General features: G+C 45.3%; 2 protein-coding genes across 23 annotated transcripts in view; both read right to left on the reverse strand.

Moving 5' to 3' along the window:
* Window positions 1-900: 900 nt before the first annotated feature.
* On the reverse strand, window positions 901-74,646 carry XYLB (xylulokinase). Of its 8 annotated transcripts, XM_063611986.1 has the most exons (20): window positions 74,505-74,644; window positions 72,795-72,877; window positions 60,102-60,171; window positions 57,484-57,564; window positions 55,227-55,313; window positions 54,776-54,904; window positions 53,636-53,701; window positions 52,256-52,328; window positions 50,334-50,452; window positions 47,736-47,817; window positions 46,048-46,088; window positions 45,298-45,413; window positions 44,329-44,444; window positions 43,567-43,640; window positions 41,226-41,322; window positions 26,219-26,277; window positions 24,624-24,711; window positions 20,572-20,666; window positions 6,403-6,557; window positions 901-2,079 (listed from the first exon to the last, which is right to left on the reverse strand). In XM_063611986.1, the coding sequence occupies exons 1-20, from the start codon at window positions 74,559-74,561 to the stop codon at window positions 2,028-2,030; spliced, it is 1,740 nt and encodes a 579-aa protein (XP_063468056.1). In that variant the 5' UTR covers window positions 74,562-74,644; the 3' UTR covers window positions 901-2,027. The 8 variants fall into 8 exon arrangements, 6 of the variants coding, with proteins under 6 accessions (XP_063468056.1, XP_055138613.2, XP_055138623.2 ...); XM_055282638.2 differs by lacking the exons at window positions 901-2,079; window positions 6,403-6,557 and adding an exon at window positions 11,911-14,794 and having other exon boundaries at window positions 74,505-74,646; XR_010114234.1 differs by lacking the exons at window positions 901-2,079; window positions 6,403-6,557 and adding an exon at window positions 14,736-14,794 and having other exon boundaries at window positions 41,230-41,322; window positions 74,505-74,621.
* Window positions 74,647-96,940: 22,294 nt separating this feature from the next.
* SLC22A14 (solute carrier family 22 member 14) overlaps window positions 96,941-104,412 on the reverse strand; it is a 36,741-nt gene continuing 29,269 nt past the window's right edge. For 6 of the 15 annotated variants that reach the window (XM_055282759.2, XM_055282740.2, XM_055282750.2 and 3 more), the window contains 6 exons: window positions 102,451-102,571; window positions 102,085-102,182; window positions 101,591-101,805; window positions 99,797-99,950; window positions 98,985-99,185; window positions 96,941-97,369 (listed from right to left, as the gene is read on the reverse strand). In XM_055282759.2, coding sequence (XP_055138734.1) covers window positions 97,150-97,369; window positions 98,985-99,185; window positions 99,797-99,950; window positions 101,591-101,805; window positions 102,085-102,182; window positions 102,451-102,571 — 1,009 coding nt within the window. In that variant the 3' untranslated portion in view covers window positions 96,941-97,149. Of the gene's footprint in view, window positions 97,411-98,984; window positions 99,186-99,796; window positions 99,951-101,590; window positions 101,806-102,084; window positions 102,183-102,450; window positions 102,572-104,412 lie in introns of all 15 variants that reach the window. The other 9 variants (XM_055282806.2, XM_055282788.2, XM_055282778.2 and 6 more) reach the window with 9 other exon arrangements.

Consider the following 104,412-nt stretch of genomic DNA (forward strand, 5'->3'; position numbering starts at 1 on the left):
AATGACCAATTTCAAAAATGAAAGGGAATTCTTTCACTACAAGTACTACAGACATACCAAGGATAATAAAGGAATATTTAAACAAGTTTATGCTAATAAATTTGACAAGTTAAAATGGAAGATTCTGGCCAGGTGTGGTGGCTCACGCCTGTAATCCCAGCACTTTGTGGGAGGATTGCAGGAGTTCAAGACTAGCCCGAGCAATATGGTGCCAAGACCAGCTCGATCATGGAGACCTAACGAAGCAGCACTAGAGGAATTAAGACAAAGACACAGGAATACAGTATAAAGTGGGGATTCGGGGGCTGACAGCCTTCAGAGCTGAGAGCCACAAACAGAGTTTGACCCACACATTTACTGACAGAAAGCCAGTGATGAGCATTGCTTCTATAGATTGTAGAATAGCTAAAAGCATTCTTTATGGGAAACAAAGCAATCTCAGCGAGGAGCAGAGAAACAGGCTCTGGCTGATTATCTGCAGCAAAAACACGCTGTCAAGGCACAGGCCTTTCCTGCCATCATTTGTGGTTTGAGCAGTTTTTTGCTCCAGGTGGGGCCAGGTGTTCCTTGCCCTGCTCCAGTAAACCAACAACTTTTAGCAGTGTGCATGACAGCCATCATGAGCATGTCCCATTGCTGCAGAAATTCTGTTTATGGCCAGTTTCTTTAAGATCTGTTTATGACAGGGTTAGGGATTGCTACCAACATGTCCCCCCTTTCTGTTTTTGCAAAGTGATAAAGGCATAGGCAGCTTTGTCACAGTAGGCTACTTCTCACAGGATTTGGGATCCACATCTGCAGATGTACAAATGACCAATTTCATTTGTATTTCAATTTGATATACAAAGAAACAACACCAATTAAAAGAACAGTCATCATTGAAATCACAGAGCCTCCAAGTGTCTTGATCCATTTTAATGGGTTAATAGCTGCTAATCCATCTGAAGCACCTTCGAGCACTTCAGTTCCTGGCATTAGTGTCAGATGTGCCTGAGAAGCTTGAAATATTTGCTCCTTCAGTTTTGTAATATCTAAAGTAAATTTCCAGTATGACCTTTCAAATGTTTCTTAACTCCCACTCATGCTCTCTTTCATTATACAGATGAGGAGTACTGCAAAAATCAGAAGTATTCCAATCACATTGTAACTGCATTCTATATTCTAGACTAACTACTCAATCTCCTAGCCACATTACAGTTTGTTGGAGATAATTGATTTGATTAGCTAGTTTCTGGTCTATATTAGTTTGGGAATTCCACAGCAAAGTAGAATTTTTCTGCCAATTATTTACATAGTCTGCTGTTTGTACTGTGGAATGCAAAGCAACTCCAGCTGCCGCAGCAGTAGCTGTGACAGCAATCAATCCCATAATGACTAAAATTAAAGTAGCAATGAAACACTGAGAGCATCTCAGAATCTTTTGAAGAATTTCAGTAATAATATGCACAGAAGGAGAGGCTTCCCAAGGACCGGAAAGCTTTACAGGTATCCATACTCCTTCTTGGGCTCTTACCACCAAAATAGAATGATCAGTATTATACAAGGAAGAATTCACACAAGAAAACAATCTACATTCTTGACAAGTCCCATGATGATTTGGGAGATCAAGTTTTTTTTTTTTTTTTTTTTGAGACAGAGTCTCACTGTCGCCCAGGCTGGAGTGCAGTGGCGCGATCTCAGCTCACTGCAGGCTCTGCCCCCCGGGGTTCACGCCATTCTCCTGCCTCAGCCTCCTGAGTAGCTGGGAATATAGGCGCCCGCCACCTCGCCCAGCTAATTTTTTGTATTTTTAGTAGAGATGGGGTTTCACTGTGTTAGCCAGGATGGTCTCAATCTGCTGACCTCATGATCCGCCCGCCTCGGCCTCCCAAAGTGCTGGGATTACAGGCGTGAGCCATCGCGCCCGGCCGAGATCAAGTTTAAATCACCCACTACAAGCAGGAAAGGCGGACTTACTGTCAGTCTCAACGTGGCTGCAAGTGGGGGGTCCTTGGGTTCCTCCCAAAATCTCTTCCTCAGCATCTGGCTCATGATAAGGTTTCAGGTGTCTTGATATCCAAATCGGCTGCTGGTTTTGGCCTGGAGAAACACAAGCATAACCTCTACCCCATGTTATTATTTTACCTATTTCCCAACTTTTTGTTATCGGATCTCTCCACCAAACCAGTTGTTCTGCTTCTATCTTTGAAGCTGGTTTCTGTAGATGCTGTGCAGCTGCTGGTAGCATCCGGCCTTTAGGCAGGCTCAAAAAATTTACAGTTAATAATGCTAGATTTAGTTGTATGTGTGGAGTCCTATAATCACTGTTCCTATAATCATTGTTCCCCCTCTTCTGCTTTTGTAATTGTTGTTTTAGGGAGTGATTCAGTCTTTCCACAATGGCTTGTCCTTGTGAATTATATGGGATGCCAGTAATATGTTTAATATTCCATATAGAGAAAAATATAGCTAGAGCTTGGCTAGTATAGCCTGGAGCATTGTCCATTTTAACTGAAGCTGGAATGCCCATGACTGCAAAGCATTGCAGAAGATGCCATTTAATACAGGCAGAAGATTCCCCTGTTTGGCATGTAGCCCAAACAAAGTGAGAAAATGTATCTACACATATAAGTACATAAGCTAGTCTCCCAAACGAGGGAACATGTGTGACATCCATTTGCCAAACAGAATTAAGTTCCAATCCTCAAGTATTAACTACTCCTGTAAAAGATGCAGAATGCACCATTTGGCAAGTTGGGCATTGCTGGATAATAGCTTTAGCTTCTTTCCAGGTAATGCTGTATCTGCGTTTGAGACCAGAGGCATTAACATGGGTTAAATTGTGAAAGTGTCTAGCATTAGATAATGCCATAGCAACTAGGCGATCAGCCATTTGATTTCCTGCAGTCAAAGGTCCTGGAAGAGGTGTATGAGCTCTAATATGAGTAATGTAAAAAGAGTGCATTCTACTCTTAACTGCTGTTTGCAATTGGGTAAATAAAGTCATCAGTTGTTTATCTGCATGAAATTGTAACTGAACATTTTCAATTAATTGTGTGGAATGAACCACGTATGAATAATCAGAAATTACATTGACAGGCATTTCAAAAGCAGTCAGCACCTCAATTACAACTACAAGCTCTGCTTTTTGAGCTGAAGTATAGGGCATCTGGAAAACTTTACTTTTTGATCCAGGATTAGAAGCTTTACCATTACTAGACCCATCTGTAAAAACATTTTCAGCACCTTTGATTCGTTTAAATTTAGTTATTCTAGGGAGAATCCAATTAGTTAATTTCAAAAATTGAAATAATTTTGTCTTTGGAAAGTGATTATCAAGAAAACCTATGAAATCAGCTAAATGGGTTTGCAATTAAGGCTATTTATAAAGGCTTTTTGTATTTGTGCCTTTGCAAGGGGAATAAAAATTTTTCCAGGATCATATCCTTGTACTTTAACAATTTGAGTTCTCCCATTTCCTATCAGAGTAGCAATTTGATCCAAATAAGGAGTTAGAGTCCATGAATTAGTATGTGGAAGAAAAAGCCATTCTACAAGATCTTGCTCTTGAACAATAACACCAGTAGGTGAATGCTGAGTTGGAAAAATCAATCTTTTCTGGATCTTTTCTGGATCTATTCTATTTATTTGAACTTTATGCACTTGCTTTTCAATCAGCTGTAAATCTGCCTCAGCCTCCTTTGTTAATTGCCAAGGGCTTGTGAGGCTGGGATCTCCTCTAAGGATAGAAAAGAGATTACTCATGGCATAGGTAGGAATGCCTAGAGCAGATCATATCCAATTAATGTTTCCCAGTAATTTTTGAAAGTCATTCAATATTTTCAATTGATCCCTATGTATGGTTACTTTCTGTGGCACAATGGTAGTGTCATTTAATAAGGTCCCCAAGTAGGAGTAAGGAGTAGTAGTCTGAATTTTGTCACGAGCTATAATTAAACCAGTACGAGAAATTGAGTTTTGCAAGTGATTATAACATTGGAGTAATATTTCCTGAGTGGGGGCAGAACAAAGTATATCATCCATATAATGAATAATGTAATACTGTGAAAATTTTTTACAAGTAGGTTCAATTGCTTGTCCTACGTAAGTCTGACAAATTGTTGGACTGTTTAACATGCCTTGTGGCAACACTTTCCAATGAAAACGCTTAGCAGGCTGCAGGTTGTTTACCGCAGGAATTGTAAATGCAAACCATTCACAGTCTTGCTCAGCTAAGGGGATAATAAAGAAACAGTCTTTTAAATCTATGACTATTAAAGGCCAATTTTTTGGAATCATAGCAGCAGAAGGCAGTCCAGGCTGCAATGCTCCTATAGGTTGTATAACTGAATTAATGGCTCTAAGATCTGTCAACAATCTCCATTTATCACATTTTTTCTTAATAACAAAGACTGGAGGGCCGGCGCGGTGGCTCATGCCTGTAATCCCAGCACTTTGGGAGGCCAAGGTGGGCAGATCACAAGGTCAGGAGATCGAGACCATCCTGGCTAATGCGGTGAAACCCCGTCTCTACTAAAAATACAAAAAATTAGTCAGGCATGGTGGTGGGCGCCTGTAGTCCCAGCTACTCAGGAGGCTGAGGCAGGAGAATGGCATGAACCCGGGAGATGGAGCTTGCAGTGAGCCAAGATTGCACCACTGCACTCCAGTGTGGGCAACAGAGTGAGACTCCATCTTAAAAATAATAATAAATAAATAACAAAGACTAGAGAATTCCAGGGGGAAAACGTTAGAGCTATATGTCCTTTTTCTAATTGTTCAGTAACTAAGACCTCTAAAGTCTCCAATTTTTCTTTACTCAGCAACCATTGTTCTATCCAAATTGGCTTACTTGTTAACCATTTTAAAGGTATAGGTTCCAGAGGCTTAACAATGGCTGCCATCAAAAATGATATCCTAAACCCTGACAAGATTTTTTTCCTTCCGCTTGAAGTGGTTTCTTTGACCCTTGTAAATTTTTTCCTAATCCCATGCCAGGCACATACCCCATCTCTTGTATCATATGCTGACTTTGAAGGCTATATAATTGTTCTATGTAATGAGGAACTTGTGCTCCCCATTGCTGTAATAAATCTCTCCCCCATAAATTTATAGGTACAGAAGTTATAATTGGCTGAATAGTCCCAGATTGTTCATTGGGTCCTTCACAATGCAAAATATAAATACTTTGATATACTTCAGGGGCTTTACCAACTCCAACTATGTTAAATTGAGCGGATTGAATTGGCCACACAGACGGCCAGTGCTGTAGAGAAACGACTGAAACATCCGCTCCTGTATCTCCCAACCCTTTGAATTTCTTTCCCTGAATAGTTATTTCACAGGTAGGACATTTATCAGTAATTTGATTTACCCAGTAAGCTGCTTTCCCTTGCTTATTTGTACTTCCAGATCCTCCTGTTTAGTTTCACTTCTCCCCATTTCCACATATGGCACAATCAGGAGTTGTGCTATACACTCTCCTGGCTCTGCTTTCCAGGGAACAGAAGTAGATATAACAATTTGAATTTCCCCATTGTAATCTGAATCAATGACTCCTGTTTGTACTTGTACTCCTTTTAAATGTAAATCAGACCTACCTAGAAGTGATCCTGCCGTCCCACTGGCATCATCTGACTGGAGACAGCAACATTCTTTAACAGTCCCATTACAAAAGGAAAACCTGGTCCATGTTGATTAATAGCTTGTTTAAATTCTTTAAGTATTTTAAAAGGAAAAGACTCAAATGTAGATATAATATTTCCCTGTTGATCAGGTGGGTGCCTTCTAACAGGAAACTGCCAAGCATCCATATCACCCTCTTGTCTAGCTTGCTGGATTCCTGCCTGAACAGAACTGAGAGCAGTTGCTTGAGGCGCTGCTCAAACAGTCACTGGGGCAACTACTTTTCACCCAGTGTCCTCTGGAAAAGAAAGATTCGGAGGGTCAGGCCACTCCTTTTCTTCAAAATAATGAGGGGGTGTAGAGGGGTAGGGACAAACCTCGCTCTACTTTGCTGCTTTAGCTGGCAAGCAAACCTGCTCTGTCACCTCTTCTGTTACTTCATTAGACTCTCCTTCTTCCTCTGATTCCTCCTCCTCATCATCTGTGTGGAAAGGCTCCAAGGTGGAATGAACCAGAGCCCACACTGACCAGTTATAGGAATATCCCCAGCACCATCCTTATATGCCTTTTTCAGTGTGCTGCCTACCTTTTCCCAGACCTCTACATTCATAGTTCCTCGGTCCGGAAACCAGGGGCAATATTTCTCTACTGCACTAAAAAGCTGCGTAAGTCAGCTAGTGCTAACGTTCACTCCTCCTTTTCTGAGGAGATGTCGAAGCTGACTCAAATAAGCCTCATGCCTGCTCGACCCTTGTCCCATTGTTACCCTGATGCTTCTGAGCTCCCCTTCTTACTCACCATGAGGATTGCTTTAACAGTACTCGGGTGTCCTCCAGCGTAGCTGCACGTTTTCTAACCATCGCTCTGGCGACCCTTCGACCCAGGTTCGAGCCCCCGTGTTGGACACCACTTGCCGAGACCAGCTCGGTCCTGGAGACTCCAACCCAGCGGTGCTAGAGGAATTAAGACAAAGACACAGGAATACAGTATAAAGTGGGGATTAGGGGGCTGACAGCCTTCAGAGCTGAGAGCCACCAACAGAGCTTGACCCATACATTTATTGACAGAAAGCCAGTGATATAAGCATGGCTTCGATAGATTGTAGATCAGCTAAAAGCATTCCTCATGTGAAACAAAGCAATCTCAGCGAGGAGCAGAGAAACAGGCTCTGGCTGATTATCTGCAGCAAAAACATGCTGTCAAGGCACAGGCCTCTCCTGCTATCGTTTGTGGTTTGAGCAGTTTTTTGCTCCAGGTGGGGCCAGGTGTTCCTTGCCCTGCTCCAGTAAACCAACAACTTTTAGCAGTGTGCGTGACAGCCATCATGAGCATGTCCCATTGCTGCAGAAATCCTGTTTATGGCCAGTTTCTTTAAGGTCTGTTTATGACACGGTTAGGGCTTGCTACCAACAACATGGCAAAACCCTATCTCTACCAAAAAAAAAAAAAAAAAAGGAGATTCTTTGAAAGATACATGTTATTCACATTGACACAAAACGAAGTACAAAATCTGAAGGGCCGTATGTAAATTGAATTTTAACTTAAAAGTTCCACAAAGAAAACATCTAACTAAGATGGTTTCACTGGTGAATTCAATCAAATATTTAAGGAACACATAATACCAAAACCATAACACATACATGTAAAACATTTACCAAAATTCAAGACAAACCTACATATTCTTTTTAAATATTCCTCCCCACCTCCAGCAAGAAATGAAAGGGAAATTTCTTAGCCCGATGGAGGGCATATTCATACACACACTCTTAGTGATAAAATGCTGTCCCCTAAGATCAGGAACAAGGCAAGGATTATTGCTCTCCCTGCTTCTATTCAACACTATACTAGACATTCTAGCCATTGCAGTAAGGCAAGAAAATGAAATAAAATGCTTACAGATTGAAAAGAAGAAAACTGTCTTTGTTTTTATAGATGACATAACATGATGGATAGAAACCCTACATATCCTACTAATACAAAATACTACCATAACTAGTAAGTGAATTTAATAAAGTTGCAAGACACAAAGTCAAACAAAAATTGATTCTTATGGCTGGGCGTGGTGGCTCATGCCTGTAATTCCAGCACTTTGGGAGGCTAAGGTGGGTGGATCATGAGGTTGGGGGATTGAGACCATCCTGGCCAACATGGTGAAATCCCATCTCTACTAAAAATACAAAAATTAACTGGGCATGGTGGGGGGTGCCTGTAATCCCAGTTACTCAGGAGGCTAAGGCAGGAGAATTGCTTGAACCCAGGAGGCAGAGATTGCAGTGAGCCAAGATTGTGCCACTGCATTCCAGCCTGGCGACAGAGTGAGACTCCATCTCAAAAAAAAAATGATTTTTATATGTTAGCAACAAATAAATCCATATACCATAGACTATCTCTATATGCTAGCAAAAACAGTTGAAAAAATTAAACACTTTTCCAACAGCATCAAAACAATTAAATGTGTACAAACGGCCAATAAGAACATGAAAAGTGCTTAACATCACTAGTCATTAGGAAAACACAAATTAAAACCACAATGAAATTTCACTTCACATCCAAAAGGATGGCTATTTTATATATATATATAAAGAAAAATAACAAGTGTTGACAAGGATGTAGAGAAACTAGATCCTTGTGCATTACTGCTGGGAATGTAAAATGGTGCAGCTACTGTGGAAAACTGTGGTGGGTCCTCAAAAAGTTAAACGGAATTACTATATGATTCAGCAATTCCACTTCTAGGTATATACCCAAAAAATTGAAAGCGTGGACTCAGATATTTGTACATTAATGTTCATAGCAGCATTATTTACAGTCACCAAAAGGTGAAAACAACTCAAATGTCCACTGATGGATGAATGGATAAACAGGATGCGGTATATAAACACAGTGGAATATTATTCAGCCTTGCTACAATGTGAATGAACCTTTAAATTTAAAACATTAAAATATTAACTATTTTACACATGTAATATTTAATAAAATATTACACGAAGTGGAATAAGCCAAAAACAAGAGGACACATGTATGATACCACTTATATGAAAAACCTAGAATAGGCAAATCCATAGAGACAGAAAGGATACAGATTATCAATTACTGGGGAGAGAAAAATAGGAGTTATTGTTTAGTGAGTAGAGTTTCAGTCTAGAATGATAAAAAGGTTTTGGAAATGTGTGGTGGTGATGGTAGCATAATATTGTGAATATACCTAATGCTACTGAATTTGATCTTTATATGTTCGCAATGAGTAATTCAACATGCCATGGAATATTACTAAATGCTAGTAAAAACAATTGAAAAAATGAACACTTTTCCATGGTTAAAATGATAAATGTCAAACATTTTATCACAAAACATGGTTAAAATGATGTCATACATTTTATCACAAAACATTTTTGAAATATCAAATAATTTAACAAAATATGTGTAAGACATACACTAAAAACTATAAAACTTTGCTAAGGGGAATAAAAAGAACTAAGTAGAGAACTGTCCTTTCTTTATGGAATTTACCCATCATTGGTACATAGAGATCTTCCTCATTCTTTTTTATTGTGTGGATGCATTATAATCTATTCAATCTGTCCTATATTAATGTATATGTGCCTTTTCCCAAGTACTTTGCTGTTATCAATAATTTCACAATAACCTTATACATATGTTGTCTTGAATGTTGGAATTGTGTCTTTGTGCAGATGCCTATTGGAATGGTTAAGTCATACTCATATTTAGTTTTGTTGATGTTGCCCAATTTCCCTCCTTAGGAGTTTCACGAAGTTGCACTCCTACCAGAAATGTATATGAACGCCTATTGCTCCACAGCCATGGTAACACAGAATTTTATCAAACTCTTTGATTTCGTCAGTAAGCATTTTAAAATATGCTTAAAGTGTATTTGCGTTTTTTCTGATACATACATACATATATATATATTTTTTTTTTTTTTTTTTGAGACGGAGTTTTGCTCTGTCACCCAGGCTGGAGTACAGTGCTTGCCATCTCAGCTCACTGCAACTTCCACCTCCCAGGTTCAAGTGATTCTCCTGTCTCAGCCTCCTGAGGAGCTGGGATTACAGGCGTCTGCTACCACGCGCGCCTAATTTGTTTTGTATTATTAGTAGAGACGGGGTTTCACCATGCTGGCCAAGCTGATCTTGAACTCCTGACCTCAGGTGATCCACCCGCCTAGGCCTCCCGAAGTTCTGGGATTACAGGATGAGACACCACACCCGGCCTGATACATATATTTTTTTTTTTTTTTTTTTGAGATGAAGTCTCACTTTGTCGCCCAAGCTGGAGTGCAGTGGCGAGATCTCGGCTCGCTGCAACCTCCACCTCCTGGGTTCAAGCGATTCTCCTGCCTCAGCCTCCCAAGTGGCTGGGACTACAGGCACACACCATCATGCCCAGCTAATTTTTGTATTTTTAGTAGAGATGGGGTTTCACTATTTTGGCCAGGCTGGTCTTGAACTCCTGACCTCATGATCCACCTGCCTTGGCCTCTCAAAGTGCTGCTCTAACATGCCTGGCCTAGAAAATGTCTTTTGAGCAACTATGCCTCCTTGTTGCCCATAGAAAGTTGGGGGTCCAGGGTCTTTTAACATTTAGTCCCTTTTAATCCAGGTTAATGCCATTAGTATAGCTTCCTAAAATGTACTGTGGGTTTTATGTGTCTGATTGGAATCTACTCTGTGTACCAAAAGCCTCACTCACAATTATTTTTGAGATAGCTCCCAATGGGTTTAATCACTGATATGCCAGGTGTGTGAGGCTGCTGTGGGACAACAATCTTGATTCCTAGACGGGTCATAAGTTCCTAGGGACTACAGGCTCCTGCCACCATGCCTGGCTAATTTTTGTATTTTTTTTGTAGAGATGGGGTTTCACCATGTTGCCCAAGCTGGTCTCGAACTCCTGAGCTCAAGCGATCCACCTGCCTCAGCCTCCCAAAGTGCTGGGATTACAGGTGTGGGTCATCACGCTTGCCCTAGAGTAATATTCTCTATTATCAAGGTAGAAAGTTCAACATACATTCATTAGATCTACTTTATAGATAGTGTTATTTAGATCACTTACATCGTTATATTTATTTTTTGTCTCCTTAACTTCAGTCTTGGATGAGACAAAGGTGTTTTAAATTTCTGTTATTTCTAGGTTTCTATTCATTTTTCCTGGCATAATTTGTTTTGCAAATGTTATGTGCTTTGACAAGGCAGAAGTAACACAACGGAAACAACGAAAAAGGAGGGAGAAAGAGGAAAGTACAAAGAGCTCTTTGTTGTACAGGGAATAGGTAGGAGCCAAAGAATATCACTTAAAGTTGACAAACCAGATAACTGAAGCTCTAACACTCATAAGTAGTATATCCTCATTGTGAATTGTGGCTTTTAGCATTTTAATGTATCCTTCATTGTCTTGTCTATTTTTTCCTGAATTCTACCTTTTCAGATATGGATACTGTAATCTTTGCCTTTTGTGGTCCTACTTCTCTGGTCTATTTTTGCCCATCTCTTTTTTTTTAGCCTCTCCTGAATCACTTATTTTAGATGTCTCTTATAAATAACAGACAATAAGACATTGGTTTGTAAGCCAATCTGATATTCCTTTTAATAGGTAAGTCCTTTCACATGTACTGATTTAACTTATATGCTTGGACTTAATATATTTACTGTATGATGGTACATTTACTGCATGTTTTTCACTGTAATCTACTGCCTTTATTATTGTTTCTTTGAGCATTGATGATTTACATTTTTATTCTAGTAATTATACCATGTATTCTACACTATTAATAGTATAGTACACCTTTAATGCTCTAAATCTCCCTTTTTCCTTACTTACACTTCATATACTTGGTTTGTCAACTTTAAATAATACTCTTTGACTTCTACATATTGCCTAAACAACAAAGGGTTCTTTGTATTTTCCTCTTCCTCTCTCCCTTCTTTTTTGTTTTGTTACTTCTGTCTTGTCAAAGCATATACAATTTGATACTACTTCATGTGATTAGGCTTTCTGTCCCCACCCAAATCTCATCTTGAACTGTAATCCCCAGGTGTTGAGGGTGAGACCTGGTGGGAGGTGACTGGATCATCGGGGTGGTTTCCCCCAAGCTGTTCTCATGATAGAGAGTTCTCACAAGATGTGATGGTTTTATAAGACAGTTTTCCCCGCTTGCTCTCTTGTGCGTTCATGCTCTCTCTTTCTTGCCACCATGTGAAGGTCTTTGCTTCGCCTTCACCTTCTGCCATGATTGTAGGTTTCCTGAGGCCTCCCCAGCCATGTGGAACTGTGAGTCAATTAAACCTCTTTTCTTTATAAATTACCCAGTCTTGGGTACTATCTTTATTATTTTTCTGAGACGGAGTCTCACTGTTGCCCAGGCTGGAGTGAAGTGGCACAATCTCGGCTCACTGCAATCTCTGCCCCTGGGTTCAAGCAATTCTGGTACCTCACCCTCCCAAGTAGCTGGGATTACAGGCGTTCACCATCATATCCAGCTAATTTTTGTATTTTTAGTAAAGACGGGGTTTCACCATGTTGGCCAGTCTGGTCTCGAGCTCCTGATCTCAGGTGATCTTCCTGCCTCAGCCTCCCAAAGTGCTGGGATTGCAGACATGAGCCACCACTCCCAGCCGGGTACTATCTTTACAGCAGTGTGAGAATGGACTAATACTGTTCTTCCACCCTTATCCCCACTTCCATTTGGCCTCAGGTCTACAATCAAAGATATTCAATGGTCATGTCCAGTCCTTTTGCTCAAGTTTTCCCAATAATCTAGTTGGATAAAGCCTGTCTTTTAGTAGAACTCTAAGGAAGAAGTTGTGAGTATAATAGTCCCTGGGCTCTTGTGTAATTAAAACTTCTTCCCATATCCTTGATACTTAAAGGACAGCTTGGTGAAATATGAAATCCTCAGTTCATACTTTGAGTTTCTTGAAAAGGTTGCCCCATTGCTATCTTGCTTTGTTGAGAAGTCTGAGGCCAACCACATCTTTCCTTTGTAAGAGACTAGGTCTTTTGGCCTAGAGGCTTACATAGTTCTTTTTCTTTGGCTTCAAAGTATAGTTGGTAGGCTATGTCTCAGAGCTAATCATTCTGGGTCAATATTCTAAGTAACAAGATAGACCCTTTCAAGATAAAGTTTCAGGTTTTCTTTTGTTTTCCAAAAGTTCTTTGGGGTTTATTTGAGTTTCAATATTTGAATTTTAAATATTAACTCTATTCCACAGTCTTATCTTTTGTCTTCATGAGTTCCAATTTTACCTGTATCATCTTTTCTTTGCCAGTCTTCTTTATCTATCATTTTATTTCTGGGTCTTTTTGGCTCTTCCTTTAATATTGCTTTGTTTGTTTTGCTTCTCTTAGCTTTTCTTACTCCTACCTTCTACGTGCCTTAATGTACTTGTGACCATATCTATTTTCATTAAGATATAATTTAGTATTCATATCTGTGAAGATTTATCTTTTTGTTCAAATTATTTCCCAAGTTCAGTCAGTTCCCTTCTCATATATGCTTGTAGCTTTTTCATTTTCATTCTGAGTTTTTGAATTTCTGATCTCTGGTGTTCTTTTATATCCATAATTATTTATTTTCAAATTCATGTTGAAGTGTTTTGTTACAGTTTACTGTTTCATGGTCGAAGACAGCCTTTTTCTGCTGGTCAATAATGTAAAATGTCTTTAAAAAGTAACGTCTAGGTGGTACTAGGGGGAGTTGTCTGTCTTCTTTGGAATCTTGGGCTTGCTGTTGTATCTAATGGGCCATTATCTTTAACCTCTTGCTTCCTTTGCTCCCTTTCATCCACCATGCCTCCAAAGGACACCACTCCCTTTCAAGATGGCTTCATCTCCATCAGAAGTGATGCCTTTGGTCCCATTCATTTTCTAAGCCCCTTCCTTTTAACTTCCCACTAGCTACTGCTCTGATCCACCAGCTCTCAAACCTATCTGCAGGATTTTGTCACTCTGGGTGAGAACATGAGTATTTTGATTTAGCTGGAGTCCTGAGCTCAGTAAAGGCCTGGGGCAGAAGAAAAATCTGGAAGAGTCTGCAGGAGTCAGATCACAGAGGACTTTCTACAGAGGCTTTTGCAATAATTTGAGCAAGGAATAAAGAAAAACAGGAGGGATAAAGAGGAAGGAAAAAGGAACTCACTATACAAATATAGGAAGAAAACTCAAAGTGAGAATCACAACTTTTCAGCTGATGAAATACTCCAAAATCAAAAAGAAATCCAGAATTTTGGAAATTCTTCCAGAGAAATGACACAACTTCTTCAACAAGTAGACTGCAAGAAGAGAGAGGGAATGAGGGAGAAAAAGGGAGAGAAGTTCTAAACTGCGCCACTTGGGAGATGGTCCCTCTCAGTGATCTGTGGGCATAGCTAAAAGGAGGGCACAGGAAGCAGGTCCACCAGGCCCATTGTTTGGGTGGGAGGTTGTGAATTATGCCAAGTGAGTCTGGGGAGGGAGGAGAGATGAAGGAGGGGGAGAGAAGAGATGGTGAAAGGAGAGAATGGGGACAGCATGGAGAGGGTGAGCATGGGGCAAGTAAGAGAGGCCCTGGGAGGCACCTCAGACAGCTGAAACAAGGAGGGCAGGGTGTGGGAGAGAAGAGACTGTGGGGTTTGGATTGGGGGAGAGGATGGATGGTAGATCAAGGTATGGGGTGGGGGCAGCTGTGGGTCATGGTTTGGGGAGGAGTGGGCAGACAGTCAGGGTTGGAGAAAGAGATAGGATGAGGTTAGGGGGTGAGACAGGGCTTTGTCTCCCCCATTCTGCTGATTTGAGTCCCTAGATTAGCTGTAATTCTGCCTCTGCAAGGGGAAAAGTCATAGTTTTTACTGGACGTATCCCAGTCTCAGTGTTGTCCTGCCTCCTGGGATAAAAGACAGGAAAAGAGAGATGCTTTCCTGCCCTGGGGCACACGGGCACAAGGACACGAGGCCTATCTTCAGGCAGATGTGCTGAGGGTGGCTTTAAGATGGTCCTGGATACTCCAAGGAGTCAGTAGGGGCAGGAAGAGCTCTTCAGAACGGCAAAGTGGATCTGGGGCCATGTCTCCAAGTGGGGTCAGTAAATCTGGGCAGGCAGGGGCAACAGGGATGCCTGTTCACTCCGGAGACCCCTGGGTCTGAGACAAGATTCTCTGCTCGAGTTTGGCGTACTGGGGGAGAAGGGCCTCGTAGACCTAGAAGAGCAGAAAAAGCAGTTTAGAACAGGGAGGGGGGGACATGCCTCTTACATCTGGTTGCACTTTGCAATTTAAAATTTTTAAATCCCGTTTACTTGCAATTTAACTTTTTTGCTGGGCAAAAGAAAGCATCAATTCACAAAAGAGGAAATGCTAGTAGTTCTCAAACCTATAGTTTAAGATTTTTTAAAACTGTAAATTATGACAAGAAACCAATTTTTATGATCAAATCTACAAAATTTTAAAAAAATTCTGGTGAGAGTACCTAGAAATGGCTGCCTCATTGCACAGCTGGTGAAAGCTGGTGATACAACTCTTTGGGAAATAGACTTGACTTCATATCTGTATTAAGGAGCCCATAGTATGGGCCCCAGTTATTCTACTTTGGTGAAGCTCTCCTAAGGAAATAATCCTAAATGTAGGATGCCAAGTCCACCAAGGGTCTTCTTTGATACCACTAAACATTCAGACTTATAAGACCACCATGAGCCAAGGGAAGACAGTGGCGGGAGGTGCTCCTCTCAACGGAAGACCTTGTAGCAGTCCATACAGCAGTTCACACAGCTGTCCAGGAGAGGGTCTCTTTACCTCCCAACCAGGTTATAGCCCAGGCACAAAGAGTTGAGATCTGGCCGGGTGTGGTGGCTCATGCCTGTAATCCCAGCACTTTGGGAGGCCAAGGAGGGTGGATCACCTGAAGCCAGGAATTCGAGACCAGCCTGACCAACCTGGTCTCTACTAAAAATACAAAAATCAGCCAGGTGTGGTGGCAGGTGCCTGTAATCCCAACTACTCGAGAGGCTAAGGCAGGAGAATCACTTAAACCCGGGAGGCGGGGGTTGCAGTGAGCCAAGATCGCACTGCACTCCAGCCTGGGCGACAGAGTAAGACTCTGTCTCAAAAAAAAAAAAAAGAGCTGAGATCCACATCATACAGACAAAAGAATGACCTTGGCTTCGAAACCTCATATGCCCTACAAAAGTATCTCCTGTAACAACTTAGTAGGTAGGAGCATGTCCAGGAGGAGTCACTGCACTCAAGGAGGCCCTGAGGAAGACTTCTCACTGGGTAGTTACAGTTTTCTCAGTTCAGATGCAGTTTCCCAAGCAAAGGCCATTTTTATATAAGCAATGTTGCCTAGTAAAACTGTTGATAGTCCACTTTTATGAGATCTCAAGGAAAACAGAGCTACAAAGTTAACCAAAGTTCAAATTCTCATGTAGAATAGGAAAGGGTTTTTTTTTTTTTTTTTTAAATCCTTATCTAAGAAGAGTTAATTATAATTGAAAAACTAAAAGGAACTGTGCTAAGGCATGGAAAATGCTCGAGTAAATTGTGGTTCTGGCAAAAAATTTGCCAGATTTTTTTTTTTTTTTTTTTTTTTTTTGTAGAGATGAGGTCTCATGTTTGCCCAGGCTGGTCTCCAAGTCCTGGCCTCAAGTGATCCTCCCACCTCAGCCTCCCAAAGTGCTGGGATTATAGGTATGAGCCACCGTGCCTGGTCTACCCAGATAGAATATTATACAGTCATTAAAAATGGTATGCACATACATTTTTAAGAATGAAATATTTGTTATAATGTAGAAATTTTAAAGAAGCTACAAAATTATATATACAATGTGCTGTATTATAAGCCAAAATAAATAAACAAAAAGCCTAACAGAGAAAAAAGACCAAAAAGAAACACAACCCCACATTCTTACTCTTCTTTTATCCCCCTAAGCAGTTTTCCCTGTGGCTGTCCATCTTACCTGAGAAATGCAGTGCACTTCAGGCAAGCACACGCTGTCTTACAGACAAACAACAAGATCAAGGACCCAGATTTTCCTGGCACTCGCAAGTAAACACAAGTAGGAGCTCATGCCAACCCCATTCCTTCTTAATTTGGTTTAATTTGCTCCAAAGTTAAGTTTTGTTTTTTAATTTTTTGTGACAGGGTCTCACTCTGTTACCCAGGCTGGAGGTGCAGCGGTGCAATCTTGATTCATTGAAGCTTCTACCTCCTGGTTTCAAGTGATTCTCATGCCTCAACCTCTCGAGTAGCTGCGACTACAGGTGTGCACCACCACACCCAGCTAATTTTTGTGTTTTTTTCTTTTTTAGTAGAGATGGGGTTTCGCCATGTTGGCCAGGCTGGTCTCTAACTTCTGACCTCATGTGATCCATCCACCTCGGCCTCCGAAAGTGCTGGGATTACAGGTGTGAGTCACCACGCCCGGCTGGAAGCCAAGTATTTTAATAACTGGTTATGCAACTGGGGCCTACTCTTGGTGTAGCTGGAGCAGCTCTGTCTGAGAAGGCTCAGGGACAGTTACATGGGGTGTCAGAGCCAGAGAAAAGGAGCCTGCTGGCTTCTGAGTCCATGATGAGTCTGTGCTGCCTAGAAGGGCTTAGAGGGATAAATTCCTCTGCTCTTCCAAATGAGGGTGACACAGCTGATGTTCTGGTTCTACCCTGTGAATTATGTGTTTGTGAAGTACTTGGGAATAGACTCCATGAGTAAAATAAAACAAAAGATAACAGGTGACCCTTTATAAAGAGTCCCACAGGCGAGGGGCCTAAGGTTGTCCTAGCCTGTATTGGATGTTAAGGAGTCAGAGAACAAAGGTAAGGGGCTTTGATTTCTCCCCATGGAGAAACTGCAACGTTCAGCTGAGCTAAGGGAGAAAACATTCTTACTGCTTTGAGTTTCCCCTTGAGCACAAGCAGTGCTGTAGGTGCCACAGAGAGAATGAAGAATGTGGCCCTGCTCTCAAGAAGTTTAACTCTAGTCCACAAATTCAGTCTGCATATAAGTCACGTATGCTGACAATCATATAGACTGTCACTGCTTGCAACCTGCTGTTGGGCGGGCTTTTGAGGTTACATTTGGATCCAATGGTAAAGGGTTCCATGAGTTGTCAGTGATTTTGGCCATGGGCAGGCCAGGGAGAGTGATGAGGCACATACAGCTCAGAGGATTGGCCACTCCATACTCTACATGAGGCAGACACTGCTGTGCTGCCCTAAAACTTTCCCCAATTACCTTCCTCCTTGCTGGCCTCCTTCTAGATAGAATGAAAGAGCCAGACCCTACCCTAGCCTTTCCTACAACCAGAATTGACCATATGACCAAGTGGTAGCCTGTTGGGGATGTGTGGGGTAGGGGAGGGATAGGCCAGTATTTTTCTCCCTGATGAGCAAGAGGTGTGTGAGGAGAGACTCTCTGCCCAATGTCACCCTCTGATCCCTGCCTTTGAATACAGCTGTGAAGACATGATGTTTGGGGCAGCTACAGCTGTCCTGTCACTGTGTGGAGCACATCCAGAGCTGCACTATCCAATACAGTAGCTGCAAGCCATGTATACCTTTGCATACTTGAAGCATGCCCAGAACTATAAGTATTAAATGCACACCAAATTTCAAAAGCTTCATGCAAAAAAGGAAATGTAAAACATCATATTAGTAACTTTTTTTTTTTTTGAGACAGGGTCTCTGTCGCCCAGGCTGGAGTGAAGTGGTGTGATCTTGGCTTACTGCAACCTCCACCTCCTGGGCTCAAGTGATCCTCCCACCTCAGCCTCCCGAGTAGCTGGGATTACAGGCACACACCACCACACCCAGCTAATTTTTTAATTTTTTGTAAAGACAGGGTTTTTGCCATGCTGCCCAGGCTAGTCTCGAACTCCTGGGCTCAAGCAATCTGCCCACCTTGGCCTCCCAAAGTGCTGGGATTACAGGTGTGAGCCACTGCATCCAGCCCCACATTAGTAACTTTTCTAATTTATTACATGTTGACATGACAATATTTCAGATATAGTGGATTAAATAAAGTGTATTAAAATTAATTTTAATCACTTATTTTTATTTTTACTTTAAAAAATGAGGCAACCGAATATTTTAAATGACATATGTGGCTCACAATATGTTCCCATTGTCCACTGCTGACCTGAGGAATTGCAGGGAACATGACCAGAGTTCTCATGCTGAACCACTGAACCAATTCTACCTCCAGATTTCCTATTAGATTATAAAGCCATTTTGGTCAAGGATTCTTTTTAAGCCTCACAATTAGCAGGTTAAAGGGAGGCAGGACAGATGGTGTACCCACTTCACAGATAAACAAACAGAGGTCTGGAGACAAGGAGTGCTGCTTAAGGTGTCATGGTGAAGGAGAAGTAGAATAAGAATCAGAACTTAAATGCCCTTTATCTTGACATTGAATCTTTCCAGTGTATCAAGTGGCCTCTCAAACATAAGAGAAAAATGGCCTCGCACACAACAGAAAAATTACAGATGCTTGGGCACACCTATGTGTGTGGTTTGTCTGGTCTCCTAGACAGCATGAGCTCCTGCTTCCAAGATATGCTGGGAGACAATTCTCCATAGTGTTTCTACATGTCTTGTGACAGCTTTCGCTTCAGACTATGTTTTCAAGGATGTCTGTAAAGTATAGAGACATATAGATAGTGTCTCTCTCCAGGGCAGAGACACTGGAGAGAGTGTTTGTCTGTTTGCTGACAAGAATAATAAGGATAATGTCTCCTTTGGTGGCAAAGTTTAGGCAGGTTTGCTCACAGTTCCTTTACAAGGTTGGCAGTTTTCTATGCTCGGGATCATTTGGTTGTATCACAGACTATTATGTGCACAGTATCCATTTGGGCCCACTTTGCAACACCCTGTGGAATTTGGGGGCCAAGGGAAACTGATGCAAGCATGAAGCTCATGCTTCCTGATGAACCATGAGTTCATCACGGTTCATCATAATAAAGCCCTTTGTCTCTGATCCAGGAGTCCCGTGTCTTCTGCCTGCCACTACAAAACGGTGGCAGGCTCACTTGTTAGCTTGCAAGTCAGGTAAATCTCAGACCCATCACAGTTCCTTATAAGATGCACCCACCCCTGCTGCTGGGCTGCCAGACCCTTCTGCAAATAGGTACAGTGGTGTGGCGGATGCTGTGGTGCGCCATCCAGATTCACCTCGGGAATGAAGAGCTTATGCTCCCAACTGATGGGAGTGCTGTTGGCAGATAGCCCTCAGCTGACAGCCGGCTTTGGAGATTGCTTTAGCTATAAAGAGCTGCCTCACCCCATCCTGGGGTGGCCCACATGTGATGACTGATTGACATGGGGTATAAAGGCCCAGCCCCTTAGCCCAACTGGGTAAAACTCTAAAGGTCATCTCAGCTTCGGAGCTTTCTGTAGGAACAGCTTAGGCTCTAGAAATTGTATTACTGCTCACCTTCTCCCTCTGTCCAATCCTGTCTACTCCCTTTCCTTTCTGCAGTTGTGGATTCCAAGAGCAACTCCCCCCCACTTCCATAAACCTCATATATCTTAGTTGACATCTCAGACTCTGCTTTCTGAGGGACCTAACCTGCAACAAGTGAGGTCTGCCTTCACAAGGATTTCCTGGCCTGGGTGACTGCACAGCTATCTTGGGTCTAGACTTGAGATTTGAGTGCTAGAAACCCAGCATGTCTTGAGTTTCAGTGACGGATCCTTCCAGTAGCTTTTATAGCACAGTGACATGGAAGGGCCCACTGTGAGGCATATGAAGCAATACAAATATGCCCAGCAATCCATCTGACCCTGGCTATAAAATCAGCAGTATCTGTGACTTGCAGCTGACAACCTGGCTCTTTTGCTCCATTTTCTTGATAATTTCAATAAAGCAGAATTTCTCCTTTAGTTGGGCACATCAAGTTCAATGTAGGTGACCTTTTGGTGGGGGAAAAAACCCTAGCAGACTTTCATAATGCAAATGCTACAAACAAATTCTGATGGTCTCTCACCTGAGAAGCTCCCAGGCTTGGGGTAGCAGCTAGTCTGGGATTTGGAGATAACTTCACAACCTCTGAAAAGGGCACATCTGTTCCACCTGCAAGGCCTAGAAGGGAAAGGTCACATTAGTGCATGTTGCAAATGAAGACGTTAACCATAAACACCACGAAGGATCTCACTGGGGTGGCAAACTGTTCTAAAACTGGATTATAGTGATGGCTGCAAAATTCAGTACATTTATGAAAAATCAATGAATTGGACACTTAAAATGGATGATTTTTATGTCATATAGATTGTACTTCAATAAAATTACAAAACAAAACAAAACAAAAAAATGCCAAGCACAGGCTTGTCTCCAGCAGGGCCCAGCTCGTCTTGCTCTTTGTGGTTGTGCCTTTCATGGAATGGGCCGGGTGACCTCGACATACGATGAGGAAGGGTCTGCCTGACCCTCCTCTCTCCCCTCGTTCACCACATTCTGGACAGCCTGGTCTTCTCTCCACTCATTCTGCCTCAGAGCCTTTTCACTGTATGGAATGTTCTTTCCACTCTTCATACACCCGTTCCCTTCTCCTCAGCTAAGATGCACCTAGGACCATCACTTGTTCAGGAGGCCCTCCTTAGCACTCAGCACCATCTGCATTTCCTCAGAGCACTTTTCCCAACTTGTGCCCATATATTTCAGTGATTATTGATTTAAGATCCCTCTTTTGCTGAGCTGTAAAGTCCACGAGGCCAGACACTGTGTCTCTCTGGGTCACCACTACAACCACAGTGCCTAGCACACCATCTGGCATACAGGAGGCACTCAGTAATTACTCACCAAGCAAATGAGTAGCAGGGGGAAGGTTGCCATTGGTGGGCAAGAAACAATGAGCAATTTCTAGGCAAGGTAAGTAGTAGCGTCAGATATACAGAGAAACACACCACCACCAGGAGTGAAGAAGGGCCCTCTGAAGATGTGAGGACCAGTTTTCCTAACCAAATGCTAGAAAATCCCAGCTCAGAGCAGAATGGATGAGGGACTGGGATGGTGGTGGGGTGGACAGCAGAGAAACTAGTCAAAAGACTCTGGTTCCATCTCTACTCATACTCGCAGACTGGCTACACAAGACAGTCATCCCCAGACCCAAATGGGGAGAAGAGATCTCCAAATGAAGTGGTTAGTATCCCTCTGGGTAGGGACTGGTGAGCTAAGATTTGGCTCAGGCTTTGGTTTTGGAGGGCAGAGCAGGGCAGTGGCCCAGGTACCCTTTGGCAAGCACAGAAAGGGAAAAAGAATAAAACAAAACACAGTGCAGGATAGCAGTGAAGTCCCTAAAGGGTAACTCCTTTCCCACTTCCACAAAAGAATTATGAAGCAGACCCCATACTTCTCATCAGCAACCCTGAAGGCCAGAAGATTATGGAAGAGTATCTTCACAGTTCTCAGGAAAAGTATTTTGAACATAGAGTCTTTTACCCAGCCAGTATTTGGGAGGATGAAACAAAGGCCTTGTTGGACATGTCAGGCCTCAAAACCATCACCTATTGAATTCTGTCTTAAAATATTTATTTAGGTTGTATATTCCAACAAAACTACCATACAGCCTGGGTGCGGTAATCCTAGCACTAGGATTCATGCCTATAATCCTAGCACTTTGGGAGGGTGAAGTGGGTGGATCACTTGAGCCCAGGAGTTCGAGTTCAGCCTGGGCAACATGGCGAAACCCTATATCTACAAAAATTAGCCAGGTGTGGTGGTGTATGCCTGTAGTCCCAGTTATCCGGGAGGCTGAGGTGGGGGTGGGAAGATCACCTGAGCCTAGGAGGTTGAGGCTGCAGTGAGCCATGACTACACCACTGCACTCCAGGCTGGACAACAGAGACCTTGTCTCAAACAAAACAAAACAAAACCTCAGCATAGAAATAAAGGAGGAAGAAGAAGAAATTTGGTTTTTTTTGTTTTTTGTTTTTTTGAGATGGAGTCTTGCTCTGTTGCCAGGCTGGAGTGCAGTGGTGCAATCTCGGCTCATTGCAACAGCTCACTGCAACCTCTGCCTCCCAAGTTCAAGCTATTCCCCTGCCTCAGCATCCCAAGTAGCTGGGACTACAGGCACGTGCCACTATGCCCAGCTATTATTTTTTTTTTTTTTTTGTATTTTAGTAGAGACAGGGTTTCAGCCTCTTGGCCAGGATGATCTCGATCTCTTGATCTCATAATCCGCCTGCCTTGGCCTCCCAAAGTGCTGGGATTACAGGCGTGAGCCACCGCACCCGGCCAAAATGTCAGGAAGTTTAAAAAAAAAAGACAAAGTAACAAACGGAGAAAGGAAGGAAGGAAAGAAGGAAGGAAGGAAGGAAGGCAGGCAGGCAGGCAGGCAGGCAGGCAGACTCATAGGTAAGTGTGAATAAAAGCCAATATGATATTAAATGTACTTAATGTAAGAATCTGGAAATAAATTCCCAAGTGATCTTGATACAGGATATGGCATGAGGCGGGGTGAGGTGGATGGAGTGGGGAGAGAATAAAAGAGTAAGAGGTTAATTATTATTATTATTTTTTTTTGAGATGGAGTCTTACTTTGTCACCCAGGCTGGAGCGCAATGGCGCAATCTCGGCTCACTGCAACCTCTGCCTCCTGGGTTCAAGCGATTCTCCTGCCTCAGCCTCCTGAGTAGCTGGGACTACAGGTGTGTGCCACTATGCCCAGCTAATTTTTGTATTTTTAGTAGAGACAGGGTTTCACCATATTGGCCAGGCTGGTCTCGAACTCCTGACCTTGTGATCCACCCACCTCGGTCTCCCAAAATGTTGGGATTACAGGCATGAGCCACCACACCCGGCCAAGGTTAATTATTAAGAGAAGGATATGTTGCCTGATTAATTCTCAACGTTGATAGAAAAACATAAGCTTAGGCCGGGTGCGGTGGCTCACGCCTGTAATCCCAGTACTTTGGGAGGCCGAGGTGGGCAGATCACAAAGTCAGGAGATCGAGACCATCCTGGCTAACACAGTGAAACCCCGCCTCTACTAAAAATACAAAAAATTAGCTGGGCATGGTGGCGGGCACCTAGGAGGTTGAGGCTGCAGTGAGCCATGACTACGCCACTGCACTCCAGGCGGGACAACAGAGACCTTGTCTCAAACAAAACAAAACAAAACAAAACCTCAGCATAGAAATACAGGAGGAAGAAGAAGAAATTTGGTTGTTTTTTTTTTTTTTTTGAGATGGAGTCTTGCTCTGTTGCCAGGCTGGAGTGCAGTGGTGCACTGAGTAGTCCCACCTACTCAGGAGGCTGAGGCAGGAGAATGGTGTGAACCCGGGAGGCGGAGCTTGCAGTGAACCAAGATTGCACCATTGCACTCCAGCCTGGGTGACAGAGCAAGACTCTGTCTCAAAAAAAAAAAAAAAAAAAGAAAAAAAAAATATAAGCTGAAATAGGTGTTAAAAAGTTAAGAATATGAAAAGAATAGAACCACCTGGGCTGCTACAGGAGCTCCCTTAGCAGGCACGAGACAGAGCAAATTGATCCAACTTGAAGCACTGCCCTTGTAGGTAGGTGCTGCTCCTGCCAGAACTCGCCTAGATCGGGGATCTTCCCTTAATACCCAGAGTTTCAGCGAGGCCTCCATCAGGGCAACAGGGCTCCATGGCGCTGTCCAGGGTCCTGGACTGCTTGGGCCCGAGGCCTTCCCCTTTGTTTCAACTTCTGTTCTTGCTGAAAAGACAGCTCTGGACTTTGTCCACCTCTCCTGCCCTCTAGCTGTCCAGACCCATGACCACGTGCTCTCAACCACGCCCTGTGTTCTTTTCTTGTGTCCCTGTGCTGACCTTAACTCTGACCAGACCTCATTCAGTTAGGACCCAGCCTCTTTTTCTCCACTTTAAGCAAAGAATAAAGGAACAGAGAGTATGGGTTGGTTCTCACCTACTGGGAGCTAGAAAAATGAAGCTGAAGTCCCCAAGACTCCAATGTCCCCAAAGACTGGGTACACCTCACTCTCCCCTTTCCACCCTCCTCAGCCTGCCCCATGTCCTGGCCACTTCCAGAGATAGCTGTCTCCCTCCATCGACCTACCATGAAAAGCTCGGTATGCAGAACCCACACAGGCTGAGTTGGCAGTGTCCATAACATACACCGGGGCACCAAACACATCTGCAAGCACCTGAAAAGGACACAGAGGTTCTACTGTGGTGAGCCATTCCTCAGAGGGAACACAGGCATTGTGGGATGCACTTTCCAGGCTCTCTCCCTCATATGTCTTCTGACCCCTTCCATTTCACCTCGACTGCCTTAAGAGGAGTATGCTTGATTATGCTACCCTGGTGATAACAGAGTCAGGATGAGCTGGGGGAAGTCCGTAGTGGAGGGCCACAGCTCCCCAGACTGTCCCTGTACTTTTTAGCCATTTCACCAAAGACAAGGCAGAAGATTTAGGAAGTATGTTTAGCAAATGGCACTGACCTAGGGCTGGAGACAGCTGGGTATTAGACTAACATTAATAAGCCCAAACAAACCCAAGCTAACAAGGGCATGTTTCATGGGGATAATGGTGAAGTTTCCCATTTAGGTTCAAAAATAAATTGCATACATTTCAAATGAAGGACCTGTACTAAGAGGAGTTCACATGGGAAGAACTTGGGGGAGGTCTTAGTTGACCAGAGATATTGTAGTAGATGCCACTGATGCCACCCAGATCCCCCTCACTGGACCATTGTGCATCCCGCCCCAGCTGCTGTGAGTACTGGCTACTAATGGCTTGCAGCACTACTTCCTCAAGAAAGCTGACCTTGGCTGAGCATAGGCCACCGCTCACAGGAAATTTAACCTCCCCAGGGTGGCCTGTTGGCCCCCTTGTCCCAAGGTAAAATCAGCTCTGTGGTATAATTCATGTTCCAGAGCCCCACCTCCCCACCAGGATGGAGCTGAAGTAGACTCCAGACAAGACCATATCCTCACTTATCCTTCTTCCTCTGCACTGCCCTGAGTCCCTCACTTCCTTCTTCCTGGGAGTACTCTCTCAGCAAACGGCTTATAGAAGAATTCCCATTTCAGGCTCTGTTTCTAGAAAAATCTTACCTAAGATAGGTAGTCACAAGCAAACAGCTAATACAGTTACTCTAACAGTTGAGGCAGCCCCAGGCTACACCCAAAAATGCACAATGTCCCCATAACAGGCTCTGGCAGCCCCACAGGTGACAGTCTGAGTGTCAGACATCTGCAGGTTGATTCTACTTTTGGTCATATGTTTCTGGCATAATGAAGGACCAAAAGGACAGAAACAGTCTGGCAACTGTGTTATAAGAGGACTGGTTGGAGAATCAGCGATGGTTAAATTGGAAGGCAGAGGCCTTGAGGAAGATAAGAACACTGGCATTAGATGTGAGAAGGTTTGCCACGTGGAAGAACAGGCACTTTCCATGTGACTCCAGAGGACAGTGCTGGTATCAGAGAGTGGATTGTACACAGCCGTAGAATTCATCTGCATGTGAGACAGATCCCACTCACAGTGTGAGCTGTAAGGCAACAGAGCTGCTTCCTGGAGTGTTAGCTAAGAGCTCCCCATTCCTGCAGGAGTGGGAATGGAGGCTGTCCTTCCTATCGAGTCTCTGGCTCTTAGACATAACAGATATGGGAGAGGCCATGGTGTAGGGCCCACTACTAACGCTTACCTGTAAGATGTCTCTATTGTGAGATGCTCCTCCTGTGGCCAAAATCTTTGTCTTGGACACTGCAAGGGAAAAGAAAAAAGTGAAATAGCTATGCCAGTTCTCCTAAGGCAGAAAGGGCTGTTTTTGCAGAGTTCTTCAGCTACAGAGGGCTCATGATGGGCCAATGCCTCCCACTTATCACACAGGACTACAGGAGAGATCCAAAGCTGGCTCTGTGCGTACAGGCCTGTTACATTCATTTGCTTGTAAGGTTGCTGCCTCACCCACCTTAACTGTCTTTAATACTTTTTTTGTTTTAAATATCTCAACAAAACAGGAGAAGGGAACTTCCTTAAATGATAAAAGTCATATATCTACAACTTATAACAAATGTCATTCTTAACAGAGATTTAGAAGCACTTTCTTTCAGACTGGTGTGCCAGCCAGATTCCAAAATGGCCTCCACATAATCCCTCCCTCCTGATATTCACACCTTCAAGTAGTCCCCTCTCACATTCAATAGGGCCGACTTGTATACCCAACAGAACCTTGTGTAAATGATGGAGTATGAAGTCCAAGACTAGATGATAAAAGACATTGAGGCTTCCATCTCGCTCTGACACAGATCGTGCTCTCTTGGACCACTCACTTTGGGGAAAGCTAAGTGCCACATCCTGAAGACACTCAAGCAGCCCTAGGGAGAGGTCTACATGGCAGGGGACTGAGGCCTCTTGCCAACAGCCACATGAGTGAGCCAGCCTGGAGGCAGATCCTCCAGCCTCAGTCAAGCCTTCAGATGACTGCAGCCCCAGATGACATTGTGACTGCAACCTCAGGAGATATCCTCAATCAGAATCACCCAACTACGCTGAAACCAAATTCTTGACCCAAAGAAATTGTGTAAGAGAATAAACATTTATTACTGTTTTAAGCTGCTAAATTTTGAGATAATTTGTTACATGGCAATAGATAACTAATACAACTACAGACAAAACAAAGATTCACAGTGTCCACTCCACTGTTTTAACACAGTATTAGATCTACCAGTCAATGCCATAAGATAACAAAAACAACTAAAATGTTTAAGTATTGAAAGGAAAAGAAAACTGTCATTTGCAGACAATAGTCCATCTAGTTAGAAAAAATAAAGCATAAACTAATAAAACTAACAAGAGTTTAAAAACAGTTAAATAAGAGTTAGATACAAAATCAACTTATAATAATCAATGGCATTTCTAATAATAGTCAACTATCAAATACAATAGAAAATAAATAAATTAACATCACAACAGCAACCAGAAATGTAAGGTAGACTTACATGTAAGGGAATACCTTAACAAAGAATTCAAAAGTCTCTACTAAGAAAAAGTTGAAATTGTTGTTAAAGTACAAAAAAGAATATCTAAATAAATTAAAAGATATTCCATGGTCTTGAATGAATATGAATTAACATTATAAATATGTCAATCTTTTCCAATTAATATATACATCCTATTCAACCTAAATAAAAATTCCAACTGGACTCTTTTAAGGAACTAGACCAATTTCTTATAAAATATTTATGGAAAAATGAAGACCTATAAACAGCTCAGACAATATTTTAAAAAGAAAAGCAAGGAAGGGATAATTGCTATACTACATATTAAAACATTATTATGGGCTGAAGTGTGTCTACCCTAAATTTATATGTAGAAGTCCTAAACCCCAGTATCTCAGAATGCGAGTGTATTTGAAGATAAAGATAAAGACAGATATCACCTCTTTAAAGAGGTAATTAAGTTAAAAATGAAGTCATTAGGGGTGGGCCCTAATCCAGTATGACTGATATCCTTATGAGAAGAGAAAATGAAGACACAGGGACACAAAGGAGGAGACCATGTGGAGACACAGGAAGAAGGGGACCATGTACAAGCTAAGGAAAGAGGCCTAAGAAGAAATTAACCCTGCCGACACCTTGATCACAGACTTTTAGCCTCCAGAACTGTGAGAAAATAAATTTCTGTTGCTTAAGCCACCCATTCTGTGGCACATTATTATGGCAGCCCTAGCCAACTAATACAGACATACTACAAAGCCACAATAATACAACAGTTTTTCTGCCCCAAGAACAAGACCAATAAACCCATGAAGTAGAAAGAGGAGTGCAGGTCAGGTGCCGTGGCTCATGCCTGTAATCCCAGCACTTTGAGAGGCCAAGGCAGGCAGATCGCTTGAGCCCAGGACTTTGAGGACAGCCTGGGCAACACGGCAAGACCCTGTCTCTATAAAAAATATTTTAAAATTAGCCAGGCGTGGTAGCACTTGTCTGTAGTCCTAGCTACTCGGGATGCTGAGGTGGGAGGAACCCAGGAGGTGGAGGTTGCAGTGAGCTGAGATCGCGCCACCGCACTCCAGCCTGCACAGCAAAGTGAGACCTTGTCTCCAAGAAAAGAAAAAAAAATGAAAGGGAGTACAGAGAAAGACCCATGTATATACAGGAATTGGATAAATGATAAAGGGGGCACTACAAGTAATGGGGTAAAACAGACCACTTGGTAAACAGTGTTTGGAAAACTGGATCAACATGTGGATAAAAATAAATTGGATCCCAAGTTACACCATTCACAAAGACTCCAGATGGATCAAAGTCCTAAATGTGGAAGGTAAAATTGTAATATCAACAGGAGAAACATAAAACAGTACTTCTGTGATACTGGAGTAGGGGGAAAATCTCTTAAACAATACCTCAAAAGCATAAAATGTAAGATGGAAAATTGATGAATTTCATCAAAATTCTGTTAAATTGCTGACACTATAAATAAGCAACAGACAAATGAGATATCTGCAACACAAAAAACTGTCAAAAACCTAATATTCAAAGTATATAATAAAATCCTGCAAATCAATAAGAGAAGGCTAGGAAATCAAATAGAAAAACGGGAAAGAATGTACATAGCCAATTCAGAGAAAGAAACCAGAGTTACGAAGAGCTGTTCAAAATCATTATTAATTGGCCAGGCACAGTGGCTCATGCCTGTAATCCCAGCACTTTGGGAGGCCGAGGCGGGTGTATCACCTGAGGTCAGGAGTTTGAGATCAGCCTGGCCAACATGGTGAAATCCCATCTCTACTAAAAATACAAAATTAGCTGGGCATGGTGGCGTGTGCCTGTAATCCCAGTTATTCGGGAGGCTGAGACAGGAGAATCACTTGAACTGGGAGGTGGAGGTTGCAGTGAGCCGAGATCACGCCATTGCACTCCAGCCTGGGCAAAAAGAGCAAAACTCCATCTCAAAACAAAACAAAACAAAACAAAATCATCATTAATTAAGAAAACACAAATTAAACTGACACTGAGATACCAGTTTGCATCCATCAGACTAGCAACAGATTTAAAGGTTGTTGCTGTTAAGTGTTGGTGGGGATATGGGAAAATAAGAACCACATAAACTGCTGCTGAGAGTACACGACTGACTTCATGACAGCAAGGGTCTCAAGCCCCTTCCCTCCACTCCCTTACACTCAGCAGCAGAAGGAGCCGCAGTGTTTGTCCCCAAGCTAAAGTAAAGAATTGCTCATTAGTGAAAGTGGGCTACTAGCTGGGGAGGGTGCATGGGGGGACTGAGTGAAGAGTAACTTGGAATGACACTGAGCTCCCACAACAGGCACGGAGACAAACATGGAAAGTAGCTCCACTCATCACAGAAAAAAGCTTGATTCCTCTTCCAACCAGAATAAAACACTGCTTATTTTGGGTTGGATGATTCTTTTTGTGAGGGATCATCCCGTATATTGTAGAATGTTTAGCAGAATCCCCAGAATGCTATGTCCTCACATGGCTGAAAAGCAGAAAATGGTGAACTCACTCCTGAAAGCACTTTTATAGTGGCATTAATACACAAGAGCCCTCATGACATAAACACCTGCCATCAGGCCCATCTCCCAACACTGTCACATTGGGGATTAAGTTTTTAACATGTGAATTTGGGGAGACACAGTCAGGCCATAGCAAATGGATAAATGGTTGTATAATCATGTGATGGAATATCACAGAACAATGAAAATTAACAGCTAATAGCTATCTATGCACATTAACATGGATGAATTCATAAACATGACGTTGTATAATTCCATGTATTATGAAGTTCAGAGGGCAAAAAACCACAGTGTATTTAAAGGAATGCATACACAACTGGCAAAACCATGAAGAATTCCAGGGAAATGATAATGCAAAAATCTGGATAGAAACGATCTCTGCAGGGATGAGGGGAAGATGAGGATACAGCGGAAGAGGAGCATAGCAAGATTCTAAGGTTCTAGTGATGTTCAATTTTTTTTTTTTTTGAGACTAAGTCTTGCTCTGTCACCCAAGCTGGAGTGCAATGGGGTGATCTTGGCTCACTGCAACCTCCGCCTCCTGGGTTCAAGTGATTCTCCCGCCTCAGCCTCCCGAGTAGGCTATAAGCGTCTGCCACCATGCCCGGCTAATTTTGTGTTTTCAGCAGAAACGGGGTTTCACCATGTTGGCCAAGCTGGTCTTGAACTCCTGACCTCAAGCAATCTGCCTGCATTGGCCTCCCAAAGTGCTGGGATTTCAGGTGTGAATGACTGCGCCTGGCTGATGTTCTATTTCTTAACCCGAGTGCTGATCATCAGATGTTTGATTAATATGTTTTATAACTTGCTGTAAGATACATATACTCTACTGTATACATGATATTTTTCACAATATACTGACTGAGCGTAGTGGCTCATGCCTGTAATCCTAGCACTTCAGTAGGCCAAGGCAGGAGGAGGATTGCTTGAGCTCAGAAATTTGAGACCCACCTGGGCAACAAACTAAGACCCTGTCCCTACAAAAAATACAAAAATTAGCTGGGCACGGTGATGCATGCCTGTGGTCCCAGCTACTAGGGAGGTTGAAGTGGGAGGATTGCTTGAGCCCAGGAATTCAGCCGTGATCACACCACTGTACTCCAGCCTGGGTGTATTCCTGCCTGACAAAGCCAGACTTTGTCTCTAAAAAAATATAATAGGCTGGGCACAGTGGCTCATACCTGTAATCTCAGCACTTTGGGAGGCCGAGGCAGGAAGATCACCTGAGGTCAGGAGTTCGAGACCAGCCTGCCCAATATGGTGAAACCCTGTCTCTACTAAAAATACAAAAATTAGCCACGTGTGGTGGTGGGCGCCTGTAATCCCAGCTACTCAGGAGGCTGAGGCAGGAGAATCGCTTAAACCCAGGAGGCAGAGGTTGCAGTGAGCCGAGAATGCACCATTGCACTGCAGCCTGGGCCACAGAGCAAGCGAAACTCCATTTTAAAATAAATAAATAAAAATAAATAGTAAAATAATAATAAACCTTAATCTAATAAAAGACATATAGTTCCACTTCCAGTTAAGATGACGATGGTCAAGAAAGAACACACTTGTGCTGTAACAATGACAGAATGGAATAAACAACAACAACCAGAGCATCATATTTTTATTTGAAGCTATCAAAAAATTATAAATTCAAGAAGTCTAAATAAAATAAATTCCAGAATGAGATGAGCCCTTAAGTACTGATTCACACCTGCAGCATGGGAGACATGAAGAAGTAAGACTCTACAGGCAGATAAACTTTGCTAGAAAAGAAAAGCAACTACATCCGGGCTGGTATGGAGGACTGAAATCTGGAAGAGTCTCCAATATAGAGCTAGTCCTCCCTACCCACCAATTGTCTCCAATGAACTACTATGGAAGCAGTGATGTGGAAGTGGGGGAAGAGCTGGAAAACAGAGAAAGAGCTCTGTAATCTCAGTGGTTAGGTCCCAAAGACTTGATGGAGGGAGGGGCCTGATCCTGCTGATCCTGATCCCAAGACACTGCAACTACTGGTGAACTAAAACTAACTAGTACTGATCCAACCCCTGATTAAACAAAAAAGACCACCACCTCACCCTCACTTCCTGATAGAAGGGCAAGCCTTTTCTGCAGGTAAACATTAGCTATTTATTTAACAACTGCATGTGAATCTACAATTATCTCAAAAGTAAAAGGTTTAAAAATTAGCCACTTTAGTCAACACTGTACTTTTAAACACAATGTACAGCATTCAAACAAAATTAAATAGCATTTTAAGAAGCAGGAAATGGGAGTAAAATAGTAAATAAAAGCAGACTCTGAGATGAATTAGCAGATAGGAGCTTTATAATAATTATAAAGATGATATAATTATAATCTTTCCTCTATCAGAGGAAAAGATGGACAAAATGGTTAAAATATGAAAAATTTCAGCAGAGAAATAAGAAAGCATATGAGAATGAAATGGAAACTCTAGAAATAAAAAAAATATAATATCCAAAATGAATTTGTTAGATGGACTTAATAGCAGACTGTATACAGCAGAAACATGAATAAAAAGAGGTGTGATAGAAATTGTCCATCTGAAGTCCGGGTGCAGTGGCTCATGCCTATAATCCCAGCACTTTAGGAGGCCGAGGCAGGTGGATCACCTGAGGTCAGGAGTTCAAGACCAGCCTGCCTAACATGGTGAAACCCCATCTCTAATAAAAATACAAAAAATTAGCCAGATGTGGTGGCGCTCGCCTGTAGTCCCAGCAACTCAGGAGGCTGAGGCAGGAGAAGCACTTGAGCCCAGCAGGTGGAGGTTGGAGTGAGCTGAGATCATGCCACTGCACTCCAGCCTGGGCAACAGAGCAAGACTCTGTCTCAAAAAAACAAAACATAACAAAACAAAAAATGAAATTGTCCAACTGAAGCAGGGAGAGAGAAAAAATTAAAAAAAAAAAGAATAGAAAATCAAGTCCTATGGGATAACAGCAGATGTGTAACTGAAGTCCAGAGGAAAGGAAAGACGGAATAGGGAAAAATAAATATTTGAAGAAATAATGGCTAAGAATTTTCCAAAATTGATGGAAGACATTAACCCACAGATCCAAGAAGCTCAGTGAATCACAAAGGGGATACATACAAAATAATAATAAAAAACCCTTGCCGGGCGCGGTGGCTCACGCTTGTAATCCCAGCAGTTTGGGAGGCCAAGGCGGGCGGATCATGAGGTCAGGAGATCGAGACCACGGTGAAACCCCGTCTCTACTAAAAAAAATACAAAAAATTAGCCGGGCGTGGTGGCGGGCGCCTGTAGTCCCAGCTACTTGGAGAGGCTGAGGCAGGAGAATGGCGTGAACCTGGGAGGCGGAGCTTGCAGTGAGCCGAGATTGCGCCACTGCACTCCAGCCTGGGCGACAGAGTGAGACTCTGTCTCAAAAAAAAAAAAAAAAAAAAAAAAACCCTTACTTAGGTATATCATAAACAAACTGCTGAAAATCAAAGATTAATAGAAAAATTTTAAATCAGCCAGAGAAGAAAACCCCATTACATTCAGAAGAATAACACTAAGAATGACAGTTAATTTCTCATCTGAAACATTAGAAGTCAAGAAAACAATGAAACGACATTTTCAAAGTGCTGAAAGTAAAAAGTGCCAACCTAGAATTCCACAACAGAAAACATTATTTTAATATGAAGTAAAATAAATACATTTTCAGACAAAGTAAAACTTAAGAGAATCCACTTCTTATAGACGTTCTACATTCCTTCCTGAAGCTCTGACTTTCCATCTGGTATGATTTTCTCTTTAGCCCAGAAGACATCCTTTAGTCGTTCTTGTAGTGCAAGCATGTTGGTAAAAAATTCAAGTGTATAATATTAGCGCAAACCAGACTTTCCAAGTTAAGGATTTCAATTTAAAAATCAATTAAAAAGTGTATACCTTAAAAAGCCAACAGAGGAGATAAAATGGAATACTAGACATTGCTCAGTTAATCCAAAAATAAGATAGGAAAAGAATAAGAAAGAAAAAAGAACATATAGAACAAAAGAAAAGAAAAAGCAAAATCGATACGTAATCCATTTTGTAAATGGATGGATTGAAAAAAATAAAAAATAAATGGATAGATTCGATTAAATAAAATCATTTCAATAATTACATTAAATGTAAATGGACCCTTCCCTTTAAAAATATTTATTGCCTGCCTACCTTCCTACCTTCCTTTTTTTTTCTTCCTTCTCTAAAAAGCCATTAAATAGGCAAACAGAAGTGGCTCAAGGGCCACATGTAAGTACATAACCAGAGTGGGGCAGATCCAAGAGGCTGCTGGAAAGAGAACACAGAGACAACACAGGTAAGGGTAAGCAGAGAAGCCAAAATGGGGCCTGCATGTCAAGGAGGCAGCATTCTGGAGGGGTCAGAAGAATCAACTTTGTCACTGTTAGGATAAGATACAAATATGGGAAGGAAGAAAGCCAGAATGAACCCCATGGTGTTGGACTGGAAATGGAGTGTATAGGGTTGAACTCATGTTTTTCAACACATGGAGAAGTAGACAGACAGACAAATAGAAAGGTAATGTGTGTATTGATACAGACTTATATATATATATCTCCTAAGATTTCCCAGCTCAGCCCACTGAAAGGGGCTGTTATATATCCTAACATATTCCCAGCTCAGCCCACTGAAAGGGGCTGGGAACAGCATCATCCCAGTAGCAATGAGCATCCAGAGACAGCATCCAAACATCTCTCCCCACTCAAAGGAGTCAGGGCCCCTTGGATAAACGGAAGATTACAGGGCTGATCCAAGGAAAAAACAAGATGAGCCTGAAACTTTTTTTATACTAGAAGCTATGGAAATGCTCAAGGAAGGATGGAAGATATGTCAAAAGGACGAGGGGCCAGTTTGAAGGACCACTCATTGATGCAGAAAAAGATGAAAATTACTATCTTTTTAGAAATGAAAGACATTATGTAAATAAAGTTAACATGTAGCATTCTGAAATGCATAAATTAGAAGTTAATATAGAATGGGAATAAATGAGCTAAAATTTCAACTTAAAAATACAGAAAAAGAAAAAAATTCATAAAGTAAAAGGAAGGCATTTAAAAAGATAAAATTAGAAATTAATAAAAGGGAGCACAAAACAAAATCTTAACATTGCTTAATAAAATATACAAACCTTTAGCTAACATGCTCAAGGGAAAAAAAATACACAAACAAGAATGAACTAGGGACAAGAGTATAGGGCATAGAATGAGATGTGAAAGTGGAGATTACAATCCCAGCACTTTGGAGGCCAAGATGAGTGGATCACTTGAGGTCAAGAGTTTGAGACCAGCCTGGGCAACATGGCGAAACCCCATCTCTACAAAAATACAAAAATTAGCCAGGTGGTATGGCACGCACCTGTAATCCCAGCTACTCAGGTGGCTGAGGCGCAAGAATCGCTTGAACCCGGGAGGCGAAGGTTGCAGTGAGCTGAGATTGTGCCACTGCACTCCAGCCTGGGCGACAGAGTGAGACTCTGTCTCAAAACAAGAACAAAAACAAAAACAAAACAAAACAAGAAATAATTTTAATGTCCTTCAACTAGGGCTATAAAATAATTTAGCAGACCTCATGCCAGTCATTAGAAAACAAAAAGGTAGACCTGTACATACTGTTATAGAAAGCAAGTCTCAGAGTAACACATAGAATATAATAGCATTTCTGTTAAATATATATACACACACACACACACGTATCAGGTTGAACCATATGAAATTGCCATTTTTGTAAATCAAAACTTCTTCAATATTGGCAATTCCGTATGATTCAATCTAACACAGAAACTCACAGGAAGGAAGTCACAGTCTGGAAGGAAGGAAAGGAGTCTGGGAGGCATATGAAGGGGGCATTTGCTTCTTATTCCATATTTCTGTTTTGCATGAATCTTTTATGATAAAAAGACATCCATTCGTTATGTATTTTAAAACAAATAGTTGTTTTTAAGACCTGCTGCTTTCCATCCAGCCCCTTGGCTCTGTCCAGGAGAAGACATTCAGCCCCACCTCTCAGCTTCTCCCATCTTCATTGCTGGCCATGAAGACAGTGTCTGGGAAGACAGAAGGACTGCCATCCTCCTGGGGAAATAATTCAAGCTATCGAAGATGTTCTAGTGTGATTCCATGTTGGAAAACCAAGAACAATGGCCAGGAACGGTGGCTCACACTTGTAATCCCAGCACTTTGGGAGGCCGAGGCAGGTGGATCATTTGAGCTCAGGAGTTTGAGACCAGCCTGGCCAACATGGTGAAACCCCGTCTCTACTAAAAATACAAAACTAGCTGGGCATGGTGGTGTGCACCTGTAGTCCCAGTTACTCAGGAGACTGAGGCAGGAGGATCACTTGAACCCGGGAGGCAGAGGTTGTAGTGAGCCGAGATTGCGCCACTGCACTCCAGTCTGGGCAACAGGAGTGAAACCCTGTCTCCAAAAAAAACAAAACAAAACAAAACAAACAAACAAAAAAAACGAGAACACCCTCAGTGCCCAAATGCAGGAAAAGTAACCTGGCCATCATATGCAGCACCACAAAGATGACTTCTGACAAACTTTGGTTCTTGTATACACCCTTTGCATATAAGGTACAAAGGAACAAAACTATGGCTATATGGAAATAAGCTCATAAAGGAGACTGGGAGAAAATGTCCCCAAATGGTACCAGTGTTTGGAGAGAGGGGATGGGATTATGAGTCATTTTCCTTTATTTTTTTGAGACATGGTCTCGCTCTGTCGCCCAGGCTAGAGTGAAGTGGTGCAATCACAACTCATTGCAGCCTTGACCTCCCAGGCTCCAGTGATCCCCCCGGCCTCCTGCCACCCCCTGCCACCCCACCCCCAGTAGCTGGGACCACAAGCACATGCCACTACACCGGGATATTTATAATTATTATTATTTGTAAAGATAGGGTCTCTCTGTTGCTGGTCTCAAACTCCTGGGCTCAAGTGATCCTCCCACCTCCACCTCCCAAAGTGCTGGGATTACAGGTGTGAGCACCAGGCCCATTTTCTTTATTTTTCAAACTTGCTATTACAAGGTTTGACTGTTTTTACAATCAACCTAAATAACATGAAACACAGTGAAATATAAGCTGAAAACTATGGCTTATTAGCCCTGCCCAGCTGGTGTCTATCATGTCTGATGGTGTCTATAAACATGAAGAGGGCGATTGTTCCTTAAAAAAAGCAGGTTCAGCCAGTGGTTGAGAATCCAGCGTCTGGAACCAGACTGGTTTGGTTCAGATCCCAGCTCTGCCAGCCCTGACCAAGTTATTTAACCACTGCAAATTTGGTTTCCTCGGTTGTGAAGTGGGAATCATATCAGTACCTACTTCAGAGGTACTGTTGTTAATAAAGATTAATTGCTAAGGAAATGGGCCGGGCACACACTCAGTGCCCAACAAATGCTGGCAGCTGTTAGTATCACAATAATCATTTTTATTCAAAGTGCCTCTTTATTCCCCCTTAGACACTATTAAAGCCAAATGAGAGGATGACTGGGCAAGAACGAAAACTAGAGCTGGCCAGTCCACACGGCAGCCTGGAGAAGGAGTCCTTACGTGCGTGCAGCCTCTGTTGGTTCCAAGTATGTCTATTTAAGTGATCACTCAGCAGAGAGGCAAGACAGGTCTGATTCTGCATTCAAGCTTGCTAAGAGGATAAGTAACTCTATGCTGTTTTGCACAAGAAATGCCTTAGGGGCTGGGAATAATGCCACAATCCCATCAGCTCCTCCTGAGCCCATGGGGGCCTTCTGCCCTAACTGCTTCTCCCTGTATGCTGGGCTGTTCCGTTCCCTGGGGTTCCCTTCTGATAGCGGGAGGATCCCTGCCAGGCACTCCACCAACTCCAGCACCATCCCTGCCCTGCTCACCCAGTCTCATTTTCAGGGAACTTGGAAGTCTTTGCAGACCTTTGGGAAATGTTTTTTTACACTTAGGGTGGTGGGATGAGGGCAATCGGAATGCTCATGGTAGTCATTTTACATATTTTAAAATCTTGTATTGACCTAGAACACACATCCTGAAAAATGCACACATCATAAGCCTACAATCTTCATAAATTTTTACAAACTAAACACACCCATGGAACATGAAACAGAACATTGACAGCACCCCACAGGCCCCTTCTGAAAGGTAACTACTAATTATCCCGACTTCCAACAATAGTAAATAGTTTCGTCTGCTTTTTTTATTTTTTTTGAGACAGGGTCTCATGGCTCACTGCAGCCTCAACCTCCTAGACTTAAGCGATCCTCCCACCTCAGTCTCCTGAGTAGCTGGGACTACAGGCATGTGCCACCACGCCTGGCTAATTTTCATATTTTTTGTAGAGATGGGGTTTCACCATTATCGGGGAACCTGCCCCGATAATCACGTAGGTTCTTTTCCATTTTTCCTAAGCATCGGCCGACTTGAGAAATAAAGGGACAGAGTACAAAAGAGAGAAATTTTAAAGCTGGGAGTCCGGGGGAGACATCACACGTTGGTAGTATCCATGATGCCCCACAAGCCACAAAAACCAGCAAGTTTTTATTAGGGATTTTCAAAAGGGGAGGGAATGTGCGAATAGGTGTGGGTGACAGACATCAAGTACTTAACAGGGTAATAGAATATCACAAGGCAAGTGGAGGCAGGGCGAGATCACAGGACCACAGGACCGAGGCGAAGTTAAAATTGCTAATGAAGTTTTGGGCACCATTGTCATTGATAACATCTTATCAGGAGACAGGGTTTTGAGATCAACTGGTCTGACCAAAATTTATTAGGCGGGAATTTCCTCTTCCTAATAAGCCTGGGAGTGCTATGGGAGACGAATTTATTTCATCTCTGCAGCCTCGACCATAAGAGACAGGCTATGCCCCAGGGGGGCCAGTTCAGAGACCTACCCGCAGGTGCACATTTTCTTTCTCAGGGATGTTCCATGTTGAGAAAAAGAATTCAGCGATATTTCTCCCACTTGCTTTTGAAAGAAGAGAAATATGGCTGTATTCTGCCCGGCTCACCGGTAGTCAGAGTTTAAGGTTATCTCTCTTATTCCCTGAACAATTGCTGTTATCCTGTTCTTTTTTCAAGGTGCCCACACTTCATATTGCTCAAACACACATGCTGTACAATTTGTGCAGTTAATGCAATTATTACAGGGTCCTGAGGCGATATACATCCTCCTCAGCTGACAGGATCAAGAGATTAAAGTAAAGACAGGCATAAGAAATCACAAGGGTATTGATTGGGGAAGTGATGTGTCCATGAAATCTTTACAATTTATGTTTAGAGATTGCATTAAAGACAGGCATAAGAAATTATAAAAGTATTAATTTGGGGAACTAATAAATGTCCATGAAATCTTCACAATCCACATTCTTCTGCCATGGCTTCAGCCGGTCCCTCCGTTTGGGGTCCCTGACTTCCCGCAACACACCATGTTGTCCAGTCTGGTCTCGAACTCCTGGACTCAAGCAACCACCTGCCTCGGCCTCCCAAAATGCTGAGATTACAGGTGTGAGCCACTGTGCCTGGCCTGTAGTGCCATCTGCTTTTGAATTTGATGTACAGAGAACCCTGCCATATGTATGTCCGTGTTTGGCCTCTTTTACTCAGTGTTACATTTGGTGAGATTCACCCATTTCATTGTGTATCACTGAGGCTGGTTCATTTTCATTTGTGTGTAGTATCTGGTTGTACAAATGCACCACAATGCATTTTTCCTGTCTACTATTAATGGGCACTGGGCCACTTCCACCGTGGGGCTATTCAGCATAGTGCTGCAATGAATGTTCTCCCGTACATCTTTAGTAAACACATGCACAAATTCCTGTTGTGCCTTTACTTAGAAATGAGATTGCTGGGTAGGCGTATATTCAGCTTTAGCAGATGCTGTCTAACAGGTTTTCCAAGAGGTTTCCCTAATGGGTATTTTTACAGAATCCTTTTACTCTGTTGATTCAAAGATATAAAATATATATTACATAGAACTTGGATTGTCCATAAAGTATCATAGGAAGGCCCTCAAGCAAAGCAGCTTCACTATCTTCTCTAGTGACAACAGCTATAGCCCAGAGGGACAAATAAATCTTAGAAACCTGGACTCTATAGGCAGCCAGTCCAACCTCCTTACAGACCCTTAGACCATTCCAACACCACCTGTAAGGGGAACTCACTGACACCCTAAAGCTGATTATTCTACAACTCAAGTTCTCAGAAATCCCTTTCTCCTCCTTTTGCCTCCCCCCAGCCCTGGGTCTGCCCTCTCCATGCCAATTGCTATGGTTTGAATATGTGTCCCCTCCAAAACTCATGTTGAAGCTTTATCTCCAACATGACATATTGAAAGATGGGACCTTTAAGGAGACTGGGTCATGAGGGCTTTATGAGTGGATTAATCCATTCATTGGTTAACAGATTAACAGGTTAATGGATTAACGGGTTATCGTGGGAACAGGACTGGTGGCTTTCTGAGAAGAGGAAGGGAGAACTGAGCCAGCACATCCAGCTCCCTCACCATGTGATGCCCTCTACCTCCTCAGGACTCTGCAGAGAGCCCTACTAGCAAGCAGGCCCTCATCAGATATGGCCCCTCAACTTTGGACTTCTCAGCCTCCATAATTGTAAGAAATAAATTCCTTTTCCTTATAAATTACCCAGGAACAGGTATTCTGTTATAGGCAACAGAAAATGAACTAAGACATCAGCCTTCCGAGTTTTGACAGTGGTACTACATCGCCCTCTTCCCTGTCCAAGCTGAAAGACCCAGACTGTGTTCCACAGGCAATGGGACCTGGCCAGGCTGGAAGGCCAAGATCCACTCATGTCTCCAGACCTTGCACTGCCTATGTCTTTGCAGTCCAGAGCTCAGGACAGCTCATCTGCAGCTTGGGGCTTAGGGTTTCAGGAAGACTATTCCCAAGTCTCACAGGTCCTGGCCAAAAGGTCAGGCTATTGTGGACACAGCTGAGAAGCAGAAACAACCTGTCTGCTATTCTATGCTTGCCTACAAGTGCCAATTGACACTTTCTCACCCCATCCCTGAGGTCAGGCTCCACCTCCCTCCTGCACAAGTCCCCCTGTAAGAAAACTTTAGTAGATATTGCCCCACTAGCCCTGGCCCCCAGGTGTGAGCTGGCCCTGAGCCCCCACCCTGGGACACATGCTGCCAGTGGCTCACTTACTGACTCGATAGCCCAGGCCTTCTGCGTGAATCCTCTTGGCCATGAATTGTCCTTCAATCAGTGCTCGAACCTCCACATCCCCAGGGAATGCTGCGACCTGTCTCCGGGAAAAGGTGGGCACAGAGTAAGGAACTCTCATTGTCCATTCGTGTGTGTGTGCGTGTGTCTGTGTGTGATCTTTTTAAACAACAGCCCAGATTTGAAACTCATCGCTGGGCTCTTTAACCACTATCTTTGCCTGTCACACACACTCACACAAACACACTACTCAAGCACACAAGCTCACAGCCTCACATGCATGTCACTTTGAAGAGTCAAGAGACATTACAGAACTTAGTCTCAGGCAGCTGAGAGTTCAAGTTCTGTCTACCATTCAGCTCTGCAATCTTCAATAAGTTACATTAGTCTTGCTATCATTCTTTTTCTTAACAAAACGGTGGTAATCGTGGCGCCTGTTTTTTACGGTTGTTGCAATGATCAGATTAGACAACAGAGCCTGGAAAATGCAGTACATACTAGATAAGTGAGAGCCACGAGCTTACGCTGAGATCCCACCCCTGTGGCATGTCCTTCAAGCTAGCACTGATGGGCATCAATCCTAGGCTCACTCCTGCTTCTCTGGCACCTGAGACCAATGCTAGAACCTGCCGCCATCCCCCTCATAAACAGCTACACTCTAACCTTACTGACCTTCTTCTAGTTCCCAAGCTGCTCCCTCTGCCTGAAAGTCTATCCTACTCTTTCCATGGTGAGATCCTGAGTACTTTCGGGTCTCAACCTAAAGGCCACCTTCTGAGAGAGGCCCAGGCCCAATCACCCCACCCAGGGTAAGTCTCCAACCTGCCCACCAGCTGCTTTCCTTTGCAGCAGTCTGTTCTTCTGCCTCCTAGCCTTAGCACCTGCTGCATTCATGTACGTGCTCATTCAGTCATCTACTGTCCCTCTCCCTCCTAGACAGCAGGCTCTGGAGAGCAAGGGCCACCGATGTTTTGTTCTCCTTTGTGTCCCCGGTGCCTGGCACCAATCATACATATCTGCTGGTTGAATGAATGAATGAAGAACACTACTTTCTCCTTGACAAATCTAGGATTGATACGCATGAAAGAAAACAGGCACAGCTTCTCACTCTAACAAAAGAAACCAAACTGATCCTCCATCAGAAGATTGAGATGAACTTCCTACTTTATACAAAGCTTTCCATTCATAATCCAGCATGTAGTGCCATCATCTGCCACGAATCCAATGCCAACTCTGACAGTTACAGTTTCCAGACAGAGTGTCTCACGTAAACCCCCCATTTACTGGGTCAGAAACATCTCTCAGGTACAACCCAAAATGTGGTGATGACTCTCCAGTGACTCTCTAGCAGCAATGTCAATTTTGAGCAGCAAGAACCAACTAAATCCTTCCCAAGAAAGGTCACATTGTGGAGGAGAAAGAAAACAGCAGCTTCAGAGCCAGAGAGGAATGGGTTTGAGCCCCCTCCACCATCTATGACCTTGTGACTCTGGGCAGATTATTTAGCCTGAGCCTCTGAGTCTCAACCCCTCCATCTAGAAAGAGGAACAATAGTGCCTATTGCTTTGAAAAGTAAATGATAGCCGGGCATGGTGGCTCACACCTGTAAACCCAGCATTTTGGGAGGGGGCGTATCACTTGAGGTCAGGAGTTCGAGACCAGCCTGGCCAACATGGAGAAACCCGTCTACTAAAAATACAAAAATTAGCCAGGCGTGGTGGCTTTCGTCTGTAATCCCAGCTACTCAGGAGGCTGAGGCAGGAGGATCATTTGAACCCACGAGGTGGGGGCTGCAGTGAGCCGAGATCGTCCCGCTGCACTCAAGCCTGGGCAACAGAGCGAGACTCCATCTCAAAAAATTTAAAAACAAAAGAAAAGTAAATAAGGAAGGTATAGAAAACCATGAGCACAATGCCTGGCACCAAATGGGCTCAATAAACGTTAGTACCTCCCGGGCTCAGCAGCTCTTTCAACCAGGAGGAAATTCATGATCTCAAGATCCATGGGTTCTTGATGGGTATAGGATAAAACTCGCCAAGGAAATAAGCTCTGTGATACCCAATGATAGTGTTAGCATTTGTTAAATAGGAAGAGAACTCTCAGGTTTTCTGCATTCCTCCCTGAGGGAAAGGACCGTTTCTGTCTTAGGACCTGCAGATTCCCCAGGATCTAGAATGCACCCTGGCACACCACAAGTGTGTATGATATCAATGAATGAGTGAATGAATGAAGTCCCTAAAAGTAACATAATTTGATAGGCAATTTTTAAATTTTACACTCACAAATGGAGCCAATGTAACTCCAACACCAACAGCACACGTACCTTGCGGTTTTCTGTGTTAAACCTATGACGTCCAATAATTTCAGGGGTGATCTCCATTACATCAAAATAAAAACCTGAAATAAAACCAGGAAGAGATCAGCCGTCATTAGTCAAAAAACAAAAGATCAGCTTCTCAACAGACTTAGAGCAGGACAAAATGACCCCATATTCCTGGGTCCCCTGGCTCTCTTTCATCCCCCAGATGAGACCTGTGAATATTCTCAGTTCCTTCTCTCCAACAGGATAGAAGGGAACCAGGGAGCCCTGAGCTAGCTTTTCTCAAAGACAACTCTTCCTGCTCTCACTTGGCAGCCTGAAATAGGAAGCAGCTGCCCAGCCAATCCTAAAATACCAACACAGGTTTGACCAAGGGAGGCACAGCCCCTCCCTGCTCAGGCCTGCCCAGACACTGGGCACTTTTCCTTGTGCCTGGGGCAGAGGGCTGTGAACGGGGATACACCAGGGTAGAGGCTGCCCTCTCTGATGCTGTCACCAGGGGCTTGGTGGGGACAGAAGACGTAGCTATGGCCTGATGCTCTGCTCAGAGCAGAAGCCAAGGACAGCCTTACAGCCCCACCCTCGCTCAGAACACAGGGTTCCACAGCAGCTTGTAGGATGTGTGGAATAGAAGTGCAGACAGACAGGACTCCCCTGGACTTTTCCACGGCCCTCCTCTCCCCCAGCTCATGGGGCCCCAGGCCCTGTCCCTCCAGCCGGCAGCTGCTGACCCTTCACAGGCCTGGGCATCACCAACTGGCCTACCCAGGTTTCCGCCGTTGCCCATCTCTGTGGACTGCAGTGCCTTAGAGAAATCGCTCCAGGAACGGGACGCAGACTCGTCGCGGATCTTCTCTCTCATGAGGGAGCCATTTTTAAAGCTGCAGAAGAGGGCATAGCTCTGAGGGAGGGAGCCGGTGCTTGCTGACTGGACCCATGAGTTTCAGTGAAGAGACCCAGAGAGAAGAACTGCAGGTCAGGCTGGACCACAACCCCTAGTCAGTGCACAGCAGGCTCTGAAACTTAGGTATCGGAGGCTGTTCCTCAGATTCAGGCCCCTGAACGTCCCTGGGAGGCACCGGAAACGCCCTTGTCTTGGGCTGTTTACACAGGAGGCTGACACAGAGGAGCCCCAGGTAGAGACGAGGAGCTCGGGTTTCTGCACATTCTACCACAGGCACAATGAGGGAGGGCTAGATTAACTAGCCACATTCTCCAATGGTTCTTAGGGCTTAGGAGCTCAGAAACCATTTCCCTCAGTAGCTTTGGACAGGTCTCTAAAGGCCTGTGGTCAGAGCACAGAGCACGTCCCTTCCATGAGAGCTGTCGGGAGGCAGGATGTCCTTCCCGCCATTTGCTGAGGGTCCACCACATGCCAGACAGGTCACAGTAACAATGTGAGGTAAATGCTCTTACCCTCCCTATCTCATGAGGAAAGTGTGGCTCAGACATGCCACACTACAGAGTTTGCCCAAGGTCACACAGGATATAGGTGGTGAGGATAGAATTTGAACCTGGGCTTGAAGGACACAGGGTCTTGGGTTATTCCCCACCCAGCTCTGCTGTCAGCAAGAGCCGGTGAGTCCTTGGGGGTCTCAGTTGCCCAGCAGAGCCTGGGAAAGTGGAGGGAGTCATTCCAGAGCTTAGTGGAATGACTTGGGGTCCTCAAGATGGTGCCAGATCTGCCCACAACTCCTCACCCAGGGAATGGTGCCAACCAACACCCAGGCTCACCACAGGAGTGCCATGTAGTGCTGGGAGTCAACCGGGTTGCAGAAGATGTGGCCTTCCAGGGCAGGCATGGGCTTTTGGAGCCAGAGAAACAGGGTGTCACTGGTGCCCAGGCTGACCTGGGGAGAGATGGGCAGAGGTGGGGCGCCTTGGGCTTTGCCCACACATGCTGCCCTCTGCCAGTGACGCGCTGTACTTCCCCCACCTTAACCCTGTCACTTCACTCACGCTGCAGATCTCAGATGCAAGGCCACTTTCTAAGAGCCACTTCTGACCCTCCCACACCAGATGAGCCAGGAGTTAGCTCCCCAGATGCAGATCTCATGGATCTTCTGTGCTGATTTCCCACAATTGCATCTAAATAATGGTTTGGGTGATGACTGGTTCCCCACATGACTTTCCCACTAGAAGGAGGAATGCCTGGATTATGTCTTCCTTATTCATCTGGGCTGCTCACAGCCCTTTGGCCCCGTATCTGACCCTCTGCCACTGCATGCACTAAGACTGGCCACTGTGAAGCAGGCAGGGGTCCTGCCCATCTAGCAAAGAACAATGACTTTCTGAGAAACATGTGCGCCCCCATTCCCTCCCTCCACTGTCTTTTGGAACCGGCAGACACTCTGATAAGTAGCAGAGATCCTGCTGGGACCCAGATCCCAGGGTCTGGGTCCCAGCAGGATCTCTGCTACTTATCAGAGTGTGGGTGTGAGTGTGGAAACAGAAAGAGCCTATGGGTGTGGGAAGTCACCTTACCGCAATGTCACCTTCCTCCAGTCTCATGCCTGCCAGCGACGCTGAGAATGGGAGGGGAGCTTCTGGTTAGCTGGCAGCCACGTGGGAACCACAAAGCAAACCACAGGGCTCTCCAGGCAGGCGCACAGCCCCCACCTCCAACCCCCGCCCACACCCTAGGGTGGAGGCAGGAGCAGGGGGAGCTGAGGGCTCAGGAGGCCCTAAGAGGAGAAGGTCATAGTGGTCAGGGGGTGGAGTCTCTGTTAGCAGGGCCTCTGATTTGAGTTTTGAAGTCTCTTCACTGAAGGGGTTCAAACATCCCTCCACTGTCAGGCACTCCCGAGACTGCAGAGAATCAAGGAGGCCAAGACAAGACACCAAGGATATACAGCAGAGAAAGACAAAGGCAGTAATGAAAAAGAAGGGGGTGAGGTTATGTTCACTCTCTGTCCCCTGCCTTAGACACAAAGCCCACAACAGCAGTCTATTTTTTTTTTAAAGAGATCTATAGGTGGGGTCTCACTCTGTCACCCAGGCTGGAGTGCAGTGGCATGATCGTCGCTCACTGCAGCCTCGAACTCCGGGATCATGCAATCCTCCCACCTCCGCCTCCCAAGTAGCTAAGACTACAGGTGCACACTACCACACCTGGCTCACAACAGCAATCTTTATCTGACTTGATTGCTGAAGGGCCCCAGTGCTGAAGGAAGGCCTGGCACATAATAGGCACTCACTAAATGCTGAGTGAATGAACATGTGAATAAAGGTGAAATGGGAGTGAGGAATAGGTGCACTCAAACACTGCCACTGAGGTTCAATCAGCAGTGTGTGTGTCAGAAGCCCTGGATCTAGGAATCCCACCTTTGAGAACTTATCCTATAACAACAAAGAGACGAGACCGAATGTGCATCTCAACATCGTTTGCACTGCCCAGACACTGAAGCAACACCACCCTCCAACCATCAGGGACCAGTGAAATAAATGCTGGGACAATTGAGCTCTAGACAACCGCTAAAATGAGAAAGATACTGCCCAGGGTGAGTAAAAGAAACAATGCTTATTTATGAGCACAGAAAGAAGACTGAAAGGACAGAAATTAATCTTTCTAATTAAGGTTAAAATTAACCTTTCTAGTTAGTGTTAAATGTAACCCTAATCTGGTGGATCATTAGAAAAAGACTTACTTTTCCTGGGGTGGGGCTGAGGGGTAGTAGTTAGGGTGTTATTCAGTGTAGCCCACCTGGCCTTCCTTCAGAGATCCGAGGGCCCCTCCAGGAGTGGCTTCAGGACTACCCAGAGGAGAGGAGGAGGAAGAGAAGAGGATAGGGAAGGAGATGAGGTGTCTGGACGAGAAACAAGTCATTGCTGCAGATCAGATGACAGGGCAGAGACTTAAAACCATGTCCTAGAGGAAGGGTTAGAGGAATTGAGCTATTCATCTTGGAATGGAAAAGACAGGTTAGGGATGGGGTGGGCATGACTACCTTCCATAATCACTGGGCAGTTTTCGTCCAGAGAGAGCAGACTGACCAGCTCCTGAGGGCAGAGTCGGAGCTAAGATGGGGCAGGTACAAGGAGTCAGATCGCAGGGTGGGAGTGGTGAGGAATGACCACAGAAGGCTTCACCAAGAGGCTGGACTGGAATTCTCAAACATCCAGCATGGACCCAGTCAGGCTCATTGGAGAGTGAAACTCCCCGAGATACTCACCTGGGTTGTCCCCAGTGAAGGCCACCACTTTGCATCCTGAAGGAAATCCATAGCGCTTGATGTAGTAGGAAGAAATGGCTCCCTGAGGGATGGGGATAAAGCAAAGGTGCTCTGCTGAGGTAAATCCCGCCTGCCCAGCACAGCCACCCACCCTTCAGGCCACGAAAATGCTACAGGCTCCAGGTCACCAATGCTGAAGGAATCTTTTGCAGAGCCTGGAGTCACATCACTCCCTGTCACAAACTGGGCATGTCCCTCCTGTTCACAAATCACCAGAGAAGTGCAATGCAGGTTTGGAAACCACGAGCATGAGGTCATTTCAAAAACTGCTGATCTTGAGATTTAAGGTAGAGAGAACAAACCAATCCCTAACTTGTGCTTGCTTTATAAGCTCCAAATTCTAGATATAGCATTAAAAAAAAAAAAAAAGGTAACAGGACACCAGTAAGCAAACTCATGGGAGCAGATAATGCCTTGCACACTCGCTCTATCACCCCAGCAACTGGATTAACAATAACTGGACATGAACGTGCAGAGAGCAATGTTCTAAGGAAAGTAATCCAAAAAAGACAAGTGTGCAGGGAGGGCTATCTGAGCACTACCTGCAAAAAGAGGGATGATGAAAAACATGGGTCTTGCATGGTTCCCCCACACGTGACACCTATGTGACAAATGAAAATGCCTTTTCAGAGTCAGTTCTTTCCCGATCCTCAAGCTGCTTGTCTGCACAGGCTCCTTCTTGGAGGCATGTGTTCTCGCATAAGGCAAACAAAGCCTGCTCTGAATATCACACCCAACTAAAAGCCATGTGTGGATTACCAGTCCCGGTGGCTTGGCTGTTTTCTGTCTGCCCCTTCTCTGCCTTTCTGACCCGTGTCAGAAAGTGGGTCAGAAAGCTGCGCTGTCAGCTTCCACAGGGCCACATGGCTCTTCCTTCAGCTCTGTGCACTGGCCTCATGGCATACTTTGGATGCTGATGGTTTGGCTTTGACATTCTGCCTCATGGTGGCAGAGGCTGTTTTCAGCATGTCAGTATGAATCATACAAGAAAAACGGCCGAGCACGGTGGTTCACACCTGTAATTCCAGCACTTTGGGAGACTGAGGCAGAATTGCCCAATCTAAGCAACATAGTGAGACCCCGTCACTACCGAAATAAAAAAAAATTAGGCCGGGCACAATGGCTCACGCCTGTAATCCCAGCACTTTGGAAGGCCGAGGCGGGCAGATCACGAGGTTAGGAGATCGAGACCATCCTGGCTACCACGGTGAAACCCCGTCTCTACTAAAAATACAAAAAAATTAGCCGGGCGTGGTGGCGGGCACCTGTAGTCCCAGCTACTCGAGAGGCTGAGGCGGGAGAATGGCGTGAACCCGGGAGGCAGAGCTTGCAGTGAGCCGAGACTGCGCCACTGCACTCCAGCCTGGGTGACAAAAGCGAGACTGTGTCTCAAAAAAAAAAAAAAAAAAAAAAAATTAGCTGTGCATGGTGGAGCAAGCCTGTGGTCCCAGCTACTCAGAAAGCTGAGGCAGGAGGATCACTTGAGCCCAGGAGTTGGTGGCTGCAGTAGCTATGATCATGCCACTGCACTCCAACTTGGGTGACAAGGTGAGACTCTGTCTCTGAAAAGAAAACAAAAGTGCTTCTGTGGCTGAGACTCCCAATGTGAAGTCCTCACAGCAGCCCCTCCTCCACGTGGCCCAAGACTCCCAGTTACACGACTCCCTCCAGGCCTCAGGGTGCCCTTGTCCCTTCTTCACACCAACACTCTGTCCCACCCAGAGTTCCTTCTGGTTGTTCTGGCTCTGTGGTAAGCATTTCCCACCAAAGGGCCCCAGGGGCAGGACCCAGATCTTTTTCTCTCTCTCTACTCCACTGTCCCCACAGGACAATGGAGAACAGGGCTGGCCAAGCAGGACACCCCAGGGCATTCACAGCCAGTGTGCACTGCAAATGGGTGGGGCCGCTGTGATGGGTAAATGTTTTTCCCATTACCAGTGGGACCAGGCACTATTTTTTAAGTGCTTTAAAGTATTAATGCATCTAATTTGCACAACAGCCCTGTAAGATGAATAGCATCATTCCCCTTGTTCCAGATGAGGAAACCGAGACAAAAAGTCACAAAGCTGGTAGAACCAGAATTCAGTCCCAGGCTGTCCAGTGCCGGGACCTGTGTTGTGCCAGCCCCACTGGTATTTCTTTCTATTTTCCCCAAGGCCGCCTCCTTCAAGCTTCATCAGTAGTCCCTAGAATTTCAGCACTCTGTACATTTTTTCTTTAGATATGCAATCACCTGCCATTTTTATCCCTATTCTAACAAATTTCTAGTGGAATTTTCCAAAGTCCCGCCAACCATGAGGCATGTACCTGAGCACCTACTATGCGCAAGGCACTGATCCAGACACTGACTTATATCTTAGGCTAAACTGAAGACCCTGCATGTGTATGCCTGTGGGTGAGTGAACAAATAAGGGAGTGTGCAGTGTGTGTGTGTTGTGTGTTTGTGTGTGTGTTTGTGTGTGTGTGTGTGTGTGCTACAGTGCTTCCCTGGTAGCTGCCAGCTCTTAAATGAGCCACATCGCCAGAAAGGAGACCTACCACAACTGAGCATGATGGTACTGGTGGGCCAAGCTTCTCCTCTAAATGAGGTGCACAGGCACCAAGGCAAGCCTGGGACCAGACTTTATCCTGTATCTGCAACAAATTCATTCCAGAACCTGAGGAAGGAAGGAAACAAACAACAGACAATCTTGAAAATGGACGTTTTGTGAAAATGCACAAATCTGGCACAGAGAAGATAATTGTCTTGCCGCAACTTGTACCTGGAGCTCTTTCTTCATGGAAGGTATGTATGCTTGTGTTGTTCTGGAACCAGAGAACCAGAGGCCAGAGGGGCCCTTGGAAACACACGGCACCACACCTCCTCCAAATATTCCTCATCAACTCAAACACTACAGTTAGCTTGGAAATCTGCTGCTCAAAGACCTCCCAGGGGGCCTGGAACTAGCAGCAACACACTGACCAGGAACCACTCTCCATGTCCCTTAGGTTTCCAGGTCAGCCCCCAGGGATTTCTCAATCTCAACTAACTTTTCAAGGAAAGGTCTCAGAGTCCTCTAAACTTCCTCCTGGTCACTGAGATCAACCTACTAGCTCTTTCCTAAAACATCCTCCTCCCAAGGATTCCCTGAGGATTGGAAAGGACAGGGAACCCAGAGCATGGGTGGAGAGACCTCCTCCTCCACTGGGCCAAGGTAGAGACAGACAGAGGTGGGCTGGGATGCTGATGGTGTCACCTGCCCAGGTGAAATGAGGAGGTGACATCTCAGGTGAGTGAAGGGGGGCAGAGTGGAGGGCCCAGCTGTGGCTGAGGAACGTAAACCTCTGGAATGCCCCCCAGAACAGCTGCTGTGGTTATCAGCCCTGTGGCAGGTGTGCAGAACGGGTGGACATGCAGGCTACTCCAAGTTGACTGTTCTGCCTGTCTGAGTTCTACAGAGCTAGCTGTAGGGAACCCTGCTGCCTCCTCCAGATTGTGAGGGACTCTTAACAGCACTCCTTAGTCACTCTCCCTCCTGAAACCAGAATAAAGCCTGGCATACAACAGCTCTCAAAAACTTCCCATGAACTCCCACGAGGCTCAGAGCATCCCAGGCTCCATTCTGAAGCCACGTCCATGGCTCTGGGCTCCTGCCCTGCATTCTCTACCCCCATTCTGTCCACACTCTTCTCACTCTTACGCTCATCTAAGAGTTCCTGCAGCAACCTCCTCCCAGCTTTCCCTCCTCACTGGCATCAACTGCAATTTATTTTTTTCGGGGTTTTGATTCTAGAAGCTCACAAATCTCATGAGTTCACCAAATGTGAAACAAAAACTTTAATAGCTCCTTGCAGGAGCCAGGCTCCATGATCGCCCCTACTGATCCCCACCTCCTGGTGTTCACCGCTTGTGAGGTTCCCCCCAACATTATACTGGGTCAACTGTACCTAGTGTGTGACCAGTAAGATGAGACAAAAGTCATGGCATGGCACTTCAAGATTAGGGTATAAAAGACTCCTCAGCTTCTGCTTGGCCTCTGTCTCCTCCCTCTCTGCAGTGTCACTAATAGCCCCATAAAGAGGCCCACATGTGAGGAACTGAGGCCTCTTGCCTGTAGTCATGTGCATGATGCTAGAAATGGATCCTCTAGCCCCAGTCGACCCTTCAGATGACTGCAGCCCCAGCTGCCAGCTTGACTGCCACCTTGTGGGAGATCCTGAACCAGTACCTCCCAGCTAAGCTGCCCCGCATTCCTGACTCTCAGACACTAGGTGAGAAAATAAACATGGTGGTCTTCAGCTGCTAAGTGTTGGGGTCATTTGTTATGTGGTAAAAGATAATGAACACACTTCCTTCCTGGCAATAGATGACAGGGCTACAAGATTGGCACCCACTCGGGGTAGATGGGGCTCCCACTCTCTGCACACCCATATGCCACATGCATGCTGCCCAGGCACCCACCCCATACCCCGAGGCTCACCATCACTGTAGTCAATAGGGGAGTAAGAGCCAAGAAACAGGGAAGCAGCAAAGCTGCTGACCAAAGAAATTCTCTGTAAAGGAAAGAAACAGTGAGAGGTACCTCACTTCCACATACCCTATGCTATGGAATGCTTCGGACACACACACAGCATGAAAAAAAAATTGGAGAGGGAAGGGGAAACTTTGAACAAAAGGCCCAAGTAATGGTGGAGACTGTGCATCTCAGATAGGAGCAGCTGGAATACCATGAGTGGACTCCTAGGGAGAGCATTCATTCTCTACAGTTTCTGATGGGCCATAAAACTGCCAAGTTCAAAAGAGACAAAAACCAAAAGCCCTATGAGAAAGGGCTTAGGGAAGCTGCGTTTCCATCCGGAATCCACATGCTGGGGAAGGTGTGCCCTGATTTCCTTCCTCTATTTCCTTGGCATTTACTTCTGGTCACAAGGGAAGTGGATGTGTGGCCTCAGAACTAACCAGGACACTCTCAGGGCTTCATGAAAGCTGGCTCCTCAGAAGCCACAGACCCTGAGCACTAGCCAGAGAAATAGATGATGGATTTTGAATGCCACCCTGAGGGTCCGTACTTCCACATGAGAATCATGGGCCTTTGGAACCGTGGAGAGAATGTTATCATCTCCTGTCCTGTCAGGCCAACTTCGTTCCACACACAGAATTTAGGGAGGGTTTTCACCCCTCCACCCAAAGCCTACATTAATGGCTAATGCTGCAGAATAATCTGGAACCTCAAATCATTAAATAATAAATCACATGTTAATTTCTAAGATTAAAAAGGTGCTTTGGTTTAACGTGAGCTCATCGTTTCCTTATCACAAGATGAAAATCACTAGCCAGGGTGTGGGGCTGTTTATCAGGCAGCAACAAGTGCTGGCTTCAGCAACTGTGGAGCCAGGAATGAAGGTGGGTTCCTGTGACAGAGGCTCTGGCTGAAGGGCCACAGCTGGGGACACAAACACCCAGTCCTATACATTTCCAAAGAAAACACTGACTCTATGCCAATCATGTGCCTGGTAGCCCTCCTGTGTTAACCATATAGGAAAGTGAGCACACAGCCTGCTCAGACACCCAGATCTTCCACTCAGGTGGTCTCATGAACAAGTCAGCCCCCAATGCTCCCACCTGGACCCTCACCCTCACCCTTCTGGTCAGGAGAACCCCTGACTTCTCTTTCCCACATTCCATTCTTCCCCTCCTCTTTGGAAATGTCCTGACAATGAGAAAAAGCAAATCGAATATATCATTTGTTAATGTCTGCTTATCAATGTTTTCAGTCACTGCACGTAAGATGTATCTATTCTAACATATTATGAAAAGAATTCAACTGTGACTTTCAATCAAACAGGAACATTTAACCAACCTCCGTATGTGAGTAGGCCTCAGGGTTCTCCTGGTAAATTTTTGCAATTTGGTTTCCTGTAAAACGCTGGAAAAGGAATATAAATTCTTAGAAACCCAAATCCTACACAGAATGAATAATCACCTCCATAAAATGAGTTTAACGTAGCATGCTCTGGATAGGAGTAGGTACCATAAAAGCTTTTAAAAGTAAGCCCCAACCAGGCACAGTGGCGTGTGCTTGTAATCCCAGCTACTCAAGAGGCTGAAGCAGGAGGAGCTCTGGAGCCCAGGAGTCCATCCTGGGCAACACAGTGAGACCTTGTTTCTAATAATTAAATATTTTTAAAATAAGCATTAAATCTGTTTGATATCTACTGAACAATGTGATCTTGGCCTTTGAATCCTTAAAATGTCCTTAGTAATCAAATACTCAGGTAGTAAACAATGGCTCTGCACTCACAGGATAGAGAGGTGAGTAACTTCTGGGCCATCCTGGAGGGCCTCTCCCACATCAGGACTGGACAACCCTGAGTGAATAACCCTTGCTCTTCACACAGCACGGTGACCGTTCTGACCAAGGCACCAGAGGGGGGATCGGGGTATTTTCCCCACCCACATATTGTTATTTCAGGTGGCCCAAGTAGAGTTGGCCCTATCCCCAAAACTTCTACTCCAGCGAGGTCATGTGACCCAAGCTGGCCTAATCACAATCACCCCTGGGGACATGGTTGAACCAGTGGAACAGAGACATTATATTTTTTTCTTTTTTTTTTTTTTTAACATTGCCAGGCACTACACTAAGTGCCTTACATGCACTGACTTCTTTCAGCTTCAAACCTACCTAAAACATAAGTCCTGTTGTAATCCCCAGGTTACAGACAATGAGAGGAGGTGCCGTCTCATTGAGGGGGTGCGCTCACCCCCATGCACAGCACCTCCATGTCAGGAGCACAGCCATGTGCACACCCAGCCTGGCCTGGGAACACACAGGGCGGCAGATGGCCTGGATCAGGACCCAGCGGCCAGAGTGCCTGTTGCTGGCTCCGCAGGGCCAACACCTCCACGACCTCATGTGATCCCCACAGAGGCAGGCCACCCACTATGCCTCCAGAGCCTGCAACCAGACCACCCCCTGCACCCCCCTGCATCCTCAGCCTACCTCATAGGCGTGGGACCCCGTGAGGCAGCTGAGAGCCTGAGCCCCGCCAACGGCAGCCTCCAGCTGGCGGCACTGGGCTGTGGTGCTGGAGTCCATCCACACTGGGCAGTCGCTGATGGAGAAACAGTCCTGGGAAGGAGGGCAAAGGCGCAGGCTTAAGCTCCATCCGCTGACTTGGAGATCAGCCCCAGGGCTGGCGGTCACACTGCCCATCAAGGCAGTCGCGACGCTTCTTCCCATGTGACCTTGGTTGGGGACACATGGGCCAGTCCTTCGTGCTATAACTTAGAACTGGCCCAGTGGTGTCTCTCCCCAAAAGCCTGAGGTTGAAAGCTCTTCTGGTGAGGGCACCTGAGCACAGCTGCAACACTGAGATGAGCAGGCTTCAGGACCCACAGGACTTGCGACTCTGCAGAAGTTTCTCACACTCACGCAATGTAGCCACAGTTACCTGCAGCTGCTGGTGTAGCAGGAGGTCTGGTGATAGGCTTGTCAGTGCCTGCTGGGCTCCAACCTTCCAGTATATACTTCCGTGTTGCTGTTGGGAAACCCAAGCACATGTTCACATGACCACACACCAGTGTCACAGCCTCCTGAAGACACAGAAAGACCCCAGACCACATGCCAAAGAACTGGGCTCCACACCTGCCCCTGCCACTTCTTAGTCACAGAGCTCATCACCCTCCTGAGACTTGGTTTCCACTTCAAGAAAATGGGGAAGAACTCTGCCCTGTCTACCCTACAACTTATAGAAAAGGTCCAAGAACTAATTATTGGTCTGGATTTTTATGCCTTTTGTAAAACTGCATTTAAAGACATTGCTCATAATATTACCTGAAATTCATGTATTTATTCACTCACCCCACTCATTCATTCATTCATTCATTCAATGAACTTTTATTAAGCATATAGATCATGCCAGGCTTGGAATAGATAAATAGGATACTATCATCCTTATTCTTCAGGCTATTGGAGTTGAGTCAGGGAAAAGGACACAAATGTACAATTATAAAACCCTACGGAGCTGCAGTGACAGGGCCGTGGGAACAGAGGCACCTAACCGACTCGGGTACAGATGGGTGGAAGGGTTGTGAGTATCAGGAAAGGGTCCTAGTGTGTGTTGCATGCAGAGAATCTGCAGGTGAGGGGTGCCAGGCAGGTCCCGGGAAGGGTGGCATTCTAAGCAGTGGGCGTGAGGCTGGGTCAGTGGTGGGTGATGGGCTGAAGACAGAGGGGACAGCCTGAGCACTGAGACCCTGAAACCATGCTCAGGAGGCTGGGGTTTATCTTGGAGGTGGTGGGAACCCTGGATTACCAAGGGGAGTCGTGTAGACAGAGCTGAATGTATGAACGGCTTGTGGGAGTCACGGGGAAGGTAGGCTGGAGGCAGGGAGGCTGCAGTAGAGACCTGGAGAAGAATGACAAGCAGGTAGCGCTGGAGAAGAGATGGTAGAGTCAAGGGTCACAGACAAATCAGTGGGACATGAGGACCCTTGGATGTGGGGTGGGAAGGTGGAGGAGGCAGGGATGACACTTGAGTTGTGCCCTGGATGGATGGGGAGAATTCCCTGAGAAAGAGAACCCAGAAAGGAGGAGGTCTGAAGGGAGACAGAACTCAGTCTGGGACATGCTAAGTTTGAGGTATATGTGGGACATCGAGCCATGGGGGTCGGGGAATAGCTAGGAGGGAGATGGGTGTCCAGGCCTGGGATTCGGGACAGAGATGTGGACAAGATCACCCAGGGAATCTCTGTTGTGTTTAACAAGAACCCAAACAATAAATTCCTGTTAGGTCGTGGAGGAAGAAGCATCTTCAGAAAAATAAGTTACATCCTAGTGAGGATTTGAAAATATAGTAATCCAGCGTGGAGAAAAGTGATCCCAGCACAGCTAAGGGACTGGATGAGATGGACTCCCACTCCCAGCACTGTGTGATCTTGGGTAAGTGACATCACCTCTCTGTGCCTCATGTAAATATCAATGATAATAACAGAAGCCCAAGCTTTAATAATGTTTACTGCATATTAATAGGAGGCACTGTGCTATGTACTTACACTCACAATGACCCTATGACAGATGAGAATACAGGGGCACCAGAAAGCCAGATGACGTATCCCAGGTCACTGCCTGTAAATGGCAGAGCCAGGGATCAAACCCAGACAGTATGCCCTGAGTGTGTACCAAGCACTCCACAGCACCACCCTGTAGAATCCTAAGGATTAAGTTGGATGACATCTGGAAAGGCCTCAGAGTTGTATCTGGCATGCACTAAGTGCTCAGTCAATGTCCTCTGACATCATTATTAATACTCTTCCTTCTACTGAAATTACTGTCATTATTAGGATCATTTTTGACTTTGTTTTTACTTTCAGGAAATAGAAAAGCAATTGTGGTGCCCCCAAGCAGTCATAATAAATTCATGTCAATTGCTTCCTCCATCCCCTTCAGAGGAACTCAGTTCTCTCACCAAGCATCCTATTTTATATAATACTTACTCCTAAGAACTCTCTCAGATCCTTTTGCAACGAGACAAGTTATACAGCCTCCAAAGTAAAATAGTTGTAGGGATTTTTATTCACAGTGAAATTTGTGCAGTGGCTGTCAAGAATGAGCCGCTCCCCATCCAAGGGTTGCCATCTCTTGAACACCCACACCATTGCCCAGGACAGTCACCCTCACATGGCAGACAGAGTCTGCTGCAAACAAACCTGGCCTGCCCCGGACAAGGCTAGGACTTGAGAGAAGTCGAAGCCCGAAGCCTTCATCTTCTCCAAGATGATATCCAGTGCCTGAGAAGAAAAACAGAACCCACCATGACTGTACAGAACCACTGAATCAGACACGCAAGCCTCAGAATTGAAACGCAAATGCCTGCCATTACAGCAGAGGACTCTGGGCAGATGATGAAGAAACTCATGACTTGGGATTTGTAAGCACTAGAGTACAGTAATTAAACAAGTAGGCATCAATCAAATAAAAAGGTCAACTATGCTAAAAATATTTTAAATAAATGGAATCATAAACCACCAATCCTCAAATTTTACTTCCCCATTTTTTTTTTCTCCAAGACACGGTCTTGCTCTGGTTCCCAGACTGAAATGGAGTGGCGCAATCTCAGCTCACTGCAGCCTCATCCTTCCAGGCCCAAGTGATCCCTCCATCTCAGCCTCCCAAGTGGCTGCAACTACAGGTGCATGCCATCACCTCACGCCTGTAATCCCAGCACTTTTGGAGGCCAAGGCAGGAGGATCACTTGAGCTCAGGAGTTGAAGACTGGTGTGGGCAACATAATGAGATCCCATCTCTACAAAAAATGAAAAATTTAGCTAGGTCTGGTGGCATGAGCCTGTAATCCCAGCTACTCAGGAGGCTGAGGAGGGAGGATACTTGAGCCCAGGAGAGTGAGGCTATAGTGAGCCATGATCACACCGCTGCACTCCAGCCTGGGCAACACAGCGAGACCTTGTCTCAAAAACAAACTAACAAAGTAAGGCAGCCAACTTTTGCCTTCTTTTATTTGCATTTTCAACCCACTATATTAGTGATCTGACTTCACAGGGAAGTGAAGAGCAAAGTAGAGAGCTCCCATGAGAGCAGAGCATCAGGCCCAGACTCCCTGTGTCCAGGAGCCGGAGGCTGGAGGGACTGGATAGAGATGATGGCCATCTGTTCCAGGCCCCTATTCCAGCCTCCACTGTCTAGTTGGACCCTCCTTTCTAGCAAAACCCAGTGAGTGGGATGGATGGTGGTGCCCAGCAGAGCTTGGCACCACCCTCCTAAGATTTCACAGCAGGAATTAGAGATTCACTCTGACCTGTGTTTTCCTGAGGGCAGAGAAGACTCTCTCACTTTTGCCTGACTCCACCACACCCAGCCTTTGCTGGGAGGGCTTCTTTCAGCCCTGGCTGTGGCTGCCATCTCTATCTGTGCCCATCAAACCTCGGGCAGGGAGTGGGGTGCAGCCGGAGCAGGGGCTGGCAGAGCTACGATCAAGTTTGGTCCTGGAGGCTGTGTCAGATCAGAAATCACCCTGGCCCCACCCCCAAGCCTGGCTCTCACGCACTGCTCACCTCCCCAGGTGAAGGCCTTGGCCTATGAGATGCCCTCGACATCATCACTCAGACCTCCTGACACTGACCATTGCCTCTAACCCCTGACCCTTCTACTCTGCCCCTTGGTCTGGCTCAGCCCCCTCTGAAGTACATTCTAGCCGGTTTGCCTGGATAAAATCCATCCTTTACCCCAATTCTCCAGCGTATGAATCAGGGTTACACCAATAAAAAAGAAATCATACTAGTTATTTTTAACAAAAAGAATTTAATATAGGGAATTGGTTAGATAGGTATTGGAGGACTGAAAAAAGCTTTTGGAAGACACACACTTAGCTGGCCTCCAGTTTCAGGGACTTGGGGACCCTGCAGCATATGATGAGGTAGCCCCTGGTGCTACCATGCCTGTCTGCGCTGTCCACATCCCTGCTCCTGTGGCCCCCTAGGTCACCAGTCACTAGATCCTGCTACAGGCATTCTCCTTTCCTGTTGATCCTCAGCAGGAAGGCCTGGCTTGGGATTGATATGAGTCTGAATGGCCAGGCCATAACTTGCCATTCTGAGTGCTTAGGGATCTAAGGGATCTTGGAGGCTGAGCACTAAGACCCTAAGGGCTATGTTTGTACTTCTTTTTTCTTTTTTTTTTTTTTGAGATGGAGTTTCACTCTTGTTATCCAAGCTGGAGTGCAATGGTGCAATCTCAGCTCACTGCAACCTCCACCTCCCAGGTTCAAGTGATTCTCCTGTCTCAGCCTCCTGAGTAGCTGGGATTACAGGCGTGTGCCACCACGCTTGGCTAATTTTTTGTATTTTTAGTAGAGACAAGGTTTCACCATGTTGGCCAGGCTGGTCTCGAACTCCTGACCTCAGGTGATCCATCTGCCTCAGCCTCCCAAAGTGCTGGGATTACAGGCATGAGCCACCATGCCCAGCCTATGTTTGTATTTCATGGTACACAAGGGAGGCCACAGGGCCTGACTGCAGATGTTTGGAAAATATTTGCTCTGTGGTATTTTAAAGATGGTTAATGGCAGGACTTGCCATCTGCTGTGGCTCCAGTACCTGGAAGTTTTTTGTAAGTCCTTTGAGCCTGGGAGTGTTGACACCAGCTGAGGTTGAGCCTGGTCCCAGGAGCCATGCCAACTCCACTTTCCCATGAGGACCTGGTCTCAACAGATGCTCTCATTGGCTGCCACCTTTGGACTTCCTAGCAAATCACCGAGTCTGCCAGTGAGACAGGCTGGGGACAGAAGGAGAAGAGGAATCCCTACGCTTACCTGGACCCACATTAGTACTGGAGAAGTGACCGTCAGCCCATCCTTGTGCACATGAACACCGCTCTGAGTCCTGCAGGAACAACAGAGAATGTAGGCCAGAGCCTCAGGGCAGGCAGACCATTGCAAAGCCAGTAGAAACCCTGTGGTAGATGACTCTGGAAATGTCCAGATGAAAGAGAACCTTCCCCAACCCCAAGTCGGAACTGTTGATTGAACAGGCACGAGGGCTGCGAAGATGCAAAGAGAAGACAGGCAAATTGCCCAGAGTGGCCCAGAGGTGGCAATTCTCAGAAAGCACCTTCTAAAGAAACCTTCCAGATAAGAAAGGCTCAGCCTGGGGGAGTGCAGGGTTGGATTATAAAATCCCTCTCAAGCCCCATAGGTTTGGAGAGGTAGAGGAGGGGCAGCCACACAGAGATACTGCATGGGAGGAAAGAGTGTCTCTACTATCACAACAGATCAAGAAGTCCTTGGACTACAGGCTTTGGAAGTTTGACTGGAACCCTCTCCCCAGCCTCCTCACCCCTAGAAGACTCTAGTGCAAAGAGCTGATCTGATAAAATCCAACCCTTTTAACTATGTGTTAAAAAAGAGAAAACCAGGCTCAGAATCCACACCAAGATGCTATTAGATAACCATGTGATCTAGCCACTCAATTCCTAAGTATCCAGCCAAGAGAAATGAAAGACTAAGTCCACAGAAAGATTTGTACACAAATATTCATAGCAGACTTATTCGTAATAATTAACTGGAGTCAACCCAGTGTCCCTAAACTGGGACACTGTTAATAAATTGTGGTGTATATATGTGATATCATACTACAGAGCAAGAAAAAATATGAACTATTGATATATACACAATTATAACTTACATAGGAACAGAATAGAAGACGCAAATTCATCTACACTGAGAAAAGGAGATCAGTGGTTGTCTAAGTCTAGTGGGTGCTGGGAACAGGCCCTAAGCCTGTCATAAACAGGCCTTAAAGATACTGGCCATAAACAGGATTTCTGCAGCAATGTGACATGTTCCTGATGGCTATGACACTCACACTGGAGGTTGCTGGTTTACCAGAATGAGGGCAAGGAACACCTGGCCCACCCAGGGCAGAAAACCGCTCAAGGCATTCCTAAACCACAAACAATGGCATAAGCGATCTGTGCCTTACGGACATGTTCCTGCAGCAGATAATCAGCCAGAGCCTGTTTCTCTGCTCCTCGATAAGAATGCTTTGTTTCCCATAAGGAATGCTTTTAGCTACTCTATAATCTATAGAAACGATGTTTATCACCGGCTTACTGTCAATAAATATGTGGGTAAAACTCTGTTTGTGGCTCTCAGCTCTCAAGGCTTTTAGCCGATTCCCACACTGCACTTTATTTCTGGGTCTTTGTCTTCATTCCTCTAGTGCCAATGCGTTGGAGTCTCCACAACCGAGCTTGTCTCGGTAAGTGGGGAAAAAAGCGATCCTTTGGGGGGGTGATATAAACATTCCGTATCTTGATTGTGGTGGTAGTTTCACAGCTATAGGTCTATATCTGTCAAAATACATTTAATTACACATTTTTAATGGATGGCATTTTTTGTACATAAATTATACTCAATAATATGGATTTTTTATAAAGATACTACAAGGGAAAAAGAGGAAGAGAGCAACAAAATTTTACTATAGACAATAAAAGCTCACCAAAAAATGTTGCCTTTACAAAACAGATAAAAACTGTAACCAGACATTCTGCCATGTATTTAACAACTTAAAACTGGCATTTCGGCTGGGCGTGGTGGCTCACACCTATAATCCCAGTGCTTTGGGAGGCCAAGGCAGGCAGATCACCTGAAGTCGGGAGTTCAAGACCAACCTGACCAATATGGTGAAACCCCATCTCTACAAAAATACAAAAATTAGCCAGGCATGGTGGAGGGCACCTGTAATCCCAGCTACTTGGGAGACTAAGGCGGGAGAATTGCTTGAACCCAGGAGGCAGAGGATGCAATGAGCTGAGATCTTGCCACTGCACTCTAGCCTGGGCATGATAGAGCAAGGCTCTGTCTCAAAACATACACACATATACACACACACACACACACACACACACAACACAAAACTGGCATTTCCAGCTAAGAAGGAAGACCAGAGCCACCCTATGCCCCAAAAGCACCAGGCCCAAATGGTTTGACAGAAAAATTATACCAAACCTTTAAATAGCAAATATTTCTAATACTATTTAAATTGTTCTAGAGCACCTGAAAAGATGGAAAATTTTTCCAATTATTTTAGTAAATATAAAATTGATACCAAAACCTAACTAATACTGCACGAAAGCACAAATAGCAAAAGGAAAAAAGTAGGAAAATTAGACTTTATCAAAATTAAAAACATTGCTTCAAAGGATCATCAAGAAAGTGAAAAGACAACCCACAGAATGTGACAAAAATTTTGAGATCACATATCTGACAAGGGACTTGTATCCAGAATATATATTTAAAAAAACTTTTACAACTCAATAATAAAAGAGAAATAGCATTTTTTTTTAAAAAAGGGCAAAAGATCTTAATAGACATTTCTCTACAGAAGATATACAAATGGCAAAGATACTCAACATCATTATCATTAGATAAATGCAAATCAAAAGCACAGTGAGATTGCATTTCACATCCACTAGGATGGCTGCCATCTGTAATTAAAAAGACAGTCAATAATAAATGTTAAGCAAGGATGTAGGCCAGGCGCAGTGGCTCACACCTGTAATCCCAGCACTTTGGGAGGCCATGGCGGGCGGATCACAAGGTTAGGAAATTGAGACCATCCTGGCTAACATGGTGAAACCCCATCTCTACTAAAAATACAAAAAATTAGCTGGGCGTGGTGGCGGGTGCCTGTAGTCCCAGCTACTAGGGAGGCTGAGACAGGAGAATGGCATGAACCTGGGAGGCGGAGCTTGCAGTGAGCCGAGATCATGCCACTGCACTCCAGCCTGGGTGACAGAGCGACACTCCACCTGAAAAAAAAAAGGATGTAGAGAAACTGGAGGCACCATCTACCACTGGTGGGAATGGAAAATGGTACAGCCACTTTGGAAAACAGTTTGGCAATTCTTCAAAATGTTGAACACAGAGTTACCATGTGACACCGCAATTCCACTTTTAGGTAATATACCCAATAGAAATGAAAACATATGTCCACACAAAAATGTATACATTGTATTAGTTTGCTCAGGTTGCTATAACAAAATACCATAAACTAGATGGTTTAAACAGGCATTTATTTTCTGACAGTTCTGGAGGCTAGAAGTCCACAAACAAGGTGCCAGCAAATTCAGTTTCTGGTGAGGGCTCTCTTTCCAGCTTGCAGACAGCTGCCTTCTCACAAGGCCTTTCCTCTGTGCATCTGCGCATGAAGTGGGATAGCACTGGTGTCTCTCCTTCTTATAAGGAAACCAGTCCTATCAAATTAGAGCCCCACCCTTACCACCTCATTTAATCTTAATTATCTACCTAAAGGCCTTACCTCCAAATATACTGTCATGATGAGGGTAGGCTTCCAACATATGAATTCTGGGGGGCCACAATTCAATCCATAACATATGTGGATGTTCAGAGCAGAATAACTCACAATAGCAAAAAAGCAGAACAACTCAAATGTCCATCAGTTGAATGGAAAAACAAACTGTGATATATCAATGCAATGGAATATTACTGAACCACAAAAAGGAATGAAGTACTGACACATGCTATGACGTGGATGAACTTTGAAAACATTATGCCAAGTATCTGGTTCAAGTTGGTATTTGAAATAAACAAAAAGCTATGAAAATTTTTTAAAAAGAAAACATTATGCTAAGTAAAAGAAAGCTGTCACATATTATATATATTCACGTCTATGAAATGTCCAGAATCAGCAAATCCAGAGATAGAGAGTTGATTGTGGTTGCCACTACTGGCAGGAGGGGGACTATACAGTGGATGCTAATTAGTACAGGGTTTCCTTTCCAGGTGGTGAAAATATTCTAAGATTACATAGTGGTGATGATGATATGGTACTTTGAATATACTAAAACCATCAAATTGTACATTTTAAAAGGGTGAATTTTATGGTATGTGAATTACATTTCAATAGAAACAGTATTTTCTCTTTCTTTCTTTTTTTTTTTTTTTTTTTTTTGAGACAGAGTCTTGCTCTGTCGCCCAGGCTGAAGTGCAGTGGTGTTATCTCGGCTCACCGCAAACTCCGCCTCCCAGGTTCATGCCATTCTCCTGCCTCAGCCTCCCGAGTAGCTGGGACTACAGGTGCCCGCCACCAAGCCCAGCTAAGTTTTTCTATTTTTAGTAGAAATGGGGTTTCACCGTCTTAGCCAGGATGGTCTCGATCTCCTGACCTCGTGATCTGCCCGCCTCTGTAATCCCAAAGTGCTAGGATTACAGGCGTGAGCGACCACGCCTGGCCCCAGTATTTTCTTTAAAAAAAGTATATGAGGGAAAAAATTATATTAGTTAATGAAAAACACATTTCTATGGCTTGATACAGCTGAAGTTTCTTTCTCCTCAGGTAAAGCACAATCAGTAGGTGGTGAGGAACATGAGTGGGGAGTGGGGAGTTCTGCTCCATGCAGTCATTCAGGAACCAGGTTGATGGTGGCTCTATCGTGTTCCACATGTGCTTCCAAGGTTGCTCTGGATACCGACATCAGCCAGAAAATGGGAGAAAAGTCGGAGAAGGAGGTTTTAATGGACTAGGTCTTTTAGAGGCCTGATCACATTTTCTTATATTCCACTGGCTAGAACTCAGTCATATGGTTGAACATAACTACAAGGAAGGCAGGAGAGTGCCTAGGAAGAAAGGGAAATGAGTTTGGAAGACAGCTGATAAGTTTCTGCTAGAAACCTCCGTTCCCCAATTACAATAGTAAAAGGATAAAAAAGTTAGAAATAAACTTAAAAATAATTATCTACATTGGGTAGTTTTTGCATTGTCACAAACCACTTCAAAACTTAGTGGCTCAAAACCATTCTCACAATTCTACTTGCTATCATTGGATGGGGCTCAGCTGGGCTCACTCATACATCTGCAGTCAGTTAACGGTAGCTAGAAGGCTCTGCTTCATAGGTAGCTAACAGTAGCTAGGGGCTGGCTGGCTCTTAGGTGAAGAAGTTGGGGCAACTAGGCCACTTATGTCCAACTCTCCAGCAGTGTAGCCTGAGCTTGTTCATTTGGTGGCTGGGCAGAGTTCCAAGAATGACAGCAGACGCACGTAAGGCTGCTTGAGGCTTAGGCTTAGAACTGGCACAATACCACTTCCCCTGTTGTATTGGATAAAGCAAATCAACAGGTAGGGAAACGACTCCTTGATGGGAGGAATTGCAGTCACATTGCAAAGGGTGTGGGTACAGGGATGGGTGGAGTACTGTGGTCATTTTTGCAATCTACCAAAGTCAGCAAAATCCGTATGTTAAACATATTAAAACACATGTGAAGTATTCAAAAGAAGACTTGAACAAATGGAAAGTCATAACATGTGCTTAGACAGGAAGACTTAATCTCATAAAGTTGTCAATTCTGCCAAGTTAATTTATAAAGATAATATGATCTCAATAAAAATATTAACAACAGGCTGGGTGCGGTGGCTCACGCCTGTAATCCCAGCACCTTGGGTGGCCGAGGTGGGTGGATCACCTGAGGTCAGGAGTTTGAGACCAGCCTGACCAATTAATGGGGAAACCCTGTCTCCACTAAAAACACAAAAATTAGCCAAGTGTAGTGGTGTGTGCCTGTAGTCCCAGCTACTCGGGAGGCTGAGACAGGAGAATTGCTTGAATCCGGCAGGTGGAGGTTGCAGTGAGCAGAGAACACACCACTGCATTTCAACCTGGGCTCCAGAGCTAGACTCCATGTCAAAAAAAAAAAAAAAAATTAACAGTTTGGCTTTCTGGAACCTGAAAAACTGATTCTGAAGTACATATTGAAAAAGAACAAGAATAGCCATGGAAACTCTGGAAAAAAAACGAACAGAGGGGACCAACAATTCTAGATATTAAAACATATTACAGGCCGGGTGCAATCGCTCATGCCTGTAATCACAGCACTTCAGGAGGTCGAGGCAGGCGGATCACCTGAGGTCAGGAGTTAGAGACCAACCTGGCCAACATGGCAAAAACTCGTCTCTACTAAAAATACAAAAATTAGCCAGTGGTGGGTGCCTGTAATCCCAATTACTCAGGAGGCTGAGGCAGAAGAATCACTTGAACCCAGGAGGCAGAGGTTGCAGTGAGCCGAGATCGTGCCACTGCACTCCAGCCTGGGCGACAGAGCGAGAGGCCAACTCAAAAGCAAATAAACAAACAAACAAACAAACATATTACAGAGCTGGGATAATTGAAACCATCTGTTACTGGCTTATGAACAGATCTACCAAACCATGGAACAAAAAAAAAAGCCCCAAAATGGACCTAAGTGAACACAGAAAGTAGCACATGATAAGGCTCACATCTCAAATCATGGAGGTAAAGATGGATTTTTTTTTTTTTTTTTTTTTTTTTGAGATGGAGTCTCACTTTGTCACCTGGGCTGGAATGCAGTGGCGCAATCTCAGCTCACTGCAACCTCTGCCTCCCGGATTCAAGTGATTCTGCTGCCTCAGCCTCCCAAATAACTGAGACTACAGGCACCCACCACCATGCTCAGCTAATTTTTGTATTTTTAGTACAGACAGAGTTTCACCATGTTAGCCAGGCTGGTCTTGAACTCCTGACCTCAGGTAATCCACCCACCTCAGCCTCTTAAAGGTAAAGATGGACTTCTAAAAACCCAGTTGAGGCTGGGTGTGGTGGTTCACGCCTGTAATCTCAGCACTTTAGGAGGCAGAGGTGGGTGGACTGCTTGAGCCTAGGAGTTCAAGACCAGCCTGGGCAACAGAGTGAGACCCCATCTCCACAAAAAAAATACGAAAAAATTAGCCGGTCATGGTAGGGGCGCACTTGTGGTTCCAGCTACTTGGGAGGCTAAGGAGGGTGGATTGCTTGAGCCCGGAAAGCATAGATCGCAGTGAGCTGAATCACACCACTGCACTCCAGCTTGGGTGACAGCCAGCTCCTGTCTCAAACAAAAAAATTAAATTAAATTAAAACATGGTTGGTGTTACAACAACTGAACAGTCATCTGGGAAAAATTAAAGTTGGATACAAATGTCATACTATGTACCTGGATAAACTCCAAATATTTTTATGTAAGAAAGCTGAAATCTTACAAGAACTAGATAAAAACATAGGTGAGTTCCTTCATAATTTTGGAGTGAGGAAGGCCTTTTAAACTATGACTCAAAATCTAGAAGCAATAAAAGAGACTGGGAAATTCAATGACTTAAATATTTGTGTGTGGCAATAATAGCGACAACTTGGCCAGGTGTGGTGGCTCACGCCTGTAATCTCAGCACTTTGGGAGGCGGGCAGATCACGAGGTTGGGAGATCAAGACCATCCTGGCTAATATGGTGAAACCCCGTCTCTACTAAAAATACAAAAAATTAGCTGGGCATGGTGGTGGGCACCTGTAGTCCCAGTTACTCGGGAGGCTGAGGTAGGAGAATGGTGTGAACTCAGGAGGCGGAGCTTGCAGTGAGCCGAGATCATGCCACTGTACTCCAGCCTGGGTGACAGAGCGAGACTCCATCTCAAAAAAACAACCAAAAAAAGCAACAACCCATAGCAAGTCAAAAATCAAACAAGATCTGGGAAACATATTTGCAATTCATTCAACAACAAAGAGGGAATTCCTCCAATATACGAAAAGCTCCGAGAAATTATAAGAAATGGATAACCAATCCAAGACATGATAAGAAATAGATAGCTAATCCAACAGAAAAATGGGCGAAGGACATTAAAAACAACTTCACAGAAAAATAAATTCAGGTAGCCCTTCAACGTATGAAAAGATGCTCAACTTCACTCATAAGAGAAATGCAAAGTATATCATTAATCACCTATCATATTAGCAAAGAATCAAAAACTCAATAACCCTCACTGTGCTGGCTAGGCTGTGGGAAAACAGGCCCTGTCATGTGTTAGTGGTAGGATGCAAATCAATATAATCCCTATGGGAGGCAATCTGGCCACATCTCCCAAAATTATAAATCTTTGGACCAGCAATCCCATTCCCAAAAATTTAACTTATAAATAAATTGGCACACATCTGCAATGACATATGTAATGTAATCTACTATATTATTTTTCATTGCAAATAAGTCAATGTCCTCCATTAGGAAATGGTACATCTACACAATAGAATACTACACATCTATAAAAAAGAACACAGAAGTTTTTATGTATTGACATGTAAACACAGCCACATTACTGTGAAGTGAGTAAAGCAAAGTACAGATCAGTGAGGATAGTATGCTTTCTCTTGTATGAAAGGAGGAAAATAAGAATATTCATACCTTCCTATATTTCCATGTAAAAACACTGGAAGGAGCCTGGCGCAGTGGCTCAAGCCTGTAATCCTAGCACTTTGGGAGGCTGAAGCGGGTGGATCGCTTGAGTCCAGGAGTTCAAGATCAGCCTAGGCAATATGGTGATACCCTCTCTCTACCACAAAAGTGCAAAAATTAGCCATGTGTGGTGGCGTGTGCCTGTAGTCCCAGCTACACAGGAGGCTGAGGTGGGAGGATCGCTTGAGCCTGGAAGGTGGAGGATGCAATGAGCCAAGATCATACCACCGTACTCCAGTTTGAGGGACAGAGTCACACCTTGTCTAAAAAGTAAAAAAAAAAAAAAACTGGAAGGATACACAATAAATTAAAGTCATCTGTAGAGAAGGGATGGAGAGGAGAGATGAGCTCACAGGTGGGATTAAGACTTTTCACTGTTATACGGCCAGGCGCAGTGGCTCACGCCTGTAATCCCAGCACTTTGGGAGGCCGAGGTGGGCGGATCATGAGGTCAAGAGATCGAGACTGTCCTGGCTAACATGGTGAAACCCTGTCTCTACTAAAAATACAAAAAATTAGCTGGGCGTGGTGGCGGACACCTGCAGTCCCAGCTACTCGGGAGGCTGAGGCAGGAGAATGGCGTGAACCTGGGAGGCGGAGCTTTCAGTGAGCTGAGACCGTGCCACTGCACTCTAGCCTGGGCAACAGAGCCAGACTCCGTCTCAAAAAAAAAAATAAAAGAAAACAAAAAAAGACTTTTCACTGTATACTGTTCATTTGAGTTACATATTAAGTGCAATGTAATGCCTGTTAACAATATAAAATATTTTTTTATTAAAATCACCACTTTGGAAGAGAATTCCTTAAGAAGTTAAACATACACCTGCCAAATAACTCAGCAACTGTACTCCTGGTATGTCATTTCCAAGAGAAATGAAATCATATGTCCACGAAAAGACTTGTATGTGACTCTCATAGCCCTTTGCTTATAACAACAGAAAAGAGAAACAACCCCAATATCCCTCATCAGGTGAAACCAATTGTAGTCCATCCATACAACATCACACAATGAAATACTACTCAGCAATAACAGGAACCAACTATTGGAACATGTAGCAACATGGAATCTCAAAACTGTGATGTGAAATTTTAAAGGTTTTAAAAAAGCATACATAATTATAATTCCATCTACACAAAATTCTAGAAAATATAAACTAGTGATAGAAAACACATCAGCGGTTGCCAGTGGGTAGGGGTATGGGGAAGGAGGCATGGCTTGCAAAGAGGCAGGAGGAAATTTTTAGGACATGGAAATACTCATTGTCTTATTTTGGTGATAGTTTCATGAAAGAATACAGATATTAAAGCTTTTAACTGTATACTCCAAATATGCACAGTATTGTACATCAGTTATAACTTAATAAAGTTGTAAAAAAAAACCCACAATGCAATTGAGGTGATGGGGATGGAATGAACTAAATCTATAGGTATCTGGGTTTAAAATATCTTGAAAACATAATGGAAAAAAGCAATACCGTATTTTGGTTATGGATACCTTTTTTTAAATGTCCAGTGGAGAGGACTGACTTATTAAATGGAAGAGAGAGTGAGGGAGAGGAAATTTTAAAATTTTGGAAGACTAGAAGTCATATAGGGTATGTTCTCAGACACAGTGAAATTAAACTCGAAATGAATAACAGAAAGCTAGAAAACCTGGAGATTAAACAACACACTTCCATACTTCTTTTTTTTTTTTTTTTTTTTTTAAGACAGGGTCTCCCTCTGTTGTCCAGGCTGGAGTGCAGTGGTGTGATCTTGGCTCACCGAAACCTCCCTCTGCAGTTCAAGCAATTCTCCTGCCTCAGCCTCCCAAGTAGCTAGGATGACAGGCGTGTAGCATACCCGGTGCCTGCCACCATGTCCAGCTAATTTTTTTGTATTTTTAGTAGAAACGGGTTTCACCATGTTGGCCAGGCTGGTCTCAAACTCTGGACCTCAAGTGATCTGCCTGCTTCAGCCTCCCAAAGTGCTGGGATTACAGGTGTGAGCCACCGCACCCAGCCTAAACAACATTCTTCTAAATAACCTATGAGTCAAAGAAGTCTCAAGAGAACTAAAAAATATTTTGAACCAAAAAAAAATGAAACTATAACTTATCAAAATTTATGGGATGCTGCTAAGGCATCCCATAAAAAGCATTTGTGCTTACAGAGAAATTTATAGCATTAAATGCATATATTAGAAAAGAAGGTCTTAAATCAATCCTCTAAGCTTCCACTTCAGGAAACTAGAGAAAAAAGAGCAATTTAAACCTAAAGCAAGCAGAAGAAACCAAGTAATAAAAATTAGAGCACAACTTGAAGAAAACAACAAAACCAAAAGTTGAACTTTGAAAAGATCAATACAATTGATAAACCTCTAGCCACGATAACCAAAGGAAAAAAAGAGAGAAGACAAATTACCAATATCAGAAATGACCAACAGCAAGAGATCATCATTACTGGTCCCAGAGATATCATAAGGAGGATAAAGGAATATTATGAACAACACTATGGCCACACATTTGATGGCTTAGTTAAAAAGACCAATTCCTTGAAACATACCAACTACCAAAAGGCAAACATGCAAGGCCTGCAATAATAAAAAATGTGAGAAAGCAAGATGGCTTCTAACCTCGGCTCCAAGGGGCCGCATTAGCTGGGGGCAAAGAGTTGGCAACACAATGCGATGGGTAATGAGAGGTGCATAAAGGGCCAGCTGGGAAGGCTTCAAAGAGGAAGTGTGTCTAAAACAGACAGGGAAGGACACTTTTACCAGGACCTCACGAGGGTGCCTCAAAACCAGCAAGTCCACAGTGTTACGGACTGAATTGTGCCCCCTCTGCCCCCAAAACTCATATGCTGAAATCCTAACCCCGAGGGCCTTGGATTGTGATTATTTGGAGATAGGGCCTTTAAAAAGGCAATTAAGTTACAATGAAGTCATTAGGATGGGCCTTAATCCAGTATGACTCATGTCCTTATAAGAAGATTAGGATACAGATGCACAGACACCAAGCACTCCTGCACCGAGTGACCACCATGTGAAGACACAGCAAGAGAGTGGTCACTTGCAAGCCAAGGAGAGAGGTCCCAGAGGAGACCAATCTTCTCAGCACTTTGATTTTAGACTCCTAACGGCCAGATGTGTGAGAATACAAATTTCCGCTCTTTAACCCACCCAGTCTATGGTACCTTGTTATGGCAGTCCAAGCTGAACTCATGATCTTTCTCTCCAAAACTCATTCTTTCCCACAGTCCGACATGCATTCTGAAGGACAGCCAGAAATCCCACCCTTACATCTCACATTCAATTTTGTAACAGGACCTGTCCATTTTACTACTCAGCTGTCTCCTATCCATTATTTCATACCCGAATGACCTGCAAAAACCTCTTCAATAGTTCCCCACGTCCATTCCAACAATGCTCCGAATCTGTTCTCCCAATGCCCCCAGAGAGATCTTTTCAAAACAAAAATACAACCTGTCATACCTCACCCATACCCCTACCCCTTATGGCCCTTAGTGGCTGACCATAGCTTTTAGAATAAAGACAAACTCTATACCATGGCCTATGGAGCTCTGACCAGCCTCCACCTCTCTGCTCCCCAGCCTCATTGGCTTTCTTCAATTGCATGAAGGAATGAACCATGCTCTTTCTTGCCACAGGGCCCTTGCACACGTTGTTCCTTCTGCCTGGAATGCTCTTCCATCACCTGGCCAACTTCCCTTCCATCGCTTGGCTAACTTCACTCACTCTGATCTCTAGCTTAAGCACCACTTCCCTAGAGACGCTCTGGGACTTCCCCTCCCAAGTCTGAGTCACATTCCTTTATAATAAACACTTGGAGAAGTGAGTTTCTTTCCTTCAGAGGCCTTCTCAGAGTTTATAATGAAACACTCTTTTGTGAGATTGTTTGATAAGTCTCCACTACTCAGTGGGAAGCTCTGGGAGAGCAAGGGCCATTTCTCTTTTTGTTTCACCATCAAGTCCTAGCACCTGGCACAAAGTAGGTCTCAACTGATGCTTACTGCATGAATGGATGAATGGAATTGGGAAGAAATGGGGGAGATGGCACTCTAGATATAGGAAAAAAAGATATTTGAAAGGTCTGCCGAGACCACCACTCCTGTGTTTGGCAAAGCCTGAACAGTGAGATCTGTGAATACAGAAGTTTGCGGGAGGACCCCAAAACCAACACCCTCATCACACACGCATGCACATCAAGTACATACCCAAATTCTGGAAGATCTCTGTCAAAATGCACACTTTCCTCATAGAAGACATTCAACTCTGCATCAACAGCAACAACCTTTACCTGAAAGGCATTTTAAAAAATGAAGTGTAGAATTTTCCTCAGCTTCTACACTGGTTCACCGAGTACTAACATCACCAGATGAGGCCCCACACCCTAGGAGCGGTTCAGCCTAGAGACCTCCTTGAAGGCAGGGCTGCCTCACCGTAATCGTGGGAACAGAGGACCCATCTGGGGTGACACTCAAAGATTTAGCAAAATGAAGAAACTGAGGCTAAGTAGGAACACCCACATGTCTCAAGGAATCTTTGTTCCCCAAATAGTCAAAGACAAGACCCTCTAGAGGAAGATGTTCACAGATGAGTTGGTTCGTGCACCTGACAAGGAGGCGGGAGAAAGTGCCAGAGAGGAAGGAATGGGAAGCAAGGTTTAGAGGCATCTCTGGGGATCCATGTTTGCGGGGGCCTGAGACCAGGCAAGGCCATGGGCTATTCTCACAGGCCGTGATTGTGGTCCAGACACATTAATGTCCCACTGAAGCAATCTCCAAGCTTGGGAGTATGACTCCTTTCCTGGACAGATAGGGAAACTGAGGTCTAGCAACGCAACTCGAGTCATCCAGAGTCCCACAGGACTTTCCCCCCAAGGACTGGCCAGAGGCCTGTCTCCCTTGACCCATTCGAGAAGACGGGTTTGACTGCAACTGTGTATATTTCCCAAGTACTTTAAAGGAAAAGGTGCCCTGGTCACCCCATGCCCTCTTTGAAGGCAAATTTTGATTTGCTTGCCTGTTTGCGGGGCGTTGGCAGCAGCACACTGCTCCTCTGGCCAGCAGTCCTGGGTCCACAGACCAGGCAAGCTGGTGTCAACGAAGGGCGGTCACAGAGTAAAGTCCATTTGTACACTATGCATTTCACTTTTTTTTTTTTTTTTTTTTTTTGAGACAGGGCCCCGTTCTGTCGCCCAGGCTGGAGAGCGGTGGCGCCATCTTAGCTCACTGCAATCTCCACCTCCTGGGCTCAAGCGATCCGCTTCAGCCTCCCGAGAAACTGGGACTATAGGTGTGCGCCACCATGCCCGGCTAATTTTTGTATTTTCTGGTAGAGACCGGGGTTTCTCCATATTGCCCAGGCTGGTCTCGAACTCCTGGGCTCAAGCGATCCACCTGCCTCGGCCTCCCAAAGTGCTGGGATTACAGGCAAGAGCCACCAGGCTTGGCCCATTTCAATTTTTTAAAAAAGGTTTTGGGCTATAATCTGCTTCCAGGTCACTGGTTGTGCATGTGCGCAGAGCTACCCGCCTGTCTGTTCCCCTGCCTTACAGTAGCTGACTTCCTTCGGATCCCCGTCACTCGGTGCCCATAACAGCGCAGGAACCCGCCGAGTTCTCCGGCCCCTCTGGGCACCGGGGGTCCTGCCGAGGAGCGCCTGCAGTTTCCTGGGGTAGCGGGGTCCAGGCGGGGTCGAGGCCGCATCTTGCGAGCGGGTGGCATTGGCAGGGCATCTACGGGCGAGGGCGCCGGCGCCCCACGGCCGCGCGCGGGGCAGGGGCGCGGGGGCCCAGGGAAGCCCGAGAGGTAGGCGCGCCCGCGGCCGGGCCCATGTTTTCCCGCGTCCGGGTGACAGCCCGCCCCCTACCCCCACCGTTGCGGAGGAGGCGGCCCCGTGGCCCTGCGGCCAGGCGACTGTACCTGCTGCGTGCTGAAGTCCCAGCCCAGGCAGCAGCGGCGAGGAGCGTGCTCCGCCATGGCCCTAGCGGGTAAGGCTGCGCGTCCGTCAGTCCGTCCGTCCGCCACGCAGCGTGACCGTCGCCGCGCTCCAGCGCCCAGAGACGCAAGGGCCCGCCCCTCGCTCCGCCCGGCCGGACTGTGGACCGGAGTCACGAGGAGGGCTTGCGCTCTGGCGCCGCCTGCGGGGCGACGCGAGCCTGGACCGCGTCCTGTGCAATCGACGGTGCCCCCACGCAGCCCGCTTTCCTTCCAAGGTTACCCCCTCTGGTCCTCCCCATCTTCATCTTCTGTCTTCATGGGCCTTGCCCTGACACAGCCTGGCTTCCCTTAGAGGACGCCTGGGCCAGAGGTTTCAGCTATAAGCCGGCTTGTCTCTCAGAGGGACCCTGCCTGTCCTTCTGGAGGCCCTAGGCCTGCAGTCCTCTGTGGCTGTATCTTGGCACTGGAGCAGCTGTCCACCCATGGGGGTGACTCAGGGGCCACAGGGAAATGGGCCCTGGGGTTGGAAGCACTGAGTCCTGACAAGCCCTGTCCAGATCCAGCAAATCTGAGTGGTTCCCAGTGTGTCACATCCCACCTGTGTATTTAAACTCAGAGTTCCTGATGTCTCCACGGGGAGACACTCATTCCTGGAGTCAGTTGGTATTGATGGTCTAATGTGTGCCAGGCGTGGTAAAGGTGAATGAGAACCAAAGTCAGACCCACTCCCTTGATTCATGGAGCTGAGGGCGCTTGTACCACCAGCTACATCCTTCTCGTCCCTAAGACTGACTGCTTTCCAGAATTCCTCCCCAAATCCAGCATGTGAGAGGCTCCTCCTGCGAACTTCACAGCCCACCAGTGCCCTTCACATGCACTTGCAATGGTCTGTCTCCCTTGCTGAACTTGAGCTGCTTGGAGTCTACATGGGATCCTCTTCATTGCTGGAACAAGAAAGGGGCCAACATACTTGTCCTCCAAGACATTCACAGCTTATTGGGGACACAGCCCCTCCAGCAGTCACCACCTGTGACAATAGACAAATACTGGATACTAGCTAGATCAGAAACAATTATGCAACCTGCTGAGCACATTTAATCCTCACAATGATGCTGGTAAGTAGATACTATTATCTCCATTTTTAAAAAATTTTAAATAAAGGTATCTAATCAAATAAAGGTATCTAATCTAATTAAGATTAGATTACTGCGTTTTAATCTAATCTTAACTGCTTGATGACTTTTTTTTTTTTTGACAGAGTTTCACTCCTGTCGCCCAGGCTGGAGTGCAGTGGCAGCATCTCCGCTCACTGCAACCTCCACCTCCCTGGTTCAAGTGATTCTTCTGCCTCAGCCTCCGACGTAGCTGGGATTACAGGCGCACACCACCACGCCCAGCTAATTTTTTTTTTTTTTTGAAACGGAGTTTTACTCTTGTTGCCCAGGCTGGAGTGCAATGGCGAGATCTCAGCTCATCGAAACCTCTGCCTTCTGGGTTCTGGTGATTCTTCTGCCTCAGTCTCCCGAGTAGCTGAGATTACAGGCATCCGCCACCATGCCCAGCTAATTTTGTATTTTTAGTAGAGACGAGGTTTCTCCATGTTTGTTAGGCTGGTCTTGAACTCCCGACCTCAGGTGATCCGCCTGCCTCGTCCTCCCAAAGTGCTGGGATTACAAGCGTGAGCCACTGCGTACGGCTCTAATTTTGTGTTTTTAGTAGAGATGGGGTTTCACCATGTTGGTCAGGCTGGTCTCGAACTCTGACCTCATGTGATCCACCTGCCTCAGCCTCCCAAAGTGCTGGGATTACAGGCGTGAGTCACCGTGCCTGGCTGATGACTTTTTAAAAATGTATGTATATACCCATATAAACACTGAGATCAAAACAGAACATTTCCACCACTCCAGAAGTTTCATTCATGACCCTTCCCAATCATTAACTCCCAAGGCAATCACTATTCTGATGTCTACCAGTATAAACTCACTTTGAACTTTGTATAACTTACCATCTTCATTTTACAGAGTGAGAAACTGAGGTGTAGAGAAGTTAATTAACTTGGCCTAATGAAACTGCCATTGCAAAATTATAACTGAGACAGTGAAAGAGATCTGACTTAACCAATTCCATCTTGCTTCTAGCTTCCGAGCTGTCATTGCTCATTCCTGGGCATAGGCAGAACTAACTTTGGGAGGAACTTACTTTATAGTTTAAAACAAAGATGTTAACAGCCCTTTCCCAAAACAAATCTGCTTCTTGCCTGTGACTAGACTACCTTTGTAGGACTAACAAATTAGCCACAAGATTAGAAATTAAGGTTTAGGAGTCATACAGCTGAAGACTACAAGATTCTGACCATCACCAAATTGCTCCTGGGGATAACATCACTGTTGTAAAACCTAAGATCAGTGCTTGAGATATTTTAGAGACCCTGCACTTGATGGATCAGCTGGTACCACTCAGCTCCATAAACTGGTTCATCTGATCTTGTGGCCCCCACCCAGGAACTGACTCAGTACAAGAAGATAGCTTCAAATTCCTATGAGTTCATTTCCGACCCAACCAATCAGCACTCCCAACTCACTGGCCTCCACCCACCCACCAAATTATCCTTAAAAACTCTGATTCCCAAATGCTCTGGGAGACCGATTTGAGTAATAATAAAACTCTGGTCTCCTACACAGCTGGCTCTATGTGAATTACTCTTTCTCTATTGCAGTCCCCCTGTCTTGATAAATTGGCTCCGTCTAGGCAGTGGGCAAGGTGAACCTGTCGGGCAGTTTTACGTCCTTTGCTCAGATCATTGGAACACTCCTTTTGTACAGAATGAGGTGTTGCCCAATTCTAGAATCACAAATAAAATCCATTTAGGATCTTTAAACTAAATTTGTTGTAATTTTGTCTTTCGACAGCAGATGTCAGCTCCCAATAAGAGTGGGTTAGATTGCACAGAAAGGGCTCAGAGTGGACAGATGAACTCACATAGGGAGCTGTGAAGGCTATCAAAGACACAGAAAGAGATCATGAGAGGGGCGTAATAGTGGAATTCACTAGACTGAGCTTGTCCAGCCTGCAGCCCATGGGCTGCATGTGGCCCAGGATGGCTTTGAATGCAGCCCAACACAAATCAGTAAACTTTCTTAAAACATTATAAGATTTTGGGGGGGGATTTTTATTTTAGCTCATCAGCTATCATTGGTATATTTTATGTGTGGCCCAATGTGGCCCAGGGAAGTGAAAAGATTGGACACTCCTGCACTAGAACCTTCCTGGGAGGTGGGGCTTTTGACAGGGTCAAGTGCTGCCTAGGAGCCTCTCCCTCAGGCTTAGCAGTAAAGAGGGCAGGTCATCGAAACAGCAAGAGCAGGCCCATAGACCTTACTTTGTGTTTTTTAGCCTGAGCTGCTTTCACAAATTGCCACAGATTGATGGCTTAAACGACAGGTATTTATTTCCCACAGTTCTGGAGGCTGGGAATTCTACAAGGGGCTAGCAAATTCAGTTCCTGGTGAGGGCTCTTTTATTGCCTTGTAGACAGCAGCCTTCTTAATGTATGCTCACATACAGCCTTATCTCCTAGTATGCATGTGGGGAGAGGGAAAGCTGTCTCATCTTTTCCTCTTATTAAAATTTAATAATCTCATCATGAGGTCCCCACCCTCCTGACCTAATCTAGATCTAATTACCTCCCAAAGACACCATCTCCTAATACCATCACATTGGGGGTTAGGACTTCAGTGAATTTTGGAGAGACACAAACATTCAGCCCCTAACAGTTTAAGTACTTTTAAAATTCAGCACCGTTTTGAAGATTTATTAATATTCATGTACATATCTAATCCTGTGGTTCCCAAACTGCACCAACGTGCTCTGGGTAGCTGCAGGGAGCCCATAAAGGTGCTTTGGGATACTTTCCATTTTGGTGGGAAACACAGTGATGCAAAACATCTGTCAGGCATCACGTGAACCACTAACTTGAGGTACTTCACAGTTCCAGCATTAGACTGCTACATTCCTTTCCATGACATCTTATTTTTGCAAAGCTGTATTTTCAGCAGTTGCAGTGACAAGCAGATACTGCATGAAAATCAAGGGGAAACAAAATAAGGGCACAGTGTCCAATCTGACCCCAACATTTGAGAAGCCACACGGTGTCCAACAGGCACACACATCACATCCCCTCAGTAAATAATTCTGGTTATTTAAGAATGAAATATTATTTTTTCCTCCAATGTATGTGTATAAATTTCTTCAAACAGGTACTAGTGTGTTGGGACATAAATACTTATTAAACTGTTTGGACCATCTACTTAATAACAGAGCAGAATGGCTAGCTAGAGCTGTTAGCCATTTCTTTTGGCCTAGGAACACCGTGAAGACATTGGTGCATCAAGTAAGAATGTTTGGGAACGCCTGGTCTAGTTGATCATATTCGTTAGTGAGCCAACACCACATTTTATTATCCAGACCCCCAGTGAGCGACACCTGGGTGGAGTCCAGTTCAGTGCAAACAGCATTGCATGGAACGCCCTCCCCCATGGCCGTAGGGACCTGTGTGAGAGAATGTTTCTGGGCTTTATGTCTGAGAGTAGAATTTATACGATGTGTGCATGACTGATTGGACCAGAGAATGCTGGAGTACTCCTGAGAATGGCTGTGCCAGTCAACGCTCCCGCCTGGAATCCATGAGACTACCCCATCCCTACCCCCTATATTTAGCACTTGGCATTTCCATCCTTCTAATTTTTTGCCGGTTTAATAGATGAGAAGTGATTTCCCTTACTGTTGTAATTTGTGTTTTTTCTCATTATGGATGAATTGGAGCATTTCTTCATATAGACTCATTGGCCACTCAGGATTTCTCATTCAGCGAATTCCATACTTATCCTTTGCTCATTTCTCAGTTGAATATTTTTGTCTCTTTCTTGTGGATTTGTAGGAATTTCTGGATGCTTCAAGATATAAACCCCCTGTTCATTTTAGATGTTGCAACTATCTTCTCCCAATATGTCATTTATCTCTTAACTTGATCCAACTAACCTTTCGTTGACTGGAAATCTTTAATTTGAATATAATAAAATCCATCCATTTTTTGCCTTATTGTCCAAGTTATTTGATCTTAAGAAGTGCTTCCCCACCCTCAGTCTACAAATATATAATCCTATATTTTTTTCTACAAAGACATTAGCCCACATTTTTTTCTATTAGCAAGATCTTTGAATTTTGCATTATTGAATTTTCTTTGAATCTAGGCATTTTTCAGCTGAATAAATTACCATCATAACAGAAATCAGTGAAAATGAATTCAATGATAAGCACTAGGTGTAAGCTTTTCAGAGAAAGAAAAAACTTTTTATTTAGTAAATATGATAATGAAAACGTATTGCAAAATAAGAAAAAAGAGACAAACATCAATCCAATTCTTATACACTGGTCTCCAGTGAAACAACATCAGAACATTTCTTTGAGGTTTGTAGCCATGTGAAACACGAATTTTTCTCAAAGTAAAACTTTATATTGGCAAAGGTCCTTAAGAAAATGTGCTTTCTTCATAAAGATGTATTATTGTTAAATTCCAGTATGCTTTATTCTGTTAATTCTTCATTATGCTTTATTCTATTAATTGCAGGTTAGTTGCTTTTAGCTCACACATTCCTAAATCTGCATTCATTAATGTCGACAACTATCGAAACCACTCAGGCTTGTATATATTTTTCAGAATGAGTAATTTTATCTTATTTGTTTTTACTTATTTTTTTGAGACAGGATCTCACTCTGTTGCCCAGACTGGAGTGCAGTGGCACGATCTTGGCTCACCGCAACCTCGGCCTCCCAGGCTCAAGTGATTCTCCTGCCTCAGCCTTCCGAGTAGCTGGGATTAGAGGCGGACACCACTACCACCTGGCTAATTTTTGTATTTTTAGTAGAGATGGAGTTTCACCATGTTGAGCAGGCTGGTCTCGAACTCCTGACCTCAAATGATCCACCCACCTCAGCCTCCCAAATTGCTGGGATTACAGGCGTGAGCCACCATGATGGGCCAGAATGAGTAATTTTAAAAGTAAAAAGTTGGCAGTATATTAGTAGCTTAAATTTTATCCCTCCTACTTCCAAGACAAAGATAAAATTACTGAATTAAAAATAATCAGAGGGCAGGCATGGTGGCTCATACCTGTAATCCCAGCACTTTGGGAGGTAGATATGGGAGGATTGCTTGAACCCAGGAGTTCGAGACCACTCTGGACAATATAGTGAGACCTCACCTCTAAAAAATGAAATAAAAATAAATAAATCATAAAAAATCTGAAATTAGGAATGAATTAGATAAATCAATTTTAATTCAGATTCACTAATTGATTGTATATATCTGAAATTCTATAACATGCACACATATAAAAGATTTCATCTTGTGATATGTTGGAAATGAACATTTCCTCTGTCCTTTCTATACCAGAGTCAGTAAAATCCTTTGTAAGATCAGTGGGACGCTCTTCCAAGTGAAAATAAATGTTTTGAACTACAACCCATAGCAGGGCAAATGTTTGAGGGTGGGGGTAGGTCTGCCTCCAGTTAAATAAGTAACTCAGGCTGCTGAGGTTAAAATTTTTAAAAGCTGAGTTTGGGTTTGTATCTGGAGAAAAGTTTGATGGACTTTGATATTTAAGCAAACAGATTCCAAAGAGCTTTGAGGAGAAAAGTTTTTATTTTCACCAAAGTGTGAATATATCTGCTGTTAATTTGTTTGTACTCACTTTAGGAGCAAATTTGGTTTAGGAAAATTAGATGTGAATATCTTCCATTTTTTCCTAGTTTTACTGCATTCACTCCTTGGGATCTGCCCTTCTCCCGCTCCATGAGTATTTGAAGCACATAATTCAGCCAAGTACTTCTTTTGTTTTGTTTTGTTTTTTAAAATAAATTGAAGGTGTACAAGTGCAGTTTTGTGACGTGAATGTATTGAGTGGTGATTAAGTCTGGGCTCTTAGTGTAATCATCACCTGAAGAGTGTACATTATCATTAGGTAATTCCTCATCCCTCACCCCCCTCCCACTGTCCCTAAGCCAAGTACTTCTGTATACATGAAAGAATGGTTTGCAAAGATAGCCTCCAAGTTATCAATAACAATGATCTGTGGGAGTGGGATTTAGAAACTATTGGTTAGGGGATGACTTTTGCATTTTAATGTATTCTATATTATTGAATTTTTGTGAACTAAAAGAATAAAGAAAAAGAAAATAAACAATAATAATTGAAGGAATCTCAAGCTGCTTAGAGCCTTTAAATCATTCTCGTAAATAATTAATGGCTCAAAAAGGCAATAATACTACAACACACTACTTAGAAAGCAGGAAAATGAAAACATCCTTATCAGAACCTTTAAGATATCCTCAAAGGTAAATGTATATTCTTGAATGCTTTCATTAAAGAGTGAAAGTAAATTAACCCCATGTAGTGAGTAGAACTGTGTATCCCAGAAAGATGTGCTCAAGTCCTAACTCCCAGTATCTGGGAGCGTGACTTACTTGGAAATAGAGTCTTTGCAAGTGTAATCAAGTTAACATGATGTCGTACCGGATTGGGGGGCTCCAATCCAATGACCAGTGTCCTTATAAGAAGAGGAAAATTGGGCGGGCATGGTGGCTCACACCTGTAACCCTAGCACTTTGGGAGGCCGAGGTGGGTGGATCACCTGAGGTCGGGAGTTTGAGACCAGCCTGACCAACATGGAGAAACCCCATCTCTACTAAAAACACAAAATTAGCTGGGCATGATGGCACATGCCTGTAATCCCAGCTACTTGGGAGGCTGAGGCAGGAGAATCACTTGAACCCGGAAGGCGGAGGTTGCAGTGAGCCGAGATCCTGCCATTGCACTCCAGCCTGGGCAACAAGAGCGAAACTCTGTCTCAAAAAAAAAAAAAAAAAAAGAAGAAGAAGAGGAAAATTTGGACACAGACACATGGGGGAAGGCCATGTGAAGACGGAAGCAGAGACTAGAGTTTTGCATCTGCAAACTAAGGAACCCCAAGGATTGCTGGCAACCACCAGAAGCAGGAAGAGGCAAGGAATGACTTTCCCCAGGATCCTCCAGAGAGCGCATAATGGAGTAATCATACTGATTACTTCATCTAAACAATAGTGCCTCCTAGCAATGACAAAGTTACTTTCAATTTTTCTTTATTTTTACTGTAACAAAGCAATAATGAACACCTTTGTGCATGCATATTTTTTTTTTTTTATTATACTTTAGGGTTTTAGGGTACATGTGCACAATGTGCAGGTTTGTTACATATGTATCCATGTGCCATGTTGATTTCCTGCACCCATTAACTCGTCATTTAGCATTAGGTGTATCTCCTAATGCTGTCCCTCCCCCCTCCCCCCACCCCACAACAGTCCCCGGAGCGTGATGTTCCCCTTCCTGTGTCCATGAGTTCTCATTGTTCAATTCCCACCTATGAGTGAGAACATGCGGTGTTTGGTTTTTTGTCCTTGTGATAGTTTACTGAGAATGATGTTTTCCAGTTTCATCCATGTCCCTACAAAGGACACGAACTCATCATTTTTTATGGCTGCATAGTATTCCATGGTGTATATGTGCCACATTTTCTTAATCCAGTCTATCGTTGTTGGACATTTGGGTTGGTTCCAACTCTTTGCTATTGTGAATAGTGCCGCAATAAACATACGTGTTCATGTGTCTTTATAGCAGCAGTGCATGCATATTTTTATATTTGGGTAATTATTCAGGTAAATAGTCAAAGGAGGATTATGGGTCAAAGGGTATACAAATCTTAACTATTCAAACATATTTCCAAACTCCCATCCAGAAATGTTGCACAATTTGCACTCCTACACCATTGCAGAGAGAATACCTTACTCTCCACTTCTCCACCCTCTGACTCCTACGTTTTCTTTATTTAAAACTAACGTCCAGGCCAGGTGTGGTGGCTCATGACTGTAATCCCAGCACTTCAGGAGGCCAAAACAGGAGAATCACTTGAGTCCAGGAGTTAGAGACCAGCCTGGGCACCATAGGGAAACCCTGTCTCTACTGAAAAAAAAAAAAAAAAATGTTAAATTAACTAGGTCTGATGGTGTGTGCCTGTAGTCCCAGCTATTGGGAGGCCGAGGAGGGAGGATCGCCTGAACCCGGGAGGTTGAGGCTACAGTGAGCTGTGATCATGCCAGTGCACTTTAGGGCAAGACCCTGTCTCACAAACAAAACAAAACAACAAAACTAATATCCTTATTAACATATGTCACATGCCACATAATTAACCTATTTATAGCGTTAATACACCAAATAATTCAATTATTTTTGGTGTATTCACAGAATTGTGCAACTATCATCACAACCAATTTTAGAACATATTCATCACCCCCAGAAGAATCTCCATACCCCATAGAGTCATTCTTATTATTACCAAAGCCCAGTACCTGGGAACCATTAATCTACTTTCTATCTCTACGGATTTGCCTATTCTGGGCATTTCAAATAAATGGAATCATACAATATGTGGTCTTTTGTGGTTGGTATATTTAACTTAACATGATGCTTTCAAGATTCATCCGTATTACAGAATGTGTTAGTATGTCTTTCCTTTTTTTTGCCAAAAATATTCTATTGTATGGATATAGCACATTTTATTTATCCATTCGTCAGTTGATGAACATTTGAGTTGTTTTAATTTTTTGCTATTGTGAATAATGCTGCTATGAACATTCATGTACAAGTTTTTGTGTGGACATCGGTTTTTATTTCTCTTGGGTATATACCTAGGAGTGGAATTGCTGGACCATAGAATAATTATGTTTGACATTTTGAGCAACCACTTTCCCTTTTAATTGCTAATATTATTCATTTGTACCTTCTCATTTTTAAAAAAGAATTAATATTGGCAGGTCCATATAATTAATCTTCTCAAGTAATAAACTTTCAGCCTTCTTTATCTCCTGTATTACATTTTTGTTTTCTATTTCACTGATCTCTGCACTTATCTTTATCATTTCATTTTTACATGTTTGATGAGCATATTTAGCTATTCTAACTTCTTAAACTAAAATACCTAGCTCATTAATTTTCAGCTTTTTTCTTTGTTAATATAATCATTAAGACTAAGTTTGACTTCTTAGTATTGTTTTAGCTGTAATCCACAAATTTGGTACACAATCATTTTGTTATCATTCAGTTCTAAATATTTTCTAATTTCTATAGCAATTTCCTCTTAGACCCAGCATTGCTTAGAAATATTTCAAAATCTCCAAATCTTGTGGAGGTGTTACATTTATCTCCTTGTTATTAAACTCTAACTTAGTGAGTCTCAAACTTGAGCCTTATCAGGATCACCTTGTTAAAACACAGATTTCCAGGCCCCACTCTAGAGTTTCTGATTCACTATGTCCGGGTGGGACCTTGCATTACAGTAGCCACTAGCCACGTGTGGCCACTTAAATTAAACTTAATCTAAATAAATTTTAAAATTCAACTCCTCAGTCATATTATCCACATTTTAAGTGTTCAATAGCCACATGTGGCTAGTGGCTACCGTATTAAACAACATTGATATAGAACAATACCACAGAAGCTTCTATTAAACTATCACAGTCTAGTTGAAAGGGCCCTGGAGGCACAGTCAAATCTAAGGTCTTAATACAGGGTTTAACTGACTTGCCCTTAACCCTGTATTTCCAATAGGTACCTTGGGTTGAGCCAGATCTGCAGGCCTGTGTCTGGGAGCCAGGAGTCCAAGCTCCATCCTGTTCAGCCTCAGTTACAATCTTAGCCTCCATTCTGGCAACCTCACACCTATGTGTGCTTCTGTAGCCCCCCTCTCCACAGAGCCAGGGACCACAGTGCAAGGCAAAGCTGACTTGGATGTGCACCTGCTTAAAACCAGTCAGAGGCTCCTTGCTGTCCTCAGCATGGGGACCTCTGAGCCTAATCAGAGCCCTGGGCATTCAAGATGGTAAAGGGTGGTTTGTTCATGTCCCCTCTCCTCTAGTTTGTGATCCCTGAGGGCAGGTGCGGCTCATCCCTGGCACTAGCTGGGTGCTGGGCAGAGTAGGTGCTGAGCGTCACTTGTGGAATGAAAGCACCAGGTTGGGGAGCTGCTGGGCTGTTGGCTGGGCAAGGCTGGGCGCCAGTCCGGGCCTGCAGGGGCTGGGCTTGGGAGGGAAGGAGGATGGAGCTCCAGGTAAGGAAGCAGCCACCTGCCCTCTGCAGCCGGAGTTGAAACCATGTCCACATCTGCTCAGGTGAACATGTCCTTCTCGCTCTCCCTGGAGCTGCTCTCCTGTCAGAAGCTCCCAGCCATCCAGATGCTGCCTGGGGTGGACATTCAGCAGAGCGCGAGTGGAGAGAGAGAGATGATGTTTACTCAGAACCTGCTCCTGGAACACACCAACCAGACCACTCAGGCCCACCCAAGGCCCACCCACATGAAGAGGAGGGCCAAAGTGGGCTGGTTTCTGTTCTGCTGGGGCCAGAGGAGGAAAGACCTGGCAGGGCCTTCAGAAATAAGGAGCCTCTGCCCCTGTCCTGGGGCTCAGTCTCCCCTAGAAGAGGCCCTGTGTGCAGAGAGATGAGGGCCATCCACCCTTACCTACCTCATGAGCCCAAAGCTGGGTGAGGGGCCAGAGTGGCAAATCAGGGAAGACTCCCTGCAGGAGGTGGCATGTGAAGCCTGTATACTCTTTAATCAAAGGAGAAGGGAAACACATTGATGGGCTCAGGGAATGCCTGATGGGTGGAAACAGTGAGAGTACCTGAGACAGTTGTAAGGAATGAGCACCATAGGCCAGAAGGTCACTAGGCTGTGGTGTGGAGGCTAAGGTGGGGCTGCAGATGAGGAGTATGAAGGAGTGGCCCAGGGGAGTGTTGCCCACACAGCTGAAATGACCTTTATGAAGATTATGACAGTGAGAGAAATCTAACAAAGCTGACTCCATCCTGGCTGTGACCTCATAGGCTAACTGTCCTCGTTCATTCCTGGGCATAGACCAAGCTAACTATGAGAGGAATATAGTTTTTCTTTTTTTTCTTTTTTTTTTTTTTTTGAGGTGGAGTCTCACTCTGTCACCCAGGCTGGAGTGCAGTGGCGGGACCTCGGCTCACTGCAAGCTCCGCCTCCCGGGTTCACACCATTTTCCTGCCTCAGCCTCCCAAAATGCTGGGATTACAAGTGAGCCACTGTGCCTGGCCTTATAGTTTAACTTTAAAGCAAGAATGATAATAGCCCCTTCTCAAAACTAACCTCCTCCTTGTTTGGGGACCAAATCCACCTTTGTAAAACTAATGAAAGACCACGAGGTTAGAGTTATGGTAGTGGCCTGAATCCTGCTAAGCTCTAAGCATAGTAAAGTGATAGCCAGCCATTGCTCCCCAGTTTGCTTACTGCTCAGGAGTCGTGTAGCTGGAGGCCAAAAGATTTATAACTTCCCCAATTGCTCCTATAGATAACATCACTATTGTTAAAACCTAAGATTGGTCTTTGAGATATTTTTCTGACTTTTGCATTCAGGCAAACCAAATGATACCACCTAGACCCATGACTAATACCAAGGAGCTGACTCAACCAGTCCTATGACCCCCAACCCAGAAAATGACTCAGCATGTGAAGACAGTTTGGACACTCTTATGGTTTCATCCCCAACCAATCAGTAGGACCCATTCTCTTTTTTTTTTTTTTTTTTTTTTTGAGAAGGAGTCTCGCTCTTTCACCCAGGCTGGAGTGCAGTGGCGCGATCTCGGCTCACTGCAGGCTCCGCCCCCCGGGGTTCACGCCATTCTCCTGCCTCAGCCTCCCGAGTAGCTGGGACTATAGGCGCCCGCCACCTCGCCCGGCTAATTTTTTTGTATTTTTAGTAGAGACGGGGTTTCACCGTGTTAGCCAGGATGGTCTCGACCTCCTGACGTCGTGATCCGCCCGCCTCGGCCTCCCAAAGTGCTGGGATTACAGGCGTGAGCCACCGCGCCCGGCGTCAGTAGGACCCATTCTCTATCCCCCTGCCAGCCTAATTATGCTTTAAAGCCCTAGCCTCTGAGCTCTTAGGGAGGCAGATTTGAGACATATCTCTCACCCTTCTGTTTGGCCATCTTGCAATAATTAAACTCTTTCTCTGCTGCAATCCTGCTGTCTTGATATATTGGCTTTTCTGTGCAGTGATCAAGAATAACCCATTGGACTGTAACACAATGGATGGGTTTGGTCACTTGGCAGTTGACAGTCCAATGACCACAATCAAGGAGGGTTTAACAAGGGGACTTTATTACTTGCAACAATTAAGGAGGATGCCAGGGATAGCACCCAAGAGCAATGCCTCCCCAAATAATGGTGAAAACAGGGCTTTTATTAGGTAGGTTAGCTGAGTCATTGTATGTAAAGGCAGTGCAGGTGCAGTCACCAATCATGCTTCTACATACATAGCATGTATAGAAAATGGCAAATAAGCTCCCCTCTGGGTGGGTGGGGTTTTTAGTATGATAATGAGGAGTGTTCATCAAAATTCATCTCCACCTCAAGTATCTCTGGATCCAAGCGATTTTCGTTTTTCTCCAGGGGCTGAGCTTCTTTCTGGAAGTTTTTGAAACAACAAGATCTCCAGATGCAACAGTTACATGTGGGTACTTTTCCAGAAGGACTCCAGAGAGGCCAGAAGCAAGAGGCTGAGCAATGGAGCTCGGGCTCTCCAGCCTGGCACCTAAGCAGCTGCTAGGGCTGAGAAGCTGGGGCTGAGGTGATGAGGTTGTGCATGCCTGAGGTGCCTGAGGGTGATGTAGGGACTGCCAGGAGCTAGAAGAGGCAGGGCACAGATAAGGCATGAGGCTGAGGGATGGGGCCAGGTGGCTTAGGGCCTGAGAGGAGCTGAAGGTTGAGCCCTGTGGGCCCCATGGAGGAGAAAGGAGGAAGAGGAGGGCAGCTCAATTGACCAGGGAGCAGGGAGCAGAGCTTGGGGGGAGTGAGGGAGGCAGGGATGGCAGGGGGAGTAGATGGCACATCATCCTGGCCCTTTCCTTGCACAGACTCCCACCAGCAGCCCTGGCCTTTAAAGGTAGCACCAGCCCCCTGCCACCTGTTGGGCACTTTCCCTGTTCTCTTCAAGAGCATCAGCACTTGGGGTCAGCAGGGTCCCCTGTGTCCCAGAGGCCTTGGCTCAGAGCCCACCCAGAATGGACAAGGTTTCCTGGTCTCCCACAGTTGCTGCTCCTGCAGGCCATAGTGACTGTGCCTGAGCTGCAGCTCTCCATCAGCTGGGTGGACTTTAGGACCTGCTTTGTGAGCCAGCAACAAATCTGGGAGGTCTACCTGATGCACCTGAGCAGCTGCCGAAGTTACTGGGCCACAGAAACTGGAGAGAAGACGACCCCCCCAGGAAGGATCTTGTCTTAGTCCATTTTCTGTTGCTTAGAATACCTGAAAGTGGGTAATTTATTTAAAAAATAATTTGTTTCTTACAGTTATGGAGAATGAGCAGTCCAAGGCCGAGGGGCTGCATTTGGTAAGGGCCTTCTTGCTGGTGGGGGCTGTTTGCCTGAGTGGACACAGGGCATCGCATGGTGAGGGAGAAAAGTGTTCTAGCTCAGGTCTCTCTTCCTCTTCTTATAAAGCCAGCTTTCCCACTCCCAAAATAACCTGTTAATCCATTAATCCATGAATGGATTAATTTATTCATGAAGGCAGAGCCTCCATGACCTAATCATCTCTTAAAGGCCCAGCTCTCAATACCACCACATTGGAGATTTAATTTCACCATGAGTTTTGGAAAAGACAAATGTTTAAACCATTGTGGAGCTCATGTATCATGTCCCTGTGAGGTGGCTCCCCAGGGCTGGCACCATTTGGAATTCCTGCAGAGCAGCCAGCCCCCCATTCCCATGTGATCCCAGAGTTGCCCTGCCCTGTGGTGCTGAGCAAGACCAGAGGTGCAGACCTGAGATGCAGGCAAGCCTGGGGGTGGGTGAATGGGTGAAGTCTTCCTGTGGTGGTACATGGGGCCACCTGTGCTCATGTTTGTCCTCCCTTCTTCTTGGAGCTGGCCAAAGACACGGTGACCTTCAAGGTCTCTCCAAACAGTGGGCTGCTGGAGGTGTGACCCACCAATGCACCCCCAACCTCCATTACCTTGTAGGTTTTCTTCACTGCCAGTTACAGCCCCTCCCAGAGTCCCCCGCACTGCCCACAGAGCCTGGACATCCTGCCCAGGGCCATTCCTAACCTGCTACCTATAGGAGCAGTAAGCTACACAAGTCCACGTTGGTGGTGCAAGATGTGCTTGGCAAGAAGGTCTGTACCCTGTTCTGGGGCCAAGAGTCTTATGATGACTAGAGATACCTGTCCCCTCATCAGCTCTGAGGCTCTGCCCCATCCCTCAGCCCCAGCCCGCAGCTATGGAATAAACATGGCCCAGGGCTGAGGAACAGGTCTGCTGGGGAGGGGGCTGTACCAGGTCACAGACTAGGGTGGTGGGGTGGAAACTGGAGAGGGGATAACCTGGCACCTCAGGTCTCCAGCTACTCTAGAACAGCCCCCTGGGATGGAGGAGGCTGTTTTCCAAAACGGCAATATTTGATACAATTTAATATCAAAAGGAGAAGAAAAACTCCTGGAAATACAGAAATAGTAAAACACTTCCTTAATCTGATCATGGCTATGTACAACACAATAAACTTACAAAAAACATCATGCAGTGTTGAAATGGTGAAAGATTTCCCTTTAAAATCAGAGTCAAGAAAAGAATGCCTATGCACATCACTTCTTTTCCATGTTGTACTGGAAGAACTAGCTAGTACAGCAAAGCAAGGAAGAGAAATATAAGACAAACGTCGGAAAGGAAGAGACACTATTTAACAAGGCTGTGGATATAAAAATCAACATACGAAATTACAATTCTCAATACCAGCAATTAATGGAAAATGAAATTAAGAAAACAAAAACAAAAGACAGTATTTACAAAAGCTTAAAAATATAAAGTACCCATACATAAGTAAAAACATACACGGGCTCTAATGAGAAAACTATAAACTAAAAGTTTACCATTGGACTTTGGAGAAGACAAATAAATGTAGAGACTATATAACATGTTGTTGGTTGGGAAGACTCAATATTGCAAACTGTCCTATAGAGTCACCACAACTCTGATCAAAATTCCATCACATGATTTGTTGTTGTGGAACTTAACAAGCTGATTCTAAGATTTAAATGGAAATGCAAAGAGCCAAGAAAAGCCAAGACCGTCTTAATGAAAAAACAACATGAGAGAACTTGCTTAACTAGATACCAAGAGGTTAACACACTAGAGTCCTTAAGAAAGTGTGGTATTGGTAGAAGAATGGCCAGGTGACTGAAACAGAACAGAGAACCAGAACCAAACCCACATGTACAGTCACTTGATTTACGATGGCACTGAGACAAGTGGGGGTCTTGCGGTCCGGCCGCAGGGGTTATTCAGGGATGCACCGAGAAGTAGTGAGAAGAATGGTGAAAGAAAGACACAGAAAAGCGGGATTAGGAGGGATGGTCCCCTGATAGGGAAGCGCCAACAGCTCTGGTTTATTCAGTGTTTTTATACATGCCAGGGGTCAAAAGTTTACACAATAACTATTTTTGTCTTCCTTTGATGCGGCCTCTGCAGTCTGCCCTGTGCTAACTATTAACTATGAGAAGCCATTCACAGCACTTCACTGATCTGGTAAGAACAGGAAGGTATCCATAACAGGATCTTCGGTGGGGGTCTTTGCCATCCCACCTACTTCCCTGTCTGCAGGCTTTGCCAATGCATGGGAATGTGAATTTGGCTCCCCACATGGGGGAAAGAACATCTTTCCAACAAAGGATCCTGGAAAAATCAGGCATCCATATTAAAAAAAAATGAAGATGAAAGCCTTCTTCACATCATACATGCACACAAAAAAACCAGTCTCAGGCAGATTAGATATGTAAATATGAAAGGCAAAAAAAAATTAAGTGAAAAGGCAAACCAAAGGAGGGCAAGATGTTTGCAAAACAGATAAGATGATAATGGACTCATGGGAAGAATACATAAGGCACTCCAATGAATCTCTAAGGACAAGAATGGACAACTCAATACAAAAATGGGGCTAGGCTTGGTGGCTCACACCTGTAATCCCAGCACTTTGGGAGTCCGAGGTGGGCGGATCACCTGAGGCCAGAAGTTTGAGACCAGCCTGGCCAATATGGTGAAACTCTGTCTCTACTAAAAACACAAAAATTAGTCAAGTGTGGTGGTGGCATGCTTGTGATCCCAGCTACTTGGGAGGCTAAAGTGGGAGGATCACTTGAGCCCAGGAGGCGGAGGTTGCAGTGAGCCAAGATCGTGCCACTGTACTCTAACTTGGGTGACAGAGCAAGACTCTGTCTCACAACAACAACAACAACAACAACAAGATCCATAAAACAAAAATGGGTGAAAGACTTGACTAGGTACTTCACAGAACAGAAAATCCAAGTGGCCAATGCATTTATGAAAAAGTGCTCAACCTCCTTAGGAAGGGGAGAAATGCAAATTTAAACTCAAGATATATCACTACACAGCCATAGATTGGGTAAAACTTACATCTGAAAAAATCAAGTATTATCAAAGATGTGACAAGCATGAAGTCTTCTACCCTGCTTTTTAAAAGTGTACACTGAAACGCCACTTAGGATAACGGCTTGGCATATCTAGTAAAGTTGAGAGATGTATTCTCCCTGACTCAGCATTCTTGCTCCCAGGTAAAGACCCTAGAGAAATCAAAGTGTCTGTGCTCCAGGATATAGTTAAAAGAAGGTTCACACAGGCATTATTCATCATAGCACATTTTCACCATTTGGAAAGCACCAAAGGTTTATCACTTTGGATATGGATGAATAACCTGTGGCCCATTCATACAACAGAATATAGCATAAAAACAAACAACTTGCTGGGCATGGTGGCTTGCACCTGTAACCTCAGCTGCTTGGGAGACTGAGGTGGCCAGATCACTTGAGATCAGGAGTTCAAGACCAGCTAGGGCGACATAGCAAGATCTGGAAAAAAAACAAAATAATTTGAGATGGAGTTTCACTCTGTCACCCAGGCTGGGGTGTAGTGGCACCATCTCAGCTCACTGCAACCTCTGCCTCCCAGTTTCAAGCCATCCTCTCACCTCAGCCTCCCAGGTAGCTGGGATTACAGGCACGCATCACCATGCCAGGCTAATTTTTGTATTTTTAGTAGAGATGGGGTTTCTCCATGTTGGCCAAGTTGGTCTTGAACTCCTGACCTCAAGTGATCCACCCACCGCCTCCCAAAGTGCTGAGATTACAGGCATGAGCCACTGTGCCCAGCCTCCAATTTTTTTTTTTTAATTAACCAGATATGGTGGCATGTGCCTGTAGCCCCAGCTACTCTGGAGGCTGAGGCAGGAGGATTGTTTGAGCTCAGGAGTTTGAGGCTGCAGTGAGCTATGATGGATGAATCTCAGAGTTGAGTGAAAGAAGCAAGAGTTCAAACTGTGACTGCTCTTATAAAGTTCAAAAACAAATAGAAGTAACCTATATTGTCAGAAATGAGTAATTACCCTGAAGGAAGGGGAGGTGGTGACTGAGAGAGGAAGGAGGGAGCTTTGGGATGCTGATAATTTTCTGTTTCTTTATAAGGGCAATGTGTACCCAGTATGTGCTTTGTGATATTCAAAAAAACAGGGCTGGGCATGGTGGCTCACACCTGTAATCCTAGCACTTTGGGAGGCTGAGGCAGGAGGATCACTGGAGCCCAGGAAATCGAGGATGCAGTGAGCTATGATTGCACCACCGCATTTTGGCTTGGGAATGAGATCGAGACCCTGTCTCTAAAAACAAATAAACAAAAACACATTAAATGATTTATGCACTTCTACATATGTTATTCTTCACTTAAAAAGTTTAAAAGATTACTGTAAGAACGTCAGGTGAAAGAAAACTTATAGCAAAAAGCATTAATAGAGACAGGGGAGTTATATTTAATAATTAAAGAAAATAATCGAGCCACTCACTCCTTCTTGGGCAGTATCTTATTCTGATTTTACTTCTCTATTGTGTTCTTTAATTCAGCCACTATAGTGTTCATTTCTAGGATTTATGGGTGTCATTTTCCAAGTTTTTTTCTTAGGAGTTATGTGACTTTATCTCTGAATGTTTTAAACAAAGTCTTTTCAGAAAGAGCACTCTCACCACTAGTTCATTGATGGCAAACCCTCCAGTGTATTCCTTCTGTTTTTATGCCATTTTATTTCTTCATGTGCTCAGTAATTTTTACTTACAAGTTCATTTCATTGAGATTCATCTTCCTTAGAAGCCCTCTAAGTCTTGAGTTACTGTGGCAACCTTGTTGTGGATTGCTTTAGTGTTTGCTTCTGCTAAGGCCTTACAGAATTCACAAGTGTTTAGGTTTGTTTTTGGGCTTGGGGCTTGCATTCATGGGGGGCTGAGTTTTCTACTCACGGCCTGGGGGCCTCATCCTGTACCAAGCTGCTTCACACTCATCCTGTGCATCCCCTCAACATGACCTCAAGGCCTTTGGTAAATTGTTAGCAGCATCCCATGTCAAGGATGGGGATGAAAGGGGATAACCTAGAACAAGAGGCTGCTGCCACATTTAGGCCAATGCTTAAACAGTGGTAGAAATATATAAACAGCTAAAAGAAACAGATGAGAATTCCACAAAGGCGAGTAGTCAGTGACCAGGAAATTAGAGCTCCAGAATTCACAGTTCACAGGCATCCATGGGTACCATCACAAGCTGCAAGACTACTGACCTCTCTCTCTCTCTCTCTGCACACAGGGAGGCCCCTGCCAACATGTCAACACTGTCTATTGTATCATAAAAATATCACATGTGTGAGAAAGAGTATTGACAACATACAATTTCATACAATTTTGGCATTTAATTTTAGGCATTACACCAAGATACCTGTGTGATAAGAATGATGTGTAAGACCAATAAAAGGAATGTTCTAGTCTAGTACTGTGTAATAGAACTATAATGTGAGACACAGATGCAAGTCAGGTATAGTTTTAACATTTTTGGTGGTCACATTTCAAAACATTTTTAAGAATAGGTCCAATTCATATACACCATGGAATATTATGCAGCCATAAAAAAGGATGAGTTCATGTCCTTTGCAGGGAAATGGATAAAGCTGGAAACCATCATCCTCAGCAAACTGACACAGGAACAGAAAATCAAGCACCGCATGTTCTCACTCATAAGTGGGAGTTGAACAATGAGAACACATAGACACAGAAAGGGGAACATCACACACCGGGGCCTGTCAGGGGATGGGAGGAAAGGGGAAGGAGAGCATTAGGACAAATACCTAATGCATGCAGGGCTTACAACCTAGATGATGGGTTGATGGGTGCAGCAAACCACCATGGCACATGTATACCTATGTAACAAACCTGCATGTTCGGCACATGTATCCTAGAGCTTAAAGTAAAATTAAAATAAATTAATAAGAATAGGTGCAATTAATTTTAATGTTTTATTTGCTCAATATATCCAAAATGCTGCCATTTTTACATGTGATCTATATTTAAAATATTGAGATATTTTATGTTTTATGTTGTACTAAGCCTTTGAAATCCAGTGTGTTTTTCACAGTTATAGCACATCTCAAATCAGTCTAGCAACATTTGCTGTTATTGTTGTTGTTCTTTGTTTTGAGACGGAGCGTCGCTCTGTTGCCCAGGCTGGAGTGCAACGGCATGATCTCGGCTCACTGCAAGCTCCGCCTCCCGGGTTCAACTAATTCTGCTGCCTCAGCCTCCCGAGTAGCTGGAACTACAGGCGCCCACCACCATGCCCAGCTAATTCTTGTATTTTTAGTAGAGAGGGGGTTTCACCATGTTGGCCAGGCTAGTCTGGAACCCCCAACCTCAGGTGATCCGCCCACCTCGGCCTCCTAGACTAGGCACATTTTAAGCCCTCGATACCCACATCTGGTTAGTGGCTGCTGTATGGGACAGCATGGGTCTAGTCTAGTAAAATACATAATATCAAACTCTAAATATTATTAGCCATTGATTCAGTAAACAACTAGGTAGGTCCTAGCTGGAACTGACTGACAAGCCTTGGCCACGTAAGAAAAATTGAAAGCGTGTAGGAGTGCAGTTGGTCTCGCTGACAGCCACAGCCTGTACAACCAGCTCCTTCACACCCGCACTGCCCCATCAGTTTTCTGTCCTGACCCCTCTCTTCCTCCTGTTCCCTATAGCACTAGGTGATTCCTGGCAAAGTAACTTGAGGAGAGGTATTTAAATAAGGCTAATATGTTGGCATCACAGCCCACACACGGGCCTCTGCCAGAAAGAGCAACAGAGACTTTTCAAGCATCCTGTGGTCCTATGAACAGATACTTTGTGAGATCCGTTTCTGGGCCCTTCAAACCCCACTTTGGAGACCCTCCTAGGAAACTCAGTTAAGAACAGTAGGCACAGAAAATGACACTGAAAGGGAAAGGCATGGACACCAGCTTCTTGGTGTCCCAAAGCTTGGGAGCACATGCGCAAAGCAGTGTGCTGGGCCAGAGTGCTGGGAATGCTGGAGGCCACTCCCTGCTTCACTGGACTCCAACCTGCCCGGGAGATCCATGGCTTTACTGCCCTGGCTCCATGAGAACTGACTTGCTTATCTGTCTTCCTCCCTCAGAGGCTATGAGGAGTCGAACCAGAGCTATTCTCTGCAAGCCCATGATCTTCCAATAAACTAGGCAAGTGTGGAGGAGGTAAGACAGGCCCCGACTCCTCTCCCAGGGAGAGAGGAGGTAGTGCCGAAGGCCTGACCGAAGGACTTCACAGTCTGGTTGAGGAGTCCTGGGCCCTGCCTGGAAGAGCCCCCATGCCAGCTGGGAAGGGTAGAATCACCTGCAGGGCAGTTAGGGTATGAGCTGGAGTACGGGGGCTTATCCTCAGAGTGGTGGAGGCCAGAGGTCAGCTAGGGTGGAGCCATCAGGAAAGCATCTCCAGGGATGTGGACCGATTTGGGTAATTCCCAAGGCCATGTTTATTTGCAGCATCAGCAGAAAGATGGTGAGAAAGCCCTATGCAATGGGACAAATGAGAGAAGTTCTCAATGTTCCTTTACATTCCATCCCTGCCCTGACTAGTGCATAAAATGGAGCTTTGAAATCTGTCCTCAGCCTGTGCTTCAGGTGGAAACTCACCGTGCTAGTGGATGTGTGGGCTAGTGGGTATGGTTGATGTGCAGGCACAGTCTTGCCCTCGCTTCACCTCTGGCCCTCATAGACATTGCCCTCCCTATTCCCCTGCCCCCATCCAGAGAGCTCCTCACTGTCCCTGAACGATTAGACAAAGACACTAAGGAGTCTGTCTAACCCATCTTCCTCCAGGCCAGGGCCTCTGCATTCTCCACACATGGGCAACTTTGACCCAGCCATCTCAAGACCAACATTGTACCTTTATTGGAATGAATCACAGCAGAGCTCCTGCAGAAGGGGGGGGCATTTTTTTTTAATGTCAAGGGCTGGCCCGGGAGCATGACTGACCCTGCCCCCAGACTGAACTAGGCCTGGAATTTGTGGCCTGGAATCCACGACCCCATACTTGGCCACTCAATTCCAACCCAAGATGGTCTGGGGGCCTGGCCCTCAGGGAGCCTGGCTGTTTGCTTCCTCTTTATTGAATTGCTTCAAGGCAGGGTTGGAGACAGGGTATGGGTCCAATCTCAGGATCTGGGCATTGAGAATGACATTCTTGGCTGCTTCCTCAGACATATCATCAGATGATGTATCCTCAGTCGTCATGTCCTTGACCTTATTCCGGAAAGAGCCATCAGAGGATAAGTCCAGGGCCACATCTTTCTGGAAGCTGAGAAAAGCAGCGGCTTGTGCCTTCAGCAGCGCCCAACCCTGCGTTCCCAAGAGGTGAGGCTTTCTCACTCTAGCAGGTCCCCAGCTGAGCTTTGCCAGGAGCCTCCAGCATCAGGCCTGCTCCATCTCCCAACCCTTGCAAGACCCTTCTCTTTTCTGTCTTTGAAGTTGGTCCACCATCTTCACTGCTAGCATTTACTGAGCACTTGCTACATGCCAGACCCTGTGCCAGCTGCTTTATGTAGGTTTAATCCTCTCAAAAAAACCCATGGGAGAGGATGGCTGGTCTACATGGCCTTACCTCTCTGTGCCCCAATGTTCTCATCTGTAAAATGGGGATAGTGACAGGACCTACCTTGCATTTGATTGTTTTGAGGATAGAGTGAGATAAGGCATGTATAGAACAGGGTCTAACACATAACAAATGCTCAATTCATCTTAGCTATTGTTATTACTCTGTTCTCATTCCACTTTGCAAATGAAGAAACTGAGCCTCAGAGGTATGAGGTAACTTCTGCGTGCACACACTAGGAAGTTGCAGCACATGGAACCTGTGCCCATAACCATTATCCTCTCTCCCTGTGCAGCGCTGAACTTCCTCTCTGTACAGTGGGGCAAGTTTCTATCCATCCTTCAAAGCCCTACTCAGATGTCGCTGTGACATTTTCTCCGACTCCCCAAATTAACATTCTTCCCTTGTTAGGTTCCTACAGATCCTGTATATCCCACTGTCAGAGTCATCTAGCAGTAACTGTTTGCATTATCTGTCTCCCCATAAGCTATGGTTTTCTCAAGGATGGGGAGTGCTGATCTCTGACCTTTGATAGTCAAGTCCTGGAATGGTGCCTAGCATGTGTGGTTCCAGTGAGAGCAGGGAGGGAGGGCAGGAGGAAGATGGCAGGGAGGAGGGCAGAGAAAGGCCAGAGGCAGTGACTCCTGTGGCACAGAGCAGAGGACACTCTAGGGCCTCGGGTAACCTCTGCTCCTCACTGGTGCTCGGGTCCCCTCAGGTCCAGGGAGAGCATGTTCATTGGCCCAAATCCCAGAAGGAATGGTTCTGCCAATCATGACAAGTCTTCTCCAGGGGACACTTGGGAGATCAGAGGCCAGAAGTGCCCACAGAGATGTTGGGTGGAGCCCAGTTCCCAAATGGGGTCCCGGGCTGCTGGGGCCAAGAGGCCAGAGTCCTTCATCAAGACTGGGTTTTTTATGAGGATCTAGGAGTTCAGACAGGAAAAGAGATGTACTCAGAGTCAGTTCCAAGCCAGTCCCCTGTCCCTGGGAGGAGAGGGAGCCTCTGGGAGGAGTGCCCCTGGAGGGTATGCCCAAAGGCAATGCACCCATCCAGACAGGCAGGCAGGGGCAAGGAAAGGAGACGACATGGCCCAGGCTGGGTCAGGAGGGGCAGCAGGATGGGAACTGGCAGAGGCTGGGTGGGAGCAGGTAGGCAGCAGCAGCCAGAGGAGCAGGGAGACTGCTGTGGACATGGCAGCCTTCGGGTCACAGGCTCTCCGGTAGACAGGTGGGGACGGACAATGCCCCGCACGCTCTCTGTGCAAAGGCTTCAGAGCCAGGCCTCATGTTGGCACAGCCCAGGAGGCTCCCACACCTACCTCATCTGTGACGAATGGTCCAGACTGTCGGAGAGGGGCTGATCTCGCGTTTCCGGCAGCAGGGAGGAGAGGGAAAAGGCCACAATGGCTAAGACGCAGCAGAGAAAGATGGGCAGGAGGGAGGGGGTCTGGCTGATGATTGTCAGGGACAAGATGGCTCCAGCTGCTGAGGCCAGAGACACCAGCCCCAGACCTGTTGCCCTGAAAGTGAAGGTGAGAGCTCCTCTGAGGGGTCTGTCGGGTTCAGAGGCTGGGCAGGGCCAGCAGCTACATGAAAACCCACACTCTCCAGTCTCCACACTGTCCCGTCCTCATTGTGTGATTCCAAGTAGGCAGTAATTTCTTCTGGGCCTCCTCAAGGGGGATGAGGAGGGGGAGAGGCAGAAACCATGCAGCATTATGTGGATGTGCCAGGAGACGACATAGGCAGTGATGCCAGCCAGGCAGGAAGATAGTGTTCCCATCACCAACCTCAGGAAAGGATCTGAGCCTCCAAGTGGCCCAAACACTTTCCAGGCAGTGAGTGCAAGGCAGGGGCTGGAGTCAGGCTGCCTGGGACCAAATCCCAGCTCTGCTGCTTGCGCTGTCTGCCCTTAATCGAGAGCCTTTATCTGTCTGGTCTTGCATCTGAAATAGGGTTAGCGATGGCATTTGGGGGATTTTCTGGTGGTGTTTAAATGAGATCACTTATGTAAGCTGTTTAGCACAGTGCTTGTCACCAGGTGAATGCTTGTCTTACTTGCTGCATTAATCTTGTCATTGTCAGTCCCTGCCCATGTTCCCATGGCCCCCTTGCCCACCAGACCCCATACCTGAGCACGGTGGGGAGAAGTTCGGCGGTGTAGAGGAAGAACACAGTGACAGTGGCGGCCAGGCTGAACTCTCCGAGTGTGAGCACCCAGATCGTCACGGATTTCAGCTCTGTGGCCAGAAAACGTGGCCACTTGAGTCTGAGGCCATCCTCCCCTGGGGCGGGTGGAGGAGGCCCGCCCATCAGCCCTCCCTTGACCCGTCCCAGAAGGCATCTGAACAGCCTTCCCCACCACCTGCCCAGCTGGCCAGCAGGCTCAGGCATTCCGTCAGAAGAGGGGCAGGCTGTCAGAGGCCCAGCCAGGCTGGAAGGCAGGACATTTGCAGTGCAGAGTTGGTCAGCAGGGGTGGGGAGGTCCCCTGGGACACCCATGGCCTCTCAGGCCACCGTCTCCCATGCTACACCCAACACCCCCATCCCTGCCTCCAAGGCTGTGTCTTCGTTCCACCTCCTCACCCAACTGCAGCTTCCTCACCCCACTGGGGATCCACTCAGGGCCAGGCCTGTGTCCTGCGGGTTGGGACCCCTGCTCAGGGCTGTACCACCGGGGCTCTGCAAGGTGGTCAGAGCAACGGGGTGTTTGGTTCCTGGGGCCTGAATGGCTGGGATGGGTCCCAAACTCTCCAGGATGTTCTCTGGCCAGCTAGACAGGCACAGTGAAGGGGAAACTGGGGAAAGCTCATTCCTCAGACCTGGTGAAGCTGGGGGCTTCAGCCCCTGCCTGCCTGCCTGCCAGCCTGCCTGCCTGCCTGCCTGTCAGCCTCTGCAGGACCCTGCCCCAGCCTTACTCCCATTCCAGTCCTGGCTTTTCTTGTCGCTGGGATGAAATCAGAGATCCAGTTTTATCTACTGGGGAGTCCATTCCTAGTTTCTCTCACACTTCTGAGTTTACACATTTCTGCTTGATTCAGTGTAGATCCGCTTTTTTAAAAACCACCAGGCAATTAACATTCAGTAATGAATTTGTTTCCACATTTTGTGTTAGCCAATCTACACTGCCAGCATCTGGGAGTGGAAGGGTCCTAATCCAGACACACAAAATTCCAGCCCTGGAGAAGGGGAGGGAGCCCCTCCAGGCAGGCCCGGATCTAGCCTCCCCTGCCCTTGCTGCGACTGTGAAAGGGCTCCGCAGGCAGTCATTCTAAGTGCATGTGCTGCGCAGATCGCTCCAGCTCTAGGACCTGTGGTGTATCCATTGTTTAGGGCTCTTTGAGATTCTGAAGATAACACCAGCCCTTCCTGTTTCCTTTTCTAGTGCTAAGCCAGTAGGAATGGGGCACTGAGCCCCTCTGGAAAGGAGGGGCCTCCATACAAGAGCTGTTCCTGAGTGCTGAGCCCCACGTTACACTCAGTTTTTCAGTGGGCAGGTTATTCCTGGTGAAGCTACAGAGAACAACAGGCATTTCCCAGTCAAAGGGGCTACAGATGACAGGTGGGCCTGGGCAGCAGTGGAAGGAATATTTTTGCCATCATTTATTCACATGTAACCATTAGACCTCCTTCTAAGGTGGATTGGAATCTGGTGGAAGAAGGCTGCCTGCTGTCTTCTGGAAAGTACACCCTCCTCTTTCAGGCCTCTGAGAGAGTGTCGGTGCCCTGTCTGGGGGACCCCACCCAGAAAGGGCAGTGCTCCAGGGATTGGAGGCGCTGGGGCCTCTGTGGGGTGGGTGGGCTATAGGTGCAGGAGGCTGATTCCCAGGGTGTCTAGGTGGCCAGCGATGGCAGGCGGCACTGGGGAGGGGTTTTGGGAAGCAGGAAGGCTGTGGGCAGCCCACAGGGGAAGGATGGGCTGTACCTTCAGGGAGGAAAAGGAGAAGCAAGCACCAGATGATGGCTTGGAGGAGAGTCACAGCTAGGCTCCACTTCCTCCCAATCTGCTGGAGGATAAAGATGCAGCACAGCCGGGCAGGCACCTCCATGATGCTAGGGACCATGTGTCTGAAGTGGACGCTCATGCCCAGCTCTCTCATTCTCAGGCTCAATGTAAAATAGGTGTAACTGATGGTAAACCTGGATGAAACCAGGAGGCAAGTGCGCATGCGTGGGTACACACACACACACACACACACACACACACACACAGACACACACACACACGGAGCCAGGAATAAAGACAGAGGCAGAGCAGCAAGGGTCAGGGTAGGAACGGAGGAGAGAAATAAGCTCGGAGACCTGTGATCTGTGTCCTTGGGCTTCCTCCCCTGCAGCCTGACCATTCCCATCTTCTCCCTAGAGTTTCCAGCCTGCGCACCTGTTCGCAGTCCCTGCCAGCAAGCCCTGGATACTCACCACACGCAGCTCATCACCAAGGTCACCTTGCAGAGCTGCCTATTCTTACAGAAGTCCAGGACAGAGGCCCGAGTCACCTTCTTTCTGGGCAGCTGCAGCTACAGAACAAGCAGGACCAGTCAGAGGCAGGGCCAAGACCCCAGCTTGCTCCCCAGCCCCACAGTACCCACAAGGCCTGCCTGTCCCTGAAAGTGCCAGCTGGCTTCTGGCCTTCCCTGGCAGGGTCCAATTTTGCTGTCACCATTGTCCTTAAGCAGTGGACTGGGGGCACCCTCTGGACCAATGTCCCACCTGAAAGGATGAGGAGGGAAGGGGACCTTCCACAGCCCACTGCTCCGGCCCCACTCCTGGCCGGAAGCCCTTTACCTCGTCCAGCAGATTTGAAGGAATGGTCTTCTTGTTCACACTTGCGGCATAGCACAGCACCTGCTTGGCCTCCTTCACCTTCCCTTTCATCATCAGCCACCGCGGGGACTCCGGGAGAATCCTGTGTGGCCAGCCCCTCTCTTATCTCATCGTTCTATGATGCCCAGAGCCCCCCTGCTGGCCCTCTCGTGGCCTCAGCTGTGGCCATCCTGTGCCAGCATGAGGTGATTCAGATGTCAGGGCCTTGAAGGCCACCACTGACCTCGAGCTGCCCTCTGCTCCTCCCTGGCGGTCATCCCTTCCCCTGTCTAAGCCTCACATGGCCTCCACTGCTGCTAGGTGACACCCTGACCACCGGCTGCCTCTGTCTCCAGCCTCCTTGATTTGCCCTCGGTAATCACTGAGAGCTCTCTCCTTTTCTATCTAGGGGGCCACCCCTATCTGCTCAGGCATGCTGAGGGCTCCAACCTCCATGTCCACAGCCTCCTGCAGAGCCCCATGCCCTTAGTTGGGATTTCTCCTGTTCCCTGTCTGTCTCACCAACAGCCTGAGGAGTGTGAGGGGGCAGGACCCTGGATCTGACCCCAGTGCCCAGCACTCCGCCTGGGTGAATGGAGGGGTGAATGAAGGTCTCTACTCTGTCCCATCTCTCCCCCACCACATCTCTATTGCCTTTGACTTCAGAATAACTCCTCTCTGTTTTTTCCCATCCTCTCAGGCTGTCAGAATCCACACAGATTGGCATAAAAAGCACTTATGTGTGAAAAATGGTGTTTGGTGCCCTCGTATATATAGTCTTGTTTAATCCTCATCCAAACCTGGACCTAGTATGATTATCCCCATTTTACTCCCAGGCTCGAGGAGTAAAGGCTTGCCCAAGGACACAGAAGCAGAGCTATGTACTTGGGGACTGGTACAGCCTTAGTCCCCTAAGGTGGTATAACTTTTTAATAAAACTATGCCTGCTGATTTCTTACACCACCACTCCCTCCCTGACCAGGACTCTGGCTGGTTGCCATAAACATACACTCAAGACAGTAAAGACAACTTCATTCCTTATACCTGCCCTGCTCCTCCTCTCTTCCACCAGGGTTCAGCAATCAGCCATCATTTTCCACTCTAAGGCTGTGGAACTCTCCTAAAGAAAGCCATTAAACTGAGACTTCTTCAAAAAGATGGGGGATTGGCCTCGTGTCCACGGAAAAAACAGGAATAAAAAAAGGATACCAACTCTCAAGGACAAAGAGAATGGGAGGGAGGACACAATGGGAGAAATGTAACAAATGCACTGAAGAGGTCATGAACAGAATGTTGATATAAATATGGACAATAAAGACATTCTGATGAGGTCTCAGATGCAAATGAGGAACTATTAGAAACTGGAGAAATGGCAAACCTTGTTACAAAATGGCAAAGAGCTTGGCTGAACTGTATTCATGCCCTAGTGTTTGTGAAAGAAGGAACTTGTAAGTGATGAAATAGGAAATTTGGTGGAAGAAGTCCCTAAGCAAAGTGTTGAGGGTGTGATATGGCTTCTCTTGACTACTTATAGTAAAATGTGAGAAGAGAGAAACAAATTAGAATTTATAATTAAAAGGGAAGCAGAACTTAAAGATTTGTCAAATGCTCATGTTGGCCATGTTGTGTATTCATTTTCCATGAATAACAAAGTGTGTTTGGGAGAGAACACCAAGGATGTGACCAAGCTACTGTTTGATGAGGCTGGTACAAATCAGCGGAAGCCAGGCACTATCCTTGAAGACACTAAAAGAATAACCCCAAAGATACATTAGAGATCATTGGTTCCGCCCCTCCCATCACAGGCCCAGAATGCCAAAGCCTAGGGGACACCACTATGTCAAAAGAGGGACCTTGAGCACCCATAGGACATTGGTGCTCACTGCTGACAGCCTACCAATAGAGGCTGGGAATCCAGTTCATGGAAATGGCAAGGTCTTGAAT

The sequence above is a fragment of the Symphalangus syndactylus genome, chromosome 1 (assembly GCF_028878055.3).
Source record: "Symphalangus syndactylus isolate Jambi chromosome 1, NHGRI_mSymSyn1-v2.1_pri, whole genome shotgun sequence".
NCBI lineage: Eukaryota > Metazoa > Chordata > Mammalia > Primates > Hylobatidae > Symphalangus > Symphalangus syndactylus.

Bases quoted from the DNA above. Each gene is read 5' to 3' on its own strand.
- XYLB (XM_063611986.1), bottom strand. From the start codon at position 74,561: ATGGCGGAGCACGCTCCTCGCCGCTGCTGCCTGGGCTGGGACTTCAGC. The intron at 60,172-72,794 runs GTATGTACTTGA...TTGTTCCTGCAG, and splicing joins AGAGATCTTCCAGAATTTGG to GACTCAGAGCGGTGTTCATG. The intron at 57,565-60,101 runs GTAAGCGTAGGG...TTTTCTTCTCAG, and splicing joins CAGTACTAATGTGGGTCCAG to GCACTGGATATCATCTTGGA.